This window comes from Rattus rattus, chromosome 4 (assembly GCF_011064425.1).
Source record: "Rattus rattus isolate New Zealand chromosome 4, Rrattus_CSIRO_v1, whole genome shotgun sequence".
NCBI classification, from domain to species: domain Eukaryota; kingdom Metazoa; phylum Chordata; class Mammalia; order Rodentia; family Muridae; genus Rattus; species Rattus rattus.
The window spans coordinates 84270942-84409618 of NC_046157.1; the positions used below are offsets into that span (position 1 = coordinate 84270942).

At 50.6% G+C, this 138677-nt stretch overlaps 8 protein-coding genes across 8 annotated transcripts; 4 read left to right on the top strand and 4 right to left on the bottom strand.

Moving 5' to 3' along the window:
- Positions 1-16259: 16259 nt before the first annotated feature.
- Mymx (myomixer, myoblast fusion factor) lies at positions 16260-16517 on the top strand. The gene has a single exon (XM_032899444.1). It carries the CDS (start codon positions 16263-16265, stop codon positions 16515-16517), a length of 255 nt encoding a protein of 84 aa, XP_032755335.1. The 5' UTR covers positions 16260-16262.
- A 7524-nt stretch (positions 16518-24041) lies between these two features.
- Slc29a1 (solute carrier family 29 member 1 (Augustine blood group)) lies at positions 24042-32775 on the top strand. The gene is made up of 13 exons (XM_032900662.1): positions 24042-24165; positions 25275-25357; positions 27131-27212; positions 27343-27545; positions 27640-27779; positions 27919-28053; positions 28158-28255; positions 28373-28451; positions 29061-29158; positions 29521-29629; positions 29859-29947; positions 31734-31933; positions 32232-32775. The coding sequence occupies exons 2-13, from the start codon at positions 25329-25331 to the stop codon at positions 32341-32343; spliced, it is 1374 nt and encodes a 457-aa protein (XP_032756553.1). The 5' UTR covers positions 24042-24165; positions 25275-25328; the 3' UTR covers positions 32344-32775.
- An 18966-nt stretch (positions 32776-51741) lies between these two features.
- On the top strand, positions 51742-57228 carry Hsp90ab1 (heat shock protein 90 alpha family class B member 1). Its single transcript, XM_032900663.1, has 11 exons — positions 51742-51870; positions 53107-53253; positions 53417-53623; positions 53850-54009; positions 54278-54720; positions 54995-55160; positions 55303-55493; positions 55588-55735; positions 55847-56115; positions 56425-56758; positions 56871-57228. Exons 2-11 carry the CDS (start codon positions 53107-53109, stop codon positions 56978-56980), a joined length of 2175 nt encoding a protein of 724 aa, XP_032756554.1. The 5' UTR covers positions 51742-51870; the 3' UTR covers positions 56981-57228.
- A 101-nt stretch (positions 57229-57329) lies between these two features.
- Positions 57330-60977, bottom strand: Slc35b2 (solute carrier family 35 member B2). The gene is made up of 4 exons (XM_032900664.1): positions 60840-60977; positions 60132-60325; positions 59823-59977; positions 57330-58715 (listed from the first exon to the last, which is right to left on the bottom strand). The coding sequence occupies exons 1-4, from the start codon at positions 60848-60850 to the stop codon at positions 57780-57782; spliced, it is 1296 nt and encodes a 431-aa protein (XP_032756555.1). The 5' UTR covers positions 60851-60977; the 3' UTR covers positions 57330-57779.
- A 552-nt stretch (positions 60978-61529) lies between these two features.
- Nfkbie (NFKB inhibitor epsilon) lies at positions 61530-69231 on the bottom strand. Its single transcript, XM_032900665.1, has 6 exons — positions 68581-69231; positions 66321-66423; positions 65501-65723; positions 64439-64527; positions 64000-64239; positions 61530-62706 (listed from the first exon to the last, which is right to left on the bottom strand). The coding sequence occupies exons 1-6, from the start codon at positions 68955-68957 to the stop codon at positions 62641-62643; spliced, it is 1098 nt and encodes a 365-aa protein (XP_032756556.1). The 5' UTR covers positions 68958-69231; the 3' UTR covers positions 61530-62640.
- A 6160-nt stretch (positions 69232-75391) lies between these two features.
- Tmem151b (transmembrane protein 151B) lies at positions 75392-80678 on the top strand. The gene is made up of 3 exons (XM_032900667.1): positions 75392-75694; positions 77804-78244; positions 78959-80678. The coding sequence occupies exons 1-3, from the start codon at positions 75578-75580 to the stop codon at positions 80084-80086; spliced, it is 1686 nt and encodes a 561-aa protein (XP_032756558.1). The 5' UTR covers positions 75392-75577; the 3' UTR covers positions 80087-80678.
- A 2196-nt stretch (positions 80679-82874) lies between these two features.
- Positions 82875-92405, bottom strand: Tcte1 (t-complex-associated-testis-expressed 1). Its single transcript, XM_032900668.1, has 4 exons — positions 91970-92405; positions 90268-90836; positions 85387-85836; positions 82875-84350 (listed from the first exon to the last, which is right to left on the bottom strand). The coding sequence occupies exons 1-4, from the start codon at positions 92232-92234 to the stop codon at positions 84144-84146; spliced, it is 1491 nt and encodes a 496-aa protein (XP_032756559.1). The 5' UTR covers positions 92235-92405; the 3' UTR covers positions 82875-84143.
- An 11924-nt stretch (positions 92406-104329) lies between these two features.
- Aars2 (alanyl-tRNA synthetase 2, mitochondrial) lies at positions 104330-115496 on the bottom strand. Its single transcript, XM_032900669.1, has 22 exons — positions 115250-115496; positions 114524-114715; positions 113629-113774; positions 113260-113427; positions 112702-112846; positions 110611-110756; positions 110345-110453; positions 109989-110027; positions 109766-109877; positions 109183-109316; positions 108557-108701; positions 108155-108327; positions 107930-108043; positions 107689-107829; positions 107276-107413; positions 107085-107194; positions 106870-106978; positions 106453-106575; positions 106160-106270; positions 105537-105620; positions 105320-105430; positions 104330-104920 (listed from the first exon to the last, which is right to left on the bottom strand). The coding sequence occupies exons 1-22, from the start codon at positions 115475-115477 to the stop codon at positions 104756-104758; spliced, it is 2943 nt and encodes a 980-aa protein (XP_032756560.1). The 5' UTR covers positions 115478-115496; the 3' UTR covers positions 104330-104755.
- Positions 115497-138677: the final 23181 nt, after the last annotated feature.

Sequence of the window (138677 nt, forward strand, 5' to 3'; positions counted from 1 at the left end):
ATTGGGAATGTGCTATGGTGCTTGCGTGGCTGTGTATCTATGCAGTTCGTGGGACAACTTGTGTGGAGTTGGCCCTTTATTCAGGTTCCAGTGAACTCATGCTGACAGGCTTGCGTCTTTACCTACTGTGGCATCTTGACCGCCCACATGTGTCTTCTTTTGTTGCTCTTGTGTTGCTACTGTTTGTTGTATTTGAGGAAGGCTCTCATGTAGCCCAGGCTGGTCTCCAACTCACTAAGCAGCAGAAGAGGATCTTGAACTCCTGATCCTCCTGTCTGCACGTCCTAAGAGCTGGGAGTGGAGCCATGTTCCATCACACCTGACCACTTGTATTGAGTCCATTGTAAGACCGTTCCTATTTGCTAGCTGTTCACACTGTTAGGTTTTCTACATTAGGTTCCGACCTGTCCGATCTGTCCTCACAAGTCAGCTACATTTCACAAAAAGGTAAACTGAGCTACTGACTGCTCTGCTGAAGATTTCACTCAGTAACAGATGAGCTGGGATTGGGCTCAATCTGTTAGTTAGATTCCCCCAGCTTAATCACGCCTGTTTCGCTGGTTGTTTGTATTCGTTTCTTCTTTGTTGTGTTTGCTTAGACACTCCAGGTCTGGCACTGACTTCCCAAGGTAGCGAGGCATAACCTTGAACTTCTGACCCTTCTGCTTCTACCTCCCAGTGCTAGGGTTTATGACTATTGGGAATTGAACCTAGGGCTTCCTGCACACTAAGCGAGCTACTCTACCAACCAAGCTACAACCCCATTCCCTGTTTCTAAAGATTTATTTATTATTTATTATATATGAGTACACTGTAGCTGTCTTCAGATACACCAGAAGAGGGCATCGGATCTCGTTACAGATGGTTGTGAGCCACCATGTGGTTGCTGGGAATTGAACTCATGACCTCTGGAAGAGCAGTCGGGTGCTCTTAACCGCTGAGCCATCTCTGCAGCCCCCGTTCCCTGTTTCTAAACTATTATCACTTTACTCACTTATATCTCTACATGTGTATGTGTTCGCGGAGGCTTTCTGCTTAGCTCTAAGGAGACTGAATGCAAGCTCCAGTCATTTGCGAAAAGGGAAGCTCAATCGAGAAAACACCTGGACCAGAAGCATCTACGGCCAGGACTTTGAGGCATATTCTTTATTAATGATTGGCTTGAGAGGGCCCAGCCCATGGAGGGTGAGGTCAGTGCCAGCCTTGGGCAGGTGCTCCTGGGTAGTAAGAGAGCAGTACCACTCCTTTAATCCCAGCACTGAGGAGGCAGAGGCAGGCTGGTCTCTGTGAGTTTGAGACCAGCCTGGTCTGCATAGTGAATTCCAGGAGAGCCAGGGCTGTTACACAGAGAAAAACTATCTCAAAATACAACAACAAAGACAGAAAAAAAAAAGGGAAAGGAAAAAGCAAGCAAACTGAACACGACCCCTCGGGGAGCAAGTCAGGAAGCAGCACTTCCCCGTGGCCTCTGCTTCAGCTCCTGCCTTCGGTTCCTGCCTTGCGTTCTTACCTGACATCCTGCAGTGGTGGGCTATACTGTAGAACCGTAAGCTGTAATAAACCGTACCCTCCCCAAGCTGGGTGGTATTGATCACACCATTAGAAACCTAAGACAGAGGAGAAGCTGTGACACTTTATTCTCCCCACCAGGTCACCTCAGCAGGCTTGGTGGCCAGTGCCCTGCTGAGCCACAGAGCAAACAACGAACGTTTTCTGCATTCTGGAAACAGGGTACCCTGTGACTGAGATGAGTAAGTGAGGTTGACCTTGAACTCCGGATGCTCCTGCCTCTACCTCCCAAATTCTGGGATTTTACGAGCATTACGACACTATACCCAGGTCTCCATAACACATTTTTATGAGCAGCTTACTCAGGTCTGGAAAGAAAAAAAACTCCAAGTCACTGTTCCGGACTTGGTTAGAATTGTGCCAACTTTTTAAATGTGCCAGTGGTTTTCTCTCTCTCTCTCTCTCTCTCTCTCTCTCTCTCTCTCTCTCTCTCTCTCTCTCTCTCCCTCTTGGGATTTGAATTTGAAAGACCATCTTGAATGTCTATATGAATCCGATGGAGAACAAACATCTTTATAACATTTGCGACTTGGTACTTTCCTGACCGTTCCCAGGCACACCCATCCAGATATTTAAGCCCCCTTTTTGGTCTCTGAAATGTATTCCCATTACAGTCTTGCCCAATCGTTCTTAAATTTTTTTTTTTCTTCCCGCTGAGTCCTTGTGGTTTATGCTGTTTTCTCTCCCTTCATGGAATATGTTAGGTATGTCTTCCCCATCTCCTCTTACAGAGGCTGACTTCCCACCTCCTTCCTCCCACTGTCCTAGCAGCAACTGTCTAGACTTAGCAGCTGATGTAGGGGGTAGGACTCACACCTCATCCTCAGGCCGTCAGCTGAGCATGAGGGAGTGACAGCTGTTTCTGTGGGCACAATGGCCGCATTCTGTACTCAGACTCACTTGGGCCTCATCCTTTTCCCTGACCAGAGCAACTGTTTTCAAGGACGGTCTGGCCCCACCTGTCTGCTCTAACCATTCCTTCCAGCAATCTCTACCCACTCTGGTCTGGTGTACTCATGTCTTAGCACACTTCTAGCATGCCCTGTCAGACTGCCTCTCATGGGCTCGTCCTGGTCTGAAGTTAACTGGTGGGAGGGGAGACATCTCTCACCTTGGAGCAGTTTACTGAGTGTCATATTCATATCATATTCAGCTCAGCTGTCATATTCAGACACAGGCTCCATTCAGGTAGATGGTTGCAGGTTTATCAACCCAGGCAGATCGATAGTTTTTAAACTATTATTACTATTTTCTACTATTAAACTATTATCTACTAACCCATGTTAAGGGAGAGGGCTAGTTACCTGTCTTATGCCTGCCCGCCTCTCTAGATTTGGCACAAAAGTCTCCATCTCTCCTCCTGGGTCACAGTGTGTTGCAGTAAATCTCCAACTCCAATAAACCCACGCAAAAAACACACAGCTCGGGTTGGGGATTTAGCTCAGTGGTAGAGCTAGGCAACCGCAAGGCCCTGGGTTCAGTCCCCAGCTCCGAAAAAAAAAAAAAACAAAACACAACAACAACAACAACAACAACAACAACAAAAAACCCAAAGAGAAGGTCCACAAGAAATCACCTGATCCACTCCTCAGGGCAGCCCCTCTTTGTTAATTCTCTTATTTTATTTTATTTTTTTACTTATTTATGCTGTCTTCAGACACACCAGAAGAGGACATCAGATCTCATTACAAATGGTTGTGAGCCACCATGTGGTTGCTGGGACTTGAACTCAGGACCTCTGGAAGAGCAGTTAGTGCTCTTAACCACTGAGCCATCTCTCCAGCCCAGGGCAGCCCCTCTTGAGGAAGCAGAATTAACATCAAAATACAAACAACAGCAGAGCAACCCACAGCAATAGTGACCTTAGGGACCCAGCCCTTGGTAAGGCAGCCCTGGCTGTTTTTCAGACGTCTTATGTGAGGGATGGAGATATTGCTCAGTGGCTAGAGTCCTTGCCTACCACACACAAGACCCCGGGTACCACATAAATCAAGAGAGGTGGCACACGCTTGTCATCTAGCGCTCAGGAGGTAGAGACAGGAGGAGCGGAAGTCAGCTACACGTGGAGTTTGAGGCTACACGAGACCCTGTCAGAAAGAAAAGCAGAGCTGGGTGTGGGACTTCCGCTCAGGTGAAGTCAGACCCTTGATCTCATTGCGGGAAGGATTTTCAGGGTAAGTCAGAGTGAAGCAAAGCCTGTGAGCTTGTTTTTTTTTTTTTTTTTCCCGAGCTGGGGACTGAACCCAGGGCCTTGTGCTTGCCAGGCAAGCGCTCTACCACTGAGCTAAATCCCCAACCTGTGAGCTTGTTTTTATTTTTGTTTTTTGAGATAGGAACTCTCTCTGATAGTCCTGGTTGTCATGGAACTTACTAGGTAGACCAGGTTGGTCTCAAATCACAGAGATCCACCCGCCTCTGCCTCCCAAGTGCTAGGATTAATGCTGGATACCACCACACCCGGTAGCCTATGAGTTTATGAGGTAGAGATTTAAGTGCAGTCATCTAGAGAAAAAGACACAGAAAAAGGAAAAAAATGTACCCAAAATATGAGATATGAGGGCAGCAGAGAGAGATGTGATCAAGTAGATTTAAAGATTAATATTTAAAGATTAAGTTTAACACATTTCCTCCCCCCTCTCTCTTTAGACAAGTTTCCTGACACAGACTGGCTTCCAACTGGACCATCCTGTTTCTGCACCAGGGATGCTGGGATTGCCGTCATGTCCCACACCAGTTTTATACAATGCTAAGGAACAAACCCAGAGCTTCATGCAAGCAAGCATTTTCCCAGCTGTACTCCCTCCCCAGCCCCTTTCCCTTCTCTTAGAGAATTTCCTTCTTTGCACATAAAACTGCAAGATGGCTTTTCTGGAGTATATTGTTCAGGTTGGAGGATGAGAGGGGAGCGCTAAGACAGCGACACTCAAGACCAGAAACATTATAGGTAAGCATAATTTATTCGTGGTTCTTGGTTTTGTTATTATGTTTTGGGTGTTTTGCCTGCATGTATTTCTGTGCAGCGTGTGTACACTTAGCGCCTATGGAGGCCAGAAGAAGGGGTTGGGTTCTTTGGATCCTAGCGTTACAAATGGCTATGAGCCGCCATGTTGGGGTTAGGAATCGAACTTGAGTTCTCTGGAAGAACAACCAGTGCTCTTAACAGCTAAGCCACCTCTCTCCAGGCCCTTACCCTTGTTGGTTGTTTTTTTTTTTTAAAGATTTATTTATTATTTATGAGTACACTGTAGCTGTCTTCAGACACACCAGAAGAGGGCATCAGACCCCATTACAGATGGCTGTGAGCCACCATGTGGGTGCTGGGAATTGAACTCAGGACCTCTGGAAGAGCAGTCAGTGCTCTTAACTGCTGAGCCATCTCTCCAGCCCTTATTGGTTGTTTTAAACGTCCTTGTTTTGAGAAATCTTCAGGGCAGTGAGCATTGTTATTGATTGATTGATTGATTGATTGATTGATTGGCAGGGTTTCTCTATGTAGCCCTGAATATCCTGAAACTCGGTCTGTAGACAGACCAGGCTGGACTCGAACTCACAGAGTTCTGCCTGCTTCTAGAGTGCTAGGATCAAAGGCATATGCCACCACATCTGGCTGGACCATTATTTCTAGAGACCATTTTGGCTTTACCAGTTGTGTTTTAAGTTTCTGGCTCCTAACCAAGATTCCGGAGGGCAGGGTTTAGGGTGACGAAACAGTGGTTAAGGGCACTGGTTGCTCTTCCAGAGGACCTGGGCTCAATTCCCATCGCCCACATGGTGGCTCACCTGTACCTCCAGTTCTAGGGTAGCCTAGTTGTCCTTTGTCACCAAATGTCCACATACTGGATATGCATTCAGACAAAACGCCCATATGCATAAAATAGCTATAAATTAAACAAAAAATATTCCAGACAGCAGGATTCTTTCCTTCCCGATTGCCCCTAATTTTCTCTGTATGCTGGTCCATTCAGGTAGCGGAGGAGTAGGGACTTTCTGGAAGTTAAAAAAAACGAAAAAGCAGACGGACGCCTTTGAGGAGCCAAGCCCAGCCTTGTGTTTTCGCCTTTGAGAATGTCCCCTACAGATTTGGATATTTTTTTTTTTTATTAACTTGAGTATTTCTTATATACATTTCGAATGTTATGGATATTTTTTTTATTCGTTTATTATATATAAGTACACTGTAGCTGTCTTCAGACACACCAGAATAGGGCATCAGATCCCATTACAGATGGTTGTGAGCCACCTTGTGGTTGCTGGGATTTGAACTCAGGACCTCTGGAGGAGTAGTCGGGTGCTCTTAACCGCTGAGCCATCTCTCCAGCCCCCAGATCTGGATATTTTAACACTTGGTTATGACATTCAGGAGGCGTGGCCCTGATGGAGGAAGGTTCAGGAGGCATGGCCCTGATGGAGGAAGTGTATTTACACAGGGGTGGGCTCTGAGAGTAAAAGATTTACCTGCCTTCAGTTTACTGCAGTTCAAGGTGTGAGTTCAGGTTCACTTTCCTGTTGGCCTGCCTGAGGCTTGTTGTCTCACATCCCTACCCTGGTGGATGGACTCTTACCCCTTTGAACCATGAGCCAAAATAAACTTTCTTCCCCAAGTAGCCTTTGATCTAGGTATTTTAGCACTGCAGTGATAGCAGTAACTAATACCTGAATTTCTTGTTCTTCTGTCTCCAGTGCTGGGAGAACAGCCCTTTAACACAGCTCTTCATGTTGGGGTAACCCCCCATCCCCCAAGCATAAAATAATTGAACGAGACTGTAATTTTGCTACTGTTGTGAACCGTAATGTAAATATCTGATATGTATGATATCTGATAATTTGACCCATATGAAAGTCATTTGACTCTCAAAGGGGTCGAGACCCACAGGTTGAGAACCGCTGTGCTAAGGGATCAACCCCAAAGCTTTGAGCATGTGCTGTATCAACAGAGCTATAACCCAGCCCCTAGATATAGTTTTAATTGTGGGTCCTAGTGGCCATAGAGTGCTCTGGAGCCCTTGTGTAGAGAAATACAGACCAACATAGGAGGAGGAGGCTCGGTGCTCCCAAGTCTGGCCAGAACCCATTAGCTCTATTAAACTCTCACCAAGACATCTTCACATTGCCTGTACAGTGCCCATGACCCTGCCTGACCCTTCGTGTGTGCAACCTCTTTCCCCATTTGTTGCAGCACCTTGCATGCAACCAGTCTGCAACCAACACACAAATGCCCGTTCTCGACTGCTCTTCCAGAGGTCCTGAGTTCAATTCCCAGCAACCACATGGTGGCTCACACCCATCTGTAATGGGATCCGATGCCCTCTTCTGGTGTATCTGAAAACAGCTACAATGTACTGATATACATAAAATAAAATAAAAAAAAACAAAAAGTTCTCTTTAAAAAATTTACTTTTTCTTATTTACTCACTTTGCATCCTGCTCACTACCCCCCTCCTGGCTAACCCTTCCCACAATCCTTCCCCCATCTCCCCATCCTCCCATTCCCCCCATCCCCTTCTCCTCTGAGTGGGCGGGGGCACCTGGGTAGTCCTTCACCCTGACACTTGAAGTCTCTTCGAGGCTGGGCGCTTCCTCTCCCACTGAGCCCAGACAAGGCAGCCCAGCTAGAAGAACATGTCCCACAAACAGGCAACAGCTTTTGGGATAGCCTCTGCTCCAGTTGTTTGGGACCCACCTGAAGACCAAGTTGCACATCTGCTACATATGTGCGGGGAGGCCTAGGTCTAGGCCTAGGTTGTTGATTCACTCCCTGAGAATCCCAAGGGTCCAGGTTAGTTGACTCTGTTGGTCTTCCCGTGGAGTTCCTATCCTCTTCAGTGCCCCCAATCTTTCCTTCTATTCTTCCATAAGCATTCCAAACTCCATCCAGTGTTTGGCTGTGGGTGTCTGCATCTGTCTGTGTCAGCTGCTGGGTGGAGCCTCTCAAAGGACAACGTGCTCCTGTCTGCAAGCATAACAGAGTCCTGTGGGCAAGCATAACAGAGCATCACTAGTAATGTTAGGGATTGGTGCTTGCCCACCGAGGGTCTCGAGGCAGCATTCTTATCAGCAGTGAAAATGCTAGAGGCAGGCTGAGGGCATCCAGTAGGGTGGGTTATTACGGGACAGGATGGGAAGGAGGTGGACAGAGGAGTTAAGGCCAGGATGGGCTAGGGAGAGACAGTGGATGAAGATTAAACAAATTCCTTGTCTCCCACCCCACCCCCTTGCTTGATTGAATTCCTCATTGTTACCAGACACAATAACCCGTTTCCTCTCTGGGTCTCCCCAGCCCAAGGACTTGAGCTACTCCCTGATCTATTGAGACAGGAATTGGGAAGGAAAGTATCTGAAGCCAGCTGTGGAAGCTGAGGCTGGAAAACATGGACATACTGTGTCGGTGTGGGTGGTTGTGGGGGTGGCGCAGTGTCACGGCAACCATAGGCGTTAAGCTTCGGGGCTCTTTGCAGTTCGGGAGTTCCCAGAGGGAGCCATCCAGCTTGCTTTTCGTCAGCTTTGTCCTGCTGTGGTTATTAACTGACCAGGAAAAATGAAGATATTCTAAAGAGACACTCGTGTCTGTCAATTTAACCAACTACCAACGCAATGGAGCCTAAAGAAAGGAAAATTTCCCGGCAGTCTGTGAGCCGCCATGCCCAACTTGACTCTTTCAGTCGTCCCGCCTCTTTTGCCTGCATCACCCAAACTTCTCTCCGGAAGCCCTGCAGGCTGAGGCCGGAGGGACCTAGTGCAAATCTGGAGAGATAACAAACCACGAAGCATTGACCTTGATGTCATGTGACTCACAAAGCTCGACCAGAGACGATTTGGGAAACGTGCTTTGAGCCCAACATCGAGAATCCTCTCGGCTAGTCGTGCCTCCTAGACTTAGGAACTAGCTCAGAGCGAGCTCCAGTTTGGTTTGCTTTTTCCTACACAGGGTTTCTCTCTGGGGCTCCGGCTGTCCTGGTACTCGCTCTGTAGACCAGGCTGAGCTGGAACTCACAGGGACCCTTCTGTCTCTGTCTCCTGGCTGCTGGGATAAAAGGTACGCCCCACAACCACCACACTCACTCCAGTTTGTTGTGGTTTGTTGTATTGGTGTTGTTTGGGGACATTTTAAGTTTTTTATTTATTTATTTATTTTTATTACCCAGGCTGGTCTTGAACTCACGAACTCACCACATGACACCAGCAGGCCCTAAACTCTGATCCCCTTGCCTTCACATCTGGAATGCTGAGATTACTGGCATGCATTGCTACCAATGGTTCTAGCTTTTCTTTCCGCAGCCAGAAATGCTTTGTCTTGGATTATGGCGTGGCCTCCAGACCCAGTTTCAGGAGTGTGAAACTGAAAAAAAATTGTTATTTTATAAATTCATACATGTACACACTTGCATCTTAGTCCTAAATATGTTTTTTCTTTTTTTTAAATAATTACTTATTTAATGTATATGAGTACACTGTCTCTGTCTTCAGACACACCAGAAGAGGGCACCAGATCTCATTACAGATGGTTGTGAGCCACCATGTGGTTGCTGGGAATTGAACTCAGGACCTCTGAAAGAGCAGTCAGTGCTCTAACCACTGAGCCATCTCTCCAGCCCCAATCATAAATATCTCTAACAACTCTCCCCTACCTCCCCAGACACTCCTCAACAAGGCTTTTCCCATCACCCTTCTTTTCCTCAGTAGCCCCTTGAGTCTGAACAGTGCTGCCTGCGGCAGTGTTGACTGATCTCATCGGCTTGGACTGTGCGGGTCTTGTGCAATTTGTGAATTTCGTAGAAAGCCGCGCGCTGTGTCTAGAAGACAGTGTTGTGCAGCGCTCCTTCTCCTCCTCCAGCTCTGGCATTCTTTCTACCTCCTGCCCCGTGCTATTCCCTGAGTTTTGAAGGGAGTAAATATAAACGTCCCACTTAAGGCTGAACACCGAGCTGTCACTTATTCTCAAATTTTTGATGAGTTAGGAGTCTCTGCATTAGCTGTTGTCCACTGAAGAAAACAAGCTTCGGGCTGAAGAGCTGGCTCAGCGGTTAAGGGCACTGACTGCTCTTCCAGAGGTCCTGAGTTCAATTCCCAGCAACTACATGGTGGCTCACAACCATCTGTAATGGGACCTGATGCCCTCTTCTGGTGTGTCTGAGACAGGGTGCTTGTCAGTGGGTATAAACACAAATATTTATAAGGTGGCTTGACAGCATGTCCATTTGGCCTTCAGAACCGTGGGCATTTAACCAAGTTTGCAGTACCGAGCATGAATTACCTCTTGAGGGAAGCAATCCTCAAGTCCAAGGAGAAAACGGTTGGTTGTTCCTGTAACTTCCGTACCAGTATTGCACCAGTGGGCCTCTCCTTTCTGGCGGGTTAATTCACAGTGTTCGCCTCTGAATAAGACTACACGGCCTTCCTGCCTGAGCAGCCTGCATAGTCTTCCGTTACCGTGAAAGCTAACGAGCAAGGAAAAATGGGACTGTGAAACTTTGAGGGGAAGATTCAGTTGCGACTTAGGAGACCAAACTCCGCTACCTCAAAACTTACTTCTTTCCCATGGTGATTACTTCAACCGGCTATTTTGAGAAACTGTAGACGCAGAGGTCTCTCTGTAAAGCTGTCCTTTTGTGAAGAAAAGGAAATGTTCCCTTGTAAAATCTTCTGTACCAGGAAGACAGCGATGCTAAAGTAACTTTTACCACAAAGGTTTCTTTCTTTTTCTGCAGTGAGAGGAGTCCACTGCAAGGTCAGCAGTCCTATTCCAGAGACTTTTATCTACATAACAAGACAGTCGATTCCCCATGACTTTTTTTTTTTTCTGTCTCAGCCTCCCTTAGTTTGTCTGTTACCCCAGGAAGCCTCGTGCTGCTGTTCTGAAACTGGAGAATCATATGACGTCAGGATGGTAGATAGACCTCAGGGCTTGCCTACACCCTCACTTCTTTGTTTAAGACGTGACATTAGTCCACATATAATTAAAATCAGTGTCACCCATCAATCCGTTTTCGGGTCAATTTAATTCATATACTGGTCAAAGAACCTAGAAAAGACAGGGGACACAGCAATATTTTTTCCTCCATGCAAAGCCTTAGGGCGGAACTTACTGATCTCTGAGACACTGTTGAGGAACAGTAAGGAGGCCATTGGTGCCTGGAGTAGAGAGTAAGGGAGGCCAGGGCTGGAGAGATGGCTCCGTGGTTCAGAGCATTTAACTGTTCTCGCAGAGGAAGCAGATTTAGTTTCCAGCATCCACACAGTGGTTCACGGCCATCTGCAACTCCAACTCTGGAGGACCTGACGCCTTCTCACCTTGGCAAGCACCGCGTGCATGTGGTGCATAAATGTACACGCAGAGGAGACGCTCATATACGTAAATGAAAAAGAAAGAAGTAGGGAGAGATGGCTCAGTGGTTAAGGGCACCGGTTGCTCTTCCAGAGGTCCTGAGTTTAATTCCCAGCAACCACATGGTGGCTCACAACCATCTGTAATGGGATCCGATGCCCTCAGTGGTGAGTCTGAAGACAGCAACAGTGTCCTTAGGTATATTAAATCAATCTATCAGTAGGTAAGTAAATAAATACGAGATGGGAGCCATGGGCAGTTGGAAGAGAAGGAGGGCAGATTCCAGTTCATGCTTTTATAAAGGCTGCTCTACTCCTAAAAGATAAGTGGGGACATCAGCCTGATGGCTACCACAGCAATCCTATAGAGAGCTTCCGGGAGCCCTTACAGAGAGTAGTCACAGGAGCCTAGGGACTGTGGCAGGCTAGAAACGCTGTCAACAGCTAGGCTTCCTTGTCTGAAGGCACTAGAGGAGTTCTCCTAATGCTCTAGGCCCTAGAGTCTTGGGACTTGCACTCTGGGAAAGGCAGGTCTTTGACGTTGACGTAGAAAAGAGTTGCAGGACAAATCAGTATGAAGCCGAGTTAAACTGTATTAAAGGACATTTTTATCCATTGAAAAGCAGAGGTTGAGGTTGAGGATTTAGCTCAGTGGTGGAGCGCTTGCCTAGCAAGCGCAAGGCCCTGGGTTCGGGCCTCAGCTCCAAAAACAAAAGAAAAAAAGAAAAAAGAAAAAGAAAGAAAACCAGAGGTTAAGAGAAAGGTCTCAGAGAAAAAATGAGATACGTGAGATAGCATAGTCTCTCTCTCTCTCTCTCTCTCTCTCTCTCTCTCTCTCTCTCTCTCTCTCTCTCTCTCTCGGTGGATTTTAACGCTATTATAGCTAAATCCTTACCAAGAACTTAAATGAGCTCACAGGACAGTTTGTACAACATGCAGGGAGGAGTGCCCTTGATAAACTTAGTCAGGATTGGGGATATAGCTCAGCTGGTAGAGTGCTTGTCTGACTTCAGCAGTCCTAGCACCCGAAAGCCAAGAATGCTGATGCTCCTCTGTAATCCCAACACATTGAAGAGAAGTTCAAAGTCCCGCTGGAGAGCTGGCTTAGGGCTTAAGAGCATTACCTGTCCTTCCAGAGGTCTTGAGTTCAAGTCCCAGCAACCACATGGTGGCTCACAACCATCTGTAATGGGATCTGATGCCCTCTTCTAGCATGCAGGTGTATATGCAGATAGAGCTATCGTACATATTAAGTAAAAAATAAATCTTTGGAAAAAGAAGTTCAAAGCTGTCTTTGCACAAAGGGAGTTCAAGGCCAACGTGGTCTACTTAAGACCTTGTCTGAAAAACTCCAAAACAAAAATCACCCTAGAACACAGGATGAAGGAAGGCACATTAGTTCCACTGTGAACAATTTTGCTTGTGAAATTCTCACAAAATATCTGCAAGGTGAAGCTCTATCCAAGATCTTATGACTGGGGCATAAGCTTGGTCTATTGTTTATTTATTTATTTATTTATTTTTTTTGGCAGAGCTGAGGATCGAACCCAGGGCCTTGCACTTGCTAGTCAAGCGCTCTACCACTGAGCTAAATCCCCAACCCTCTATTGTTTATTTTAACATTTCTATTTGAAAATATGTCTATATAAAGAGAAAGTCTGAGGCTGGAGAGATGGCTCAGTGGTTAAGAGCACTGGCTGGGGGTTGGGGATTTAGCTCAGTGGTAGAGCGCTGACTCCGCAAGCACAAGGCCCTGGGTTCGGTCCCCAGCTCGAAAAAAAGAACCAAAAAAAAAAAAAAAAAAAAAAAAAACACTGACTGCTCTTCCAGAGGTCCTGAGTTCAATTCCCAGCTTCAATTCCCAGCAACCACATGGTGGCTCACATCCATCTGTAATGGGATCAGATGCCCTCTTCTGTTGTGTCTGAAGACAGATGCAGTGTATCTATATATAATACATAAATAAAAATCTTTTTAAGAAAAAAAGAAAGTCTGTCCCTGAATCAGCAGCCTTTACAGAAGTCTTTGGTTTTTCGTTTGTTTGGTTTTTTTTTTAAGAATTATTTATTTATTTACTATTTATATAAGAGTACATTGTCCTTGTCTTCAGACACACCAGAAGAGGTTATCAGATCTTTTCTTTTCTTCTCAGTTACCCACAATTTCTTTTTATTCCCCCTCAAATTTTCTACCACAGAGTTACACTCTCAGTCCCAGATTTTTTTTTTTTTTAGACAGTATTTTATTTCCTACTGTCCAGATTGACCTCAAGCACTATGGAGACAAGAATCATCTGGAGGGGTTGGGGATTTAGCTCAGTGGTAGACCGCTTGCCTAGGAAGCACAAGGCCCTGGGTTCGGTCCCCAGCTCCGAAAAAAAAAAGAAAAAAAAATCATCTGGAAATGTTCATCCTCCTTTCTCCACCCCCTAAATGCTGGGATTGTATGTATAAGCCACCATGCCTGGCTCACATTTGAACATTTTTATTATTTTATTTCTTCCTCTTCCTCTTCCTCCTCTTCTTCCTCTTCCTCTTCCTCTTCCTCTTCCTCTTCCTCCTCCTCCTCCTCCTCCTCCTCCTCCTCCTCCTTCTTCTTCTTCTTCTTCTTCTTCTTCTTCTTCTTCTTCTTCTTCTTCTTCTTCTTCTTTCTTCTTCTTCTTCTTCTTCTTCTTTAGTGTGACAGGGTTTCTCTGTGTGGCCTTGGCTGTCCTAGAACTCCATCTGTAGACCAGGCTGGCTTTGAATTCAGAGAGATTTGCCTGCCACTCCCTCAGGAGTCAAAGGTGTGTGCCTCCACTGCCTAGCAGATTACATTTTTTTAATTTTAATTTTATTTATTTTAAGCTGAATGTATAGTGGCACATACATTTAATCCCAGCATTTGGGAGGCCAGAACCGGGGCATGAGGAGTGGGGGTGGATCCCTATGGGCCAACCTGATCTACATAGTAAAATCCAGAACAGCTAGGACTATGTAGAGTAATAGGTTTCTGTTTCAGATAATAAGTTTCTTGGCTGATGTAATAAACCAAATTGAGCCAAATTTAAGATTTATAAAGGCAGGTTTATTGGAGACAGCTCTCGAGTGGGTTTTCCTGTCTCAGTCTCAGAGAATGAGAGAACGAGGCCAGAGACATCTCCATGCAGACAGGGACACAGACACAGGCAGACAGGCAGACAGAGAACACTGCGAGCACGGAGATGGAGCTCTGGGGTGGCTGGGGGCCTTTTATCTGTAGCACCCACCTTGCACACCCGTCAGAGCAGACGATGATGTAAGCGGCTGCTAGGCCCCCGAGAGCATCACCTGTAAGCTAACACAGATCTCTTTCCTTTTTACAAACTGTATGTGTGTGTCTGATGGTGAGTGCAGTGCAGGTGCAGGCCAGATGTGCTACTGCTGCTTCCCTGCAAGGTGGAGGGGAGAAATTGAGCAAGACCATGAGCTCAAGACCCACACGTTTTTTTCCTACGTCTCCACGCAGCAGCCCGGGTGTGGGGGAGGGGCGGGGGGGCAGTTAGGGTCGGTGGGACAGGCTTGTGACTACTGAACCACATCAAAGCAAGTAAGAGAGAGAGTCATGCTGCCTGTCGTCCACATTCTTGCCTCTCTCCAGGCTTCTGTTTTTAATCTTTAATCTTTTCTTCCTTCAGGGTCTTTGATACTGACAAGGACAGCTAATGACAGATGGGAAGTGACCGTATTCCCACAGCTTTGAAGTCTGCAAAACACCTCATGCATACCCGACTCGTTCCCTAGAAGAACAGAACCGATGGAATGAATATATCAAAATTAAGGAATCTAATTAAATCCATTAGGAGCTGGAGGGGACGGCCGATCCAGTAAGGATCGGATCATCTGCTCTGGCCACGCCCTTTTGATCTCCTTAGTCTTCCCTCATCAATTAAGGCAATCAGGGCAGCTCTGCAGGAAAGGCTCCCTACTTGGATCATTTTAATTTGTGGCAAGCTGACATTGAAACCAACCCTAATAGCCGCCATCTGCACTGAATCCAGCCTTGAGTTACAGTTGCTTTCTGAGGGGGAAGTGAAAATTTTAAAACAAAACCTACTGGATGGCAGAGGCAGAAGGATGTCTGTGAGTTTCAAGCCAGCCAGGGCTACACAGATCAACCCTGTACCAAAAAACAAACAAACAAAAAAACCCAGGCCATATATCCAACCAGATACAGTTGGAAATATGTACATCTATATAATTATGTATATGTATATACACATATAGTTGTAACTATAAACATATATATACATATACATATAACATATACATATATACATAAACCTCCTTTAGATTAAGGCAGGGAAATGACTGGAGAAGGTCTTGAACTGTATGTCCGCCTGTCCTTTAGTAGGCATACCATCTTGAACTGTATGTCCGCCTGTCCTTTAGTAGGCATACCATCCAGTTCTATGTAACTGCACTCAGTTGCAACAGAAACTGTGCCTCCCATCCTCTTCCCAAAAAGGGTCCAGCAGAGACTCCGCAGGTCCTGGCTGGCTTGGCCACGGGAGTAGTACAGGGTGAGGGTTAGGAAACATGTCTGAGCATAGCTTAGCTTCATCTGAGGGATCAAACACATGCCATCCTCTCTGTGACTCCTCCAGCTCTTCCTCCACTTCCAAAGGCAACACCTGAGGTGACTGGATCCCAGAAGAGTCCACATGCTTCAGGTAACACGACTAGAAAGTACAGTCCAACGCTGAGGTCTGCCCCTACTGCACCCCATGGGGAATTCCTGCACACGGCCCCTCCTTTCTTCTCCTCCTAAGAAGGCAAGAGGGAGCAGCTGGACCTATTGAATATACCAGGTGCCAGAACGCAGCTGTTCTCTCCTTGTCGCCTCCACACCCAAGCGAGCTGGGCTGGGTGGAGGCTGAGGGGGTGGGGCTCCCTTGTGCCGTCCAGTGATGCTGTATCCACCGCAGGCAAATGCATCCTGAAATTGATTCTGAGCAGTTCTGACTGATGAGAGCTGCTACTGACCGGTTCGAGCTGGTGAGAGGGAGGGCAAGGAGTGCAGGCTTCAGGTCAGAGTATGCAAAGGGAGAGAGAGAGAGAGTGATTAAAGAAAGTGGGTATACAGGAAATGGCACCAGGTAGGCCCTAGCCTCAGTGCCCACCACCCTCCAGCCGTGGGCTCCATTCCCATCCGCGCTAACAGTGAGTGAACCCCCCTGTGCTAGCTTTCATGTCAGGAAAGAGCTGCTCCAAACTAACCCATAAGTTGAAAGCTGGGGTATAAAGTATATGCTAAAGGGAGGACTCCCCACTTTGCCAGCTTTGCCAGCTGAGGTGGGTGCCTGAGGTACAGTCTAGAGAGCCTGGGTTCTCTTTGCAGGTCCTGGTCCTGCCATGCCCGTTCCACTGCTCCCGTTGATGCTTCGATCGCTGCTATCCCGCCTGCTGCTGCCTGTTGCCCGCCTGGCCCGTCAGCACCTCCTGCCCTTGCTGCGCCGGCTGGCCCGCCGACTGAGCTCCCAAGACATGAGAGAGGCTTTGCTGAGCTGTCTGCTGTTTGTCCTCAGCCAACAACAGCCACCGGATTCTGGAGAGACCTCTAGAGTGGACCACTCCCAGAGGAAGGAGAGATTGGGTCCCCGGAAGTGAAGCCATGGGTCCCTGAAGCAGCCACGTCCATCAAAGTACCTTTTGGAGCGGGTTAATTCAGGCACCCGCTTGAACTGGAGCATGCCCGGTGGGCGAAGCCGGTCAGGGCTGAGTGTCAGAGGGTTCTGACCCGAACAGCTCCCACTCCCCTAGCACCTAGCGGTCTACAGATTGTGTTGTTGCCCTTGCTCCCCGCAGCTCCCTTTGCCTTATCTCTGGCCTCCAGGGTGGATCTGCAAATGAAGGAGGTATCCAGGTCAGTTAAGAGATGGTGTTTCACTTAAGACTCAAGACAATTTAGCTAAGAGGTGGTATTTAGATCCAAACTGTCCAGTCTAAGACCTTGCCTCCCTTTAAGAGACTTAAATACTTTCAAAGCTTAGTCAATAAATGACCGTGTGTTGTTGTTACTGGTGGCGGTTTGTTCTTGAAGCTGTTTACTGTATCCAGTCTGGCCTCGGCCTCCTGAGAAAGATCTTGAACTAACTCCTGATCCTTTTGACTTTATCTCAAAGGTGCTGGAGTTACAGGTTTATACCACATCCAAGCCTTGTTTGGGTGGCACTGAGGACTGAACCCAGAACTGTATGCACGCTAAGCTAGCTCTCTACCAGCCGAGCTAATTTCAGGCTCTGTGTTGGATGACTGGGGTGTCTCAGAAAGTCTTGCCACCCCACCCCCACTCTGGCCTATCTCCGGGTTATCTGTGGGAAGCTGGAGGAGCAGGAGAGGTGGGGACATTGGCAACACTTCCTTCCGATAACTTGTTCCATCTGTCCCTCGGTCCTCACAAGCTCCACGTTGTTTGGAGTTGTGTGATTTCATTTAGAATGTCCTGCTGCGGCCCAGCGATCAGTGGCTTAGATCTGTGCTGCAGGAAGGCTAGCTGGTTGAAAGGGCAGGAAAATTGGTCCCTGGCATGCTTTGGAGACATCTCAGCTAGAGGTAGTGGGAAAAAAAGATTGGCCAGCAGGGCTGTGGGTCAGGAAGTAGGGACATGCATGACCTTTAGGGACATCTTACTAGCCTTGAAGAAATAAGAAATCACCTCAAAATTTCACCTCTTGGGGCTGGAGAGATGACTCAGCAGTTAAGAGCACTAGCTGCTCTTCCAGAGGGCTTGAGTTAAATTTCCAGCATCTACACGGCGGCTCACAACCCTCTTTAAGCCCAGTTCCACACGGCTGGTCTCCAAGGCCTCCAGGCGTGACCTGGTACAGGGATACACACTCAGGCAAAACACCTATACACATTAAAAAAGTTTTTTTTTTAATTTATTTCTCACTTCCCAGCAGAGTGAGCGCTTTTGTGTACACATGCGGGGGAGGGCATCGAGTATTACGATTCTCTAGATAATTTATGATTCCCACACAATAAACCTTTCAGGAGTGATTTCGGCTGCAGGTTAAGAAGAGCATAGTAAGGAATACAGGCCCCTGTCAGGGGATCCTCAGTCAAGTTGGGGATCCCATGCAGGTTCCTACAGAAACTTGAATCTGGGAAAGCCGGAGCTGCCCCTCCCCTCTCCCCCTCTGCCTCTCAGGCCTTGCAGAACTTTTTCCTCCTTCCCATGACCCAGCTAGAGTCCTCATAGTCCAGCGACCTATGTGGACGGGTGGATTAAAAGCAGTCCCACCTTTCCTACTACGTCCCTTCTCAGCCCTATGGCCCCTCCCACTGGGCCTCCTCGAGCCACCCGGATCTCCACTCTTTGGGCGGCGCGGGGCGGGGCCGGGCAGGGCAGGCAGCCGCTGCGAGCGAGAGGCTAGCGAGCTGTCGTCGGTGGCGGCTCCTCTCGCTCGCCCGGTGCCAGAGACTGGTCGGCTCCGGCCTTGGCAGCGGCCCCCACCCCAAGGTGAGGAGGTCGGGAGATGGCTGGGGTCCCCACGGCCTGGGAATTTTTATTCTCCCCTGTCCAGCCTCCCCACCCCCCACCCCAGGTCCAATCTCAACTGGTGCAGTGGGGCGCCGATGGGGACTGAACGGTTCTGATGGTGTCTAACGGGCCCTTTGAAAAGGAGGATTTGACTCGACTCGCAGAGTACAAATCTTCGACTTCATAGGGATGGATTTTTTTTTTTTTTTGAGAGTTTGTAAGCCCACAATTAGATGGTTGTTTAAGCTCTGGGCCACTTAAAATTATCTCCTGGATCAGAGGAGACATCTGCCAACCAGAGGGTTAGGAGACACATCTGAGAAATTTGGCTAGAAGCCTAGGCTTAGACGGAATGAACAAAGTCAGTTCTTCTTGAACCCTGACCTAGTATCCACCTTGTGTACACATCTGTCTTTATATGGAAATTTCATACTGGGCATGGGGAAGACTTGCTCAGTTGGTTTAATTCTCTCAGACCCTATGTATGTATGTATGTATGTATGTATGTATGTATGTATGTATGTATGTATGTATATACATATTTTTTTCCCAAAGCTGTGATTCCACTTATAATCCCAGCACTGGCAAGGCAAGGGAGAGGACAAAGAGTTAGAACTCCTATGTTATAAAACCAGGCCGGCTAGGCCCGTGGCACAGGCCTTTGATTTTTAGCACCCCTAAAGTAGAGGCAGGCAGATCTGTGTGAGCTGCAGGCCAGTCTGATCTGCCTAGAGAATTCCAGGCCAGCCAGAGAGACAGGGTGAGATCCTGTTTCAAGAAACAGAACGTAAGGTGACTGGAGAATTGGTTCAGTGGTTAAGAGTGATTACTCTTCCCCGGGGAGGACCTGAGTTTGGTTCCCAGCACCCACATCAGGTAGCTCATGACTGCCTACAAGTCCAGTTCTAAGGGACCCAAAGCCCCCCAACCCTCGCATATACATTATGCAAATACATAATCTTGAAAAAAACAAACCAATGTGGATGGTCCCTAAGGAACTGCAGTCAGAGGTAGTTCTCTGACCTCTACACACACAGGGGGGAATGGGGGGGATGAAGAGAGTTTGATCTTGTATTAATTATGGAGCCCTTCCACTAACTTATTTATTTTTAACAATGGCATTAGAGCTGAGGAACTAGCTCCACGGCTAGGAGCATTTCTCTAGCACGCTCCGGGCCCTGAACTTGACCGCAGTGTCCTGAAACAAACAAGAGCAAAACAAACGCAAACAAAACCCACGTTGCCTTAAAATTCCTCTTCATGGCTGACTCTTTTTGGTGTCCCCTTAAAGTCAGCACGATGGGCAAGTGTTTCCCTGGGTTTTCCCTAGTTCCTTTTCGGCCTCAAGGCCACAAAGATTTAATCACCAACAACGGAGAACTTGAGACATAGCTTGTGACAACCCCCCAGCCCGGAGCAAACACTGTTGCAGCAAACACAGATGGCTATTGCTGACAGCTGGGAGAACAGGCCTGGAGAGACAGAGAAGAAGGCTGAGCGTGTGATGTGAAGCAAATCTACCTTTGGGAGGGGCAGAAATGATAGAACAAGCCACAGTCCCAGCTGGGGGGAAGAACAGGACGTAAAGTGAGCATCAGATCAGGTGGACCAGCCTTCCTGACCTAACCTTAGGGACGGGGAGAGGGGAGCCATGATAGAAGGTTTAAAAAAAAAAACAAAAAACAAAAAACCTGGTGGACCTGCCTAAGAATCTGCCTAGGCTTGTGAGCTGGGTTCCCTGGGCTGTCCAGCAGAGGGCCCTGGCACCAGCAACTGGCTGAGGCTGCCTGGGGTGTGGGTGCTGGCTGGAGCCCAGGCAAGAAGCTTGCCAGACGGGCTATTCTCCAATAATAACAGGCCTAGCTGTGGCCATCTGCATCGACGGCCAGGTCCCAGTGGGCGTGAGGAAAGGAACCAGCTTTCCCCAGTCTGGCTGGGACCCTCACCACTTCTCTCCTTCCGTCCTCCAGCTTGCTTTGCACACCAGGGCTCCCAGCCTGGCCATGCCTATTGGATCTCTCCCGAAACTGCGCCAGCTACGGATGGCTACAGGGCGAGACCTAGGATGGGGAAGAGGGGTAGGGCAGGGGCCCACGGAAGAAAGGAGGCAAAGGCAGGGAAAGACAGGGACTAAACAAACAGAGGGTAGGGATCTGGCGTTGTAGACAGACATGAGCCATGGGATGGTGCCCAGAAAAATACCACCCAAGCCCGGCTTCCTGCCCTCTGTTTGCTTAGTGCTAGTGGGGAGATGTGTCATCTCTGTGGGAGCAGGAAGGCTGTATACACCCCAAACAGAACAGCTTGAGAGAACCCACTGTCCTACAGAGTCAGCTACCTCCTAAGGGCCCAGTCATTCTCTGGGGAGAGCTATTGCACCTTTCCCTTATGATGTTAGTACTGGTAATTGTTAATTAGTTCCAATGGTTTCTCTGGGGCATGGGCTCCTTAGGGAGGTCGGGTGAAGTAGGCAATCTGGATGGGATGCTCTTGCCTCAGGACCCTCCCCAACTTCTGTAGGGAGTGCTAATGTAGGGGCTACTAATAAGTCCTTCCTTCTTGTAGGGCCTTGAGGGTGGGGGATATGGATGGACAAGATTTAGCAAGGCTTCTAGCCCCCAGGGTTATCTTGGGATGGAACAGTGAAATGCTGGTTAGGACAAAGATTTGCAGGATGTGAGGCCTTTCTTCCTGGCTTCCCCCTTCTCCGGTCTCCAGCTGTGTTTCAGTTTTTCTTAGAGACCTCAGGGCTGACCCTATGCGAAGAGCCTTCAAGGCAAAGTTATAGGGGGAGGGAGGGAATGAGGTTTGTGTGGTGTGCCAATCTGAGGGCTGGAGAGAGAAAACAAACACCTCCTGTGTCCGGGTTCCAGAACAATTAAATCTGAGGTATCCCACCAGGGTAGTGGGTGGAAAGTCTTCTTGAAGGGAAAAGGAGGAGTGGATAGGAAAAAGGATGTATTAGAAGGGTGTGGGGGGGGGTGGTGCAACCAGTAAAACGGTGGAGTGTGAATAATGGCGTGGGCGGGGTTCGGAGAGGGATAACGGAACACCTGAGGTGGAGCGTGGCAGTGGGGGCGTCTGGGCCTGGGTGAGCAGAGGGCCTGTCTGTGCAAGAGTCCTGCCGTGGAACGTGTGGGAGTTAGGAGCGCAGGCCCAGCGCGGAAATTAGAGGTACCCAGTGTGGGGCCCGTGTCCCCTCCCAGGCTTCGGTGTCCTCCCAGGCGACGGTTGGGAAGGATCCAAAGACATGCTTGCCATCGAAGCCAGCAGCCCTGGCGGCCCGAGGCTCAGGGTCTCTGGGTTGCGAGCGGGTGAACTGTTAAGGGGGCGGCGAGGAGCCCGGGGGTGGGGCTGTACCCCGGAGGAGGTGGCTCGGGGCGGGCCCAGTAGAGGGCGGGTTTGAAAGCGCTCGGGCGGGCGCGGGAACCGCTGGCGGAGCGAGCAGATTTCGTCGCCGGAGGTGTCCTTCTCCAGCAGGTGCTCCTATGACCCGGGTGGAGCGTGCTGGGGACCCCGGGGTAGAGAGTGGCGTGTCCGGCCTGCTAGGAGGGAAGGGAGGCCCGGCCTCCCAGCTCCGAGGCGGCGACAGGGACTTTGGGGTGCGGCCCCCACGCGGCGTGTGCGGAGCAGCGCAGCACGGGGCGCGCATGGGCCTGGCTTTGGGTAGGGGGATGATCCTTTTGTGGGGACCGGGGCGGAGGCGAGTCCAAGACAGCCTGGCTTCTGGGCCTGAAAGCGACTGTCGCTGTGTTGACTTCCGCAGAGGGTCGGCGAGTAGGTGGTTCAGTGCTATAGCTCCTGTTATGAACTGGAGAGAGGAGCTGTGCTGTCTTCTGCCCCGAGGCTGGAGGACGGGGAATGCGGGGATACAAATGAACGTGGGGTAGCTAGCTGCCCATTTACTGACTAAACTCTTGTCTCTGGACTCCCTTCCCTGGGAGCGTCCTCATTTACTCAACACGGAGAATTGAACCAGTGACAAGATAAGGACGCGCACCCCCAGGCTCCTGGTAGATGAAGGCTTGCTCCACCCCTGCACCTCACACCCCATTCGGGACCGTGCGGCTAGTCAGCTCCCTCTTCTTGACTAACCCTTCTCCCGTTCTGTTGTTCTGTTTGTCTTGTCCTGCTTGTGTGACCTTTGCATATATATATACAATAATGTATGCGTGGTGGAATGGTTGTGAAGTGTCATGAATCTGAAACTAATGTTACGTGGGAGAATGACCTGATTTTCTCAACTTGTTTAAGCCCTTTAATTGGAGCACTGTTGCCCTCCTGGAAGTCTACATAGATCGCTGAGGAGCCTTATTAATTCACCTTCCCTACCTGAGAAGGAACCTAGAATAATTGGTGCATTGAAATTGATGCCGTTTTCCCCCAGTCACCAGCTTCCCAGCAATTGGCCCATCTATTCAGTAGAAACTGATCCCTACTAGCTTCGGGGGCAGCTAGGAGAGGGGCATCTGCAGATTCCAAGTAAAGGTTCTGACACAGCAAAAACTACACTGAGAAACTGAGCTTCGTGAGAGGTGTCATGTCGGGGCCCTAGGACAGGAAGGCTTCAGATTGGTGGCTGCTTTCAGGGCCTCTCCATCTCGACAGGTCAAGGCATGGCTGAAGTGACACCAGAGGCCCTGAACTGCTATTAGATCCCTGGCGGGACAAAAGCAAGGCACTTAAGCAGCGAATGGAATGTTTGGATGTGGGCGAGACCCAAGGGCTGCCTATGGCTTTAACTGGTGTCCAGGGGCATTTCTGCAAGGGGAGGTGTGTGTGTGAACACCTCTCCAAGCCTAGGCCAGTTCTATGATGGGAGAGTGTTAGCCCTCACTCTGGCTTGGGGCTACACTCACTTTTTTTTTTAAAGATGTATTTATTTATTTCATGTATGTGAGTACATGGTCTCTGTCCTCAGACACACCAGAAGAGGCATCGGATCTCATTACAGATGGTTGTGAGCCACCACGTGGTTGCTGGGAATTAAGAGCAGTCAGTGCTCTTAACCACTGAGCCATCTCTCCAGCCCCCGCTACATTCACTTTTGCTGGTGTATGAGAGGGGTGTGGAGTGCTCAGTTCAGTGTGCTGAGGGTCTGCTATGTTTGGATGGGGGTCCCTTCCCTTCTATCTAATAGAAACCTGAGTTCTCAGGCTCTCCCCAGCCCCAGCAGAACCTCTTGTCCTAGAAAAATAGCAACGCAACTGTTTACCACTCTGTCCCCAGTGCCTAGGAGGATGCTTGGCTGACACACAGAGACCCTCAGCTAATACTCCTTGAAACCAACAGAAGGAACCTTCTGCCTCCATCTGGAGGTGTGTGGCTCTGCTGTCTAGGATTGAGGGAAAGGAAGACCTTTGACCAGTCTGGGCTTCACCCACAGAAGAGCAGAAGCGGTTGTAGGGCCTCAGGGTGGCCAGCTGTGACTCTTGTCTGGTCGGGCGGGGCCTGAAGTCCTGGCCGCACCTGAGAGCTGACCTGGATGCCACAGGCTTAGCTCCTACCCTGCTGAGCCTGCTGCTTCTGCTGTCTTATCTCCCAGCTACCGGGTGGCCCTTTATCTCTCCTGGCTTCTTAGCTTGGGAGACCCTGCTGAATGGGGGCCCCTTGAGGCCTGAGGGATTCTCTCCCGATAAGCCCTTTGCCAACCTTTTCACTCTGGACCCAGGACCCAGCGTTCGCCTGAGCGTGAGCTAGGACCCTCCCTCCCAGGGAACGCCAGGTGCCTTGGGCTCTTGCCCTCCTGCCAACATCGAGTCTCCAAGTTCGGTGAGTGATGGGATAGGGAGCTGAAGCAGCCTACCCTAGGCAGAGAATGGCAGTCTGAGGGGGGTCCCTGTGGGGCTGTGCCTTGTATATTCCCATCCTGCTGTCCTGCAACTGAAAGCCTGTTCAGCCCACTGAGGCTGTGCTATCCCTCTCCTCTTTGTGGAGGGGCATGGAGCGGGATGCCGAGGGTGTGGGTAAGAGCTTTGGCATCACGATGCTAGCCTGTGCCTTCTTTACCTTCCCAAATTTCCCTTCAAAGCCACTGTCAGAAACGGGAAGAGGATAGTTGGTGGCCTGTGCCTGAGAAAGGAACCGAGGTGGGGGCGGAGTGGGGTGGGAAAGAAGGGAACGTTCTGGGACGTGGGGTCAAGGAAAGGAACTTGCTGTGGAGAAGGCCGTGTCCCTCCCACAATTATGAAACGTATTCTTGGAGAACTCGGGAAGCCCCCAGGCAGCGGTTGGAAGGAAAAGCTGAGGCACTGGCTACAGCAGAACCTGGAGGGAGTCCCAGTCACTCTAGGAAGCAGCCTGGGAAGGTCCTCCCTGCCACAGTCATGGTTGGGGATGGGGAGGGGGGCACCCTGGAGCGAGAGTGCAGGCTCACAGCAGGCAGGCCTCGGGAGACCCGAGTTCCTGCAGGTCTGTTTGCTGTCTCACCGCTCTCCCCTCTTTTCCCTCTGCTCAGTCTCCTCCCCTCTGCCTGCCTCTGCCCTCTCTCTCTCTGCCCAGTGTCATCACTATCCCCAACCCCTTTCATCTCTTTTCTGCCGTCTTTGACTGTCTTTCCCTGCCTCTCGGCCATGCGTCCTCCTCCTCTCTTGCTCCCCTCCCTTCGGTTTCCAGCTTATAAACCGCTTCTGCTGCTGGGTAAAAATAGCGGTGGCAGCGGCCAGGCGGGCAGCCAGGTACAGCCCAGTCAGGCAGAGAGACAACAGGAAGGGCTTACGGGGCCAAAGGCCAAATGGGACTGAGTTGAGTGGTCCTGAGTCTATGGAGGCTCATAGGGTACCTTCCCTTGCCTACTCTAGCCCTAACCCCAAGAGTCTGAGAAGAGCCCTGGGCAGTGTGGAAGTGGAACCAGACAGGGCTCAATATCCCTTTACCCCCAGCAAGAGCCAGAGGGAAGGAGCTGCCAACCAGGCACAGCAGAGAACACTGGAACCATGACAACCAGTCACCAGCCTCAGGACAGGTACTGGGTGGCCAAGGGGTGTGGCAGGGGGTGGTTATGAGGAGGGAAGCTGGTCTGGGAATCTAAGGAGTGGGTCTCTTGGGTACGGGTGGGAGGCAGGCGCAGTACTTGGGACTTGGGGGTACCCCAGAACTAACCGTGCTCCCCGCCTGGTGGTTCTGAGTCAGGTCTGTGGGGTAGGGTGGAGAACATGCGTGCCTTGGCTGGGTGTTGGCTCCTCTGCCTACAGGGCTAGGTGGGCAGCAGGCCCCTTCTCGAGTGTGTCAGTGTTTCCACTGTTAGCTGCGCAGCTAGACAGCAGCTTCCAGCCCCTCCCACCATCGCTGTGGGGAGACACTTGGCTGCTTCCGTCATTCCAGAGCACATCTGGCAGGACTACCCTTGTCCCTGGGGGCTGCCCTGGGGCCTCTGCCTCGGATGACCTCGGCCCACCCTGCTCTTTGGACTGACCCTTCTAGCCTTCTAGCTCTGGAGCCTGTGATCTTCCTCAAGCTAGTTCAGGTCTGGGATGTGTGTTTTGATGGAAGAGGAGCTTGAGTCAAGTCTTCCACAGGGGCTGAGGCTTGTGGAAGTGTATGAAGCCATGCTGCACTCTTTCCAGATGGCCTGTATGTCCTGTGGGTCTTCAACCCCTCATTGCTCCCCTGCCCACGATTTCCCTCTTGTGCCAAAGGCTATGTAATTAGGCTCATTCTGACTGGAGAGCTAGCTTCATCTTTCGGGGACCATTTCTCCGCCTGTAAAGTCTGGCGAGAATGTCAGCCGTCTGTGACTGTTTTCTGAGGGGAAGAATTGTAATTGCAGATTCCAGCTTCCTGCCTCCTTTCTTTCCCCGGGCTGCCTGGTGCCCTGGTCTTGCCCCTCAACAATCTGCCCACTTCATTGCTGCCTGGCTTGCTAGTCCTTCCTCTGACCTCCTGTCCTGTAAAACCTTCCCTTGGAATTTTACCTTTCATCCGAGCCTTCGCACCAAACCTTGAACATCTTGTCCTCAAGGGGGATAGATGAGGGCTTTGAAGGCTGTGGTGGCCATGGCTTAGACTGGCAAACTCCCAATGAAGGCTTACAAGGGCTCCAGTTCCACCGAGCTGGGTCCCCTCGCTCCCATCTCTGTGAAGTCTGTAGGTACCCGCTAAGGGGAAGGAAGGTACTTTACCAGGTACAGGCAGCTGTAATGGGAGGGACCAGGGTTGCTAAGCTTATAGGCAAAACGACTGTCCAAAGTCATGCTCGCAGCCAGATGGTATCCATAATCCCTAGTCTGTCTGCTCTGCCCTGCCCTGGGTAGTTTAGACTATAAAACTGGTTCTGTCTAGTTAGGAAAAAAGATCTATAGCTCCCTACTTCCCAGTCCCGACACCCCATCTCTAGGCACCTAGCCCGTCTGACCCACTGGGTCTAGAATTGTCTGGGTGTTTTCTGGCCTCAGAGTTCTTCAGGGAACTCCGGAGCTCCTCCTCTGACAGCTTAATTCCTCCAGCGGCTGCTGTGGCAGGGCCCTGGCGGGGCCCTGGCTGGTGTTCACTCGCTCTCCTTCAGCTACCTACCCACCTTTATTTAGCAGAAGTTCAAGCCCTCTCTGGCTGTGTGGATCACACTGCTTCCCAGCTCACCGGGTCCCCTAAACCTTCTAGGACTTAAGAACAAAGGTCCTCTCTCCCGTGTCACTCAGAACCTCACAGGAGGGAGGGCACCTACGGTGGCACGGCCAGCACGGCTGGGGAGCTGGGGGGGGGGCTGGCCGACCACTTGGCTTTTCTCCTTCCTATACAGGTATAAGGCTGTCTGGCTCATCTTCTTTGTCCTGGGTCTGGGGACACTGCTGCCCTGGAATTTTTTTATAACAGCAACCCAGGTGAGGTTGGAGTGGGGACAGGCACTAGGTTCCAGAGATCATGTCCCCTAGGCTTTGGAGGCCTGATTCTGTGCCTCTGGGCACAGAGAGGGACAGAGGTTCCAACACTCAGCCTCTGCAAACCCCACAGTATTTCACAAGCCGCCTGAACACGTCCCAGAATATATCCTTGGTCACCAACCAATCATGCGAAAGCACCGAGGCCTTGGCTGACCCCTCAGTGTCCTTGCCAGCCCGGAGTTCTCTCAGTGCCATCTTCAACAATGTCATGACCCTGTGTGCCATGTTGCCCCTGCTGATCTTCACCTGCCTCAACTCTTTCCTGCATCAGAAGTGAGTCTCTCCATCACACATGTCCAGTCAGCTCCCGCTTCCTCAGCCCCGGGCTGACCCTTGACCCCCATCGCCATCCCCCTGCCTCTCCTAGGGTGTCTCAGTCCCTTCGGATCTTGGGCAGCCTGCTGGCTATCCTGTTGGTGTTCCTCGTCACTGCCACCCTGGTGAAGGTGCAGATGGATGCCCTGTCCTTCTTCATCATCACCATGATCAAGATTGTGCTCATTAACTGTAATCGGGGGACGCTGTGGGCAGCCCGGGGCCTGGGTTGAGAGTTGGGGAAGATGAGGGTGGGGGTGGTTTGGGGTACAGCTCCCTGGGAACCCTGACAGCTAGCCCCTGCTGACAAGCAGTCTTCACTCTTTGCCAGCATTTGGTGCCATTTTGCAAGCCAGCCTTTTCGGTCTGGCAGGCGTCCTGCCGGCCAACTACACAGCCCCCATCATGAGTGGCCAGGGCCTGGCTGGCTTCTTCACCTCTGTTGCCATGATCTGTGCCATCGCCAGTGAGTCCTACTGTGCACACTGCCCTGCTTGCTGGTTGTGGGGAGGCGAGGTAGGGTGACTTGGAGGGTGGCATGTATCTGAGCTTGTCCACTGTCTGCGCCAGGTGGCTCTAAGCTGTCAGAAAGTGCTTTTGGCTACTTCATCACAGCCTGTGCAGTTGTCATTTTGGCCATACTGTGTTACCTGGCCCTGCCTTGGATGGTGAGCAGATGGGGAGCTGGGGAGGCCTCGGGGTTCAAAGCAAGGGTGTCTTAAAACTGAAATATAGCAAGTCAGGGTCTGGAGCTGCTCCTGACTCCCATCTCCCTTGCTGGACAGGAATTCTACCGACATTACCTGCAGCTCAACCTTGCGGTGCCTGCAGAGCAGGAGACCAAGTTGGATCTCATCAGTGAAGGTCTTAATTACTAAAGGAAGTCTGGGAGGGTGGTAGGACCAGAGGGGGATGTTGTGGGCGTGTTGTCTTAACTGGCAGCCATGAGCCAAAGGAGGGCACAGTGACCACAGGTAGGGTGAGGATAAAATCGGGATGAGCTGGGGAAGAGACGGGGGTGGGGGGGCCCAGTGTGTGTGGGGTGTGTTTTGGAGTGTTACTCACTTGGTAGGAGTGTTTGCACAGAGCCCTGAGTTTGATTCCTACACTGGGCAAGGTGATGCACATGTAACCTTAGTATTTGGGAAGGAGAGGCAGGAGGATGGGATTCAAGGTCATCCTTGGCTATACAGTGAGTTCAAGGCCAGCCTGACCTTCATAAAATCTTGATGAGGAAAGAAGGAAAACTTGGATTTCCCTGAGTATCTCAGACATTTGGACAGAGGTTAGCGGTTTCAGAGGGAACAGAGAATTACAGGAGCCTCCTGGGGAGAAGGGTAGCCCCCAGGGGCTTGAGCCAAGGGCATTTAGGTCTATGGGGTACTAGGGTATAATTAAGGGAGGTGTTCACTTCCAGATCATTCTACCAGTTGCTCTGACCTCCTCAACCTTTTACAACCTCTTACCCAATAGGAGAGGAGCCAAGAGGAGGAAGAGAGGAATCTGGGGTGCCAGGCCCCAACTCTCTACCTGCCAACAGAAACCAATCCATCAAAGCCATACTGAAGAGTGTACGTGGGTCTGGGGTGTCCTGCCTACCCTTCCATGCCCCTTTTCTCCTTTTGCTGTGTCTACCCTTACACCACTTCCCTTTCTGACCTAAGGCTGGGCTTTCTCCTGTTTTTTCCTTCCTTTGAATGGTGTGTGTGTGTGTGTGTGTGTGTATGTGTGTGTGTGTGCGCACGCGCGCGCGTGCGAGTGCATGAGAGCTTTTTATTTATTTATTTTTAGAACAGGGTTTTGATGTAGCCCTGGTTGTCCTGGAACTTACTTTGTAGTAGGGGGTCTGCCACCAATGTCTGGCTCTCTGGTCTGTTGTACACAGCTGCCATGACAGCCCAGGGCCTTGGATGACTCTCTCTTCTCTCTCCAGATCTGGGTCCTGGCTCTGTCTGTCTGCTTCATCTTCACAGTCACCATTGGGTTGTTCCCTGCTGTGACTGCTGAGGTGGAATCCAGCATCGCAGGCACAAGTCCCTGGAGTAAGTTGTCATGTGTCTTCCCCTACCTCTTCCCGCCCAGGGTGGATTCAGCCAGTGTCTAAAGCAGAATTGAGGGTGGAGTATGGGCAACCTGGGGACCCTTCTCCCCAGCTGGATCTACACGGGCATACTCCACACCCTGCCATTGGCTGGAAACAGCTCTCTGATGCAGAGTGGGGAGGCGGAGGCCCAGAGAGGGCCAGGCGCTAAGTCTAAATCTCTCTTGTAGGAAACTGCTACTTCATCCCTGTGGCCTGCTTCCTGAATTTCAATGTCTTTGACTGGCTAGGCCGGAGCCTCACAGCTATTTGCATGTGGGTGAGTAGAGGGTGGGCCATGGGACCTGTGGGATTCAAGTACCCTACTGAGGCCAAGAGAGACCCCAAGAAAGTGTGGTGGGGCTGGAGTGTGGCCCTATGATAGAGGGCTCACCTAGCACACATGACCCCTGGCTCCCATCTGTAAAACTGCAAGAAGGGAAAATAAATTAAGGGGCAGGGGGCTGGAGAGATGGCTCAGAGGTGAGGAACACTGACTGCTCCTCCAGAGGTCCTGAGTTCAATTCCCAGCAACCACATGGTGCCTCACGACCATCTGTAATGGAATCCAATGCCCTCTTCTGGTGTGTCTGAAGACAGCTATAGTGTACTCATTTAAGATTTATTTTATTTATTTATTCCATGTATGTAAGTACACTGTTGCTGTCTTCAGACACACCTGAAGGGGAAATCGGATCCCATTATGGATGGTTGTGAGCCACCATGTGGTTGCTGGGAATTGAACTCAGGACCTCTGGAAGAGCAGTCAGTGCTCTTGACTGCTGAGCCATCTCTCCAGCCCCAGTGTACTCATTAAAAAAAAAAAAAAACAAAAACAAAACCTGAAAGAAGGGGAAAATGCCGTGTAAAGAGAGCTATCCTTTTCAAATCTACATGTAACGTATGTATGTAACTTATGTGTAACTATGTGTATAAGTTCATTTTGTTTGCTTATCCATCAAGGCAGGGTTTCTCTGTATTGCTATCTGGGAATTTACTTTGTAGACCAAGCTGGCCTTGAACTCACAGAGATCTCCCTGCCTCTGGCTCCTGGGTGCTGGGATTAAAGGCATGTGCCGCCACTGCTCAGCTGTTTTTTTTTTTCTTCCTTTTTTTCTTTCTTTTCTTTCTTAAAGATTTATTTATTTAATGTATGAGTACCCTGTCGCTGTCTTCAGACACACCAGAAGAGGGCATCAGATCCCATTACAGATGGTTGCGAGCCACCGTGTGGTTGCTGGGAATCGAACTCAGGACCTCCAGAAGAGCAGTCAGTGCGCTCTTAATCACTGAGCCATCTCCCAGCCCCTCTCTCTCTCTCTCTCTTTTTTGTGTCTCCTTATGTAGGTCTGAATCTGGTTTTCCTTGCTTTTAGACTTTGGCTTGTCAGGGCCTCCCAAGTGCCTGTGCCACCATGATACAGCTAAGATTTTAAAATCGTGTGTGTGTGTGTGGGGGGTGTGGGTGTGGATGTGGGTGTGTGCAAGTGGGTGCAGGTGCCCACAGAGGCCAGAAGAGGGCAGCAGATCTCCCCAAAGCTGGAGTTGTGGTAGATTATGAATACTGGAAACTAACCTTGGCTCTTGTACAAGAGCAGTACTCCCTCTATCGAGCCATATCTCTAGCCCATGCGTACAGTTCTTCAGTGCGTAGCCTGGCAGAGGTGTGTGTCTGTATGTCCCCTACCTGGATTGAAAGATACGTTCCAGCATTTGGGGCTTGGCACTGCTGCCCAGTTAATACGATGCCCCACGAAGCCCCAAGTTTAACCCAGGGCACTTCACAAGTACAGCAGTCCACACTGAAATCCCAGCACTTGGGAGTTAGAAACCAGAGGACTGGAAGATCAAGGTCATTCTTGGCTGCGTAGTGAGTTTGAGGCCCTCCCTAGGAGACATGAAAACTTGTCTTACAAAGAAGAAAAATCTGATATCCCAGAGGCAGCACTGTGCCCCTAGCAATCAGCACCCTCCAAAGGTATCCAGGCCTAGAGGTTTTATCCGAGTCCCTAGGCCCAAGTGCGCCATGAGGACGGACACTCGCTGAAGCTTTGCTGGTCATTGCAGCCTGGTCAGGACAGCCGCTGGTTGCCGGTCCTGGTCGCCTGCAGGGTTGTGTTTATCCCCCTGCTGATGCTCTGCAATGTGAAGCAGCACCACTACCTGCCCTCCCTCTTTAAGCATGACGTCTGGTTCATCACCTTCATGGCCGCCTTTGCCTTCTCCAATGGCTACCTCGCCAGCCTCTGCATGTGCTTCGGGCCCAAGTGAGTGGGGCCACGCGGGAGGGAATGTGGGGCCATAAGGCAGGGCTTAGGGGGAGGTGGCAGTAGGAGAGTCCCTCCCATCCCAACTGCTAGCCCTGGGAGCTGGGGCTTGTGAGGGGCAGTGGAGGCGAGGGCTTGCAAATGTGCTCTTGCTGAACTGTGTGGGAGGGGATTGAGGCTGGAGGATGGTCCCGAGACACATTTTCCCAGGAAGTGGGCTGGGAGTGGGAGTTTAGGAAGGCACTCAGGGGCAGGGCTGGGCTTGGCTTACCTAAGATTACCTTGCCTTTTCTTTTAGGAAAGTCAAACCGGCTGAGGCAGAGACTGCCGGAAACATCATGTCCTTCTTTCTGTGTCTGGGCCTGGCTCTGGGAGCTGTGCTGTCCTTCTTGTTAAGGGCACTTGTGTGAGCGACCCTGTGTGGACAGAGGAACTACACTGCCTGCTTCCTGCTCACTTCCTTCGCTGTTAGGGGCGAGCAGGGGTCCAGAGGGCTGCTCCTCTGCTTTCCTCCAGACTGGGGGCTGGGCCCAGATGTCCAGGAACAAAGGAGGGGGTCTCTGAGGATGGACTTGGGATTGGGGGTCAGAGTGGGAGGGAGACAACGGTCTCTGACAGACAGCTCTGACTGATCCCTGCCTAAGCCAAGCACAAGAGGCTCCACAAGGATGGGGTGGAGACGGATGGCTGACTGTGTATCATGATCTGATGTCCCTTGCCCTTCTTTCTTCTGTGCCTGTTCCAGGTCCCCGATCCTTGTCATTTTACTGCCTTTTTTATACTGACAGAAACCAGGTGCCTTCAGAGGCCATCTGATTAAATAAACATTTTTTTCCTCCATAGCTCTGTGCATCTTTCCAAGGTTTAACCCTTTGGGGAGTTGAGAAGGCTGGCAGCGTGAGTCTAGGTTTCTGCATGACCTAAGGCTGGTGCGTCCGTATAAGGGGAGGATGGAGTCTTTCGGTCTCAGGGGCTGCAGCGCCCCCTGCTGGAGCCACAAGGAAGGGAGAGGTCTGGAGCCAAGACACCCCACCCAGACTGTGGCCCAGATTTAGAAAGACTAATTTTTTGGAGACAGGATGTAGCCCAAGTTATCTTCACATTCCATAAGTCCCTGAAGGTGGCCTCAGGCAGCTCCTCCTGCCTTTGTCTCTTATATGCTCGTGCTGACGCTGTGTGCCACCATGTCCTAGATCTAGGGATCAAGTCCAGGGCTTTGTGCACGCTAGCTAGGCCAATGCTCTGCTAGCTGAGCTGTGCCTCAGCCCCTCTTTCTCATTTCAAAGGCCTAGAAATGGTGGCAGCTTTGTCTTCACCACTACCTTCCCCTCCCCCACCAGCGCTGTCCTCAGCCCCTGGAATGAACTCTGCCAAGCTGGCCAGCACCACCCCCAGCTCCTGGCCATACTCCCTCATCTCTGGGCAGGAAAAGGCTGAGGCCTGGGTTCTCCCTTACCTTGGCTCCAGGCCCTGACACCAAAGCCCAGGCTGCCAGACTTCCTGGAGAACAACAGGCCTGTGTGTCCTCAGGTTGGTGTTGGACCTTCCCCTTCTCCAGTCATACTGCGGTCTGAGGAAAGGTGGGTTGGTATGGGATGTGAGACTCTCTCAGCGGAGGGGATGTTACCGCTGGTGCTCCAGCTCAGGATTGACTGAGTGGAGAAGAAACTCTCACTCCCCAGCCCTGGGAGGCATCCCGACTTTTCCCAGGAAGGCAGAAGCTTTGCTCCCCTCCCCTCCCCCAAGGCCACTTGCTCTTTGGTCCTTTACCAGCTGATGGCTACGGAGTTGGCCTTACTGTTGGAACTTCCTTTTTCACAGAAATGTCATTTAAACCAGTGGTTCTGACTTCCTATGCTTCAGCCCTTTAATACAGTTCCTCGTGCGGTGAGCACCAACCATAAAATTATCTTTGTTGCTCTTTCATAACTGTGATTTTGCTGCTGTTAGGAATCGTTCTATAAATAACTGTTTTCCGATGGTCTTGGGTGACCCCTGTGAAAGAGTCCTTAGACCCACCCCAAAGGAATGAACTGATTCAAAGGCTTCAGACCTCCATGGGTAGTAGTGGTTGTTTTGTTTTTTCTTTTTTGTTGAGACAGGATTTCTCTCTAACCTTGGCTGTTCTGGAACTCTGTAGACCAGGCTGGCCTTAAACACAGAGATCCATCTGCCTCTGCTTCCTGAGAGCTGGAGTTAAAGGTGTGTACCACCAATGGCCTGGGTTGTTTTAAATTTTTTTTTTTTTTTTTTTTTTTTTTTTAAAGATTTATTCATTTATTATATATAAGTACACTGTAGCTGTCTTCAGACACTCCAGAAGAGGGCATCGGATCTCTTTACAGATGGTTGTGAGCCACCATGTGGTTGCTGGGAATTGAACTCAGGACCTCTGGAAGAGAAGTTAGGTACTCTTAACCACTAAGCCATCTCCAGCCCTTCTTTTCCTTTAAAAAAAAAAAAAAAAGTTATGTGCATTGGTGTTTTTGCTTACATGTATGTCCGTGTGAGAGCATCCGATCCTCTGGAGCTGGAGTTAAAGACAGTTGTGGGCTTCCATGTGAGTGCTGGGAATTGAACCCAGGTCTCCTGGAAGAGCAGTCACCCCTCCCTCCAGCCTCCAGCTGCTAGTTCTCCGTTCTTCCGAAGGCCAAGCTTTTTGGTGGGTTCAAGGTTAAATGTATGGTTGTACTGTGCTAGCATTGATGTCCTTGGCTGGTTTGTCAAGCTGCATACGTGCCTGAGCATTGGTGGCGCTCACCTTTAATCCCAGCACCCTGGAGTCAGAGGCCTGCAGATCTGTGAGTTCAAGGCTGTTTCGGCGGTCTACGGAGTCTACAAGTCCCAGGACAGCCAGGGCAATACAGAGAAACCATGTTTCAAACCAGCAAACCAAACCAACAAAAAACCCCAGCATATATCTGAGCTGTTAGAAGTGGCCTTCCTGGGCTGGGGATTTAGCTCAGCAGAGAGCGCCACCCCAGGAAGCGCAAGGCCCTGGTTCAGGTCCCCAGCTCCGAAAAAAACCAAAAAAAAAAAAAAAAAAACTGCCCTGCTCCTTAGTTATGAGGCAAGCTAAAAAGTAGAAACAAGTCTCTCCTGCTTGCCCTTAGCTCCCCTGACTGACTTCCTCCTTGTACTGAAACTCCGAGAGGCTTAGCAGCTTTCTCCTTCCGCACTAGTAGCCTCCCGGGAACCCAAGTTTCTTCCCAAACTCTTTAACCTCCTACCTACAGGCTAGCTTCTGAGTTTCCTCTAACCCACCCCACGTGTGGCCACAAGAAACTAGCGGGAGTGTAATTACTCGTCTTTTAAAGACACTGTCACTGTCCTCAGACACACCAGAAGAGGGCATCAGATCCCATTACAGATGGTTGTGAGCCACCATGTGGTTGCTGGGAGCTGAACTCAGGACCTCTGGGAGAGCAGTCAGTGCTCTCACCTCTCCAGCCCCTCTGCCTCCAACTTTTTTGAGACAGTTTTTCTCTATAGCCCTGACTGTCTTGGAACTTGCTCTGTAGAGATTCTCCTGCCTCTGCCGCCTGAGCTCTGGGAGATAAGCCAGGTGCCACCATTGCCCGGCCTGTAACTATTTTCTTGTTTTTACTGGAAGAGGAGGTCCTGTCTTTTCAGAAGAGTCTTCCAGATTCAGCCTCATGGCTCTGCATCCTAGCTGGCCTGTTACTATGGCTAGCCTCCCGAGGGCTATGGCACCATCACAAGGAAACTTTTGTACAGCATTACAACGGGCGTCTCTCCTGGGGACATGCACCTACTTCCCCAAAGTGTCCTGATGTTCGGCCAGCCACCCTCGGCTTGTGCAGTTCTCTTCCCCTTCGGCACCCTAGGGCGTTTGTAGCGTGACTTAGCTCCTGTCACACGTTCTTTGAGTTGAAAGTGCTGTCCCTGGCTCCTAGGGGTTCGCAGAAGATATGCATGAGCATGGACACCCAGATATGTGGCGGCACTCATGTCTTTGGATGTTAATGGGATCTCAACACCAGCGCTGACCGGAACGGGTGTCCGAGGGGGGCGTTGATCCTGCCACCAGTGTTGAAGAAAATGGCTGGAATATGATTGTTTCCCCCCAAAGTCTTTCTTAAAAATTATTTTATGTACATTGGTGTTTTGCTTGCATATATGTCTAGCTGCAGATGGTTGTGAGCTTCTATGTGGGTCCTGGGAATTGAACCCAGGTTCTCTGGAGGAGGAACCAGTGCTCTTAACCAATGAGACATCTCTCTGCTTCCCCCGCCCCAGAGTCTTCCAATGCAGTCTTGTCCCTGTGTAAAAACACTGATGGCTTCTGACCACAAGCAGGCTCTGCAGGCAACACGCGACCTTGAGGGTCAAGAGCGTCAGGAGCCACTGCTGGTCACTTCCACTTCCTGGGAGGAAGGGAGGATTGAGCAAGGGACGGCCAGGTATTCTTCCTGCCACCATGCTGCACGTCACTTCCTGACATTTCTGTTCAAGGCAGTCTGTTCAGCTTCTGGAAGGCTGCCGCTGATGTACCAGTCCCTTTACTGTGTGGGTCAAGGTGGTAATGACTGCAGAGCGCCACCTCGTGGTCATAATCCATCACTGCGATTGAGCAGGCCGGTGACTGCAGGGATGTTTACTTTTTTTTTGGTGTTTACATGAGAAGACTGGTAAATTCTACCTTTGTCTTAAAAACTGATTTAGGTATGGAAAGGAGGAGTTGTGAAGACGTGGATAAAAAGGAAGTGGAGAGTAAGGGGAACCTCGACTCTCACCAAAACTATTGTTCTTAAGTTGCTAGCAACTCAGAATGGACGTGAGCAGAGAGCTGTGCTGTCTGGCGAGCACAGACAAACAGGAAAGAACGACCGCAGGAGGTTGGCCAGAAGACCTGATGTCACAGCCTGGCTGGCAGTCTGTGCAGGCCCCTGGGGATCATCAAGTTCCTAGGGTAGAAATGGCCAAGTCCTAGTGTCCTTAACCCATCCGTGATTCTGTGTTCTAGTCTGGTTCTAACAGCCTTGCAGCCCACACTTACTGTGTTTATTTTCAAGGTGTGTCCATTAGGCTCTTTAACCCTCTGGTAGTCCTGAGTACCTGCGGGGAAGTGCTCAGTGTGGATCAGCAAGGCCCAAGACAGCAGCAACCTCTTTCTTGGCCTTTGCAGACAGAGGTGGGGCCATTTGGCTTGAATTCAGATCCCAGCTGTTCAAACCTGAAGAAGCCTGGGCCACTCACCCATTCTCGGTGGCTCTGGTTCCTCAGAGGAAATGACATCAGGAAAGGCCTGCTAAGGGAATTAAGGCCATGTGTCCTGAGTTGAGAAGAGAAGAGTTTGAATGCTGCAAGGTCCCCTGGTAGCCAGGATGAGTCCATGCATCCTGGGGCGGCCTACCTGAGCTACTCGCTCCCCTCCCCCACACCTCTAGGCTCTGGAAACTTGAGAACCAAACTATACTTGCTTACTTACCATTTCCAATGTGTATTACTTACTACTTGGCTTCTTGCCTTCAGTCAGGAATCACAAGGCCTTGGGGACAGGATGCAGGGGCTGCACGCTAGGTTTGCCACAGAGGCTGCTGGAGCTGAGCGAAGTCCGTGATGTCACGTTTTCCCAGGCCCCGCCCCCATGGGATCACCACCTCCACTTGCTTGTGGGGAAGTCAGACCGTGGGACTGCTCCACTGCACCTCGTACCCAGGTCACCGTGTGTAAGCTGGGATGGTAACAGGCGGAGAGCTACTGAGATCCTGAACGACAGCAATGCTCGCATCCCCTGGCCTAACTCGTCGGTACACTGTCTCGAAGCTCTCCCAGTAGCAGCCGACTGGGACTTCTCGCCATGCCTGGTTTACTCTGGAAAACTAAACCAGGAAGGTTAAAGGCTGAAAGAGGATTCTGTAGCCAGGCATGGTGGCGCACGCCTTTTTTCCCAGGACTCGAGAGGCAGAAGCAGGGAGGGATCTCTGTGAGTTTGAGGCAAGCCTGGTCTGAGAGCGTGAGTTCGGGGACAGTCAAGGAAGGCTGCAAAGTGAAACCCTGTCTCAAAAACAAAAACAGGGGCTGGGGATTTAGCTCAGCGGTAGAGCGCTTACCTAGGAAGCGCAAGGCCCTGGGTTCGGTCCCCAGCTCCGAAAAAAAAAAAAAAAGAACCAAAAAAAAAAAACAAAACAGATTCTATCTGTAAACTACAAGGAACTAGAGGGATTTTTTTTAATCCCCCCAAGCCCATGAGGCAGGAAGTTCGCAGGAAAAGACACAAGGTGCTGCTGATCTGCCCATCCATCCACAGCGGGGATCCCAGGCCTGGCACTAGGAACTCTCAGCATACGGAGTGGAAGCTTGAGTCCTTGATGTCTATCTCTGCCACCCAGCCCCATAGCTGAGGACACAGGCACAGAGCTCAGCAAATGGCTCGGAAATCCAGTCAGCTGAGACCTGTGTGCTGAGAGGAAGTCGCCTGTGCCTGGGGCAGGCAGGAGGCAGGCATAACCTTAGACAGGTTGTGTGGATGGTGCCAGCCCGCACCTCCCCTGACCAGTCAGCTCCAGAATAAATTCCATTCAGGCTACTTGTTACCTGAAGGGGCTGTGAGCACTGGAGGAGGTCAAGTCTGAGAGGATGTGTGGTAAAAGATGTGTGAATGAGCTAATACGGCACACTAATGAGGTCCTATTTATATTTTGAGAATAGGGTAGGTCACAAATCCCGTCCCTTTTGTAACATATCACCCTTAGCCATTCTTTTCTTGCCCATAACTTTAGCTATCAGCTTGGGTCTTCCATTCAAGTCCGGTCTGGGTCTCTCCCATATATCCCTCTGCCTGCTGGACAGCTGTTTTTGATTTGTTGTTTTTAAGATTTGCTTATTATGCATACAATGTTCTGCCTGCATGTAAGCCTCGAGGCCAGCAGAGGGCATCAGATCCCATTACAGATGGTTGTGAGCCACCATGTGGTTGCTGGGAATTGAACTCAGGACCTATGAAGAGCAGACAGTGCTCTTAATCTCTGAGCCTAGAAGAGGTACCTGCCTCCCTCCAAACTAGGAATACCCAGTCCCTCACCCCACAAGGTTTCACTATGAAGGTTTCTCTAGCTTTGAAGTCACTACTGTCATTTAGGGTGTCACCTCACAATTATAACTTTTTTTTTTTTTAAGATTTATTCATTTATTATATATAACTACACTGTAGCTGTCTTCAGATACACCAGAAGAGGGCATCAGATCTCTTTACAGATGGTTGTGAGCCACCATGTGGTTGCTGGGAATTGAACTCAGGACCTCTGGAAGAGCAGTCGGGGCTCTTAACCACTGAGCCATCTCTCCAGCCCCCACAATTATAACTTCGACTGACTTCCAACTCACTAATAGCCCAGGTCTGCAACTGTGACCCTCAGCCCCCAATTCCTGAGGGCCAGGACTGCAAGCACACACCACACCCAGTTTTCAGCCTCTCCACTCTGTCCTCAAAAGGGCTCATTCTCTCCTCTCCTGCTGGTTGGCCTCCCTGCCTCTAGCCTTGACTCCCCCGTGAAAGCTCCAAGCTGGGTTTTATGCATTCACTGCTTATGTCTCCTCCTTTCCTTCCCTTCCTGCCTCTGGTTTCTCCTTGCCTGAGCTTGCTTTCTCGTTCCTTCTCTCGGTCTCTAGCTGAGACAGTGTTTCAGGAAGCCCAGGTTTTCTTTGAGGGTCAGGCAGGCTTTGCCTCCGCTCATTGGTTCTAAGATTGCATAGTGACTGGTTTTGTTTATTTGAGACAAGGTCTTACTATGTAATCCTAGCTGTCCTTATGTACAACAGGCTGGCCTCACAGAGATTTACCTGCCACTATACCTGGATTTACAGTCACTGATTCTAAGATTTATTTACTTTATGTATATGAGTACATGGTAGCTGTCTTCAGACACACCAGAAGAGGGCATCAGATCCTATTACAGATGGTTGTGAGCCACCATGTGGTTGCTGGGAATTGAACTCAGGACCTCTAGAAGAACATTCAGTGCCCTTAACCACTGAGCCATCTCTCCAGCCCCAGTCACTGGTTTTAACAAGTCTCCTAAATGTGTCGTTAGTTCTCTTGATCTTGCCAGTAATATTGATGTTAAATATTATGTTAAAAATACTTTAACATAACAGAAAACTTGGTGACACCAGTTTGCCACCAGCTGTCAGAGACACGGTCCGAGGGGGGTTCCCACTGCTTGGTAGAGGCTTCCATTCCCACTCCTCACAATGCCATTGTAGTACTTTCCTTGCCAAACTTAGTTTATTACCAGTCCTGAAAAATCACTGCCTCCAACTGGCCAACCTGAAACATCTGGTTCTGAGCATCTTTTAAACACCTGGTTCTGCTTTAGCAATGCCTAGCTTCAGGGGCTGGAGAGATGGCCCAGCATCTGGATGATGCTCTTCCTGAGGTCCTGAGTTCAATTTCCCCGCAACCACACGGTGGCTCATAACCCTCTGTAATGGGATCTGGTGCCCTCTTCTGGCCTGCAGCTTGTACATACAGCTACTCATGTATATATAATTATCACCCTGTACAAAGCTTAAGTCCAAGTGGATCAAGGACCTCCACATCAAACCAGATACACTCAAACTAATAGAAGCAAAAGTGGGGAAGAATCTTGAACACATGGACACTGGAAAAAATTTCCTGAACAAAACACCAATGGCTTATGCTCTAAGATCAAGAATCAACAAATGGGATCTCATAAAACTGCAAAGCTGGGGTTGGGGATTTAGCTATAGAGCGGCTTGTCTAGGGCGCAAGGCCCTGGTTGATCCCCAGCTCAAAAAAAAAAAAAAAAAAAAAAACAAAAAAAAAAAACTGCAAAGCAAAGGCAAAGGACACTGTTGTTAGGACAAACGGCAACCAACAGATTGGGAAAAGATCTTTACCAATCCTACAACTGATAGAGGGCTTATATCCAAAATATACAAAGAACTCAAGAAGTTAGACTTCAGGAGACAAATAACCCTATTAAAAATGGGGTTCAGGGGTTGGGGATTTAGCTCAGTGGTAGAGCGCTTGCCTAGCAAGCGCAAGGCCCTGGGTTCAGTCCCCAGCTCCGAAAAAAAGAAAAAAAAATGGGGTTCAGAGCTAAACAAAGAATTCACAGCTGAGGAATGCCGAATGGCTGAGAAACACCTAAAGAAATGTTCAATATCTTTAGTCATAGAGGAAATGCAAATCAAAACAACCCTGAGATTTCACCTCACATCAGTGAGAATGGCTAAGATCAAAAACTGGGGTGACAGCAAATGCTGGCGAGGATGTGGAGAAAGAGGAACACTCCTCCATTGTTGGTGGGATTGCAGCTGGTACAACCATTCTGGAAATCAGTCTGGAGGTTCCTCAGAAAATTGGACATTGAACTGCCTGAGGACCCAGCTATACCTCTCTTTGGCATATACCCAAAAGATGCCCCAACATATAACAAAGACACGTGCTCACTATGTTCATCCCTTTATTTATTTTTTTTTTTTTCTTTTTCTTTTTTTTTTTTTTTTTTTTTTTTTTTTTTTTGAGCTGGGGACCCAACCAGGGGCCTTGTGTTTACTAAGCAAGCGCTCTACCACTGAGCTAAATCCCCAACCCCTGCAGCCTTATTTATAATAGCCAGAAGCTGGAAAGAACCCAGATGCTCTTCAACAGAGGAATCGATACAGAAAATGTGGTACATCTACACAGTGGAATATTACTCAGCTATCGAAAACAATGACTTATGAAATTCATAGGCAAATGGATGGAACTGGAAAATATCATCCTGAGTGAGGTAATCCAATCACAGAAAAACACACATGGTATGCACTCATTGATAAGTGGATATTAGCCCAAATGCTCGAATTACCCTAGATGCACAGAACACATGAAACTCAAGAAGGATGACCAAAATGTGAATGCTTCACTCCTTCTTTAAAAGGGGAACAAGAATACCCTTGGGAGGGAATAGGGAGGCCAAGTTTAGAACAGAGGCAGAAGGAACACCCATTCAGAGCCTGCCCCACATGTGGCCCATACATATACAGCCACCAAACTAGATAAGATGGATGAAGCAAAGAAGTGCAGGCCGACAGGAACCAGATGTAGATCCCTCCTAAGAGACACAGCCAGAATATGGCAAATGCATAGGCGAATGCCATCATTAAACCACTGAACTGAGAATGGAACCCCTGTTGAAGGAATCAGAGAAAGGACTAGAAGAGCTGAAGGGGCTCGAGACCCCATATGAACAACAATGCCAAGCAACCAGAGCTTCCAGGGACTAAGCCACTACCCAAAGACTATACATGGACTGACCCTGGGCTCCAACCTCATAGGTAGCAATGAATAGCCTAGTAAGAGCACCAGTGAAGGGAAAGCCCTTGGTCCTGCAAGACTGAACCCCAGTGAACGTGATTGTTGGGGAGGGCGGTAATGGAGGTAGGATGGGGAGGAACACCTATAGAGAAGGGGAGGGGGAGGGGTTAGGGGGATGTTGAAAAAGAAAAAAAAAGAAAAAAGAAGTAATGTTTAGCTTCTCTCTTTTTTTTTAGTTTCTAATTTGTAATTGATATGTTTTTTCTTTTTTAATGGTATATGTGCACACATGTATGCATTCATGTGTGCATGGGGAGGTTATGTGGGCATGCTCGTAGAGGTTAAAGGACAGCCTAGGGTAGCATCCTCAGGAAAAGTGCTGGGGTTATGAACTATTAGTCTCAATAGGCTGGTTTCCCTTTTTGAGTCAGGATTTCTCTATATAGCTCTGGCTGTCCTGGAACTTTGTTCTGTGGATCACGCTGGTCTCCAACTCAGAGATCTGACTGCCGCTGCCTCCTGAGTGCTGGGATTAAAGATGCGCACCTACACCCGGCATGCTCCACACTTTTGTATGGGTCCTGGGGGACTAACTAAGGTCCTCGTGTTTCACTGATTAAGCAGACATCCCCTCTGGACATTTTCTTCATACCACCTTTTTTTTCTTTTTTGAGATAGTCTCCTGTAGCCCAAGTTGTCCTTGGCTCACTCTGTAGCCGATGGTGACCTTGAAGGTCTGATCCCTCCACCTCCACTTTCTCAGTGCTGGGATTGCTGACTTGGGCAAGCATGCCAGTTTATGCAGTGCTGAGTAGAACCCAGAATTTCGTGTCTGTACTTGGCCTCTCTGCCATGCACGCACGCACGCACGCACGCACGCACACTATATTTAGTATTTTGGCTGCTGTAAGTACATCTGTGTGTTAACCTGTGCCCACAGAGGTCAGATGATGGTCTTCAGAATCCCCTGGAGCTGGAAATTACAAACGTTTCTGTGCCCCAATGTGGTGCCAGGAATTGAACTCAGGACCTCTGGAAGAACAGCCGGTGCTCTTAACCGCTGAGCCATCTCTCCAGCCCCATAGTATCTATTTTGTTCTCAATTATGTGTGTGTGTCTGTCTGAGTATGTGCACGTAATGCTAACGGTCAGATCCCCAGAGCTGGAGTTACACAGTTGTGAGCCCCTGATGTGGGTGCTGGGAACGAGAGGTCGGGCCCTTTGCAAGAACAGTGTGTAGCCTGAACTGCTGGGCTATCTCTCCAACTTCCTGTTTGCCATTTTTATTAAGAGGCTTAACAAGCTTGACTTAAGAAACTTAACCCAATGATTGGATAATTTATTTTCTTTTTTAAAAATATTTATTTATTTGATGTATATGAGTACACTGTAGCTGTCTTCAGACACACCAGAAGAGGGCATCGGATCCCATTACAGATGGTTGTGAGCCACAGTGTGGTTGCTGGGAATTGAACTCAGGACCTCTGGAAGAGCAGTCAGTGCTCTTAACTGCTGAGTCATCTCTCCAGCCTGATAATTTATTTTCTTAAGCTTATCTGGGAAATTTACAAATATTCACAATCAAGTTTGGGTTTAGTAACACATATTTATTTTTCCAGCACTCAGAATTTGGGGTAGAGGATTAACATGAGTTTCGGGGTAGCCTGGGCTATGCAGTGTTTTGCAGGCTAACCTGGGCTACAGAGTGAGATCCTGCCTTAAAGCAATGATGGGGCTAGGGAGATGAATCACTGGTTGCCCTTCCTGGAGCACACATGGCACACAGACGTGGAGGCCAAACATCCATAGGCAGGCTTGGTGTGGTGGCACCTTTGATCCTAGCATCCGGGAGGCAGAGGAGGGTGGATCTGAGTTTTAGGCCAGCTTGGTATACATAGCAAGTTTCAGGACATCTCAGACTACATGGAAAGACTCCGTCTCAAAAACAAATGAAACATCTCCACCTATATACATAAGAAAACCTCCCCCCTACACACAAAAGAGCTAATAAAATTCATATCTCATCATGTCTGCAACAAGGATAATAGAAAAATTGAAAATGTGAAACACCAGGGTGGAAAGATGGCTCAGTGGTTAGAGCACTGACTGCTCTTCCAAAGGTCCTGAGTTCAATTCCCAGCAACCACATGGTGGCTCACAACCATCTGTAATGAGATCTGATGCCCTCTTCTGGTGTGTCTGAAGGCAGCTACAGTGTACTTATAATTAATATATATATATATCTGTACATTTGGAAGTCAGAGGATAATTTTGTGGGGTGTGATTTTCTCCTTGTACTGTGAGTTCTGGGATTGAATTCTGGTTTTGAGGCTTAGCAAGTACTTCCTTCACTGAGCTGCCTAGTGACATAAACCACTTTGCAGCAGAGAAAAGCCAGACCTCGTATCAGACCCCCATAGTATCAGCACTTAGGAGTCAGGAAGCAGTACGATGACCAGGAAATGCAGGTGCTCTGTGATCCACTGAAGCTTGGGGGATATATCAAACACACTCTTCTAGAATGTGTAGCTGTAAGCCCTCAGGTTGGGAAAATTTAATGTGCTAAATATTAAAGTTAGGAAATAAAAAAGCAAAGAAAGAGGGCTGGAGAGATGGCTCAGAGGTTTAGAGCACTGGCTGCTCTTCTTCCGCTCTTCCGCAGGTTCTGAGTTCAATTTCCAGCATAAGGCGGCCTGCAACTGTCTGTAACTCAGGCTCCAGATATCTGACGACTTCACACAGACATACAGCAATGCACATAAAATTAAAACAAAGAACAAAAAGGAAAAAAGAAAGAAAAGGAAAGAAAGAAAGAGAAAAGAAAAGAAAAGGTTTTGGAGAGCTGGGACAGCAGGCGAGACTGTTGGCTGCTCTGACAGAAGCATCCATGTTGGATGGCTGCTAGACACTCCAGAGCTCTGGTGTTGTTGTGATGCCATCTTCTGGCATCAATGAATTCTTTAGAACTGGAGTCACATTAGAGTCACAGGTCTATCAGTCACTGGAATCACCCGCTGTGGGTACTGGAAACCACATTCTGTGGAAGAGCAGAGTCTCAGTTAAGGGTTTCTATTGCTGTGAAGAGACCACGACCAAAGCAACTCTTACAAAGGACAGCATTTAATTCATTTGGGCTGCCTCACAGTTTCAGAGGCTTAATCCTTTACCATCGTGGTGGGAAGCATGGCATTGTGCAGGCTCATTTGATGCTGGATGAGCGGAGAGTTCTACATCTTGATCCAAAGGCAGCAAGGAGGGGACTGTCATCTACACTGGGCAGAACTTGGGCATTGGTGGCTTCAAAGCTGAATACCACAGTGACACACTTCCTCCAACAAGGCCAGACCTCCTAATAGTGCCACACCTGTGGGTCAAACATATTCAAACCACCACAAGCAGCAAGAAGCCTTAACTGCTGAGCCATCTCCACCACTCCAGTCTCCTGCCTCAGCATTTTGAGTGCTGGAATGATAAATTTGAGTGTTTCATTCATTTGAGACTTTATGAGACTTTATTTATTTATTTTGCTTTATGTTTTTTTTTTTTTTGAGACAGGGTTTTTCTGTGTAACTCTGGCTGTCCTGGAATGTCCTCTGTAGACCAGGCTGGCCTCCAACTCAGAGAGGTACATGCCTCTGCCTCACAAGCGCTGGGATTAAAGGTGCGCGCCACCACTGCCTGGATGGGACTGATTTATAACCTAAAATATGATTAATGTTTATCAATGTCCCAACTATTTTGGAGGAGCAGGTAAACAGAATCTCACGACGTAGATCTGGCTGGCTTGGAACTTGCTATGCAGACCAAACTTGCTTCAAACTCGACAGAGATCCTCCTGCTTCTGCCTCCCAAGTCTTGGGATTAAAGGCAGGTGCCAGGTTCCCAGGAGAATGCTCCAACGTTGAAGATGGCCCTGGGAAGATGGCTTGGCTATTAAGGTCAGTTGTTGCACAACCATGAGGACCAGACTTTGGATCCCAGCTCCCAGGGAATCAGCTGGGGTGTCTTGCACACGCCCGTGTAACTCCGGCTCTGAGAGATTCGGCTGCCTTTGTGCAGGTGTAGATTTGAGTAGCCTCGCACAGCTACACACACAGGCAGGCAGACATGCGCACACAGAGATAAATGAATAGACATTTTTCAAGAGGGCTGGGGGCTTAAGCACGGTACCAGCAAGCTCTTAACTGCTGAATCATCTCTCCAGCCTGAGATGCCCTTCATACACAGACAGGGTCCTGTACAGTCCATGCTAGCTTCTATGTAGTGCGAGACCATGGAATTTGATTTCTAGCCTCTCTGTCTCCCAAGCACTAAAATGATGAGAATGAGCCACCATGGCAGGTGCGTTCAGTGCAGGGAATCCAAACTAGGTCTTCATGCATGTGTGCCAGCCACACACGCTCTACCAGCCAAGCTACGTTCCAGCTTTAAAATCTTCCCACTCGGGGAGCTGGAGAGATGGCTCAGCTGTTAAGAACACTTGTTGCTCTTGCAGAAGATGGGGGTAAGATTCCCAGAGCCTGGGTGTGGCTCACAACCGTCTGTAACTCCGGTTCTAGAGAAACGTTGCCTCCTCCTAACCCCAAGGGTACTGTGCGCTGTGCCCTCACAGACAGCCTGGCAAACACCTGTACCCATAACACGTAACACAGAACATTTAAAAATAAATGGGTAAACAGAACGGTTTTTTAAAAACATCCAAAACTTTATAGAGGCTAAAATTCAAAAGCGATATAATTTTCCTTTATCAGAAATACTATCTTTCACTCAGGCACGGTGGCATTTGCTTGTCCCAGCATTCTGGACATGGAAACAGGGTACTCTAGACAATGTTGGGAAACTGGTTAAAAAAAAAAAAAGAATGAAGAATGAAGGGAAAGTGGAGGGGAAGTGGAGTTGATTTTATAGTTCTGATTTTTTTTCCCCCAATTCACTAACAATTGTAAAAATAATTCTTTGCCTACAGGTGGTGGAAAAACAAGCACGGAGCCCGGCAGCGGCAAGTAGTGGCCTGTTAATAGCTGTTTTAGCTGGCCCGTCTCCAACAGCTGCTGCCTGATCAGGAATAAACCGTATCTTAGGAACAATGGTGGGTGCAGCTGCTGCTGCAACTCAGACTCCTGCAGGCTTGGGGGGGGGTGCTAAGGCTGTCTCTAGGGGCCTTCCTCACTCAGCTGAGAGCCCAGCCTGGCACTTGCAGCCTTTTATAACCCAGCCACGGCTGGCTTCAGGGCTACTTTCCTTACCCAACCTCTTCTTGTTCCTTTCTAGGTCACTAGGAGTCTCCTGGCTTCTACACTACCCTGACTCCACAGGTCCTAAGCCTGTCTCTGTCCTTGGGCCACCCAGGTTCATCCCTGGGTTGTTAAGGGTCCAAGTGGACTGAGGGTTCTAGGCACCTCTTAGTACCTTCAGTCTCACTAAGGCTCACCGCAGGGACCTGGGAATGTCAGTCAACGGAAGGAGGGCGGGGCTTCAGGATACAAGGCAGAGGCCTCCCTGACTGCAGACTGAGTGGTACATGCTAGACAAGCATCCCACTACTGAGCTATCTCTCCAGCCCTTCTCCCCTCCTTTTCAAAATTACTATTTTAAAAAACAAACAAGCCGGGCGGTGGCGGCAGCCTGGCCTACAGAGCAAGTTCCAGGACAGCTAGGGCTACACAGAGAAACCCAGGGTCTTTCTAGGATACTTGACTGGTGTGTAGATCAAGCTGGCCTCAAACTTACAGCAATCCACCTGCCTCTGCCTCCTAAGTGCTGGATTTAAGGCGGTCACTATTTTTCTTTTCCTTTTATTTTAGGGAGCTAGATTAACAGCTCAGCAGTGGAGAGAGGACCCGAGTTTGACTTCCATCACCCAGACTCATAGCTCATAATTGCCACTGACTCCAGCTCCTTTGGTTTCTCAGCACTCCCTCCCACTCACAGTTTGAGTACACACACACACACACACACACACACACACACACACACGCACACACAATTCAAAAATTATTTTATTGTTGTGTGTGTGAGATGCAGGTGCGTGCGTGCCGTAGCACCTTGAAAGCCACGAAGTTTGCGAAGTCAGCTCGCTCCTTATGTGGGCTCTACGACTCACCCCCATTTGTGTTGCAAACATATTTACTCACTGAACCATCTTACCAGCCCTTCTTTAAAAATTTGTTAGTTGGGTAGTGGTGGTACACTCCTTTAAACTCATAATCCCAGCACTTGGGAGGCAGAGGCAGGAGGATCTCCGTGAGTTGGAGACTAGCCTGGTCTTACAGAATGAGTTTCAGAACAGCCAAGGCTACACAGTGAAACTGTCTTGAAACACCACAAAAATTAATGGTTATTAAATTTTCTGTGAGTGTGCATTTCCTGGACCTGGAGTTATAGGTGGTTGTGAGCTGTCCAGCATAGAGGATGGGAATGGAGCTTGGGTCCTATGGGAGAGCAGTAAATGCTGAACCATCTAACTAAACCCAAGGCCTTTTATAAAAAGAGCTCTTACACCCGGGGAGTGATGGAACATGCCTTCGATCCCAGCACTCAGGAGGCAGTTGAAGCTCTGAGTTCGAGGTCAGTATGGTTTGCAAAGCAAGTTCCAGAACAGCCAGGGCTGCACAGAGACACCCTGTCTTGAAACTCCCTGTCTTAGGGTTTTACTGCTGTGAACAGACACCATGACCAAGGCAAATCTTACAAAGAACAACATTTAATTAGGGCTGCCTTACAGGATCAGAGGTTCAGTCCATTATCATCAAGGTGGGAGCATGGCAGCACCCAGGCAGGCATAGGGCTGGAGCAGCTGAGAGTTCTACATCTTCATCTGAAGGCTGCTAGTGGAAGACTGACTTACAGGCAGATAGGGTGAGGGTCTTAAAGCCCACACCCACAGTGACACACCTACTCCAACAAGGCCACACCTCCTAATAGTGCCACTCCCTGGACAAAGCATATGCAAACCATCACACCTCTCCCCCAAAGAGAATGTATCGTGTGTGTGTGTGTGTGTGTGTGTGTGTGTGTGTGTGTGTGTGTGTGTATTACGTATGGGCACAAGCGCATGAAGAAGTCAGAGGATGACTTCAGGAGTCAGGTTTTTCCTTTCACCATGGGATCAGGCATCAAATTGAGGTTTTAGTCTGTCAGGTGGAGGACAAGGACAAATGTTTTTTACCTATGGAGTCATCATGCTCCCTAAGCAACCCTCCTCCCCCTTGATTTCTGAGACGAGTCTGCTAGTATAACCCTTCACTGGTCTGGTACTGTGTACTTGGAATTACAGGCATCCTCCTGTCTCAACCACCCTAATACTGGAACAGATATGTGCCACCACGCCAAGCTAAAAGGAATTTCTAGGTTGATGCAAACGATCTTTCCGCTCTGATGCAGCAGGGTCTTAGCCCACCTCAGCCTGTACTGTGCACTCCTCTTGCCTCCCTGGTGCTGGAATTACAGGTGCTCAGCCCAGCAAACGTTTCTCATCTGAGAAAGTCAGTCCCAGGAGCCTTGGTCCTGTCATTGCTGGGAGGCAGCCAAAGGGAAACTCTTACAGAGGCTCTTGGCCTGCTTCAGACTTGGCTCCCACTCCACTTTCAGAACAGGAAGGACCCTGGGTTTAGGAAGGGTTATTCACGGAACCCTTCCTTTTCCTGTCCATGAAATGTATAGAGTAGCTTTCAACCATTCAGGGGCCAAGGAGAGGCAGTCAGGGCTGTTTGTGGGTCAGGGAAACACTCTACTCGGGAGCTAAATGTCCAGCCCAGAGATCAGCGTTGAGTTCCTGGTTTCAGATTATGAATCAATCCAACACCCTAGGGCCTTCCTGACAATCCTACTCAGTACCTCCTCATATATTGATTTCTTTATGGGAGACACACACACACAGACACACACACACGCAGACACACACACAGACACACGCACACACACACACACACGACACACGCGCGCACACACACACACACACACACACACACACACACACACACGCACGCTACAATTAAGGAGAGGATACAGAGGGTGCAGGATGGGATGATACCAGATGGAGTGGACAGAGGGGCAAGGAAGAAAGCAACTACTGTGTAACAATGAATTCACTTTAGATAGGCTGCATGCAAGCACCGGGAACAAAGGTGTGGGCGGTGGTGCAGGGACACCGGGCCAGAGCGAGCTAAGAAAGCAGAGGACCATTTACAAAGTGGCCATTCTCTCCAGGAGGGCTCATCAGTTCAACAAGCTTCCAGATGCAGCCTTGGAAAACCGCAAGGCTAGATTGCCAGCTGAAGGACAGGCAAGGCATGGCGGGCCACCTCCAGAACCAAAGCACTGGTGCAACTTGGTTCTGGCTCCTGGAACCCGGCCAACCTGTGACCAGCATCTTCATGCGGATACCTTAGAGCTCTCGTTAATCTGCAAAGACCGTGACCTCCTCCTCTCTAGGTTCAAAGAGCTGCAGTAGGGAAGAGGGCTAGCTAGAAAAGCAAAACCAGCTTGAGAAACAGCTTGTGCTCGCAAAGGGAAGGCACATGTCCCCGCGCGCCTTGTACGTGGGCGACCCGGGAGGCTGAGGGTTGGGGAGTGTTCTACCCAGTAGCGTTCGGTTTCCCGTCTCTGTTCACAGAAAGGTGTCCGCAGTCACTCACCCCCACAGCCCCCGTGCCCTGTGACCGATCCAGGTCAGCCATCCCTCCCCCCTCTGCGCTCCACACCTCCACAGTAATGTGGGCCTTCCAGAGCCACGAGTCGTACAAACGTAGCCCACGGTACAGAGACTTGGGGAAAATATCTCCCCAGGTTAAGATCGTGGCAGAAAAAAAGAACCAGCCGAAAGGCGATGAAGACACAGCCCCCGCCGCAGCAGGGGAGGTGGAGCCTCGGGGGGAGGGGTTGAGACCGCCGAGACAGGCCTAGAAACTGCTGGAAGAAATCGCAGCACCGCCACTGCTGCTCCTTCCGCCACAGGCCGCCAAAGAGTCCCTGCTAGCCCAGGCCCACGCCCCTCCCCTCGGAGAAGCTGCTCCCCGCCTGCCGCTTCGCTGTACCGGGGAGGGTGGGGATCGGGGACTCCTTAAAGTTGGACAATGAATTTCTTATCATCCTTTTCTCTCGATGTGCGATTTGTAGGGAACATTCTAGTAAGATCGGGTCTGGAAATGGCAGCCGAATTGGTCACCTCCGTTCTCTTTCAGAAGTCCCTTGAGGACTGGACTCTTGAGGGTGGGAGCTCCTACATCGAGTTTTCTGCGCGAGTCCGTGGGGTATTCGCCGCAGATACATCCCCTAATAGCATATGCATGCTCCCTGGCCATCTTGAGGGCTACATGTCCTACTCATGCAGAAATGAGGGTGCAAAACGCTATTGAATTGGCCTTGACTCGCAGCCCAGGCCCGGGGTCCCGCTCCTCCCCGCCCCCTCCCCGGTCTGCGAGCATGACGTCAAGGTGGGCGGGCGGTGGCAGGTGCGTGGCTGGCAGCCACTCCTTTAAGGCGGAGGGATCCAAGGGCGGGGCTAGGGCTGTGCTTCGCCTTATATAGGGCGGTCGGGGGCGTTTGGGAGCTCTCTTGAGTCACCCCCGCGCAGCCTAGGCTTGCCGTGCGAGTCGGACGTGGTCCGGGCCCACCCTGCTCTGTACTACTACTCGGCTTTCTCGTCAAGGTAAGGCCGCGCTCTCCTGTACTTGGCGGCTCCGTGGGTCTTCTTCCTGGGGTCTCCGCCAACATCTCATCTGAACTAAAGGCTCCTTGTTGGGCTGGGCGGTCTGTGGGGATAATGTGCCTAGAATGTCTCCAGTGGCTCATGGTGGACCCCGGCGGGCTTGCACGGCGAGGCTCCCCCGGGGCCGGTGGATTCCCCAGAGCGTGAGGTGGGGGTGCGGCCCGGCCAGGTGGTGGGCGGCCGCACGTGGTAGCCGCCGACCCGGGACGCTGCCATGTTTGCCCTCCACTTCCGGGCGCGGCTGCAGGGTCCATAGGGTCCGCGCGGTGGCGGGCTGCTATGTGCATGACTCAGCAAGACCTGGCGAGGTTGGCCTGGCCACCTCCCCCGGACGCGTTTCCCAACGTGCTTGGTTCTGAGGAGGGGTACAAGGGTTGGCAGGGACGCTTGAACCCACTGCGTTTGTCCCTTTCCAGATCTTTCTGCCGCCCTCCCCGTGGAGGGGGAGGAGAAACGGGGAGGGAGCAGGTACGGGGAGATTCTTAGGTCCCTCCCTTACTCCTCCCCTCCCGGGAGCTCAGATTGTTCTGGAAGCCTCGGGCGCCCTGCCCCAGTGCCCGGATGCTGGGGCGGTGGGAGGGCTACAGTGGCGCCCCCTCCCCGTGAGGCTCCTGCCGACGCATGTCCGGGTCGCTGGACGGCTGGGCCACCATTTTACTTGTGTTTGGGCCTATGCAAGTCGGCACAGTTCAGCGTTGATGGTGGAGCTTTTTACCTCTTTGTCCTGATTTAATTGCCCTTTGAGTCCTTCCAGAACTATAGCCTCGGGTTTTCTTGCCCTGCCGAGGGGAAGAGTACAAATCGGTTTACGGGAGGCTGCTCTTTCTGTTAAAGTTGATACTCACCCCAGTGAAGAATGAAGAAGAAATTGGGGTTCTTATTGTAGTTAACTCAGTCTGGATTTTTACTCTATCGGCAGGTGTTCTGTTCTGAGTCAGGGAGCTGAACTCTTAATATGCCGTTCAAAAAGTCTGACATTTGGACATTAGTTTGAAGGGCCATCCTTTGGGTTTTTTTCCGTTCTTGATTTGTCTTGCCACTGTAGCTTCAAGGTCTTTCTCTTATTTCTTTCTTTTTTTTTTTTTTAAACAAATGGCGGTTCTAATCTCTTGGGAATGGGTACTACCCAGATTAAAGAAGTTTGAACTGAATTTTTAATAAGACTTTCATTCTTAGATGCCTGAGGAAGTGCACCATGGAGAGGAAGAGGTGGAGACCTTCGCCTTTCAGGCAGAAATTGCCCAGCTGATGTCCCTCATCATCAACACTTTCTACTCAAACAAAGAGATTTTCCTCCGGGAGTTGATCTCTAATGCTTCTGATGTGAGTGTTCTATTGAATTTCTAAGACGCCACAGAAGAGAGAGAGAGAGAGAGTGTGTGTGTGTGTGAAAGAGAGAAAGAGAGAAGCAGGGAATGATTAGCAGTTGATGAGAAGAAACTGTTTGGATAAATGGAATAAGTGGCTGTGTACGTGTACATTACAGGCCCTGGACAAGATTCGGTATGAGAGCCTGACTGACCCTTCCAAGTTGGATAGCGGGAAAGAGCTGAAGATTGACATCATCCCCAACCCTCAGGAACGCACGCTGACTTTGGTGGACACAGGCATTGGCATGACCAAGGCTGACCTCATAAATAACTTGGGAACCATTGCTAAGTCTGGTACAAAGGCGTTCATGGAGGCTCTCCAGGTGCGTGTGTGGCCTTCCACCCATGCCATTCTCAATTTGTTACTGCTTCTGGCTTGCTAATTTAAAACTTGTCAGACTAGGATGTGTGGTCTGTCTTTCTAATAAGTACTTCTGGAGGTCAGAGGACCCCTAAATTCTGGAAGTTGAACTGATTACTACACTTGCTGAGCAAGCGGTTGTGCTTGTACAAGAACAGTTTTGCTCACTCTCTTACAATCCTTTGCAGGCTGGTGCAGACATCTCCATGATTGGGCAGTTTGGTGTCGGCTTCTACTCTGCCTACCTGGTGGCAGAGAAAGTGGTTGTGATCACGAAGCACAACGATGATGAGCAGTATGCCTGGGAGTCTTCTGCTGGTGGATCCTTCACCGTCCGTGCAGACCACGGTGAGGTGGCAGTCTACATTGGGTTGGTAGAATTCTCTGGGGGAAAGCCAGAAAGAAACAGCCTTAATAGTCATTGTATTCTATAGAAGTACATTATTGAGGGGTGAATGGCAACACTTGGGACATGGCACACACGGGTGGTGGGTGAGTTGAGGCAAGCCAGGGCTATGCAGAAACAGATCACTTGAGAAACCAGGAACAAAAAAAGGTGTACCTGTTTGTTGAGTATTTTAGTTGCAGTTTTTCATGTCTGGTTCACTCTCTGTAGGTGAGCCCATTGGCCGGGGTACCAAAGTGATCCTTCACCTCAAAGAAGACCAGACTGAGTACTTAGAGGAGAGGAGGGTCAAGGAGGTGGTGAAGAAACACTCACAGTTCATAGGCTACCCCATCACCCTCTACCTGGAGAAGGAACGGGAGAAGGAGATCAGTGATGATGAGGCAGAGGAAGAGAAAGGGGAGAAGGAGGAGGAAGATAAAGAGGATGAGGAGAAGCCTAAGATTGAGGATGTGGGATCTGACGAGGAGGATGACAGCAGCAAAGATAAGAAAAAGAAAACAAAGAAGATCAAGGAGAAGTACATTGACCAGGAAGAGCTGAATAAGACGAAGCCCATCTGGACCAGAAATCCTGATGACATCACTCAAGAGGAATATGGTGAATTCTACAAGAGCCTCACCAATGACTGGGAAGACCACTTGGCAGTCAAGGTGAGGAGCCTTACATGTTGTGTAAGGAGGGGTGCATAGAATGCTGGAGGTGGTAAGGGACAACTTGCTTAACTGGTTGGTAGCTGAGAGCCACAGAACCACGTGACTAAGTATACTGGGAGCTACTCAGATCTGATTGGCATGGGCGCTCCTTGCTACTAGCATTCTGGGCTTACTTGGTGTTGGCTGTTAGGAATATGGCACCAGTGCCAAAAGTTTAATACTGGGGCTTGAAGCAGTTCTGTCCTAAAATGTACTACTGGGTTTATTTCAGCACTTCTCTGTAGAAGGGCAGTTGGAATTCAGGGCATTGCTCTTCATTCCCCGGCGAGCTCCCTTTGACCTCTTTGAGAACAAGAAGAAGAAGAACAACATCAAATTGTATGTCCGTCGTGTGTTCATCATGGACAGCTGTGATGAGCTGATACCTGAGTACCTCAGTGAGTATTTGCTGGGTTTAAGATGTGTGCAGTACAGGCAAACCTATATTAGACCTTCAGAATACAGCTGAGAATACTGATCCAGAGTCCTTGGACTAGCTCTGATCCAGCTGTTCCCTGTGCTCTGTCTGGTTCAATGTAGACTTCATCCGTGGTGTGGTTGATTCCGAGGACCTGCCTCTGAACATCTCCCGAGAAATGCTCCAGCAGAGCAAGATCCTGAAAGTCATCCGCAAGAACATTGTGAAGAAGTGCCTTGAGCTCTTCTCTGAGTTGGCTGAAGACAAAGAGAACTACAAGAAATTTTATGAGGCGTTCTCTAAGAATTTAAAGGTAAGATGGACAAGTGCTCTCTCCATTACTTTGTATTTAGGCTGGTGTTTTTCCCAGCTCATAATTGAACTTTCTGTTGCCCTACCCTTTAAAGCTTGGAATCCATGAGGATTCCACTAACCGTCGCCGCCTCTCTGAGCTCCTTCGTTACCATACCTCTCAGTCTGGAGATGAGATGACTTCCCTGTCAGAGTATGTGTCTCGCATGAAGGAGACACAGAAGTCCATCTACTATATCACTGGTATGTTGGAGCTTGGTTCTGATCAAAGCTGTCTTGTGGACTTGGGAAATTGGGGAGGGGAAGTGGAGGCGTGAAGGCCTTTTGGCCATCGAGTCCTGTTTAATCCCATAGGTGAGAGCAAAGAGCAGGTGGCCAACTCTGCCTTCGTGGAGCGTGTGCGGAAACGGGGCTTTGAGGTGGTATACATGACTGAGCCCATTGATGAGTACTGCGTACAGCAGCTCAAGGAGTTCGATGGCAAGAGCCTGGTCTCCGTGACCAAGGAGGGCCTGGAGCTACCAGAGGATGAGGAAGAGAAGAAGAAAATGGAGGAGAGCAAGGCAAAGTTTGAGAATCTCTGCAAGCTCATGAAGGAGATCTTGGACAAGAAGGTTGAAAAAGTGAGTCTTCCCTTGGATTTAGTCTGCTGCTATTACAGCATAGACTGGGCACTAGCAGTATTCAGGGATATTTAATACTGTTTAACTCTTAACAGTTATTCCACCTAATGTATGCATGCAAGAAAAGACCTTACTGTTGCCCAGGTTATCCTTGAATCTCTGCAGTACTCAAGCTACCTTCAGCCTCTACAGCATGTAGGGGTAGGGGGTTAGTCATCTGCTATTCTTGACAGAAAAAAACCCCAAGGTACTTTTTCCATAGCAGTTCCATGATGGCCAACAATTATCATTGCCCTTGATTGTCCACAGGTGACTATCTCCAATAGGCTTGTGTCTTCACCCTGCTGCATTGTGACAAGCACCTATGGCTGGACAGCCAACATGGAACGGATCATGAAGGCTCAGGCACTGCGAGACAATTCGACAATGGGCTACATGATGGCCAAGAAACACCTAGAGATCAACCCTGACCACCCCATTGTGGAGACTCTGCGGCAGAAGGCTGAGGCAGACAAAAACGACAAAGCTGTCAAAGACCTGGTGGTGCTGCTGTTTGAAACTGCTCTGCTCTCCTCTGGCTTCTCACTTGAGGACCCCCAAACCCACTCCAACCGCATCTACCGCATGATTAAACTAGGCCTGGGTGAGTCAAGTCAGCCTTGTGAGCAAGCACCTCGTGATAAATTGTTGAACTGACTGAATCCTTGGACAGACTTAATGCTTTGTGGCTTAGATCTCATGTTTTTCTTTCTCAGGCATTGATGAAGATGAGGTCACTGCAGAAGAGCCCAGTGCTGCTGTTCCTGATGAGATCCCCCCACTGGAGGGTGATGAGGATGCCTCTCGCATGGAAGAAGTGGATTAAAGGCTCCTGGGAAGCCCCTGCCCTCTGTATAGTATCCCTGTGGCTCCCCCAACAGCCTTGACTGGCCCTGACCCACCTGGCGCTCTGCTCATGTCTACAAGAATCTCTTCTATCCTGTCCTTGTGCCTTAAGGCAGGAAGATCCCCTCCCACAGAATAGCAGGGTTGGGTGTTGTGTATTGTGTTTTTTTGTTTTATTTTGTTCTGAAATTAAAAGTATGCAAAATAAAGATGATGCAGTTTTATACAGTCCTGCTCTCCTTGTAAAGTAACACTCAGGACTCTGGGCTTCCTGAGTTGGAAGGTGATGAGAGGCACTTGTGCTTCTGAACTCAGAACCAAAACACAGGTCCAAAAATCACTGCTGCAGTTTAATCAAATAGAGCAAAAGGTGACATTTCCAAGTAACCAAAACTTGCTCAAGGAACACTGGGGGCCCCAACTGGGCTAGGGGGAGTCCTTTGTCCCTTCTGGCACAGCACCATTCTCACTAGCCCCTAGGGGTAACTGCATGGCCTGTAAACAATTTACTTCCCAGCTGGTGCCTGGCAGCCTCAAGGGGTGGGTGTTAGAAGGGATGAGCCTGCTGCTGGTTTGCCTGGCCACCAGCTAAGTCAAGATCTCAGGTAGCGGGAGGAACTCTGTGTTACCCACAGCTGTCACTTGGTGAAGTGGGGCTCTTAAGGCAAGGCAAAGAGGCTGCCTCCAGGACTCTAACCCTCTGCTGTATGCTGAGACACTGAGAAATAATTTGCCCTTGAGCCAGTGCCTCAGCAGATGAGAGCAATGGAGGTCCTCACTCACACCTTCTGCACTGGAGGATCAGTGGACACTGCCTTCTTTCCCCGCTGCTTCCGGCCCCGGGCATAGACTCTGAGGAGGAGGGCAGTAAAGACCACAGCTACTCCCAGTCCCCCCACCACAGTGACAGTGTGGCCATAGAGGAGGCAGGAGAGAAGGATGGCGATAGCCTGGCGCAGAGTCATGATGATAGTGAAGACGGCGGCCCCAAACTGTCCGATGGTGTAGAAGATGAAGAGCTGACCGAAGGCAGAACAGACGGAGAGGAGGAGGGCATGGAGTGCAAATTCACTGTGTCGCCCCATGAAGCGCGCCCCCTCTAGGAGAGCCCCCTGTTCCAGTAGTGAGCCTACTGTGAAAAGACAGGAGAATAAATTGACCCCAAACATCATCTGCACCGACGACATCTTATAGGCAAACAGGGCATCCTGCCAGTTTGAGGTGAAGCTGTCAAATGCAATATAGCCTGCCAGTAGGACCAAGCCAGAGAGGGTGGTGGCTGGAGAGCTCCGGGGCTCTGGTCCACTCGACAGAAGAAACATGCTAACTCCAATGGAGATGAGGCCCGCAGTCAGGTACTCCCAGTGTTCATAGCTGCGCCGAGACACCAGCTTTCCCATCATCATGACAGGAATCACCTTGGAGGCCTTCGCCAGCACCTGGGTAGGGAAGCTGACGAACTTAAGTGCTTCATACTGGCACCAGCTGCTAAGCACATTTGACAGACTGGCAAAGGAGTACCGGTACATGGGTGCACCATGACGGGGCTGCTTGCGTAGGACACAGTAGAGGCCTGCCACAACCAGTGCCAGCACGCGGTTCATTAGCACCAGGAACTGTGAGTCTGTGAAATGCTCCCCTGGTGATGTGGCTGTGGCCCCATAGCTGCCGGTCATCACTCTTTCCTGCAGTACACCCCAAGTCAGATAGGACACCTGGAAGAGGGAGGGCGGAGAACAGCGACAGTAAGCGAGAAGGAAAAGGCAGAGGTCTCAACCTCCCACTTCCTCAGAATGGGTTGCATAGGATATAACTGACACCACCCTTTTGGTTCCTCTGAGGTAGGGGCTTCTTTCCTGAGCTTTAGTTCCCCTTGTGGGGAATCAAGTGGAGTTGCAACAGTGTGACACCCGCTTTAAGACCAAACCCTGTCCCTCTTCATGATGCAAGTCCATTAGAGCTGGCTACGTATACCGTATAACGTGTTTTATTTATTTTGCACTAACTCAATAAGAAACTGGAACGTCTGCAAGGCTCAGGGAGGGCTGGACACTTGGAATTCAACATCTACCTAGGGCGAGTTGGCCCCCACTCTGAATGCCCTGGGATAGCTTCACTTACAAAGAAAGCCTACTGACAAAATTTCAGAGAAAGCCAAACATGGTGGCATAAGCTGTCATCCCAGCTATTTGGAAGGATGAAGCAGGAGGGTTGAAAGTTCAAGGTCTGCATCTGCTGGTGGTGGCACATGCTTTTAATCCCAGCACTCTGGAGGCAGAGGCATTTGGATCTCTTGAGTTTGAGGCCAGCCTGGTATAGAGAGCAAGTTTCAGGACAGCCAGAGCCACTCAGAGAAACTGTCTGGAAAAGCAGAAAAGAAAGTTCAAGGCCTGTCTGAGCCTGTGAGAGTCTGTCAGAGCAGGTGAGCCGGAGGCCGGCTCGTTCTACGTAGCGAGTTATGGAATAACTATGGCTGCCTGGCGAAAACTTGTTTCAAAATAATAATAAAGCGGTGAGCAGATCTGGGGTTATAAGCTTAGTCAGCCATTCCTCAAACTCAGATATGGAACACAGAGCAGAATAAGAGCACAGGCCTTCTTCCACACTGTGTAAGATACCTCGTGCATGTGCACGTGAACTTTCATTTCAGTACAGGTATTGAAGGAAGCACTGAGAGTTCACTTTCAGGATGGGGCTATGTCCTATACACAAACCATCCCAAAACCAACAAACCTTTGGGGTGGGCAGGACAACTTTGGTTTCATTAAGTCCCTGACTGTCTGTACCCAGCTTGGGAAGAGAAGGGGAGCCTGTCTTCTTACCTGGAGCCCCGAGGCACAGAAGACCAGCTTCAGGACCTGCCAAGAGGGGGTGGATTCTGCTGTCTCTGTCCGGGGAGCTAGGGGAACCTCATCAGGGGCCTTGGGCTCATTGCCAAATACACAGGCTTTCACCAGGGGGAAGCAGAGACCCCTGCCTGAAGAAGACACATAAGTCAAGCTCCATAGCTTCTCCAGAGCAGCCAGCCCGACCCGCTGTCTGATTTACTGGCCTGCCTCCCTTCCCAAGTCATGGTCGGCCAACACCTGCAACCGGACTTGGCTCATTTCCCCACCCTTTGGCCACATTACCTGTCTCCAGGTAGTTCTTCCGTCTTAAGTACTGCACCAGGAGGTAGCCAGGTACCATAAAGCTGGCATAGCCAGCTACATTCAACAAAAAGCGGAAGAGCCACAGCTGTGTCCAGGACTGCGGAGGGGCTTCGGGTGACTCTCCACCTGCTCCCAAGGAAGGGAGCGTGGCGAGTACCACTACTGCCCACCATCTGCTGGGACAGCCGAAGCAACGATTAGGGTTGCAGCTCTTCCGCCCCTCTGCCCTCCGGAGGGGACTGTACCAGGGAAGTGCCCAGTGGCCTCCCCGCCCCCTCCGCTGCAGCCCAGAGGGACGGACAAAGAGCCTCTCTCTCCCTCTCTCTCGGGGGTCCGGCGCAGGCCAGGCAGAACCTCCTCCCCTCCCGGGGGCGGCCCCGCCTGTCCAGCCACATAGGTCGCCTCTGTTCCCTCCAGCGCGCGGGCAGCTCAGGCCACAGGCACCCCCCCCCTTCCCGCTCCGAAGCGCCACAGTTCCGCATCCCATCCGAGCGACAATCCCGAAGCTCCGTGAGGAGCGTAGGCCACATGCTGCGTGCCCATCCACACTGGGATCCCGACAGTGCCACGCGGATCTGCGGCTGGGGGACCCCCCCAACCCCCCACCCCGCCTCCCGAGCGCTGGGGTCTCGGTCACGTGGCCCCGGGATCTCGGTCACGTGGACCATGGCTGCCTGAGCCCCCCACCTGGCGTCCATGGCCCAGCCGCGTGGGGCGGAGGGGGGACCGGGGAATGCGAGTCCCCGGGCCGTGCTCTCCCTCCGCTCCCTCTGCCGCCTGCTCCAGCAGCCAGCCAGTCAGCCAGCCAGCGGAAGTGCTGCGCTCTTCCCGCCTCCTCCCCGCCTCAGCCCCCCTTCGCGGTACCCCGGCCACAGCGCCCCCGCGCGGCCCGGAGGCAAACCGGGCCCGGTTCCCCCGGGGAACTCCAGTTGGGACTCCCTCCCTTTCCCAATCAGCTTGGTCATCAACTCAAGTCACCCCAGACACAGTGATGACCATTGCCACCTAGTGGACTGGAAATTTGAGTATCTGGACCCAGGTACTTCCCCTTCTGTCTTCCCATTTTTAAACAATGTGTCCTTCTTTCTTTGGCTTTGTCAGTGATCATCCCCCCTAGTACCTGTGATGGTGACTTTCACGGATCTGCATGACCTGGTGAGTCCTCCTCGCCCACTCGCCCAACCTTGTAGAGTCTTGTTGACCTTTAATTCACCGGAGGCTTTCCCCAGTGCATTCCTTCTCTTTGCTCATCCTAAATCCCAATTTCTAGATACCCGTCTGAAGCTTCTCAAAGAATGATCCTTCACCTACTCCATTGTCCTGCTTCCTGCTAATCTTTTTCCTTCCCAGCTAACTATTGCAACTTATAACCATGTATTTAGTTGTTTATGATTTTAATATGTCTCACTCACAGGATGCGTTTGCTTAGAGCTTATAGTCGCTAAGCATCGGAAACTATATTCGTTTATTTCTTCTCCTTTTTCATGCCAGTCACGGGCTTGACCTAGCAGGGCCCTCAGTGTGTGGACTCTAAGGGGGGGGGGGAAGTAAAGTTGCAGTTCTCTTGTGCTCAATGTCCCCAAGCTTCTCCAGGGACATGTGTCTCGATATTCTTCCTCCTCACTCTCCTATCCTGGGCATTTCCACATGAAGATGTGTCTGTGCAGGCAGGAAATGAGACTGAGAACTGTCAGTCCTCCTACCATACCCAGCAAGGCTCTACACTTGCTCAGGGGCCAGCTTCCTTCTCTCTGCCTTTCCCTGGGAGTCACAGGCCTGTGCATACAACTGTAGAAGGGAAACATTGTTTTAAAGTCTGTCTCTCGCACTTTAGTGTCATATTAGAATAATACCAAAGGTTCCGTTGGAAGCCTTATGTTTGAAGTCTTAAGATAACTGTGCTTTTCCAGGCCCACTGCCACCAGACCTATAATCCCAGCTACTCAGGAGGCTGAGACAGGAGGATCCCCGTTCAAAGGTGGCTGCCTGGGCTACAGAGCGAGTTCCAGGCCATCTCAGGCAACTCAGTGAGATCCTATCACGAAATAAAAAACCAAAAGGGGACTGGGGACAGAGTTCCATTACAGTAAGCTTGCCTACCACCGCTGGTCTGGGGAGGTTCTAGGTTCAGACCCCAGTGCCAAACACACTCACAAAGGTACTTTAGGTAAGACCCTCAGGGGTCAGTTCGCTCATTCCTGTTTTCCTGGTGGCTGGTAATGTCAGCCCACGCCATCTCCAACAGAAGCAAGGAGGCTTCCCTCAGGACACCAGCGGCTTAGAGGGTCTTTCAAGAATCTCCATCCAGTCCACCTGGGAAGTTCTTCTGTCCAGATCGGCTCTTCCTCATTTGCAATCCTTCATCTCATTTTAGGACGATGCTAGCCCCAGGCTCTGGCATCAGCAGAGGAGCAACACTGCTTGGATCCCAACGGCAACATCTGTGGCTCCAGCTTCCAATTGGAAGAGGTGGGGGCCCATCCTAGCTTCAGTCAGTACATAGCAGTGGCTTCCCGGAGATTTTCAGGTCATCGAAGGGCAAGTAAGAAAGGAGCTGAGAGAGAGGAGGGGGAGAAGCAGTTAATGTCCTGAGTGATGGCAGCTAGGACCTGGGAAAGCTGAAGGCCAGAGAGTGAGAGACCTGGGCATGGCAGAGACGAAAAGCTCTAGACAAGATCTAAAATAAACCTTGCAGAATATTTAAGCTAGGAATGACCTTAGAGCTGATCCAGTCCATTGGCATGTATATATATATATATATATATATATACACACACACACACATATACACGCACACACACACACACACACACACACACACACACACACACACACACACATATTGGCTGTTGTTGGGGTTAGGGTTGGGGTTGAAGGGTTAGCATTCAATGTTTTGAATACTTTTGTTTGTTTTCTGAGACCAGATCTTACTATGTGTCCCTGGCTGTCCTGGAACTCACTATGTAGACCAGCCTGCCTTTACCTCCCAAGCGCTGGGATTAAAAGCATGTGCCAGCACATCTGGCTGAATATATCGTCTTTAATGTAGAGAAAATATGAGTTTTCCCCCTTAAAAAAAAAAGTGGGGGTGAGGGGACTGGAAAGATGGCTCAGCAGTTAAGAGCACTGGCTGGTCTTCCAGAGGTCCTGAGTTCAATTCCCAGCTATCATATGGTACCTCACAACCATCTGTAATGGGACCCAATGCTCTCTCCTGGTGTGTCTGAAGACAGTGACAGTGTATTCATTCATATACATAAAAATGAATAAATCTTAAACAAATAATTAAAAAAAAAAGTCTAAGACCTGACAATCCGGGTATCTATTTGTATGCTGAAGACATTTGCTCAAGACATGTGCAGAGGTGTGTGGAGGCACTGTTCTTCCTGTGCTCCCAGGCCCCACTGTGGTACTGTCTTCCTTCTGCTTAGCTTCACCGAGCCATTCTTGTTGGAGTCCATATTTGGGCTCCTTGGGCCTGACCAGCTTAGGAAACTGGTCATAGGCTGGGAGGTTGGGGGTGGGGTGGGGTGCAGTCCTGTTCTGCCCCTAACAATTTTAGGGGGCTGGAGGAGTTGAGGTAGGAACTCATGTAGCTCAGGCTGGCCTTGAACTTGCTATGTACACAGAGAAGACCATTTCCTAAATGCTCGAATCACAGGTATGTGCTACTTTGTGTAGTTCTGGGTGTTGAACCAGGGCCTCTCACGTGCTAGGCAAGCCAACCAAGTCACACCCTCAGCCTGACCCCAGCAGTGTGAACTGGTGAGAGCACCCTTTGCCTAGTGAATGTGCCTAACTGTTACGGGTGAGAGACTCTGCCTTGCAGAGCGTGTATTTCTCTTACATCCTCGGCCAGGTCCTGGGGTGTCTCATCTTCCACGTTCAGCAGCAGCGAGTCGGCACCGGCCTCACACAGAGTGGACGAGATGCTGTTGAGGCCCCGGCCAGCTGCCAGGTGCAAAGGTGTACACCCGTTCAGCATGCGGGCATCTACGCGGGCACCAGCCTGGAGCAAGAACTGCACCAGGCTGCGCTCCTGGGTTTCCACAGCCAGGTGCAGGGCAGTCTTTCCACTGGTGCCCTCCTGTAGAGGAACAAGGATGTCAGCTATGCATGTGATAAGGCAGCATGCTGAGCCTGTGCTCTGGAATGGGGTGGCAACATGTTTGACACTGGCAGGGCACCTGTGGCTAGAGACCTGGTGGTCGGCAGGTGGTGGACCAGGTGGTTGGCAGGTGGTGGACCAGGTGGACCCCTGATTGGCAGACCAGGGAGAGCCTCACCTGTGCATCGATGTCGGCTCCATTCTGAAGCAGCAGTTCTATGAGTGGTTGGTTCCTCTGCAATGTGGCGATGTGGAGACAGGCCAGACCTGGGGTGGAGGAGGGTGGGGACTGCTGTTTGGTGTCTACCGATCCTTTTTTGCAGGGACTACCCTGCCCTTTAGCCTCAAGGGACCCCTGCCTACTCAATGCCTCTAATCACAGGACTATTAAAATACAACCTCCCAAAAATCCCCTCAGAGGTCTGAGAGGAAAGGAACTCAAAGTTTCCACTTTTTTGGTCATGTTACTGAAACTTTTATGCTTCAAGGATCAGGCTGCTGAGTGACAGCCCCAAACACACACACACACACACACACACACACACACACACACACACACACACACACACACACACACACAGAGTCTTCCAGTGCTCACACCCACCTCTGCTAGCCCAGGCAAGGCTCCTCAGAGCTGTCTGGTGATCCTCCTGGCTCGTCTCCACACAGGGGTGCTATCCCTTTTCTGGCCTAGAACCTCCTTCCTTTCTCCAGCCTTTCTTATAATAGAGATTTAGATGAAAATTTACATCCTCTGTCTCTCTTTCAAGTCTCTGTTCAAAGGCCCCTGACTCTGAGGACTTCCCCCCAGTCCTGCCTCTCCTCCTTCTGCTGGTCTACCAGGGCACCACTTCCTTTAAGCACACACACAATTCACGGTGTCTTCATTATCTGTCTCACTCTTCCTCGGTTTTGCTCCCAGGTGTAAGTTCTGCTCCCACGACAGCGTGGGACACGTAGAAGGTACATTCCTTTGCTCATGAAATTGCTACCAAACTTCTCATCGCTTAGTAGCTAAAAGATAGCTAATTGCCATCTTTAAGGCAAGATGTGGGTTTCTGCTCACCACACTGCAGGCACTGGGTGCACAAGCAAATCAATCATTCCACCATTTAGGAAGGATGGTACTGAGCACTCAAGAGCTGACGCTGAGGGAATAGCAATGGGCAGGGCGGTAGGAATGGACCTCCCCTGGCACTTTACCCCCTATCTACCCCTCAGGCCCTGGGGCTGCTCGAACCTTGCCAGTTCTTCAGTTGGAGGTCCAGGGGATGAGATGGCTGTCTGCCCGGCTCTGGCTGCTCCTCCAGCAGGCAGCACGCACAGGCCAGATTCTGGCGCTGACAGGCTACATGCAGGGCTGTGTCACCGTGTTGGTCCTGCAGTATTCGGCTGGCTCCCTTCAGCACCAGGGCCCGGACCACATCTGGCTGATCCAGATGAACGGCCAGATGCAGCGCTGTCTGTGGGCACAGAGGGTCACAGGGTCACAGACCAGTGTGGCATGCCCCTACCCCCGAGGACATGTGGGGATACAGCCACCTCGAGCTCCCAGGAGCTGCTCTGAAAGTAGCTGTAAGGGGTCACAGTTGGGTCTTCTGTGGAATTACTCCCAAGCCCCTCCCCAAATGTTTGGGACCCCAATTCTGGAAGTAGGGCAAGGGAAACAGTGCCCTCAGTGCTTCATCTCCTGGAGAGATTTGTATTATCCTCCAAGGTTTGTCTGCAGGGGCTGGGTGAGGGGTGGAAAGACAGAGGAGCCAGGGCCATCTCTCTGACACCTCCCCCTTTAAGGCTCAGCTAATATGTCATCTCTTATACTCAGCCATCCTTGCCTGTCCCACAAAGACAAAGATGACAGACCCCACTGAAGCTGGTAGGGTCTTCAATACACTTGTCAGCATACTGTATGATTAGGTGTCAGCGATGAGTCTGTAGGCACCTGGTGGGCAGACGCTGCTTCCTCCTCATGCAGCTTCAGGCCCCGTGTGTGGCAGATGGTTTGGCTGCTGCAGATGGCAACAGGTGTCTGGGGACAGCCTTCTCTCTCCTCTACTCACCTGGTAAAGGTTGTTCTGAATATCCAGGACTTCCTGGGGCAGGAAAGCCAAGCAACAGAATAGTACCGATGGGGCTTCGTGGATTACTGCCAGGTGGAGCAGCCTGGAGCAGGAGAGGACTGGGGTCAGAGCCCAGGTCAGAGAGGATAAGCTGGGCATCCTGGGGTTAGAATGAATGCCTCAACCTCTAGCTACCCACAACCAAGCAGGTGCAGGAAGTGAGAGTCTGGGCCAGGAAGTGAGGGGTTGGTACAGGAAGCCAGGATTCTGGAGGTGGGAGCTCCAAGCTCAGATGGCTGGACCTGTGGAGGGCCCTGGCTGGGTGGGCATGTGGGCAGGGTGCTGACAGAACACGGGCCTTCCTGTCCAACTTGCCCACACCCAGCTTCTCTTCTGCCCCGGGGGCCAGGTCAGGCCGGCTGCGGCTCAAAGCTAAACTGAAAGGTGCTGGAGGAACACAGGGGGTTTCCAGGGCTGAGCTCCCCACCTCCCCACAACAGGGAGGATGGGAGGAGGCAGACGTGGGGTTCCCCCAACAACTCAATGTCACACATTCCAAGGAGCCAGCGTGGCATTGCAAACTGCTGCCTTACCCACTAGTCAAGAGGGCCATTCCTCAGCCTGCACAAGCCATACGGGGTCTGGCCACAAACCCTCTCCTAGGTACAGCTCCAAGAGGAGTGCGGTGCAAGTGCAGAAAATGGGTTTGATGGGGAGCATAAGTTAGGGCCAGCCAGGGCAGTTGGGATGGGAAGTTCCAGTCTTGGGGTTTCCCCACATCAGGTGGGGAAAACGAAAGCCAGGGTTAGATGGTCTAGACTAGGACAGCTGCCTTGGGGCAACTTGGCTAAAGGCTGTCTGGGCTAGGGAGGGGGATACTTAGGCAGGACGGGGGCAAACTTTTGCTGTAGGCCCGCAGTAAAGGAGGCCAGGAGAGAGTGACGGAGGGAGGGAGGAACCACTCTGGAAATCCCCTCGGCCAGGGCCTGCTCTCTGGGTCACATTCCTGCAGCCACCTCCCTCTCTCCCTCAGTCTCCCCTCCTCCTGCCCACTTCCTTTTCCCACTTCCACACTTCCCACAGTCCAGCCATCTCCAAAGGAGGGAAGATGTCTGTTGGGGAGTCCTGATGAATCTTTCAGCACCTGTCTCTAAGCAGAGCTCATCAAGGCTGAAGCTCAGAGACTAACCATGGAGGACGGCCTGAGAAGTGTGTGGTGCTCCCAGAACTCTGGGGTTCTGTGATAAGGGTTTGTGACTGGTGTGCGTAATACAAAAGGCTTACCACCTTCCTCCTGATCACAGGATTGAGACTATCTTTGCCAGTGTCCACCAGAGACCCCTACCTCTGCAACAAGCAGGTCAGGGCAGGTATCCCCCTGCACACCCGTATCTCTCTCATCTAGGTCTCCAGCTGTTCCATGCTCTATCCCCCCCAATGCCCAGTCACCTCTTCTGACTTTGATAACCTCCCAGCCCAGCTGCACCTGACTCCAGCTGGGCCTAGGGGAGGAAAGGGAAGATCGGGATAACATAGGACAGTAAGGAGAATTTGGGGAGCTTGGGAGGTGCAGTGTGTTGAGGAGGCTGATGCCAAGCCATTACTTCCCTTTTCTCAGCAGAGGAGGAAGTGAGCCGGGGCGGCAGCTGGCTATCCTGTTTGTTGGGGGCAAGAATTCTCAGTCTAGCCACCCTTCTTTTGGAACCAGTTCCAAACAGGCACCCAGCAGTACCCGTAGTCCATGCTTCCTGGGCTCAGATGACAACCTGTAATCCTGGGGTTATCTTCCCCCCCCCTGGTTAGGGTGTTCTAAAGTCAGGCCCTGGTATCCCAAATGTTGAGCAAACAGGGACACCCCTTCCCCCAACAAGAAAAACAAAAACCGAATTGGTTGGGAGGTTGGGGGGGAATTCCTCTTCCCCGGGGCGGGTCACCGGTAGATTTTCAAGATTCTGCCTGGTGGTTCTAGGTAACAAGGGCCCTGCTAGCTCTGTCCGCTCCCAAAAGAGATGATGATGTCTGTTTTTTTGGTCTGAACCTGGCTTAAACCATAGCTGAACTACAGCTTAAAAGCAGGCTGCAAGTTAAGTTTGGAGTTTGGAGAAGGAGGTGGGTGGGGTGGGGCTGGCCATTCCAGGGCGGGTGCTGTAAGAAGAGTCTATCCTCTCAGGTGATGAAGTGGTGGTGGGTGCCTAACCAGTTGCAGCTCCTAAGGAGGCTCTGACTGAGCATCCTGTCTCAGCCTAGCTAGTTTACTCACGTGTCTCCATCTTCAGAGATGTACGTGAGCGCCTCGAGTTGCTGAGGGCTCAGCACCCCCGCGGGGGGCACTGGCGAGCTTGGGGTGTGAGGGTTTGGATCCTTGGCCTCGGGTCTCTCCAGCAAGGGCAAAGACTCTGTGAGAGAGGAGGAGGCATAGGTGGAGTCCGCTCGCTCTCCATCCGCATCTTCCTTCCCCTCTGGTTCCTTGTCCGTCTTCGGAGCATGGCTCCAAGGCTGTGGGCAGCCGCTGTGCGATGATCCAGAGACTGGGGCCGCAGCAGGGTCGGGCAGGGAGCGCAGAGAGCGCAGCGACTCTATGCCGGAATCGCACTGGCTGTCGTCCGCCTCGTCCGGCCCCTTCCGCGCATCCGACATGCCGGCCGCGCCAGCCCGGGATCCAGGGTCCAGCGGGATCTAACTCTGAGGTGTGCGGCGCGCTTTTCCGGGTTTGTGTGTCCGCCTAACAGAACCAGAGTCCCTCTGCGAGCGGGTTCATTACCTGGCTGTGCAGGCGCGGGGAGCGGACGAGAAAAGCGAGAGGTCCAGGGCGCCGGCGAGGTCTCCAGCAGCGGGTGCTTTGGGCAGCTGAAGGGTCCCTAGTCAGGTCTTCTCTCTCGCCCCGCCCCCGGGCCCAAGAAGTGGCCACCAGCCACTACCACGCCCATGACCCCGCCCCTCAAAGGCGCTTCCGGGTAGAGCCCCGCCCCTCCGGAATCCCCCTGTTTGCTGCTTGCGTAGGCAGGGAGTCTCTGGTTACCGGACTTGACTCACTCTCTCACTCTCGTGTTGATTGTTTCGCCCATTCATTTATTTATTCATTCATTCATTCACTCATTCATTCATTCACTCACTCTTCCCCTTTCTTTTTACTTCATTCACTAATTCTATGCATTCATTCGTTCCTTCTGTTTAGTTCCGCGGTGTCTTCATTCGTTTATTCGTTCGATTGTTTAAAAAGTGTATTTTTTGATTTTCTGCACAAACTGGCTACTTTATGGGGAGTTCGCGTAGGTTGTTGGGCGGTGCCTTAACGTTTCTATTGCTGCAATGAACCATCCTGATCAGAGAACAAGTTGGGGAGGGAAGGATTTATTCGCCTTATACTTCTAGATTATAGTGCATTATCAAAGGAAGTTAGGACAGAAACTCAAACAGGACAGGTTCCTGGAGGCAAGAGCTGATTGATGCACAGGCCAGGGGGGCGTGGTCCTGCTTACTGACTTGCTCCCTATGGCTTACTCAGCTTGCTTTTTTTTTTTTTTTTTTTGGTCTTTTTTTTCCGGGGCGGGGGCCCGAACCCAGGGCCTTGCGCTTCCTAGGCAAGCCCTCTACCACGGAGCTAAATCCCCAACCCCCCAGCTTGCTTTCTTAAAGAACCCAGGACCACTAGCCCAGGGACGGCATCACCCACAATGGGATGGGGTGGGCCCTCCCCATCAGTCACTAATTAAGAAAGTGCCTTACAGTTGGATTTTAGGGAGGCATTTTATTTTATTTATTTTTTAAAAAGATTTATTTATACAAGTACACTGTAGCTGTCTTCATGCACACGAGAAGAGGGCATTGGATCCCATTTACAGATGGTTGTGAGCCACCATGTGGTTGCTGGGAATTGAACTCAGGACCTCTGGGAGAGCAGTCAGTGCTCTTAACCGCTGAGCCATCGCTCCAGTCCCTAGGGAGGCACTTTAATCCAGGCTTCCTCCCTTCAGACGACTCTAACTCCCATCAAGTCACCTGACCAGCCAGCATAGATGGGGGGAGGGACTCTGCTTGCTACCCTCTGCTTATTTTTTCTTGACTTCTCTTGCCTTTTCACCCCCCCATCAGTCCTCAGGGGGATTGGTTAGGAGGGATGCACCTATTATCTTTAGGGGAGCATCATTTCCCTGGGAAATCTTCATAGAGAGCTCCTGTGTCAAGTCCCCTGATCGCAGATTTGGCAGGAGAATTCGATTTGGGGAAGTGGGTTTTCTGGGGCAGACTTATCTAATAAGTCATGGTGGTCATGGGTTTCTTCTTCCTTACAGGGTGTGCACTGGTCTCTGGTGGGTATAGGATCTGGCTACCCTCAGTAGTCAAAGAAGTTTAGTTCCTCACAGTGGGGTCAGGATGGGGAGGCCCCTGACACTATTGAAGTCTCAACCCTAGTCACAGCCCTGAAGTCTTTCCCCTTCCTTCCTGCTTTTCCTCAACATAGCTAGGGTTGAGAGAACATCACCCACAGTTGATCCCTGAGCTGGATTCTTGCTGCTCTTTCCTTGGGCTAGCAATGACCATTGCCAACCAAGGGAACAGCTTCATTGCATCACTGGCATTGAGGGGTGGAGGAACTAGGAGAGACAGCCACTATGAGCTTCTGCCCTTTCCCCAAGAACCTTATTTTCTTCATCCATTCATTCGTTTGCAAACATATATGGAGCTGATCTTGAAAATGACCCAGGTTCGGTTCCCAGAATCCATGGGAGTGGGGAAGAGCTAACAACCATGTGAAATCTGATATGATGCCCTTTTCTGACCTCCTTGAACACTAGATATGAACCTGTGCAGGCAAAACACTCATACACATAAAATAAAAAACTCCTGTCTGTCTGTCTGTCTGTCTCAGTTTGTCAAGACAGGGTTTCTCTGTGTAGCCCTGGCTGTTCTGGAACTCATTTTGTAAACCATGCTGGCCTTGAACTCAAAGATCCACCTGCCTCTGTCTTCCGAGTGCTGGGACTAAAGGGGTGTGCCACCATTCCTTTCATAATAAATAAAAACAATGAATAAATAAAACCTTTGAAAGTTCCTGGCCACTATAATGCAGAATGTCTGTCACCCAGTAGGGCCAACTACTTACTCAGTGGGGAAAGAGACAGAGTTGGTTCAACATGAGCTGGAGAGAGTGAGGGAAAGAGAGTTGAGAAGAGCCTCCTCTCTTCCCAGGAGTCAATGCGGGTGACCTTAGCCAAGATGCAAAACAGCGGGGACAGGGAACCTGAAGAGACCACCTCCTGCAGCCAGGCAGGACCCCCAGAGGAGGGATAAGGAACCAACCCATCCGCAAGACTTTTGACCCAAAATTTGTCCCGTCTAAAAGAAATGTAGGAACAAAGATGGAGCAGTGACTAAGGGAATGTCCAACAAATAACCGGCCCAGCTTGAAAACTTTCCCATGGGCAAGCACCAGTGGCCGACACTATTAATGATACTCAGTTATGCTTGCAGACAGGAGCCTAGCATGGCTGTCCTCTGAGAGGCTCCACCCAGCAGCTGCCTGAAACAGATGCAGACATCCACAGCCAAACAGTGGAGTGGTCAGGGACTCCTATGGAAGAGTTGGAGGAAGGATTGAAGGCCCCGAAGGGGATGGCAACCCACAGGAAGACCAACAGAGTCAACTAACCTGGATCCTTGGGAGCTCTCAGAGTCGGAACCACCAACCAAAGAGCATACATGAGATGGATGGAGCCCTGCCCCGGCACATATGTAGCATACGTGCAGCTCAATCTCCATGAGCATCCCCTAACAAGCGGAGGGCTATCCCTAAAGCTGCTATCTGTCTGTGGAATCCATTTTCCCATAGTGGGAGAGGATGCGCCTGACCCTCTCAGAGGAGAAGGATGGGGGGAGGGACTCTGTGAGGGTGGGACCTGGAGGGGCCAGCAATTGAGATATAAAATTAACTAATTCATTTATTAAAGAAAAAGAGCGTCCTCTCACTCGCCGCTCTCTGTACCCCTGGAGGACTGGGAAGAGGATGTGCTGAGCCCAAGGCTGGTTGGAGTCACAGCAGAACAGCCAGGAATGGAGGCATCCATTAGGAATGTAGCTCAGAGGTAAATGCTGCTTACCTGGTAATGTACCTCCTCTCCTATATGCACCCCTCCCATCTTCAAAATCTAGAGCAAATGTATAAGTTACAGGTTAAAAAAAAAAACTGCCTGAAGCCCAGAGAGGTAGGCTGGCTTGCCCAAGAACCCATAGACAGAAAAACACAGAACTTGCTTCTTTGGACCTAATTCTATGTTTTTTTTTTAAAGTTATTTATTTATTATATATAACTAAACTGTAGCTGTCTTCAGAAACACCAGAAGAGAGCATCAGATCTCATTACAGGTGGTTGTGAGAGACCATGTGGTTGCTGGGATTTGAACTCGGGACCTCTAGAAGAGCAGTCAGTGTTCTTAACCACTGAGCCATCTCTCCAGTCCCTCTATGTTTTATAAGTTTTCTCCAGTGAAACTCTTACCAAGATCTCAATATCATCGATAGGGGAACCCGACTTAGGGAAATGCAAGGGACCACTTTTCTAATTCACAAAGAAGCCACATAAGCCAAATTTAAGGATAATGATTTCAACCTAACCAGGTCCCCAGCCCTAACAGGTATGTGGCAATCCCTTTACTGACCACATGAGGTCAGCATCGAGCCACCCACGGCCTCAGCCAACGCGCCTATACTCTGACTGGGAGCCTTTCTGTCACTCTAGGAGTCGGGAGAAGGACGCCAATGGCAGTTATCTCAAAGGACAGTCGTTGGCCTTTGACTCAAGCTGTAATGTCATTAGGTCCTGACTTTTCTTAACATCAGCCCTCTCCCAGCGGGGCCATTCAGCCCCTCCCTCTCTGCTGGTGTCTTCTGCTTCCCTTTGGACGGCCCTACTTCCACCTCTGCCCACTGTACTGGGCTTATCTTCAGGGAAACAGGCCCAGTTTCCATGGCGACCAGGCGGTCAGCTTCTTCCACTGCCCCTTCCTTTCAGTCCCCCATTCCCTGCCGCTTCCAGGGGAAGATTTTTGTCTATGACTAGAGAAGATGGGGGTGGTCTCTTGGGAGTTCTGGAGTTGACCAAAGGGAGTTGTCCCTCTTACAACTGTCCCCTGAGGTAGAGACAGTGCATGGGCATCAGGGGGGAGATCATAACAAATGAAAAGTATGAATCGTCGGCCATGTAGGTTAGGAAAGTCCAGTGCTGGGACCTCTGCTATCTGTGCAGGGAAGACTGAGGGTGGTGAAGACAGACTGAAACCAGAGTGAGGGGCTCAAGTTGGCTGTGAGGCAGTGGGTGGGAGCCACTGGGATGAGGTGCCAAGGTTCCTCTTGTGTCATGGGTGCGGATGAGAAGTTTTCCCTTTTGGAGACTACACACACCCTGTTCGGGGGAAGACTGGACTCTTTGATCCAAAGAGGGCCATTCAGGCTGTCCTCCCTCGGGAGGGAGGAATAAGAAGTAGGAGCTTGGAAGTAGAAGCACTTGGAGGTGGGGTTGGGGGAGGCAGAAGTAGGGACGGAAGGAGTGGCTCTCCTGGTCCAGAAGAGGAAGGGAGCACCGAGCTACTCAGTATCTTACTTCCGGGCCCCAGAGATCAGATATGACATCAACACTGCCTCAAGGTCACTTCCTGCTCCAAAGGAACTTCTGGTATTGGGAACTGAACCTAGCGCTTCACACATGCTAGACGAGTGTCTGTGACTGAGCTACAACCCCAATCTACTACCTAACCCCTTTTTGGACAGCTCTTTGGTATCTAGTCCAGATGGTACTGATCCTCCTGCCTCAGATGGGTGTCACTTCACTTCACGAAGAAAGAGAAAGCTCTGAAGGGTAGGAGCCAATCTGTGGGTGCTGGCGGGTGGCTCCGTAAGCACCCACTTGCCCTCCATACGCCTTGGTGAGGAGGAACAGTTACTGTCCGACAAAGGCCCCAGCAGCAGAGTAGGCTGTCACAGTTCACTATCTACACCCAGAACCACCATGCCTGGCCTTTATCACACTCTGTTATAACGACTGCTTTGCATGTCTTCTCTTCAACTAGGCTGTGCTTTTTGAGGGTAGGAACTTGTATTCTATTTCTATACATGACACACAGTAGGTGCCGAGTACCTGCTTATTTATGGGAGCATCAGAAACACACGCACACAGAACACTGCCAGTCTCCCGTGTGTCCTAGTCAATGCAGGGAAAAGCAGCTGCGGGTGGGTGGCACAAAGGGCTTGGCTATACAGGCAGTCACTCAGCTTGCCTGTGGTCTGAGACTTTGCCTCCCTACGTTGGCAGACTAGTGAACTTTCTCATTGTACCTGTGAGGGACAAAATAAGGGCTTGGAGACAGAAGGTGCTTGTCTATGGTCACACAACAGAGCCAGAAGCAAGAGTTAGAACTCAGGTGTCCTTAACCCCCAGTCTAGGGAACTGGATGCACTTCATCGCTTTTCTGGGGCTGCTCTTGTGAAGGAGGGAGAGCCTACCAGCGGCTCCTCTCTCTGCCCTCTAGTAGTCCTTTCTTGGATTTAGCTTCAGTGCCTCTGGAGTCCGGTTTCTGCCTTAACCCTTTACCATGCAAATTAGGAATAAGGGTCTTCCCTAAGGTGCCCAAGACTCATTCTCTTCTCCCCAGCCTTCGGCCTCAAGGACTTGTGGGGACCAGAGATGGGAGAGGGATGCTGGTTGATCCTCCGGCGCGTCAGGGCCCTTCTAAGAGGGCAGCCGGAGAGGAGTTGAGGTTGAGATCTTGCCAGAATGGGCAGGCGGAAAGAAGATGCGGTGAGCGAGTCGGACAGACAGAAAGGGTGCGGGGAGCCCCTGTTGCTTCTCCCCTTTGGCGGTGTGGTGGTGGTTATTAGGAAGGCTTGGTGAAGGCGGAGTTTGGGGGGCTGGGGGCGGGGCTCTGCTGCACTGGGAGGAAGAGGGGGGGCGCGCTGGCTCCAGCTCGGCTCAGACAAAAGGCGGCGGCGGGAGCGGGCGGGAGGCGGAGCGGCGCCGCGAGGGCCTCAAGGTGACACCCGCCCCCGGCCCCGGCCCCCCCAGCCCGGCCCCTTCAGCCCGCCCTCCCACCCATCCCCCATCTCCGGCCTCCCCCGTGCCCTTTCTAGGCCCCCTCCCCCCGGCGGGGGGTGGGGAGCAGAGAGGGCCCCGCCCCTCGCGCCCCCTCCTCAGGGCCAGCGCAGGATGCCCCCGGCCCCTGGCAGCCCCCCGGGAGGTCCTGAGCTCGACGCGCCCCCTCTACGCCATGTCCCCCCCTGGCTCGGCCGCGGGAGAGAGCGCCGGCGGCGGCGGCGGCGGCGGCGGCTCTGGGGTCCCGGAGGAGCCCATGGCAGCGGCGGACGAGGGCCCCGCCCGAGAGGAGGTGAGAGCCGGCGGCCCCCGGTTCCCCCGCACGACCGCGACCTGGCCCCCATCCCCCGCACCTCGCGCGGTCCCCGCCGGTTCCGCCGCAGAGCGGCCGGCGCCCCGCACCCCGAGCCGGTCGCTGCAGCCGCAGTCCAGCACCACTGCCCCGACCTGGCTGCCCGCGCAGTCCGCTGTGGCGAGGAAGGGGCCGCGTCGGGGGCGGGGCTCAGGGGGTCCTGGGCAGGGGGAGGGGCCCTGGGCGGAGCCTCGCAGACCCCGGGCTTAGCAGCGAAGGGCTAGGCCGGCCGCCGGGTGAGGATGGTGGGCGGCATCCCACCTTGAAGGCTAGGAGGGAGAATTGGAAGTGCTCCGAGGCAAGAAGAATGCGTTGTGGGGAAGCGATGGTGTCACCCTAGCTGGGATTATAGGAAGATCAGACGGGTACAGAAGCCATAGCCCCTGGGGTCACCGGGAGTGTGTGTGTAAGGGGGCTGCTGCTCACCTCTCTCAATGCCTGATGGTCCCCCTAGGGGGCACTAAGCTTAAGGATTTCTGAGTCAGTACTATGCATGTACCTTGCGAGGGTCCTACTTGAGTCTTTTGAAAACGGGAGACAAAGAAACTAAGGGAAGTACCAGAAGCCCTCCGTCCCAACCTCCCATCCACATTGGTGCACTCCATGCATATTACACGGGGGCTGGAGAGTGGGGATGGACTTGCCGGTAGCCCCTTTCGGTTGTACTCACACTGGGACAAGCACATGACCAGGTGGGCACACAGGTGCACCTATGCGCCCGGCTTCCAAAGGCACAGCTCCGGGAAGGCAAGGGTACCCTCCCTGCCTTGTAGGTACTCTCTGTATTGTTTCCTGTTCTTCCTACCTATGCACAGAAATCTAGGACCTCTGCTGTTAACTGTACACTTGGTTTCCACTGCTTTATCCCTTTCTGGTGGTCCCTAGGTCAGGCATGAAGAATTAAAGGGGCCAGTCAGCACTGCAGCAGAAGGTTGTGTTTGTGTGTGTGTGTGTGTGTGTGTGTGCACATGCGTGTGCAACAATGCAGAAAGTGTGAGAAGACAGGCTATTTGAACAATCGAACTCAACCCTCATTGATTATGTGCCTGCTGGGTGTCACTTAGGAGGCAAAGAGAACGAGACGCTGGCCCTGCCCTCAGGAGCACTCCATCTGGTGGAGAACTAGACATGTAAACAACTCAGAAGGTGCCAAGTGCTTTTAACAGACTGGCCCTGGAGAATATCAAACATTAGTGACAAAAGCTGGGGCTTCCAATATCTTCCTTTCCTGTAGTCCACCTCCCCCCCCCCATCTTCTCTCCTCACCCACAGACCTCTGTCCCTTTGGACTGTTTTGTGGGAAGGTGCGAAGGTGCCCCAGCCCCTCTTCCCCATCCTAGAACAGAGAGGAAGAATGTGTTTACTGGGAAGAGGGGGTGTGAATAGAAGGAAGACTCACAGAAGGAAACAGGGGAGGTGAATGGGATAAGGTTAAACCTCTACTCCAGAGGTAGTGTTAGATTGTCTGTAACGGAGAGGTGAGCCAAAGAGAATGGTTTCGCTGGAACCCAGGGCTGACAGTATCTCCAAGAGGTCAGGGCCCCACCTAGTAAGTGGGGAGATATGTCAGTGGGTCCCTCCCTGCTCTCCTGGGACCCCCTGGAAAAGGTCTGGGCTGAGGACCTACCTTCGCTAATGCCTGTTTGTCTATTCCTTTTTTCCCCATCCACCGCTTCTCTCGCTTCATCGCCATCTTTGTGTCTGTCTTTGGACTCTTTCTGGATATCATCCTATCCATCTGGTCCTCCACTTCTGATCTCTCTCTTTCTCTCTCTGCCTCTTGTGGTCTCTCTCTCTCTCTCTCTCTCTCTCTCTCTCTCTCTCTCTCTCTCTCTTTCTCTTTGTGTGTACTCTTCTGTGTTGGCATTCTGGTCACCTTTTGTCATGGTTCTGTCTGGGACACTTCTGTGTTTATCTCTGGTCACTGGCTCCCATCTCTGTCTTCTTCCTGCTACATTCCTGTCTACGACCCTGGCACTGGCCTACTGTCTCTCAATCCCTGTGTTCATCATCGCCTCTGTGCCGGGTCCTGTCTCCTCGTCTGAGCAGCAGCGTCCCATCCAGCCCTCTTTCACCAAATCTCTCTGCCGTGAGTCTCACTGGAAGTGCCTCCTGCTCTCACTGCTCATGTACGGCTGCCTGGGGGCAGTGGCTTGGTGCCACGTCACCACAGTGACCCGCCTCACCTTCAGCAGCGCCTACCAGGGCAACAGCCTCATGTATCATGACAGCCCTTGCTCCAACGGCTATGTCTACATCCCCCTGGCCTTCCTGCTCATGCTGTACGCCGTCTACCTGGTGGAGTGTTGGCACTGCCAAGCCCGCCACGAGCTGCAGCACCGAGTGGATGTGAACAGCGTTCAGGAGCGTGTGGGACGCATGCAGCAGGCCACCCCCTGCATCTGGTGGAAGGCCATCAGCTATCACTATGTCCGACGAACTCGACAGGTCACCCGATACCGCAATGGAGATGCCTACACGACCACCCAGGTGAGAAGTGTGGGTGAGCGTGGGCTGTTCAAGACAGGAAGGTTGCTTGGGTTTCTCTCTGCTTTTGAGGGAGCTCGGGACAGCAGTGAGCCCCCATGCTTATCCAGTAGTGACAACCAACACCAACAGAACCGAGCTCTAGGCACTTACAGATTTAAAACCATTTACTTAATTCTTTACAGCAAACCTATGAAGTGGCTATACCCCCATTTTATTTTAAAGAGTGGTAAAGACAAAACCCATCCAAGGTCATACAGGAGATAAGGAGGACGGGACGTTAGCTCAGCTGGCCGGCTCCTGGGTTGGAGTCTGTTTAGTGCTTCATGCCTGCAGATGACTTCACCTGTATCTGCTTAACTGTTCGGTAAAGTAATTATTACCGAGTACTTATTCTCAGCTACGGAGACCTCAGCTCAGACTGGCCTGAGGCTACTTTTACTTGGCAGAGGTAGACTTAAAGTCAGGTTTCTGGGTCTCAGGCCAAGACTATTAGAGGAGGTGGTTGTGCGTGGTACAGGGTTTTCAGGGCAATCCCACTGGGGTTGGGAGCGGAAGGGGGAGGAGTTGGTGATGATGATGATGATGATGATGATGATGATGATGATGGTGACGGAGGAGGAGGAGATGATCTCAGGTATAAGGACCTCGGTCTGTGTTGGGATGGACAGACAAAAGCCGCGGTATGCTCCCCCTTGCGACTCCAACCTCCTGCAGGTCTACCACGAGCGGGTCAACACACACGTGGCGGAAGCCGAGTTCGACTACGCGCGCTGTGGGGTCCGGGATGTGTCCAAGGCGCTGGTGGGGCTGGAGGGCGCGCCGGCCACCCGGTTGCGCTTCACCAAGTGCTTCAGTTTCGCCAGTGTGGAGGCTGAGAACGCGTACCTGTGCCAGCGCGCGCGCTTCTTCGCCGAGAACGAGGGCTTGGATGACTACATGGAGGCTCGAGAGGGCATGCATCTCAAGAACGTGGACTTTCGCGAGTTCATGGTGGCTTTCCCCGACCCGGCTCGGCCACCTTGGTACGCCTGCTCGTCGGCCTTCTGGGCGGCAGCCCTGCTCACACTATCGTGGCCGCTGCGCGTGCTGGCCGAGTACCGCACAGCATATGCGCACTACCACGTGGAGAAGCTCTTCGGTCTGGAGGGACCGGGCTCCGCCAGCAGCGCGGGTGGCGGCCTGAGTCCCAGCGACGAGCTGCTGCCCCCGCTCACGCATCGCCTGCCGCGGGTCAACACGGTGGACAGCACGGAGCTCGAGTGGCACATCCGTTCCAATCAGCAGCTGGTACCCAGCTACTCGGAGGTGTTGCTCATGGACCTAGTCGAGCTGGGCTCGCGCTGCGGCGGGCCAGGGGGTGGCTTCGTGCCCAGGTGTCGCTACGGAGGGGTTGGTGGCCCGGGCGCGGCGGGCGTGACCCCGCACTGGCGGAGCTGCGAGCACTGTCAGCGAGCGGTCAGCAGCTCGTCCATCTTCTCGCGCAGCGCGCTGAGTATCTGCGCCAGCCCGCGGGCCGCCCAGGGCCCCGGAGCGAGTGCGGGGTGCGGGGGCAGCCGCTTCTCACTCAGCCGCCTCTATGGTTCCCGGCGCAGCTGCCTGTGGCGCAGCCGGAGCGGGAGTGTCAACGAGGCGAGCTGCCCCACGGAGCAGACGCGTCTGTCGAGCCAGGCCAGCATGCGGGACAACGAGGACGACGACGACGAGGAGGAGGCTGGGCCACCACCGCCCTACCACGACGCCCTCTGCTTCCCTGTCCTCATTGTCCATCGGCAGGAGGGGTGTCTGGGCCACAGCCACCGGTCGCTGCACCGCCATGGCTCCTGCGTGGAGACCTCACTGTGACCTCCCGCCTTTGGAGGGAGCCTGTGCCGTTCTCCCTCCTGCCTCTCCTTGTGTTGTGCTCTCTGTGTGTAGCAGAGGAAGGCAGGATGGTGGTTAAGGCCAGGCAGGGGGTATGAGAGAAGGCGGGAGGTGAGGGGGCACACTCAGACGAGACCTCAGTGATCTGAGACTGCTTCCCTGTACACAGACGGAGGATGGGAGATTGGCAGCTCTCTAAGAATCCCATCCACTGGGGCAGAGGTGGTTCTCTTCCAGGCCACACCCAGTTCCTGCGGGGACACCTCCTTTTCCATTCACACTCGAGATTTCCCTCCCAGGCTTTCATCGAGTCTTGACTGTTAGTATGTTGTGGGACCCGTTTCTGGCTTCCCCACCAAGGGAACCATCATGGTGAGCAGCAGGAAAAGCATTTGGGGCTTTTTTTTTTTTTTTTTTTTTTTTTTGCCCAGGCCCCCCGTGGAGAGGGGCGGTGGTTTGGTGGAGAGCAGCAGAGCTGGCTTCCAACCAGCTACTGTGTTCACAGGGGGGCCCTGCCAGTATTGCTCTCCACACCTTGAAAGAGTTCTGGCGTCTAGGCGCTGCGGCTGAGAAAGCTCTGTTGTTTGTTTCATTGAGCCCCAGAGCTCCAGTCCTGGAGGGACTTTTCATCACATCAATGACGTCACTCACCTCGGGGCTTACTGGCTCTGAAGAGCTGTTGTCAGGGTACAGGGCAAGGGAAGGAAAGCTGGGAGGACACTGCGGGCTCTTTCTGGAAAAGACTCAGCCTCCCATCCATCAGCTGCTTCCTCCCCTGGGTTCTGGGTAGATGCTTCCATGAAGGAGGCTAAGGCGCCATCCTGGAGGCCCTCATTAAAGGCAGCCAGGGTGAGTGACCCAGTGGACAGAGCTTGAGACACATCTTGATGTCGAGAGACCTCAGGAGCAGAGTTAGTAATGGTGGGTAGACTGAAACTAGCCCTGAAGGTGTGGTGACAGGGCGTGCTGTAGCTTTTTCTCGTGCAGACGCTTAAGAAGAAAGGTGCCCCTCACGCACGCCTCCGTAGAGCTGAGTCCTTCACAAGCCCTAGCTAGAGAGATACTCATTTCCAGTGGCAGGAGTTCCGTTTTTGCCAGACCCTCCACTTCTTCCTATCCCATGAGTTGAAGCTCTAGGTCTTCAGAGGGGCACCATGCCACAGCCCCAGGGCACCAGCCCTTTGTCCTGTCCCTTCGAAGCTTTGACACCAACTTTGCTCTCCCATTCCCTATACTCCCTTGCCTCCTCCATTCCGGTGTGCTTCCTTGTGCATGTCTGTGTTTGGCCCCTCGCTCTCCCAGCTGCCCTGGCTGACGTTTTCCCAGCAGACTTAGTACCCAGGGATTGGGCTCACATCCATCCAATCTTGCTCCCTCTGCTTCTTGCTTTGCCTTCCTCATCAGATCTCCACCTTTTTGGCTTCCCCTCTTCCTCCTGGCTGTGCCAGTCCTATGCCAACCAATGGAAGTGGCCCCTACCTATGCACAATCTCCTCTGGCTCCCCTTCCCTTTTTCTCTGGGGGATGTGGGAAGCCCTGTTATGGGGATGCCATGGTCTAGGGCTCAAATGGAGGTTGAGCTTTCTGGTTATACAGAGATGGTTGGGTGAGGAGGGAGGGAGGGGTGTCAGAGAAGGATAGGTTCGGGCAGAAGGGATCAGCACAGTTGCCCACTGGGTTTCCTGGGCAACAGTGTCCACTGGCCTGCTAGCACTGAACCTTCCAGGACCCTGAGTTTGAGCTCCGTGTGTGTGTGTGTGTGTGTGTGTGTGTGTGAGTGTGCATGTGTGTGTGGTGTGAGGGTGTGAGTGTGTGTAAGTGTGTAAGTGTGTGTGTGCATGTGTGTGTGCATGTGTGTGTGGTGTGGGTGTGTGTGTGTAAGTGTGTAGTGTGTATGTGTGTGAGTGTGCATGTGTGTGTATGTGCGTGTATGTGTGTGTGTGTGTGCATGTGTGTATGTGTGTGTATGTGGTGTGTGTGTGTGTGGTGTGTGTGGTGTGTGTGTGTGTGGTGTGTGGTGTGTGTGTGTGTGTGTGTGTGGTGTGTGTGTGTGTGTATGTGTGTTGTGTGTGTTTGTGTGTGTTTGTTGTTGTGTGTGTGTTTGTGTGTTGTGTGTGTGTGTTGTGTTTTGTGTGTTTTATGGTGTGTGTGGTGTGTGTGTGTGGTGTGTGTTTGTGTGTGTGTGTGTGTGTGGTGTGTGTGGTGTGTGTGTGTGTGTGTGGTGTGTGTGTGTGGGGTGTGTGTGTGTGGGTGTGTGTGTGTGTGTGGTGTGGTGGTGGGGAGTGGTGTGTGTGTGTGTGGGGTGTGTGGTGGGTTGGTGGTGAGATTTCGTGGTTGTGAGTGTGTGTGTGTGTGTGTGGTGTGTGGTGTGTATAAGTGTGTGTGTGTGTACTATGTGTGTGAGGTGTGTGTGTACTATGTGTGTGTGTGAGTGTGTGTGTGTGAGTGTGTGTACTATTGGAGCACAGGTGGTGAGTGAGCTGTGGCCTCAGGCCTCAGTTCTTGGCCAGCTGGCGCCTGAATGTCTTGTTCTCATTTAGGGGCAGCTTGGCCATCTCACAGCTCCAAGGAGGGAAGGACTTGGCTCCTCCATTCTGGGTCCAGAAACCGAGCTTGACCTTGGGAGAGGAGGAGGGAAGCCCTGTTATTATTTTTGCCTGACCATTTCTGCCTAGGTCTCCTCACACGGACAGCCTCACCTCCCACACATACACACACATGCACAGACTTAGAGAGAAAGCAATTCTTTGGTCTCTTTTCTTGGTAGCTTTATTGATTGCCAGGGAAAATGAAAACCAGAAAATTAATTAATCTCTAAAATTAAACTTTACACTGAATGTTCTTGTTTCTCTAATTAGAACCTCTGCTAGCAGCTGTGGCTACACACACACACACACACACACACACACACACACACAAATATATAGACACACACACCCTCACACCTACATGTTTGCACTCTGGAACTGTCAGAGGGTGTCAGGCACAGAGGATTCTAGGTTGCCCAGACAGGCACACACATAGTCACTCCCAAGCCCTCTCTGGTGCTCTGCTCAGCTCCTGCTTGTTGCAAAGAGTCCCTGGAGTGCAGGCCCTCCTGGATTGTAGCTGCAGTCACCCATCTTTGAGGTAGAAGATGGGCTCTGGGCCACTCAGCTCAGGAGAGTTGGGAGATAAGAGTTTGAGTTAGTCAGTCAGATCCTCTCGTGAATCCATAGTCCGTAATTCCTATGGGTGTAGCCCCAGGGTGGGCAGTCATGGTGTGGAAGGGACTCATGGAGAGGGTACCTGGAAGACTGTATGTCCTGAGGAGAAGGGCTTGTGGGGTGGGCTAGGCCTGGCTGGGGAGAAGACAGGTCTCTGTCAAATTGGGTGCATCACACTGTGGCCTTTTTGTCATGGAATTCCAAGCGCAAAGATTGTACAAATCACACTGATGGATAATAAAAGTGTGGATGACTCACCGGTCTGCTCCCTCAGAGTGACACTTGCTCCCCATGCTCTCCATTCCCAGCTTGAGGGTTAGTGAGGGTGCGATCTGTACAAGTGGACTAAGCCAGGAGCCTGACGGTAGTGTCTCTGGGAGGGTGGAAGGGCAGAGGGAGACAGGCATAGCTTTGCTCTGTGTGCGCTCACGGGCGTGTGTGCGTGTGTGCGAGGTGTGTGTAGAGACTGAGATCAGGACTCAACTATCTGCTTGGTAGAAAGGGAGAGGGGTAGGGTGGGTCAAGAGGTAGATGGGGCTCATGAAGAGTTTGAGCAGGGATGGTTGTCTCATAGTCCTTTGTTGTCCCCGTTCCTGGTATGGGTCTAGTAGTGGCCATCTTCCAGGTGTGGGAGTTAGGCCACCACCATTTCATCCTTAGGCATGCCCCTTCTGTATCTCAGCATCTTCATGTATCCAAATCTGGCCACCCCTTCCAAGGAGACTCATGGTTCCCTTTCTCGATTCTTCGGAACCAGGGGCAGGCATATTAAGGGTGTGAAATGAAGGTGTGGTTGCCAGGGTGACCCATCAGCTCACTGTTCTATCCCTGTCTTAGCCTACGGAATTCTCACTATAGTTGTTAGTGGGTAAGGTGAGGTGGCCAGGACCCAGGGTCCGCTGGCGAGCAGCCTCTCGATTGTTATGTAGAACCTGGCCAATGAGGTACTCGCTCTCCTGGGCTACATCTGACAGTCGCAGGTCCAACTCCAGAATGGTCTTGTTGTCTGACATGCCTTCCAGGATCTGCTTCCCACCGTCCTGGGGAGGAGTGAGGCAGAGGGGTCATTTGGTGTCACATGAACACACTTCCATACAGGTGGGATACCTTTTGCTAAAGCCACCTGTAATCTATCTGTTCGGGACATGGACAAAAATTCCATTCTACTTGAAGAACTGTGGTGAGGGCAGACTGAGGTGACAACTTAACCTAAATGTTTTGAAAAAAAATATGGATTTGTGATAGTGATGTGGTTCTCTTCCTCCTCACATCAGTCCTGGGGACCTGAGAATAGTCAGTCTAGTGAGATGTGAGAAGAAGTTTGGAGGGGATGGAATGGCTACAATCCCAGCAGCCACGAGGCAGATCTCAGAGTTTGAGGCTAGCCTGGTCTACACAGTGAGTTCCAGGATAGCCAGGGCTACACAGTGAGACCCTGCTTTAATCAATCAATCAGGCAGTCAATCAATCGATCGATCGATCAATCAATCAATCAATCAATCAAACCACCTTCCTTTCCCTCCCAGAAACTAAGAGCCAAAGGAAAAGGAGGAACCTGGAGGTGACTCTGAGGAAAGCCCTTGTGCCTGTGCACAAGGACCAGAATTAGGATCTCCAGAACCCATGGGAGTACTGAGTAGGTAGAGTGCCCATTTGTAACTCTGGGGATGAGGGATCGAGGATCTCCAGAGCAAGCTGGCTGTCAAGATCAGTCACTTCAGAGGCTGTCTCTGGGTTTGACGGAGAGACCCTGCCTCAGCAAATAAGGTGGAAGAACCATTGAGGGTAATTTTAGATGACAACTTCGGGTCTCCACATGCATGCCCACGTGTATGCGTTCATATAGGTACACCCTCACACACGCAAAGACATGTATACATGCACGTATAGCACAGACATACAAAAAAAAATGAAAAGAAAGAAATTGGGCCCTGGAGCGCACACAGGAGAAGAACGCGCACACATGTTCTCTGCGCAGCACACCACGGTCAGCTCCTAACATTTCCCCCGCCCTGGCAACCGTCTATGTTAGTTGGACTCCACCCCATACCCACCGCTCCGGAAGCCATGACTCACCTGCCCAATGTGGTTGCAGGATAGGTTGAGGCTGATGAGCGTGGTGTTGACTGGGAGCACTTGGGAGAGGAGCGTGGCTGTGGGCTCAGACAGCTCATTGCCGCCAAGGTTCAGCACGGTGAGGCACTTGTTGGTCTCCAGGGCGTGGGCGATTGCTTGGCCACCCTCGTCCTCGATGCAGTTGAGGCGGAGGTTGAGGGAGACGAGGTTGGTGTTGTGCGCCAGGGCGTGAGCCAGTGACTGTGCACCGGACGCCCGCAGTTGATTGTTGGCCAGGTTGAGCACTCTCAGGCGACTGTGATTCAGCAGCTTGGCTGCCGCGCGTGCACCGCGGTCTCCAATGAGGTTGTGGGATAAGTCCAGCTCCTCAAGGGCTGGGTGGTCCAGCAGGCTACGGATTAGGATGCGTGCCTTATCGTCGTCCACCTTACTTCGGGTCAGTCTGAAGATCTGTGGGCAGGTGGGAGTTTTACAGCACCTGCCAGTCTGGGATAGCCTGCGCTACCTAACTGCTCTGTGCCGGTAGAGAAAGAAGATACAAGCTGGCATGAGGCTCAACACCTGGCGTTAGCCACCTGCCTGGCTTTCAGGTTGGAGGTGGAGTCACCTAATGATGTAGAATTGCTGGCAGGTGGTAGAGAGGAAGGCCATCCCCAGGTCCAGCTCAATCTCGGTTTTCTCTATTCTTTTGACCAAGAAGCTGACAGTGGAAAACTTTGCCTACGTCACTGTTACTGGCTGGTATTACAGAACCTTCCAGTATGGTGTGCCAATCCAGCTATATTTCTCTGGACAACATACTCTCTCATAATCTGTGACTACGTCGGCCTTTCTGGCTTCCAGTCTGCCCACATGCCACGGTACCTACAAGCCCCCTTTCCACTGAAGGCCACTCTTCTGTTCTGTTTTGTTTTGTCCTGGCCACTGAATAGGCTCCTCCACTGTTTTCATGATACCAACACAGATCTCCACAGCTGCCTACCACATGCCAACTGCCCCGCTTCAGGTCTCAGCCCCAGCAAGCATTGACCCTGGTCCCTGAGCCTCTTTCTGTATAACCGATGATTTTCTTGTGGACCAATTCAGGTTGAAATTGGTGCAATTTCCTCTTCAGAGACCCAGAAGCCCTCCTGTGTCCCAGCTCTGCTCCCCGCTTTGCAGTCAAGCTCTTGACAAAACTGTTCACAGCCCACTTCCTTTTCCTCACTTCCCACTCTCTCCATATCCACAGCTGCCCAGCTTCTGTTTCTAATACCCCACCCCCAGGGACCCCTCAGGTCCCTAAGGCAGTCCTGGGCTCCATCCTGTTCGGTGGCTTCCTCCTTCTATTTGAAACGTGCCCCTGTCTGGGATCTGTGACACGATGCCATGTCCTCTCTCCTATTCCTGGCAAGCTCTTCCCCCTCTAGCCCTACATGTCAAGCTTCCTTTTTCTCCCTTTGGATCTTTCTTCTATGACTCCATCCAAATGCAAGGCCACACTCAAGAAGACATGGTTCTCAAAGCTCAACTTAAGACTCTTCCCACGTCAGACTCTCCCTAGCTGTAGAGAGGACCTCTCTCTGCTCCGGGCCACCTCAAACTGGAACTCATGTTTTTAAACTCAAAATGGTCCCCCTCCTCCTCCCCCTCTTCCATTCCCTGCCTGCCAATGATTCCTACAGCATCTGGTCTCGTGAGAAGGGCCCTCGGTACGTCTGCCTCGTCCTTCCTGTCTCCATCCTCCTTACGTCACAGGGGCAGGTTACTTGACTGTGTTTCTCTCCAGATTCTCTGCTTCATCCATCTTTGCAGATACGGATGCGGTTCCAACCACCCTCACAGTGCTTGCTTACTTGCTTGCTTGTTTTGGTAGTGAGGGGGCCAGAGACACAGCTGAGAACAGAGACTCACTGGAGGACCGAGGTCAGATTGACTGGGAGCAGGCCTGCGTGGGACTGTCTTGATTGTTGGTTGATGGAGGGAGGTCTAGCCCACTGTGGGTAGCACTATCCCTAGGCACATGGTCTTGAACTGTATGAGGAAGCTAGTTAAGGGGCTGGAGAGACAACTCAGTGGACTTTAGCCTGTGCAGCCCTTGTGGCCCGGGAGTTCAGTTTCTAGTGCCCATATTGGGTGGCTCACAATAGTTAGTGACTCCAGGCCCTCTCAATGGGCATGTGGACTCATGAGCATGTACCCTCCCATTATGCATAATTTATAATAATAAGAATAAATCTAAAAAGAGAGAGAGAAAGAAGGCTAGTGGGGTAAAAGCTGTGTATGAGCCAGCCAGCAAGCAGTATCACTCCATAACTTCACGCTGGACTCCTTTGGGCTGTGGCATGAGCTCCTTGTTTGCTGGCAATGCTGCGTGGGATAACAAGCAGGCTTGCCTTCGAGTTGCTGCCTTGAATTCCTTCACTAATGGCCTTGGCATGGGAGTGTAAGTCAAACAAATCCCCCTTCCCCCCCAAAGTTGTTTTGGTGAGAGTGTTTTATCCCAGCAATAGAAAAGACACCAGAACGCTAGATTCCTGTGCAAAAGCTTGGCCCCCTCTGTGAACCTGAGAGATGTGAGGCCTTTAAGAGGTGGGGCCCTGGTGGAATTGATAGGATGTCACCCTTGGAAGAGTCTGGTGAGGCTCTCCTGGGACCCCAGGACCCAAGTTAGTTCTTGCAAGAGGGTGTGCTTGGTCTCTTGTGCACATGTCCTTTCCTTCCGGCTTTTCTGCTATTAATGCTGGCGCTGTGTGAGTCCTTCCAGCTACCAGGAGCTAAGTAGCCCTGCTTCTCCTGCTCTCCCCTTCCCTTCGTGTTCTCTCTTTCTTTTGAAAAGATCCTTGAGTATGTTGCACATGTGTGCTTTTGTGTGGGTATGTGGGTGGCTAGAAGAGGTCAGATCCCCTGGGGCTGGAGTTGATGTAAGCGCCGGGAACTGAATTAGTGTTTTGTGCAAGAGTGGTCAGTTTGTGGTCCTAACCACTAAACCACCTTTCCCCTTTCTCTGGAACAGAGTTTCCTGTAGCCCAGGCTGGTCTCCAGTTCACCATGTAGGTATGATCCTGACCTTTCGATACCCCTGCCTCCAACTCCAGACATGTAACATGTAACTCTGGACTGTAACATGTAACATGTAACATGTAATATGTAACTCCAGATGTGTAACATGTAACATGTAACTCCGGACGTGTAACATGTAACATGTAACTCCAGATGTGTAACATGTAACATGTAACATGTAACTCCATTTTTTTTTTCGGAGCTGGGGACAGAACCCAGGGCCTTGCGCTTGCTAGGCAAGCGCTCTACCACTGAGCTAAATCCCCAACTCCCATAATTCCATTTTTTAAAAAAAAATTGTATGTCTTGGTGCTGGGAACTGAATCCATGTGCTTCAGCATCTTGTCTTGTTGCTGTGACAAAATACTTGACAGATGCACGTTAAGGAAGGAGGAGGCTCTTTGGCTCACAGTTTTGAGGGCACGGTTCATCACAGCAGGGGGAGCGGCATCAAGCTGCTAGGCTTGGTGGAGAGAGGAAAGAAATGCTGTCCTCTATTCACCCGCTTTGCAGCCAGCCAGCAGCCAGCCAGCATCGGGCCCTGTCCCAGGTGCTGAAGATGCAGGGGGCGCGGGGGGGGGCAAAATTATGCCGTTTGAGCTCTGCGGATGGAGCAGTCTGATGGGATGAAAGGCACTAATGAGCAGCCATAGAAATGTGAAGCTGCAGCTAGGCGGTGGCTGCCAGATTTCACAAATAGAAACAGAACGTCCAGTTAAATTTGAATTTCAGATAAAAAAAAAAAAAAACAACCAAACCCTCAATGTTTGGCTGCGTAGCCCAAATAGTCCACGGGGCATACTCGTCTGAAGATTTCAACATAACCAGGGTGATGGTTAATGCTGCCAACTTGACAAAGCTCTAAAATAGCCTAGAAGTGAGTCTCTGGGTGTATCTCTGGGGCACTGTCTAGTTCAATGGCTAAATTACCCAGCTAAACCTTTCTTCTCCCTTGAGACAAGATTTCTCTGTGCAGCTGGCCGTCCTGGAACTCACTCTGTAGACCAGGCTGTCCTCAAACTCAGAGATCACTTGCCTCTTCCTCTTGAGTGCTGGGATTAAAGGTGTGCACCACCACTGCCCGGTTTATCTAGTTAAACTTTTGTGTGTGTGTGTGTGTGTGTGTGTGTGTGTGTGTGTGTGTGTGTGTGCATGCATGTCCTGGCTGGATAAAAGGAGAAAGCTGAGAATCCCCATTCCATGCTCTCTGCTTGGCCAATGCCTCAAGCTCCTGCCACCATGGCTCCCCCTCTGTGGTGAACCATGCCCTGAAAACTGTAACCAAATGACTGTCACCTCCCTTCAGTTGCTTTTGTCAGGGATTTTAATCACAGCCAGGAGACAAGTTAAGCGGTACAGTAGACCTGCTGTGGAGTGCGTTTTAGCTTTTCCCAGTGGCAGGGGCCAGACCCATGGCTTTGCACATGCTACAGACACTCTTTGCCTCTGAACTGCACCCCAAGCCTGGGCGTTTTTCATTTGGATCAATCCTCAGTATCACTTAGACTGGGCGTAGTGGCATCATCTGTGATGACAGCACTTGGTCATGTTTGTGTACGTAAGGCAGAGGCAGGAGGTCAGAAATTCAAGGTCATTTTCAGCTGCAATCAAGTTCTGGGCCTGCCTAAGACATGTGAGACCCTTTCTCAACAAAGTTTCAAAAGAAAAAAAAAAAACGAACCCAAATATCTAAACAATTCCCTTCTCTACTGAATGAATGCAAGGAGATGGGAGAAGATGGTGGAAGGAGAGGAAGAGTCAGGGAGAAGCAACCCCTGAGACAATGAGAAAGGAGGCAGGCGATTTGGGGGCCCGGGTGGGGGGAGCGGGCTGCGGTACCTTGAGAGTGTGACAAGCTTTGATGGTGGCTGCTAGAGAGTGGCAGTCTCGGTAGGTGAAGAGAAAGAGGTTCCACTCAAAATTCATGCCGCAGTCTTTGACGCCATACACCAGGTCCAGCTCCTCCAGGTACTTGAGGCCACCCACCAGAGCCTGCAGCTGGTAGTGGTTCTTCTCAGTCTCGTTCCCGTCGCCCTCACTGCCAGAGTCCGACTGTTCCTCTCCCTGAGGCGGGGTCGGCATCCGCACAGGTGGGAGGAACTGGTCCACGTGGATGCGGCGCACGTAGTTCCTGCAGAGGGGTACCAGGTCCAGAATCACGTTGGGGTCTGTGGTCCCTGGAATGAAGAGCTTCAGCAGGTTCTCCAGGTGTCTTTCAAAGAACATACGCTTCCAGCTGTCGCCGTGCTTGGACACGTGGCACACGGACCAGCGCTTGATGCAGCAGCGGTGCCAATAATTCTCATCCTCAATCAAGTTAGCCGTCACCGACAAAGGCAGCTCAGGGGGCAGGCTGCTCAAGACCTTCTTTTGGTGCTCTGGGAGCAGCTGCTTCAGGATGGGGTTGTCTTTGGGAAGGGAGGAAGGAAAACAGGGTCAGCCACCATGCTGGGAACGTCACAACACAGTGCCCCGGGGCTGTCTTGGAAGACCCTTTGTGATCTTGGGAACTTTGCTTTGAGAGGAGAAACGGTTTCATAAAGAGACACTCTTTGAGGTGCTCTTGCCTGCAACTAACTGGCAATTGCATTGGGCAGTCTCTGGTCTCAAGCGGACCCACCCAGAGCAGGACAGGTGGAATCTCAGGGCCAGTTCTCAACGCATCGTCCAGTCTGACTTCTGAGACGCCCAGTCAGACTTTACTCATTCATTTCAGAATTACTGTATGTATTTTAACACCTACTATGTGCCAGATGTTGCTGGGGAGAAAAAAGGAAGAAAACATGGGGCCAAAAAGATGGATCAGGGTGTAAAAAAAAAAAAAAATGCATGCTGAGCAAAATTGAATCCCACCCCAGAACTCATGCAGAGGTGGGAGGAGGGAGAGCTGACGTCATGAGTCTCTGTATGTGCACTGCATTCCATGGTGAGAGCTCTCCCCACCCCCAATACATCCTTAAAATGAAGAAGTCAGACGTGGCCCTGGCCTCCTGGAGTTCATCTAAGCTTGCTGGGGCACACATCAACATGCTATGTTAGATAGATGGCCCATTTCTCGGGAAGCCCTTGTCCCATAGAGTAGGAGAGGCCAGCTAGTTCTCTTTGGAAGGAGCTGGAGTGGAGGAAACCAGGAAGCCATTTGCATCCCAGAGGACTCTATCAGATGTGTGCGCAGGCGTCTGGGTTTTGTGTGGGTGTGCATGCACGTGTGCATGTGTGCTTGTGTGTGTGCACATGTGCGCACGCGTCTGTGTTCAGTTTGTGTGCATGTGCATGTACGTGGTGTGTGTGCGCGTGCACGCATGTGCCCGTGTGTGTGCTCGTGCGCGTGCACGTGTCTGTGTTTGGTTTGAGTGTGTGTGCATGCACGTGTGCATGTGTGTTTGTGTGTGTGTGCGCGTGCACGTGCACGTGCGTGTGCGTGTGCGTGCGTACACATGGCAGGAGACACCACTCCGCTGGGTGGGAGTAGATTTGAGAATGCTTCCAGGCTTGGGTGTGGTGGTCCCCACCTCCTCCGGCCCAGATCACGTGGACTCACTCTGGAAGTTCTTGACAATATGTTGAATGCAGAGCTCTGTAAGGAGAGGTACAATGGCCAGTGACCACTCCGGGTCCTCGGAGATGATCCTGCGCATGCGACGGACATTTGTGGTCTTGGTCTTCAGCTGACTTGGGGCAGGGCTGGTGCTAGTCTTCATGGGTCCTGGACTGGTACTACCCAAAGTAGAGACCTGGCGGGGGATGTTGAAAGTAGATTGGCTGCGAGACGAAGGGTCAGACGGTGTTGTTGAGGTTTCCTGCATGTTGACTGCCGGCAGTGAGGCAAGGGTAGGAACCTTGGCAACCTGGCAACAGGAAGCTTCTTACTGCAGGCAGGATACAGGATTGGGGGCGGGGTCCCAGCTGGAGCAAGAGGAAGAAGACAGTGTTACCTGGGGGAAATTAAATGGCACAGAGCGGTGCTTGAGGATCAGTCTCTGGAGTGGAGTAGAACCAGATGAGGATCTCGGAGACTGGCTGTGTGGCTTTGGGCAAGCGAGCAAACATCTCTGAATCCCAGATGTTGCCTGTGAAATGAGGGCAGTAGCTACCAACAGGATTATTAGAGGAGTTGATAAAATAATGTATTCTAAGGGCCACCCTGTGTACAGGAACAGCCCCAAAGTTTAGACCATAGCTGTTCAATAATTATAATCATGGCTACGTACCAGGTACTCATGTTGGATATTAACTCATTTGTCATTAAGAAAAAAAAAAACACCCTTTGGAGGTAAGAGCCCATTTTCATCTTCTTTTCTTTTCCTTTGAAGGAAAATGAAATACAGAACGGTCCCTGACTTGCCTGATGTTGCACAGCTGATACTGAACAGGAAGGAACTTAGTCTTTAAAGATTGTGTGTGTGTGTGTGTGTGTGTGTGTGTGTGTGTGTGTGCACGAGCATGCACACAGAGGCCCTGGTGCTGAAGTTACGGGCAGTTGTGAGCAGCCTGACATGGGTGCTGGGAACTGAATTCAGTCCCTCGGTGAGAACAGAACACTAAGTGCACATGACCTCTGAGCCATGTCTCCAGCCATCCATAAAGTGTGCATCTAAACTCAGTTTCTTGGGGCTGGAGGATGGCTCAGTGGTTAAGAGCACTGACTGCTCTTCCAGAGGTCCTGAGTTCAATTCCCACCAACCACATGGGGGCTCACAACCATCTGGAATGAGATCCGATGCTCTCTTCTGGTGCGTCTGAGAGCTGTAGTGTACTCATATAAATAAAATAAATAAGTAAAAAAAAAAAAGCAAAAAAAGGGGAAAAACTCATTTTTTGTGTTGCCCTAGCTGTCCTGGCATTCACTCTGTAGAGCAGGTTGGCCTCAAACTCCCAGATCCTCCTGGCTCTGCCTCTTGAGCTCTGGGATCAAAGGTGTGCACCACCAGTGCCAGGCAAATAAATAAATAAATAAACGGAAAAAAAAAAGAGGCTTTAGTAGAGTTGGGAGTATAGTTCATTGACAGAGCTCTAGACCAGGACCCCTAGCTAAAAACAAAACAAAACAAAATCCCAAACAAATAAAAACCCTACAGGAAAAGCAAAATGAACAGAACAGCAACATCTTGAAACAGGTTTAAGGTCAGTGTGGTCTACAGAGTGAGTTCCAGGATAGCCAGGGCTGCACAGAGGACACCTGTCTTCAAAAAAAAAGAAAAGAAAAAAAAAATCAAAACCCCAAACAGATGAAATTATTGTACACTTAATTCAGTGTGCCCAAACATTATTGCTGAAATGTGTAATTTGCATACAGATTTTTAAATTAAAACAAAAAACAATAAAAACCAAAAAAGTTGAAACTTATGGGTTGGGGATTTAGCTCAGTGGTAGAGCGCTTGCCTAGCAAGCACAAGGCCCTGGGTTCGGTCCCCATCTCCGAAAAGAAAAAAAAAAAAAGAAAAAGGAAAAAAAAAGTTGAAACTTAACTATCGCACTATACTCAGGAGGATACTGTTCTTTCAATTTTAAAGGGATACTGTCACCTAAATGTGTGATCCGTATAGTTTATCTTTCTATTTTGAGTTGTCATTTATATGTACATATGTGTCTGCGTAGGAGGGTGGGAGCTCATGTGGATGTCCACGGAGCCAGAAGAGCCAGCCCCCTGGAGTCGGAGTGAAGGTAAGTGTGAGCCTATCAGATAGGGGCGCAGTGAACGGGATACGGGTCCTCTAGAAGACCAATCAACAAGTACGCGTGGCTGCTGGGCCACCTTTTTAAACCTCTGCGTAAAGGCTTTGAATGGGTAAAAGCTTTGAACCGGAAGAATAGGTATGCTCAGGTCAGATCTGAGCTTATGGCCTCCATTCAGGGCGCGCGCGTGCAGTTGGGAGGAGTCAGACACACCCTCCTGGCTAGAGTGCGAACGCTGCCTCGCCTCCCTTCAGTCCCACCTGGCTCCCCCTTCCAAGTCTCCCCTCATACCAGACGGTGGCGGGCAGGCGTGGGAGGTGAGAAGGCAGCTAAATATGGGGCTAAAGACAGAAGACTGAGGATGCTGTCTGGGTCTGGGGGATCTTCTGCACATGGCCACCTCTTTGACCTCCTGCTGCAGGCACCCTACCGGTAACCTGAAGGCAGAACACGGGCGCCTGGGCCCTCTGCCCGTTGCTGGGCAGCTTCCCTTTGTGCTACACTGTGGTGTGGCCAGTGAGAAGGAGAGCCCTGCTCCAGCAACAGCATCCTTGGCAGGGGGAGGAACCAGATGGTACTCCCTAGCCTGCCAGGCAGCTCAAGGAGGAAAAAGCCTTGGGAGAGGGGCACTGTCAGCAAGATATTTATGTATTGTGTCACCCTGTATGCAAATCAAATGCAAACTCACAGACTCTGTCCGTCTTTAACTACACAATGCCTTTAATCCCAGCACTTGGAAGGCTGAGGCAGGTGGATCTCTGTGAAATTGAGACCAGTCTGGTCTATATGTATATGGTGAGTTCAGCAGGGTGCTGTCTAGATAGAGGCACCAGATGGTTTTGCATTTCTGGCTTGCTGCACAACTTATCTGGACTTGGACTTCCTCCTTACCCTTCTCTAAAATGGGATAATAATGTCTTCCTACGTAGGCGACTGTGGAGATTCCTGTCTTGAGAGCTGAGAAGTGTCTCCACGTGAACGCCATGTCTCTAAGACTTGTCCCTGTCTCTATAGGAGAGAAGCGTAAAGGGTCAGTGGCAGTTTGAGGACCTGGTGCACCATGGTTAGAGGCCACTTGCCCCACTCTCCTGGGAGGTGGCCCGCTCCCTCCTCTTAGGAGGTTTCATCCCAGCTGGGGCCAATTGCGAGCCCCTCTGAGCTGCGTACTGCCTTTCTTGGTACCAGGCAGTTCTTCCTAAGGTCTAGTTCTAGTTGTGTTTGCTGCTGCTATGTAGTCTGCCTCTGGCAGAGATCATAGAGCCATCCGTGGCCCTAACAAATCTCACAAGGGGGAAGGGTAGTCTCCCCCATTCCCGTCACTGCCACAGGGACAGGCGACATAACAAGACCCAATGGTAGCTTTCCATGTTTACAGAAACACCCATAACCTTGGTCTGATGTCTCTTGGCTTTGGTTTCCGTCTTTTGTTTTGAGACAGGGCCTTACTCTGTAGCTCTGGCTGCCTTGGAACTCACTATGTGAAACCAGGCTAGCCTCGAACTCACACAGCTCTGCCTGCCTTTGCCTCCATGGGTGCTGGGATTGAAGTCATCCACCACGCCTGGCCTGATGTCATTTTTAAGGCAAATGTCGAAAGCAATTACATCATAAGGTCAGAGTTGACCATTTTCATATACTTTGTGTATTTACCATTTTCATATACTTTATATATGAAATATACATTATATATGTTATATTTTTGTGGTGTGGAGATTAAATCCAGGCTCTTGCAGATGACAGCCAAACATTCTACCACTGAGCCACGCCCTAGCCCACTCATATTTTTTTAAAAAGTTATATTTATTTAATGAATATGAACGCTCTATCTGCGTAAACACCTGCAGGCCAGAAGAGGGCATCAGATCCCATCACAGATGATTGCGGGCCAGTGTGTCGTTGCTGGGATTTGAACTCAGGACCTTTGGAAGAACAGCTGATGCTCTTAATCGCTGAGCCATCTCTCCAGTCCCCTATTTTTCATTCTTGAGCTCACTAGTAGCTGAGGCAGACTGTGAACTCCCTGTAGTAGCCTCCCAAGCAGTTGGGATTACAATCCTGCACTACCGGGCTTGGCTCTAAAGATATTTTTGACAGGAAAATTATTACCAGGCCCAACTGGGCCTGGTGACGCAGACCCAGCTACGAGGAGTTTGAGGTACAATGACTTAACGTTCAAGGTCTGCCTGGGCAGCTTAGTGAGACTTTTTCTTTTTCTTTCCTCTTTATTTTTTCTCCTCCTCCTCTTCTTCCTCTTCCTCTTCCTCCACCCCACCTCCTTTCTTTTTTTTCCTTCAAGATAGGGTTTCTCTGGGTAGCCCTGGCTATCTAGGAACTCACTCTGTAGACCAGGCTAGCCTTAGAATCAGAGATCTCCCTGTATCTTTCTCCAGAGTGCTGGGGTTAAAGGCACCACCACCACCTGGCTAAGATTCTGCCTTTTTATTTCTTAAAATAAAAACTATGAAGAGGAATATATATATATATATATATATATTTAGTGGTAGAACACTCACCTAACAGGCATGAAGTCATAGGACTTGAGTAATATTATTATTTCCTATTATTATTATTATTATGCATCAAACCTTAGTACTACCAAACATAAGAAATAAAACAATAACCAGAGGTTATCTCTAGAGATTCCAGTTCCATGTGATTTTGAAACATCTCTTTTGAGGGATGGGGGGGATGCCGTGCAGCTGAGAGCATCTGCCGGACATTTTGGAAGCCCTGGGTTTGATCCTGCATACACTGGCATCCCAGTGCACATCTATAATCCCAGTATTTGGGAGAGAGAGGCAGGAGAATCAAAATCCAAGGCCATCCTTGGCTACATAGTGATCTTGAGGCAGCCGGAGCTACATCTCAAACAAATCACCAGCAAGAAAATGTGTTTTGAGGGTATATGAGGGGTGGAGAGACACCCAGCCGTTGAGAGTGTCTGCTGCTCTCAGAGAGGGCTGGCGTTCAGTTCCCAGCACCCACATCAGGCAGCTTGCAACCAACTCCAGCTCCAGGGAGATCTTTGGAGGGTACCTGCATATACTCACACAAAGACGCACAGTTGAAAATAAAAACAAAATTTAAAAGAAAAGAAAAAGGTCTACCGACACTATATCGAAGTATACTTGATAGGAAAGTGAGTTAAGGGAATTCCTTGGGTCTGTTACTTCTGGCTCTCCTGCCTCTCTTACCACTTCTGTTTTTTTATAAGCAGTTGTGTGCTGGGAACCAAACCCAAGCCCTCTGGGAGAGCAGCCAGGGCTCTTAACGTCTGTCTGGGCCATCTGTTCAGCCCCTGTCCCCGCGCCCCCCCCCCCGTTGCTTTTTCAGGATGTCTGTAATGGACGGCTTTGGGCACTCTGTCCACCCCCAGGTTCTGCCCATCTTGCTCCTGTTAGGGGACCCAGCTCTCCACCAGTCTTCTGTCCAAGTTCCTCAGATTCAATTTACACAGAAGATAGAACTGAAAGCAGGGAGTCAGCGCCTCCTTCAGGTCACACAGGGGCTCGCTAACCTGTTCCTGCTTAGCGCTCTCCTTTCTCACTGCTGCCTCAGCCTAGGACCTCTGTGTCTGTCACACACAGCTCCACTTGTCCCTGGCATCCAGTCTGGTCCTCTACAACCAGCCCTGCACAGCCAAAGAGGCAGGCAGCTGTACAAAACCTTCAGTGGCTCGGAACTGCCCAAGGACAAAAGCTAGCTCTTTCAGCATCTCAGAGGACAAGGGTGTTCTATCGCGACTAGTGGCTCTCCGAAATAAAGCCTGCTCTCATCCAGGACATTTTAAACTAGTTTGATCGTTTGCTGAGGCCACTCCTTAAACTTGGGATGCCTTTCTTACCATCTCCTCCCGGGAATGAGACAGACATCCATCCACTTACTAGTTCAACCCCTCCCCTGGCTTCCCCCCAAAAACTTTGTTGGAGCCCTAGCTCTCCAGGACCCGTGCCACCTTCCCCTGTGCCCAAATCCACAGCAGACAGAGCTCACTGGATCTGCATGCCCAAGCCCAGTGCCAGGTCTGCCTTAGGCAGGTAGCTAGTTTGAGTCTGTCCTATTTGCTTCTAATAATAGCTTCTAAAGAGTATCCCATTGGCCACTGCGACTGACGGGCGTGGCCTTATAATGCCAGCCAATCAGAGACTTTCTTAGGATTGGTCCAAGTAGAGGCTGACGGAAGGAAGGACGCTGTATGTCCTTGAAGGAGCAGGAGCCCTACTGCTGAGAGTCACTTTCCCTGACGTATACAGAGCCTGTCTGCAGTAGCAGAGAATGAAACCTAGTGGGGGGCAACCAGGAAAGTCAGAGTGACAAAGGCCTGAAGTCCCTGAACTGCCAGGCTTCGGGTCTCAACATGCAACCTCCTTGCATGTAGTATCCTTCTCCTTTGTGACCACAGGGTGCTAGGTTCGCTGGTGAGTGAAATGGAAAATTCCTAAATCAAGGAAGTTTGAAGTTAACCTGGTCTTACGGGAAACCCTGTCCAAAGAAAAAGAGAAAGGAAAGAAGGAAGGAAGGAAGGAAGGAAGGAAGGAAGGAAGGAGGGAGGAAGGAAGGAAGGAAGGAAGAAAGGAAGGAAGGAAGGAAGGAAGGAAGAAAGGATGCTATCTCAGTTTGATTGAGGGGAAAGATTGGAGGAAGGGGTAAAGGGACAGGCATAGCAGCTTACATCATTTGCTGGAAGGCCTTAGTCTGGCTGGCTGTCTCCAGGCTTTCCTGAGGATTCTGCAGGGATGGACAGAAACCTAGATACCCAAATACTCCCAAAGGACCACGGAAAGGACCCAGCCCAGTTGGTGCTACAGGGGTGCTTCTCAACCTGTGGGTCCCGACCCCGAGGGTCACATGGCTGATATCCTCATGTCGGGTATTAACAATCCATAACAGTAGCAAAACTACAGTTATAAAGTGGCAACAGAATAATTTTATGCCTTAGGGGTTTACCACAAGAAGAGAAAATAGTTTAAAGGGTTGCTGCGTTAGAAAGGTCGAGACCCACTGGATCTATAGTCTCACATCTTCCTTGAGAGCCTTTAGGGTGGGGAGAGAAATGGAATTTCGTACTACAAGGTCCCACTCCTTTCTTCACATCAGGGATTGTCTTTGGCATTCCAGACAAGCTGAGACCACCAGAAATGCATGTTTTTGTTTTTGTTTTGTTTTGTTTTTTGTGCTGCTATGCGATGTCCCCACTAAGGGCAACCTCTGCTCTTAAGAGTGTGGAAGTGGGAGATGGGTCACAACTTACATCTTGGGCCCCTTCTCAAGGACCTGAGGGCTTTACATGGCTGCATCTCTAGCATCAAGCGCAGCCAAGCAAGATAGGGAAAGGTCATTCTTTCTCCAAGCCCATCTCTGTGTCCTCAGGACCGGGACAGGGGCATAAAAACACAGGACACACGAAGCCACACTTTGAAGGGTAGGGACTTTCTGGGCCTTGGTACAAGTAATAAAATGGTGTCCCACTTGGCCAGGGCTGTCCTCATTTCGGATGGCTTTGTATGTGGTGGACAGGTGGTCTGGGGTCATAAACTTGGCTCTGGATAGCTGTGACTTATTGCATTCTAGGTGTGCAATGGCAGATGCCCACAGCGGTTGACTCTACAGTCGCTGGCTGAGTGCTCAGGCCTTGGACTATCTCCGCTCACACCCTCTCTCTGCCTCTCACATCTGCAAGACCTTGGGCAAGGAATTAACCTTGACAGGTTTCAGGGGCATCACCTGTTAAATGGGGACAGTAATTAATATTCCTATCACCTATCATTCACTGTAGATGATTAAGGAGCTAAACTGTGACGTTTCACACAGGCTTGGCCTGGAGTCGGCACTCAAGTCGTAGAGGCTGTGAAGAAGTTAGCAGCTTCACCCATATGAAGCTCAGTAAGCCCTCATGCTCACGGGTGATGTTTGTCATAACACCACTGTCTCCACCTTACAGAAGAGGAAACCGAGGCTTAGAAAACAGAAGGGACTCACTGTCACTTCAGAGCTGTGCTTGGCGTGCTTATCTGCCCGCTGGGCTCTGCTCCTCTGAGGTGCACCATTCTCACCTCAGCTCCAGGAAGTTTTCTGGAACTTTCTCCCACTTGCGAGTTCTCTAGTCGCCACTGAGGAACCGGAACCTTTACCTACTTTGGTGCTGACCTCCAAAACCCCAGCACCCTTATCCCGTTTCACTGCTCGCAGCCCCTGGCGCTTCTGTAGGGCTGGATTGCTGCAGACACCTTTTCCCTTGAGGTCTCCATGAGGGCCCAAGAGAATATTTCGGGGTTGCTCTTCTGCCCTGCTCACCCTGGGCGCTTCATGTTGCTCACAGACTGGGTCAAGCTTGGGTCTCCATCATATCCCTTCCCTTTTTCATCCTTCCTCAAGTTCCCAGTAAAATCTGCCTGAGTCAGGGAGGTTTCTCACACTACTCAAATGGGAAAGTTAAGGAGTCTGTCGTGCCCCCTATGTTCCTCTGAAAGTGTAGCTGATGTGGCCTCCACCCATTTCTCTGCCTTTGCTTCTAATGTCTTCTCAGCCAGCTTCCCACCCATACTTACCCCAGGCTCCCCCAAAAGAGAGCCCTCCTTGGGCCTCCTGTTCCTATGTTCAGAGCCCTGGGCTTTTGATTACACCTTCTCCCACCCTCTTTCCTTGCCCTCTATTGCTCAAAGTCCTGTTGTGAATTCCCCGTTCACTGGACTAAAGGAAGAGAGAATTAAAAACAAAGGAGTAAAACAGAGTTTTCCCAAGAGCCCAGGTTTGGTCTCTGGCCCGGGGAGATAGCTTGTTCATAACCCAAGGGCCCTCCCCTTTCCAGCTCAGACTCCTGTAGTCAGTGTATGGAAAAGGACACCTAGTGGTAACCAACCACAACTTCAGCCACCTCTCCCTTAGACACCCCAGGGGGAAAGCTCAGCTTCAAATGTCAGCATGGTCCTCCTCCTCCTCCCCCCCTTGGTAACCCAGGGAGACCAGGTCTATGGGGGGATCTGGGGAGGGGCAGAACCCACAGGGCTTGTAGCATTGTCCACAGCTGAGGATTGGGGACCCTCCTCTTCCCAGGTCCCCCACTTTCTTTACTTGAATTCTAGGCCTCTGGACCAGTTTACAGATAGTCGTTGTGTGGCACGCAGAGCCTTGATCCAGGCTTTAGAAGGCAGGGTTGAGCTGGGGGCTTCATGTAATTGCAGGATGGGTTCTCCCATTACAGGACATACGAGGCTAAGATTGATGGCTGCGGGGCCACAGACCTGCGTGAGTTGCAGGAGCTGGCAGGGCTTTAGGCTTGACCAGCATGGTCTGAATGGGGAGATCTGAGTTGGGCGTCCCTTTCTCAGAGGTCACCTCACCTGCTCTGGAGACCCAGGAGACTGCTCTCACAGGCGGTTGGCGCAGTTGGTTGTTAGGGACGCCTGAGTCACCAGGGGGCGGGCCGTGAGCCCTCTGCCCTGGGCGTTGGCGCGCCCTCCTCCTCGCCTGCCCTATGCGCGCGCGCGCGCGTGCTCAGAGAACGATCCTGTGGACTTGGGCTCCGCTCGCGCTTTCTGTCTGCGTGTTTCGGTGCATTAAGGTTTTCATGTGGAGAGGATGTACTTCTGAAAAGGAATGGGAGAGGAGAAGGCCCAACAATAACAAAGGAGACCAGGGAAGCGAGGGGGCTTTCTACAGTTACTTAAGCCTCTGGAATTCCCCTGTGGTTGAGCTGTAGACCCCAAATCTGCTGGGTAGCCCCTTCGGTTTTCTCTAATATGAACCAAGTATCAGGAGCAGGAAGGGCCTGGGCCTCCAGATGGCTCTGTCACTCAGCCTGGTGCAAGCTCTCAGCACTGGCTTGACAGACAAGTTAGGGCTGCTGTCCTTATCTGTTTGTAGGCAGGAGAGCGGGCTCCAGGGATCCGGCTATGTGTAGTAAGAGAAATGGTTCTCTAGAGGAGAGGGACAGCAGACTGGGGTGTGTGTGTGTGTGTGTGTGTGTGTGTGTGTGTGTGTGTGTGTTGTCTCAGGAAAGCTTAGCTTTAAGCTAGCTTCTCTGGTCAGATTGCCTCTGTTGGCGCCTCAGTTCGGTGGCCATGGAGGAGCCGGATCTGTGGTAAATGTAGAAGACCAATCTTCTACCAAGCTCCAGAGGTCAAGCCATGCAGTGAGGAGGAAGACTACTGTTCCCAAGTCCCTTCAAGCCCTCACAAGAGACTTACAAACCATCACTTGTATAGTCGTGGATGATCTTGAACTTGAGCTGTTCATGCCTCGCCTCTCCAGAGCTGGGGTGGTAGGGGTGTAATTGGGTTTATGGGTTGCTGGGGATCGAACCCAGGGCTCAATCCATGTGTTACTCTACCTCTGGAGCTACATCCCCAGTCCAAATGATTACACGTTAGGCAGTGGGGCGCTATGGCATCATGCAGGCTCACTCTGCTTTGTTAATTAGCGTCAGGGAATCATGCTTTGAAGATGCACACCCCCACTCCTGTCCCCACCCATCCCTCACTCCTGCATCTGGGTATACCTCTGCTGGGCAGCTTTGTTCTGATAGAGGAGGAGAGTCTTCCCCACATCCCTTAACTTCATTGTGCTTCAAATGCTGGGTTTCGGCTTCAGCTGCTCTATTTGGGCACATATGTGTCCACAGGTGTATGCACGCATGTGGCAGGGAGAAAGGTTGACCTCAGGTGTCATCCCTCAGGTGCTGTCCACCTTGAGAAAGGGTCTTTTGTTGCCCAGCTCGATGAATAGGCTAGGCTAGATGGCTTGTGGAGCTCAGGGATCCGCCCATCTCTGTGCGCCCTTCCCCACATGGCACAGCTGGGATTATGAAGGGATGCCGCCATGGCTGGCTTAGGGGCTCCTGGCACTTGAACCTGGGTCCCTGTGCTCAAAGAGCAAGTACTTTGCTGAGCGATCAGCTCAGCCCGGCCTTCAGTGGTTTTCACCTCAGCTCCGGCTTGGAGCACATGCTGTGTTAACTCTTATGGTAGTGTAAGCTTTCAATACCAGCGCTCGGGAGGCAGAGACAGGCGTATCTCTGTTAGAGGTCAGTCTGGCCCACCCAGGGGTTCCAGGCCAAACAAACAGCTGTATATGGAGACCCTGTCTGAATAAGAAAAGTCCATCACTGGTCTGACCGCTCGTAGCCTCACCCGCTGTTCCTTCAGCTCAAACACCTCTCTCGGGTTTCCTCAAGGGTTACACCCATACCTTCTAGCTCAGACACCCTTCCCAGAGCTAGTGACACCACCGTGTCCTCCTGTCCCCATTCTTTCCCTTTCTCATCCTTGACGGCCCCCTCCCTCCCCACTTCCGTCGTTTCCCCTGGAAGCAGGCGCCACGAGGGGAGAGCTGTTGCGTCTGCTCACCACTGTCAGCTGACCAGGCCCTGCTGCTCAGAGTATCAGTGAGCCGTCCTGGCCTTACTTCAGTCACTGTTAGTGACGAGTGGCACCAGGGGTCCATTTGTGCTGCACTGGTTCCACTTTCACATGACATTTCTGAGTCTTGATAGCCAGGAGACTCTTCCTGGTATCCAGGCAACCCTGCCCCCCTCTGAACATGCGTGCTTGGTGGTCCGGGTTGAGGCACCAAGTACTTTCCTACTAGAGTGAATGGTCAGGTTACCGATGGGATGCTTAGGTCATGCCGGGGAAGGACACTTTTTCTTTTAAAAAAATTATTTATTTTATATTTATTTTATTTTATAATTATTTATTTTATATATATGAGTACACTGTCACTGTCTTCAGACACACCAGAAAAGGGCATCAGATCCCATTACAGATGGTCGTGAGCCACCATGTGGTTGCTGGGAATTGAACTCAGGACCTCTGGAAGAGCAGTCAGTGCTCTTAACCACTGAGCCATCTCTCTAGCCCCCACTCTTTCTTTCTTTCTTTCTTTCTTTCTTTCTTTCTTTCTTTCTTTCTTTCTTTCTTTCTTTTTTATGTCACATATTTGCAAGGGCCACGGAATCCAGAAAAAGGCAACATGCTTGCTGCTGCTGGAGTTAAAAGCGACTGTGAGTCATATGTGGGTGCTGGGAGCTCACCTTGGGCCTCCGGAAGCACAGACTGGGCAGGCCTCTCTTTTTCCCAAAGATAGACTTTTCTAGGACTTCTAATGCTCTGTGAAACACTTTTTTAAAAAATTGTTTTATGGGGTTGGGGATTTAGCTCAGTGGTAAAGCGCTTGCTTAGCAAGCGCAAGGCCCTGGGTTCGGTCCCCAGCTCTGAAAAAAAAAAAAAAATTGTTTTATTACTTTGTATATACGAGTGTCTGTATACATGAGTGCCTGCATGTATGTCTGTGTACCACATGTATTTCTGGTGCCTGATGGGGTGGGGAACCTCCATGTGGATGCTGGGAACCGAACCTGGGTCCCTTCTAGGAACAAGTGCTCTTAACCACTGAGCCGAGTCTGCAGCCGGTGAAACACTTTGAATGGGTGCTCCCAACCACAGCAGCCCAGGTCTTCCATTTGCTGGGGTTGCTGCCCCTCAGTCCACACTTCTTCCTGCTCGCCTCTCAGTGGCCCTGATGCCCTGCTTTGGCTCGGAGACCTGGCCTCCAGCCGCTGGTCCTCTGCTCCCGCCTCCGGGAAGATTATGTGGTTCCATGAGGGCTCCAGACGCTTGCCTGCCTTCTATTCCTGTGTCCTGGGTGGGCCTCGTCAGAGCTGGTTGAGTGCATAAGCTCGGGCTGTCCTGAGGGCAGCGTCCAGGTCGGCAGTGTGTCCAGTACCCTGGGCTATCACTGGAGAGCCCCAAGCCTTGCCTCCCATGTGGCTGCACACGGCTAGGGCCCAGGCCTCAGCTGTGAAGGTAGGTGTGGCACCCTACGGGGAGAGAATCAGAAGGGAAAATTATGTGGAACAGCCCTCGATGCCGTTACCTACTTGGTGGACCCCTTGAGAATGCAGTCACCAGCCATCAACACCCTCTCTCGGGTGGGGCATCTGGTGAGGCAAAAAGGAACGGGCTGGACTGGGAATGCGCAGGGAAGGGATGAGCAACTGAGACTTGTTTGTAAGTAACTGGGGCCTTGAGGCAGGTGACTAAGGAATTCACAATGCCTTCTGGGAAGGGGAAGGGGTTATCTTTAGGGACGAGGAGAGATTGTTCTAGTCCCGTCATAGGTTATCTCCCTGTACCCTACATCTCCTGTCTGGAAGAACAAAAGAGGTGGAAACAGCTAGACACGGGCCATTTCAGGTGGGTTCTTGGGACCCTCTTACCTGGGCCACCTGGCAGGCACACAGGACACTGCCAGTGGGCTGGGGGCTGAGCAGCAGCACGGACATGCTGGGGGCCTGTTTGCACAGCTGCCGCACGACCTTTACCAGCACCTGTGTGAGGGTGACATAGTGACCCACCACTCCCCAGATGCCCAGGACCTCCCAGGCAGGACTTAGCCTTCTGCAGGTCCCAGGCAGGCCACTGCACGGCACTCACCGAGAGGGACTGGGCGGAGACAGTGTCCACAATCAGAGGCCCCTCTGAGTGCCGTTTCAACAGCTCCTGGGATTTCTCCGTAGCCTGTGGGGCAGAGAAGCAGCAGAGGGGCCGGAGTTGGATATTCCACTTCTGAACTGAGACCCAGCCTGACAGCCCCTGCCCTCCCATGCTCTCTCTCTATAAAGGCCATCAGTTCTGAGGAGAGGCGGTGGGCGGGGGCTCTGCCTGGTGCGGCCTGCTTTCTTGGGTTCCATCTGTGACCTTCTGTGACTGCCTTGGCTCTTCTATTCTGTCACAGGGCCCTCTAACGGTTGCTGAAGGTGAGAGGAGGAAGGCCAGATGGCACAGATGGACTGGGAGGGCATCAGGAGCTGGCAGTCAATGAGCAATTAAGGCTGATTGGCATTTCAGTCAGGAGGCTGTCTAATGGGAATGGTGGCGGGGAGGGGAGGGGTGCAGGGAGGGGAAGGAGGTATGGCAGGCAGAGGTGGGGAGTGGCTTGGTGATATGGGAGCACACGAAGTAGGATGCTGTCCCTGACTTCTATCCCAGTTCTGGAAGCTTCCTAGGGTGAGTGAGGTGATGCTTATGAGTGCCAGGCAGGGCTGACCTCCTCTTACCTGGCTCTTTTCCAGTTTCCGGATGGCGGTGTTGGCACGACGCTGTAGCATCTTCAGTGTGGTCTGCAGCTCCTGCCGCTGCCACTGAGGTATCACAGCAGACTCTGTGAACTATGGTCAGAGCCGTGTGTCATTGCCCTTCTCCTGACTGACGGTGCCAGGGCAGACACCATACCTACCCTGAAGACAAATGTCTGCGCAGTCGGGAGGGATGGGAAAGGTCGGGGAAGGGATAATGAAGGAACACGCTAGTGGAAGGCAGGGACTGGAGTGGTGAGGGTGTGGCCCCTGACCTCAATGAGACGTCCTATGTCCTTAGATAGCCGGTGAGCCTCCAGCAGGTTCCGGCTACCCCGACTTAGCCGTTCGCTTGCCACTTCCACCTCCTGCGACAGGCTCTGGCCCACCTCTCGGGCCTACGGGAGGGGACAAGAAAACGAAGGCTTTAGACTCAGTCACCCCTCCTAGGACAGCGTCTCCTACCTCACTGCAGTCTGGACCATATTAGAAATGTTTGCTAATAGTAGGGCCAGTCAAGGAACCAGAGTTAAATTAGCAGCTGCTGCTGCTGGCAGAGACTCCATCCACTGCAGTGTGCGGTATACGAATGCCGGCCCGTACCACTGGGCACTGCTGAGTCTGGGCGTCAGCCGTGGGTTCCCCTCAGCCCCCCACCATTCACAAGTCTCCAGGGATCCTCGTACTCTAACCTGTTGGGCCTGCTCCCCGGTGATGGCCAGTAGGCGAGTGATGCCTTTGACCAGCTGGCGATCCCCAATAATCACCAGGTCTCCCACGGCCCCGGTACTTAGCAGGTGCCTGGAGGGAAGTGAAGAAAAGGATGATAGTGGAGAAGTCTGAGCCCGAAGCTAAGGTTAAGGGAGGGTGAGGATCCAGGGCTCAGGGCCGCCCAAGAGTGACTCACGTCCCGCAGCACAGCTCCACCGAAGTCTGCAGTGCAGCTTGGGAGGCTGGTGCCAGTGCCTGGGCCACGGGAACCCCCACTGACACGACCCGAACGGGGTCTGGGTACACCTGAGGGGAAGGTGGCACAAGGACTGTTAGGTTCCTGTGAAGGCTGGGGAAGCCGCCTGGGATGGCCGGCCTGCAGCTCACCTCATCCAGTGCGCGAAGGCCGGGGATACGGGCAGTGTGTGTCAGGGGCACCTCCTCCATGTATACAGGCTTATCCTGCCCCACAGCTTCCTGCACGTAGCTCTCTACTGTCCGTAGCTGCTCTGTGGTCAGTGGGGTCTGGGAGGGTGGGACGCAGAGCAACAGGCACAGGTTAGGTAAGTGCTTTTGCCCATTAAAGGGTAGCTGATGTTCCCAGTGGGGACAAGGAAGGTGAGGAGTGGCTAGGGGTGAAGTAGTGTCCCGAGTAGAGGGGTCTTGCCGAGGTGAGGTTCCGAGGGACAGTGCAGTGGTACCGACCTACAGCCCAGGTCCTCAACACTAGTCAACCTACCTCCTGTCTGCCTTGCTGCATGTCGCCTCCCATAAAGCCTGTCTTTCTGTGTCCAGCTCACCTGCGTGGCCACATCAAAGCGCAGCCGCTCGGGGTTGAGATGGGAGCCCCGCTGTTCGGTGGTTGGTCCAAGCGTCTGCCGAAGTGCCCAGTTCAGCAGGTGGGTGGCTGTGTGCTTCACCATGCATCCCATTCGCCAGGCCTGGAACACTTTTGTCACCCAAGGGTCCTGGGTAGAGGGCCCAGGGTGGGGAGGGACAGGGGCTGCAAGCCCCCAAGAGTAGCAGGGATAGGCGCCTTACCTTATCCACATACAGCTGCACTCGGTCCCCAACTTGTAAGCACTCGGGAGCCATGGCCTCATGCAGGATGAAGCCTCCACAGACCTGAGCCCGGGCCACAGGGAACAACACATCCTGAGGAGAAGAGAGTCAAGGTGCCAGATGACTGATTGTGGTCATCCTTCGACTTGTGGGGCCTCACATCCACCTCCCATGGAAGTCATCCCCAGGGTGTCTGACACTCACCTGCTGCCCTGTACGAATGAGGTAGCCTCGGTCCGAAGCCTGACCCCCTTGTTCAGCATAGAAGTTGGTTCTGTCCAATAGGAGGCCACAGCGCTGGCCTTCTCCCACGGAGGCCACAGCTGTCCCAGTCTCTGAATACAGCTGTAATACCTGGGCCTCACAGAGGCCAAACTCTGCCAGAGGCAGAAGGATACCAGTGTTAGGGTCTGGGAATGTGATGGGTCTGGGATGTGAGGCAAAGGCACCTGGCTTCAGAGGGTGAAGAAGGGTTTTCCAGACGAAGGAGGTAGTGACCCCTGCTGGTTACTTAGGGCAATGCAAGAGGCTGGTGGCTACCATTTCTCTCCTTCCCAGTCAAGGTCAGGTAAGCTTGTGCCTACCAGTCTGGGTCTAGGTTCTCACCATAATCCCCGTTGGGGCGAAGAGAGTAGTTATATTTGGGGCTGTCATCAGTTGTGGGTATGCCTTGACGGTGCAGCTCCTCCAGTGCGTGGACATCAAGACACAATCCCTCCTCCTGAGCTGCCTCTGCCTGCTGGGCCCGGTGCTGCAGCAGGACAAACAGTGTATGTGTATGTGAGTGTGTTTGTGTGAGTGTGTGTGTGTGTGTGTGAGAGAGAGAGAGAGAGAGAGAGGGGGAGAGAGAGAGAGAGTGTGTGTGTGTGTGTGAGTGTGTGTGTGTGTGTGTGGTGATGGTGAGGGGGCATCAGGTGTACGGAGAACTCCACAGGATGGGGATTGAGCCTTAGGGAGCCCTGTCTCTGTGGACCCGGCATAAGCATAAGACCTAAGGGTGTTTGCTGGCTTCGAGAGAGCTATCTTACGTGTCTACTAAACCAGACAGGACAGATGCCTCACGGTCAGGTCTCTTTGCCACAACCACCCGGGGACTCCCCCCCCTCAGCTTCTGTTTGGTCACTGGGGCTGATGTTCCTCTCCGTAGACTGAGCAGGGCTGTGGTTCTGTCCCCTCAGCGATAAGGGCAGAGGGAGGAATGGCTGGGTCACTGCCGGGTCCCGTGGCCTTACCTGGGCCTCCTTCTGGGCTAGCTGCTCCAGGCCCGCAGTGTCCAGCTTCACCCCCTTCTCCTCCAACATTAGCTGCACCAGGTCCAGGGGGATCCCCAGATTCCCAGACAGTGACAGTGACCAGGCCACTTCGGCTGAGGAAAGAGAGCAGAGGTTTTGAGGATGAGAGCGGCAGATCAAAGGGAGGAGAAGGAAGAGAGCTGGCTCAGGCTTTTTCGGCCACACAGACCCCCTCCACTGTGCGAGGAGCCATCTTGAAACTTTGGAACTTGGGGTTCCAAGGTCAGATAAGGATGAGGGTAGCCCAGCAAACTCCCAGGGCTCATGGTATTTTGGTGGTCTCAGTTTAAGCATGAAGCTGACTTTGGAAACAAGGGATGGGAGGTGGGGCTGGCTGGGTGGTTAGGAGACGGGTGGCAGAGCGGGCTCCTGCAGTGGTCAGGTTTAAAGCAAGTGGGAGAAACTTCTGGCAGAAGTCAGGGCTGGGGGTGAGTCTGAAGCCCCCAGCAGGCTGAAAGCTCTGGCCTTTGCTCACTCTGGTGTGCCTGAGAATCCATTTGCTTTGGTTAGGCTCCCAACTCACCAGGGAACAAATCAGAAGCGCCCAAGCGCTTAACGGTGCGATCAATGATCCGACGGCCTCTCTGCAGGGAGGCCAGGAAGGCTGCCTCATCCTCTGACACCAGGTTGGCTATCTGAACCGAGGCAGAGCAGGGAGTGGGTCTGGGTTTCCTTGGAGACGGGCTTCTCCCTACAGCTCTCCTCCTCCCATCCCCATGCCCCCACCCAACCTCCCGGATCAATACCTTGACTGAGTTCTTCTGAAGTTCTGGGTAAGCAGCTCCCTAGGGGTGTAGGAGAATGCGGAAGAGGTAAACAGTCCACCCTCCTCGATATTCCCGGTATCAGGGGACACCCGCCCAGGAGGCTCAGATGAGGCTTCCCAGCGGGGCAGGCAATAAGTGGAAGGGAACCCTGAGGTCAAAGATCCAGCATCCTGAAGCGTCTTTGCGAGGTCTCCCTGCTTTTTGTGAGCAAGACCAGCTTTCCAGCCTGCTTGATGGGATGTAGGACTAGACGGTGAGGGTGGGACACCACTGTTGCTCAGTGGTGAGCCCCAAGGTTCAGAAGGTGTGCAGAAAGGAGGAGGCTCTGAACTTACCAATGTCGCCACCACCACTGGTACCAGGTTGCCCAGAAAGCCAGGTGGTGCCTGCAAGACCTCTGTGGAATAGCGCACAGCTCGACGGAGAATCCGACGAAGAACTAGCCTAGAGGGTTTCAGAGTGCAGGCATGAACCCCTGGCGTCAATTAGTCAGCAATACGGGGTGTGGGGTGCTTCCCCTAGTCCTTTTGAGCTCTTGACCTGATTTCACCTCCCCATTCCCTCCCTCGCAGCCCTGCCACTCCCGCAGCACCAGACTCACGGGGCGCCTGACATCCCCGGGGAGACGCCATCAGCAATGCAGACACTGAGTGTGCGGATGTGATCAGCTACAACTCGGTACGCTGTGTCTATTCGTCCCTCATCCGCTGCCCCTACGCGGCCAGAGTACGGGGGAACCCTGCAGCTCTGTAAAGTAGGAGAGAGGCCATAGCTGTAGGGTCTGCCTGACCCGGCCCAGGTAAATGCCTGTTCTCAGCCATAAAACCCCCCGCATCCTGTAGGACACAGTCTAAGAGTGGAGTCCTGTGCGGATTCTGGGCTAGGAACTATTAAAAGGGCTGAGAAAGGAGAAGAAGGCCCCTAGCTTAGGATCTGGTTTGTACTTCCTGTTGGCTGAGCGTCAAGAAACTAAAGGACAGTTGGTAAAACCGAAGCCACCTAGAGATGGCACTTGTGTTTGTAAAGACGTTTCAAACAAGTCGACACACGAGGGGCTGGAGAGATGGTCGGACGGTGAAGAGTGCTTGCTGCTCTTCCTGAGGGCCCGAGTTTGGTTCCCAGCACCCACACCAAGTGGTTCACAACTACCTGTGACTCCAGTTAATATGATGCCTTCTTCTGGTCTCTGTGGGTACACGCATACACATGACACACATAAACACACACACATACATACACATACCACACACATACACAAACACACCACACCCACACACATACACAAACACACCACACACACACACACACACAGAGGACACACACTCACAAACATACCACACACACAAACACACAGAGGACACACACACAAACACACCACACACACACACAAACACACACCACACACACACACACACAGAACACACACACAAAACATACCACACACAAACACACATACACACACAACACAACCCCCAAACACCAAAAGCACACACACACAAACACACCACACACACAAACACATACACACACACACACACACACACACACACACACACACACACACACACACACACACACACACACAGAGGACACACACATACAAACACACCATACACACAACACACACACACACACACACACACACACACACACACACACACACACACACACACACACAGAGGACACACATATAGAGGACACACACACATACGACACACACACATATGACATACACAGACATAGCTCTATATCTTTCTTTATTTGAGCCTCTGTACCAAGCAGAAAGGTTTTGGATTAGGGGCGATAGTCAAGCCACACCCACCTGCAGCAACCTCTTCCTTACAGCCACCCTCAAGAAAATGGCAAACCCTTTACCAAAAGCCATCTCTACCTCCCTAGCACACCAGACTCGTCGTGTGCCTAGATTCCAGGAAAATGGCAGGTGCCACTCTTAACTCCCCAATCCGTCTACAGGCTCAGGACACCAGACTCAGGACACCCAAGGGCTAACAGAATAGTGGGTGCAGTCAGGTAGAAGTGCCTTCATCACGTCCCGGCATTCTCCGGGAAGTATACTCCTTCTCTGGGATGAAGGCCCATGCTGTGGACTACTTATCAACAACATGGCACAAAGACCTTCTAAGACCTCTTAAGAAAGGACCACCACTCGGCCTTGGTGTTGGGGCCTGAACTCTCTTCAGAATCCTGCCATGCTTCTGTCTGTAAAATTAATAAATCTTCTAATAAATTTTTTACCCTAACAGAGGATCTGCCTCAGTGTCTGCTTGAGCTCCAAGCCCAGAACCTTTCTTAAGGATAGACACATGCACATTTTGAATGGATGAGGGGAAGAATGAGGGGTGACATCAGGTCGCAGTACACTTGAGACCCTAGGATCCTTGGTCTGTACTGTCCCCACATGTTGGGAATGCTCTTGAGTTCTCAACAACACCAGAGGGTGGAGGAACTGGGGAGATGGTTCAGCTGGTACAGTGTTTACCTCACCAGCACGAGGACCCGACTTTGACCTCTACAACCCATGTACAATTGCTGGCCCAGTGGCATATGATTCTAATGCCAATGCTACACACACACACACACACACACACACACGCACGTGCACACATGCACACGCACGCATGCACACCGGACAGCTAAAAAATAATGGGGCTGAGGCAGAGGGGGTGCTCACCTGGTGTATAGCATCAAGCAGTGGAGAAAAGAGGTCGGTGTCATAGGTGGAACGCTTGCCCTGCAGTACAGCCACCAGTCTTTCCAGGCCCATTCCTGTGTCCACATGTTGCTGTGGCAGCAGATGCAGGCTTCCGTCTGCCTCTCTGGCCAGGAAAAGTGTGCAAGGTGAGGCCAACTGAGTCTGGCAGGTCTGAGGCAGGTGGTCAACTTCAGCAGAAACCTGACAACCCAGGGGCTGAGAGAGGCAGGTACCCCCGCTCCCCTGCTCAAATGTAGATGATGAAGGCCTTGGGTCCTCTCTTTTCTCAAAAAGGAGAAAGGCCTTGCTTGGGCCCTTGTCTGGACCTAGACATGCCCACTAAGACAGATTCTTTGTCTTTAGAGAGACCTGTCAAGATACGTTAGAAGAAACTCATAGCAATCACCAAGCTCAACTCCATGATGTGACAGGAGGCCAGAGAGCATCAGTAATGAGTGAAGGATGTCAGTCAAGCAGGAGAATTAGATCGGCTTCTCTTTTTGACTAGCAACTAGTGGTAGTGACGGCCACCATTACCTGTAGTGTTGCATGAAGACCAGATTCCATAGCTCAACCAGCTGGGGGGGTCCCATTCCACCAGCCAGATCGTAGTGGATCTCGGTACAAGGCCCACAAGGCCCAGTGTCTCCCATCTCCCAGAAGTTCTCTTGTAGTCCGAACGAGAGCATACGGCTGGCAGGCACCCTGAGGAGAAAGTCATGTAAGTGGTGGGAGACTGGCATGGTCAGAGGCTGGGACAGCCTCTCACCCAAGTCCAGCTTAGGAAGAGGGTCCTAGGGCTGAGCATAGCATGCTGGGATATGCCAAAGTCATGAGGGCTTGTACAGATAGGTCTGTTTTCTACTCTTCCTATTGCCAGGGGACAGAAGAAGGGGCCTGACTTACCCCAAGCTGAGCCAGATGTCTCTGGTCTCCAGGTCTGGGGCCAGCCCTGTCTTGGAGTCACCACTGAAATAGGAGACCCATAACCTGTCCTCAGGGATCCCATAGACTTGAGTCAACAGTTCCCAGGCCATGCTACATGCTTCCTCCTGCAGGGAAACCCACCATGGGGGTGGAGAGATGAGACGATCTGGCTACCCAAGTTCATGAGAATAAGACAAAACCATTCCCACTACCCACCCTAGCTTCAATGTCAGACCATGTCCACTTCTGCCTTGAGGTTTTTCTTACCCAGAAAGTGTGCTAATTGTTACAGGCCTACCTTCTTTCCAGACCCAGATGAATTCTATCTTCTCCATAAACCTCTCCACCCACCCACCCTGACCTGGGGACTTTAGGTCCAGTGACTCCAGTGGTCATCTCAGCACAGCTGTCTGGCTATCTGTTCAGCTAACTTTTAAATGGCCATTAGGCAGGAGACAGTCCCTTCCCTCAGTCAGGGAAGTGAGGCATATTCCTTCCCATTGGACGTTGTGTGTGTGTGTGTGCGCATGTGCATGTGTGTGTACACTCCTGTAACATGTGGGCATTCACCTGTGAAAGTCAAAGGACAGCAATGGGTGTCTGTACTTCGGAGCTAATTTTTGTTTGAAACAGGGTCTCTCATTAGCTTGGAACCTTGTCTGTAGGCTACACGAGCTTGTCTGTGAACTTCCAAGGATCCTCCAGAATCACAGGCACAGACTTTCGGGCTGCACTTTAAATGCAAGTTCTGGGAACCACAAGCACTTTACCAACCAAGTCATCTTTCTCCCCCATAACACAGCCTAGCACCTGGCCACAATGTCCAGCATTTGGGGTTCAAAGGCTTTAAGTCTAGAGTTCCCTGGAAACTCACCTTAAAATATTCACCCCCAAAAGCCCAGTTGCCAAGCATCTCAAAAAAAGTATGATGAGAGAGATCACGGCCCACATCTTCCAGGTCGTTATGCCGTCCTCCAGCCCTGACACATTTCTGGCTGTTAGCCACACGTCGGAAGCCTGCCATCTCGCTTCGTGGATCCACCGTGCCCAGGAAGATGGGCTTGAACTGGAAGCACAAAGGTAGGGAAGGGGGAGTTCTTTAGTTCCTTAGTACAGGATTAAATTGGGGAGTGGATGCAGATGGCTGTTGAAACTCAAGACTATTTGTGACTCCAAGGGTACAATGTGGTCTTGGCTCTGGGAACCCCAAGGAGCTCAGGCAGCCGTTTCTAGTGTATGTGAAGCAGAGAGAGGAAAATGAACCTAAACCAGACACTTCTTCCTAGTAAAAAGTAGTAAAATTTACCTAGCAGGAGTGCAATTAATGTCTATTTAATAAATGAATTCTATTTATTTAAATAGTTTTCCACTCGAAGCCGGTCCCTCAGGGCGTCACACCTGTTATCCAAGGATAATAAACTTAATTTCTCCCCACAAGTTTCTAAGCTAATTCCCCAAACCTAACCAGGCTCCCAACCACTTTACCCAGTCCTTCTTCCACTCTGAGTTCCGCCCCTCACTTTTTTGGTCCAATCTTGAAAGCGCTTTTCTCAGGCTGACCCCTCGAGCTCCGCCCCCGATCGTGTGGCCCCGCCCCCACCTGGTTCATGCCTGCGTTGACAAAAAGCAGGCTGGGGTCGCCGCGCGGCCTCACGGAAGCGGAGGGCACGAGCCGGTGGCCGTGGCGATCTCGGAAGAAGCTCAGGAAGGTGTCCCGCACTGCCGCTCCGTGGGGTGGGTGGGGCTCGGTTGAGAACCGCTGCCATGGGCACGACCGCCCAATGGCTCGCCGCAGCCTCCCGGCGGCAGCAGCCACTGACGCCGCCATCTTAGCTCCGGGCAACGGCTTCGCGGGGTCAAAGAGTGACGTGCGAAAGGACACCTAGGTTTCCTACAGCGGCCCCTAGCGGGTGGAAGACTTAGGGGGCAAGTCTCAGCTTCTGGTGGAAGTGGTCGCGCAAGAAGGGGACTTCCCCTGGCTAGCGGTTCAGCATACGACTTTGCACACAGTAGACCCTTAGTTCATCCAGGATTAAACCGATAATCATAAAAAAAGATCATTATGTGCTAGGCTTTATTTTGAATGTTAGTAGCAAGATTAACACCACAATGACTCTGCCTCCAAAATCTGTATTCTGGCAGTAAGGGTTGTTGTGTTATTGATTTTGTGGGGGTTGCATATGAACAGGTGTGGGTGCAATTCCGTGCGTGGGCGTGTGGTTTGCGCTGGTCCAGGCTGAAGAGTGCCAAGGGATCGTGAGTATTCAAGAGGTGGTCAACAAGTACAGAACCCTGCATAAGTGCCAGGCACCGCTCTAAGACCTTGCCAGGTCCTCTTCTGCCCTCGGCTTGCAGAGAGCCACTTTGTCCTTAGGGACTGACGCAGGTTCTTTGGAATTGGAGTCTGGTGGAGACACCGACGCCAGACTGCATCTGCTCCATTATTAATTGCTTAATGACATTTGGTCTTTTAATTTGCTTGGGGATGAGAGAATCCAGGTCGCCAGGTCAGGACAAAGTTGTTGGCTGAAAGCTGTGAGGTTGGCTTTCCATAAGCCTCCCAGTACCCTGAGGTTTTGTGTTTTGCTGAGAGAAAAGAGATATCTGTCCTGGCTGGCCCATCCCCTTGACTTCCTGTCCATGGTAACAGCAGTAACTGAGAAGCCCGCAGACCTTGTGGGTACAGCTAGACAGTTTAGGGGCTTCTCATGATGACCTTGCTTGACCTTTAGTCTGGGAAATTTAGAAGATCTGGGGAGAGAAAGGGATTTGCCAAGTTAAAGACCCAGTAGAGCAGTGGTTCTCAACCTGTGGGTTGTGACCTGGGACATCAGTTATTTACATCACGATTCGTAAGAGTAGCAAAATTGCAGTTATGAGGTAGCAATGAAAATAATTCTATGGTTAGGGCTCACCACAACACGAGGAACTGTATTAAAGGGTTGAGGCAGTAGGAAGGTTGAGAACCATTGCACTAGAGGTCACTGGGATCGGAAAGACAGCCTTGGCCACCCCGGGCGCTCTTGGCCATCCGTCTTTGTGTGTTATTTGGGTCTTTTGAAGCACGACTTCTTTTCAGGGAACGCATAGTCTATTTTGGACTTGAGTTTCTATAGCAATAGTGAATTCTGATGAGCCTGTAATCTCTCCCATGATCCTCTGTTCTCTTTTTCCAAGTAGGTTAAAGGTGTTGTTCTGCCCATTTTGCCTTCCTCCAGTGTTTTCGGAACAGAAACCTGAAGCCAGATGGGGATTTCTGAGATTGGTGACCTTGAGAAAATATTGTGAGATTCGTTAACTGCGATGAGACCGTTTTCCCAGAGAGAGGAGATCCTCAGTCCGCACTGACTTTACTCACAACCCTTGTATTGTAGTAGTGAACCCGTACTTTAGACTAACCCGAATGTGCACCACGAGTTGCACAGTGGCTTTCACATTTAATCCCAGCACTTAGGAAGCAGAGGCAGAGGGTGTCTCTGTGACTTTGAGGGCAGGACAGCCAGGGCCACACAAAGAGACCCTATCTCAAAAACTGTAGCTTTATTGATTAATATAAAAAAAATCAGAAGAGGCCATGACTCCTCCTGTGTATGGGGCTTTTTTTTTTTTTTTTTTTTTTTTTTTTTTTTTTAAGGTTACCACTGAGCTAAATCCTCCTGTGTATGGTGGGGCTTTATTATAGATTTGAAGAAAAGCATGGCTAGAGGCAGCGGCATTTGGGAGAGTCCAGGGTGAACATGACCCGGTGATATGTTAACTGGGCTCCTTAGCTCTTTGTCCTGGCTCTGAGAGCTAACAGCTGGGCCTTGCCTGGCATCTATGAGGCCCTGGTTCATCCGCCAGCACTACATAAACTGGTCTTTGTGACGAGCGCCTGTAACCTCTGCCCTCTAGACGAGGATGCAGGAGAATGGGAAGTACAAGGTCACCTTCAGCTAAATCTGTTTAGTTCAAGGCCAGCCAGGGAGAACTATCCTCTTTCTAGAAGCCAACGAAAAATGATTTTGTTGAAATAAAACTTAAAAGACTAGGGTGACAGCGTAGTTGGCAAAGTGCTGGTCCTGCAACTTTGAAGATCTGAGTTCAATTCCCCAGTTGGGCCTGTATAGCTTTTCAGGGTTCCTGCATTGAGATGAGAGGCAGATGCATGCATTCCTGGAAAGAGCCCACGGGCCAGCCAGAGTGACAACTGTGGTATTGCAGTAGTTGTGATGACCAGCAAATCTATTGCGTCAGAGGTGAGAGGTGAGGACCAACGCCCTAGGTTGTCCTCACACCTCCACACTCGTTCCTGTGTATTCATCACATACACAGGAAAAGCCACACATCACAGTTCACCCACAGGAAGTGAACAAAGCTTTTAGCATGTTCACGGCCAGTTCTAAGATCACCTGGAGAACACCGGGACTACCTTAGAAACCAATCTTGCGTTCTTTGATCCTTACTCCCCAGTCCTTTGGTCCCTCCTAGCCTCAGGAAACCATTGGTCAGTTTTTCTTTGTATTTAGATTTGCCTATGGTGGAATTTCTACAAATAGCTTCAATTATATGTGACCTTTTATGGATGGCTTCTTTCTTATTTTAAAAATTGCAGGTTGCAGGTGCACACGTGTGTGTGTGTGTGTGTGTGTGTGTGTGTGTGTGTGTGTGTGAGAGAGAGAGAGAGAGAGAGAGAGAGAGAGAGAGAGAGAGAGAGAGAGTTTGTGCAGGTGCTTGGAGAGGTCAGAGGTGTTGAATTCCCCAGGACCTGGAGGAGCTACAGGCAGTCATGAGCCCCGTGATGTGGGTGCTGGCAACAGAATTCTGGTCTTCTGGCAGAAGCACATGTAAAGGCTAAAGTTAACCTGGAAGCCCACTTGCCCAAGGAGAGATAGCTTCCTAGAATGCTAGGCCTGTTGATCATGTAAGATAACAAGCCACATTTTCACTTCATTAAACACAACGGTTGCCTCAACTTCGAGGTAGAGCTTGATTACGAGGTAGACGGGAGCAACCTAGGCAGGAAGTACATCAGAATGTGTGCTTGCCCCTGATTGGATGAAAGCAGGAAGTACCAAAGGCTTGGGGGTTCCTATCTTTATAGGCACCTGACTGACCTAATTCGGCACTATTTCTTTGGGAATCCCGGATACAGAAACAGCCAGTGTCCATCTTCCTGGCCAGTGTTTAATAAACGTTGCTTTAATCGGATCATTGTGGAATTGGTCTTTCTCTTCTCAGTTCTCAGATTTAATACACATTCCTAATTGCCGAGCTGTCTCTTGGTCCCCTGCAGCTGGCCCCTCTCATGTAATATTTTGAGGATTCATCCATGGGCGATAAAAAAGAGAAGGAAAGGCCATGGTGCTCCTAGGGATGATGGAGGAGAAAGATCATTGTAGATATGCGGGAGAGCACAGCCAGAGGCAGACACATCTGGGAGAGTCCAGAGTGGTTCTGACCCTGAACCATGAGGGGAGACATGGAAGGGAAGAGAGGGAGGGGGAACCAAGTACAGCAGCCAGGAAGCCAAAGGTACAAAAGGGGCGACTAACCAAAATGTCTAGATTCTATAGGGAAGAGCATCTGTGGGCTGGAGAGGGCGGGGTATGCCAGCCATACCCTGTAACAGGTAGGGACTGAGAGATGCTGAGAAAAGACCTGGAGGCTTGGTCCACTGATTGGTTAACTAGGTTCCTCAGCAGCTTGACCTGGGTTGTTTGAAACTGAACCTGGAGAACATGTATTAGACATGTATTTTTCTTTTTTCAGTCGTTTCTATTTGAAGTAAGGTTTCCCCTCTCACTGTTTTGCCCTTGCTGGTGAAAACTGGTCATTTTCTTTGAATGTGGAGTTCTACATGAAGCAAAGAGGTTTGGTCTGGGGCTGGGAATGCGATTGTTTTGATGTGCCGCTGTCACCTGATGAAGATGTTAACCCCAAGGTCTGCACCTTCCCAAGATAGCTGGAGGTGGGGGGAGCTTGTCAGACAGGAAGTTACCAAGCTGGGAATGTCTCTCGGGAGAACCGCTCCACTGCCCCGGTATTTGGAGGAATTTCACTGTGTGGTTGAAAATGCAAATGCCGACTGTTTTCTGGTTATTCCTCAGCAGGGGTTCGGTGAGCATGACCGTGGGGCTGCCTGCATGGAGGATGAAGAGTGGGGCTTTCTCTTCTCTAGGGACTTCTGTGACACCTGACCTACTTATCTTGGAAGGTACAGAGCAGTCTTGACACCTTTACTTTCTGTTTCGCTTTAGTTTAAAAGAAGTGACACCCTTATCGCAGTGGAACGAGTTCTTTCTGGTTTCCCCTTTGCTTTGAGAGCAGGAACTCAAGGTCAATATATTCCATCCTGGACTGATGGACAGAGCCAGAGAGGGACTTTTCACTCTCACAGTTTAGGGAGCCTAGCTCTGTGACTTCCTCTTAGCAAGGCTGTAGCTTAAACGTTGAAAGTTCAGTTTCTAAGAGGCCGCTTGGGGGATGTATTTATTATGGGGTTGTCTCACCTGGGCTATGAAAAATTGGTCTCCTAGGCTCTGGTTAAAAGTGCAATACTGGGGGCTGAGGGTTTATCTCAGTCAGTAAAGCTTGGCATGTGAACCTGAGGACCTGGGTTTGATCCCCAGCCGCCTCATAAAGATCGGGCCCCAGTGATAAAGTACCTGTACCTGTTATCCCAGTGCTGGGAGACAGGGCAGGAGACCCCCCGGGTTTGCTTGGCCAGTCAGACTGGTCTATTTGGGTGATCTCTAGGTCTGAGAGTCTAAAAAGTGAACGTTTCCTGAGAAATAACATCCAATGTTGACCTCTGGCTTCCAGACAGATGCACATGCCTGTGTACACGCACATACACAAACACGGGTGTTGACATTGGCTAGTTAGATAGATCTGGGATGGGGTCCCAGAGGGAAGAAAAGTCATTGCTGTCTGGTTCTAGCAGGATCCTGCCTTTGTTTTTGTTTTTGTTTTTTTGTTTGTTTGTTTGTTCTTTTTCTTTGCTAAATGTCCACCTACCATCTGTCTGTCTGTCTGTCTGTCTGTCTGTCTGCTGTCATTTATCATATGAATGTGAGCATTCATACTCCACAGAGTGTGTTTAGAAGTCAATGGTCAACCTGCAGGAGTCAGTCCACTTCTTCCGCTATGTGGGCTCCAGGGACCAGAGTGCCAGGTTGGGCGGAAGCATCCTTCCCCACCTAACCATCTCACCAGCTCAGGATCTCTCATTCCTAAGCAGGTTTCCAGGGATGCTGTTGCTAGTAGTCTAGATTGTACTTTCAATGGCAAAGATAAAGTAGAGGGCTTGAGTCTACACAGGCCTACACAGGGTCTAATGTCTGGACATACCTAGGTTCTCCTCTTTTTCATGCTTTCTCTGAGAAGCTGGGTGGAGTGCAGAGCTGGTCCTGTTCTGTGCCTATCTGCTAACACCTTTTCTCCTGTTGCTTAGAGACAGAAAGATGTTGCTTGCAGCCCAGTAGAGGAGGGAGAAAGCACTCAGGGGTGGGACACAGTGCAGATGGCTAGGTGGGAGCTGCCAGGAATTGGGAATTCAAGGAGTAGTGGACACCCAAATGCCAAGGAGCTAATCTTACAAACATATCCTTAGTGTTAAAGAAAAGGTGTTATATTTTAAATGGTCATATAATTGCCTATATTATGTCTTTGGTTTTACACCACTTGGCCTGTAAAACCTGGTTCTTTTAAAAAGTTTCTGGCACTAGAGAGCAGAAAGAAGTGTGTCTGTAAGTTCTAGGCCAGCCTGGTCTACAAAATGAGTTCCAGGTTAGGACTACATATGAAGATCCTGTCTCAAACACAAAACCAAACCAAACCAAACTAACCAAACAAACTAACTAAACAAAATTATTTACTTATCATAATAATAATAATAAAAAAACAGGGTTGGGGATTTAGCTCAGCGGTAGAGTGCTTGCCTTGCAAGCGCAAGGCCCTGGGTTCGGTCCCCAGCTCAGAAAAAAAATAAAATAAAAGAAAAAGAAAAAAAAACCAAACAAAAAAACAAATGCAGAAACTCAAACAAAACAAATGTATACCTTAATAGTCAGAAAGCCAGTATCTTGGGCTTGGATATAGCACACAGGGAGAGCACTTGCCCAGTATGTATGAAGCCTTGGGTTTGACTCTTCAGCATGCAAACAAACTATTTCTCCCTACCATGTTGGATGTGGGAGAGAACTCGGCAGTTACCCTGGGGGCCTTCTATGGCTTCTGTCTTAACCTGACCCACTTTTCTCTTCCCAGAGGCACCCACCACCTTTTATTTCTTGGCCCCTTATTAGCATATATTAATTGTCCAAAACATTGTACTTCACTAGTATACTTTTATACATGTGAATAATGGGCCTTAATAATATTCACACGCAATTTGCATTTTTTGACACAAGGTTTCAGGTAGTGTGGACTTGCCCCCAATTTGCTATTTAACTGAAAGCTTTACTTTTTTCAAAACCTACGTTGAATGATGGTTCTTGAATGCTTTAACCTCCCTTCTAGCCCATCACCAAACAGTGGTAGTGGAGAAGAGAGGTTATTAGGATATGGGGGAAGTGGAACTGTTTAGAAATTGTTCTTTGGAATCTTCCTTTCACTTCAGGAAGACACTCCTTCACGCGTTTGTCCCAGCAAAACCTATCTGAGTTATTAGGAAATCAGCAGTTCAGTTCCCGGGATTCAGCAGCTTGATCGACTCGCAAATACTTCACGTATACACCAGCAGCTCAGTTTGGTAGAGTTGGGACAGCAAACACAAACCAGCAGTGGTGGCCCGACCTAGCAGAGACAGCCAGGCTTCAGCTGAATTGGAGTCAGCAGGAGGAACTGGACCACCAGGGATGCCAGGAGAGGTTCGAAACTGTGCCGCTCTCAACAAAGTGAAGATCAGCGAGGGCGTGAGACCAGAAAGTATTGCAAAGCTGGCTGTGCAAGCCAAGCCAGGCCTCTGTCACTGTCTGTTGAGTCCCAGTCATACTCTCTCCAAACATCACGTGTCCTCCACAGGTCTTGCCTTACCATGTGTCTTGCCTCAGCGCATGAGTATGTCTTAGCAAAACTCCATGGGAATCTCTATAAGTCAGCTCATTACTCTGCTCATTGGCCTGAGTCCACAGAATCTGCAGGAAGCTGTAGGCACCTCTCAGACGCCTTCTTAGTGCATTTCTCTCTATGGAGTTATGACAAGTGGGGCTCGACAGTGCATGTAAGGCCGACCAGTACATGGGTGTCATTATCAAAGACTCCTTCATCACATGCCCCTTCATGTGCTGGCTTCCTTTCACCCGTGTCCGCTTCAGGAAGACACTCCTTCACGTGTTCGTCCCAGCAAAACCCCATTCGACACAACTGACTTTCCAAAGAAGTTTCCACTTCGTGACTGGGTACAACTTTGACCTTCTCGTCTTCTGAGTGCCTGGTTTATGTGAGGCTGGGGGTGGAACTGGGAACCTTGTGCATGCTAGGCAAGTACTTTACCGAAGGAGTTATGACTCCGGCCCTGGTTTGCTTTTCTTTTACCAGCCAAGTGTGTGTTTTTAACTCATATTATAGTATCCCAATATTTCTAGACAGGGTCTCAGTTATGCCAAAGCTGGTCTCAAATTCTTGTCATTTTAATTATATATAAATATTAGGGTTGGGGATTTAGCTCAGTGGTAGAGCGCTTGCTCAGTGCGAAGGCCCTGTTCGGGTCCTCAGCTCAAAAAAAAAAAAAAAAAAGACAAAATAATATTCACCACCTTGCACATGCCTGGTGCCCGTGGAGGTCAGAAAAGGTTGAGAGGTTGTTGGGTCTTCTGGACCTGGTCTTGCCTACCAGGTAGGGGCTGAGGGAAACCAAACTTGGGTCCTCTGTGAGACCAATGAGCACTCTTAACCACTGAGTTACCTCTCCAGTCCCAGACCTCGAACTCTTACACTGAAGCAGTTCTCACAGCTCAGCTGTCTGGTGCTATTGGATTATAGACCTGATTGTATTACCACAGCCGGCCTGATGACTTGGTTTGTGCCGCATCTTTCTATCCAGGGGGTTCTGCTTCACCCTTTTCTTCCAGTATGCCCACGGCGGAGCTTTTGACCTAAAATGTTTCTCGAAGTCTGTGTGTTCACTGACCACTCATTCAACATTCAGCTGCCAGTTAGCCGCTGGCTGTAGAGCCCTCTGGGCACAGGGCTGGGGTTGAGGTTTGGTCTATTGTTATGCGTTGTAGTGCTAATCTCTATTCCTGAAGGTCTAGGCCCAGAAGTGAGTGACTTCTCATGTTTATAAGCTTATGTTGTACAGACCTTGTTCCTTGATTTAAAGCTATTATTTTAAATAAAATTGGCTATAGCCAATTACTGGAGGGATTAGAGGTAGGTGAATTTGGAGTGACCTGGTTGGAGGAGGAGAGACCAGGGGAGAAGGAGGAAAAAGGAGGGGAGAGGAGGAAGCCCCCATGAGGGGAGATGGATTATGAGCACATGGCCAGGAGAAATAGCAAGAACCTGGGGTACACTGCTGGGGAAGTAGCCAGGCCAGCGGTTAGATGAGTAGATTAGGGGTGACCCCCAGTAAGTTTCGAAGCCCAATACAATAACCTTAGTCTGGGTCTCATTTGTAAGCTAATTGGGGATAAGCCTAAATTGGTTGGACTACAGGTTGTGTGTCCCTTTGGGAAAATGACTGCTGCTCTTTTGTTTGTGTATGTGTGTGGGTTAACCTTGTGTGTAACCCCTATGTGGGGCTTGAGGCTGACCTTGGGAGTCTTTCTCTAATGCCTTCCACCTTATGCTCTGAGGCAGGGTTTCTTATGGAACCCAGGGCTCACTGACATGGTTAGTTAAGCTAGCCAGCTTGCTGTGGGGAACTCTACTGAGTAGCAGGATTTCAGATGGGTGACTACCCCTGCCTGGGATTTATGTGGGCACTGGAGTTTCAACTCTTGTCCTCCTACTTGCTCAGTATGCACTTTACCAGCCGAGTCATCTCCCCAGTCCCCTGCAGATGTTCTTATCCCAAACAGGACATTCACATTCCGGGATCTGTCTTTCTGTCCCCTGACCAACGTTGATGGCATCATGCTGGTTTCTATTAATTCACTAGAAGTTACAGGACAAATTCTAGTTCTGTCTTCTCACTTTCAGTGTTTATTTGGAGTTTTGCTGTGAGGAGACATATCCCCTGACCTGTTGGTTATCGAGTAGCACAGTCAGTGAAGAAAGGGCAAATGTTTCATTTCCCTTCTTGGGAGGTCAGAAGACAGTGTCACGTGTTGGATCTCACCATCCACTGTAGTGCAGCAGGGGCTTTTGTCTATTACCGCTCATGCCACCAAATTTCAGGGGATGCCCCTGTCTCCCATCCCCGTGTGAGAGTATTGGGATTACAGATGTGATCAACTGCTTCTGGCTGAACATGGGTTCTCGGGGGCTGAGTGCCAATCCCACACTCATGTGGCAAGGGCTTTATCCATTGGGCCATTTCCCCAACCTTATGAATGATTAGTAGTCTAGTCATACTATTATTACTGTTTCAGTTAGGAATAGCTTATTGTTTTTTTTATTTCAGTCATATTTAGGACTTTCTGCTAGTTTGTGTGTGGTGTTTTGTTGTGTTGTTTACCTTTTTTGTCTTTTGAGATGGGTCCCTGCATGCTCAGGGTGGCCTCCAGGTGACTGTGTGACTGAGGCTGTAGACTCCTAATGCTCACACCTCTGCTTTCCAAGTCCTAGGACCACAGGAGTGAGCCACCGTGCCTGAGTATGCTGTGTTTCTTGCCTTAGTCTTGGGATCAGCCATGTCTAAAAGCCCCAGGTTCAAATGTTATATGGAAACTATAATCTAAACTGGGCATAATGATACGCCCCTAATCCTAGTTAGTGCTTAGGAGGTCAAGCTCAGAGGATGGCCTCAACTTGTATTTGTTATGTATGGTGTATGTGTGTGTGTTTATGTATGTATGGTATGTATGTGTTTGTGTATGTATGGGGTGCGTGTGTATGTCTGTGTATGTATAGTGTGTGTATATGTAAGGGGTATGTGTGTGTTTTTGTGTATGTATGGGGTGTGCGAGTTTGTGTGTGTGTGTGTCTGTATGGGGGTGTGTGTGTTTGTGTGTGTGTGTCTGTATGGGGGGTGTGTTTGTGTGTGTGTGTCTGTGTGTGGTGTGGTGTGTGTGTGTTTGTGTGTGTGTGTCTGTATGGGGTGTGCATGTGTTTTATGTGTGTGTGTTTATGTATGTATGGTATTTATGTGTATTGTGTATGTATGGTGTGTGTGTATGTTTGTGTATGTATGGTGTGTGTGTATGTAAGGGGTATGTGAGTATTTTTGTGTATGTATGGTGTTTGTGTGTGTGTGTCTGTATGGGGGATGTGTGTGTCTGTATGGAGGTGTATGTGTTTGTGTGTGTGTGTATGGGGTGTGTGTGTGTCTGTATGGGGTGTGTGTTTGTGTGTGTGTGTATGTATGGGGTGTGTGTGTCTGTATGGTGTGTGTGTGTGTGTGTGTGTGTGTATGTATGGGGTGTGTGTGTCTGTATGGGGTGTGTGTTTGTGTGTGTCTGTATGGGGTGTGTGTGTCTGTATGGTGTGTGTGTGTGTATGTGTGTGTATGTATGGGGTGTGTGTGTGTTTATGTGTTTGTATGTGGTACTGAGGTTTGAACCCAGGGCCCCTGGGCATGCTGGCAATGAGCAAGTGCCATTAAGCACTTTTGATCTTCTGAGATAACATTTTGCTGTGTAGCCCAGGCTAGCCTCAAACTCATGACTCTCCTGCCTCAGCCTCATCTGTGCTCAGATTGGAGGCATGTATCACCGCACCTAGCTTAAGAAGGGATTTTAAATGTTCAAAAAAAAAAGTAATGAGTATGTGAAGTGATTGACAGGTTAATCTACTTGCTTTTATTGTTTAATATGCATTTATATTACACTATCAAATATATATATATTGTTAATTAAAAATAAATGAAAAGAACTCCAGAAAGTTTCTGTACACAAGTTAATGGAAAAAATCTCCGTTATTAACTGATTTAAAAAAACTTCATCTCTCCTCTTTCCTTGTTTTCCCTTCTTCCTGTTCCTCCTCTTCCTGTTCCTCTTCTTGTTCCTCTTCCTCCTGCTCCTCCTCCTCCTGCTCCTCCTCCTCCTCCTTTCTCCTTTGGCAAAAGCAGCAAAGGAAACCAGGGCACACCTGGGAAGTACTCCACTGAGCTACATCCCACATTGCACACTGTAGCACAGGTGTGTGTGTGTGTGTGTGTGTGTGTGTGTGTGTGTGTGTGTTGTTTAAAAAGCTGACAATGAAAACAGGCATGGTGGTACTGGAGAGGCTGAGGCAGGAGGATCACCACAAGCTTGAGACCTGATCTAGGTAGGGAGGTCCAGCCAATCCAAGGCTGCCTAGGGCAGCTTGAGGTGCATAAGAGTATCATACTATGAACAACCACAGGAACCAGTCCTCGGCAGTTTGAGCAGCTCTAAGTATGGGGCGAGTGTGGCTTGTACCACTTTGCACTGGTGGGCTGGGGTTCATAGGGCAAAGGCCTGCTTTGGAGCCCAGCTCCCAGCCTGGCAGTGTATACAGCCACTGACAGCGGCACGATGATCTTTAAGGGCTACACAATTGGGAATTCGTTCACTAGAACTAATCAAAGTGCGGGGTAGTGTTTTCATCTTCCTGGGAGGGGGGAAGAGTCTGGAATGAAGTAATTCTGTTGGAGTGTTATGAACAGACTTGGAAAAAAGGAAAGCACAAACACAGAAGGGTGTGGCCGGGTGCTGCCACTGTGTATCTGTAGTATACTTGTATCTGTAGCCATGGAGGGGTAGATGACTTTGGACAAAGAGTGGGGCGGGGCTAAGTGGGTGGGGTTTGTGGAGGCTTCCCCTGGATGCTTTTTTTTCATAGTTTTTTTTTTTTTCTCCTGAGTTGGGGTTGTCTGTGTGTGTCTTTTCGTATGTATGTGGGTATACATACAGTGGAGGCCAGAGGGTGGCAACTATGTCTTTCTCGGCTGCTTTTCCCCCGTGTTTTGCAGACGGTTCCTCTCACTGAACCTGGAGTTGGACAGTTTGACTACACTGGTTGTCCAGAGGGCCCCAGGACCCCTGTCTTCCCACCCCAGCGCTGCAGCACTGGTGTTTTTGTTGTTATTGTTGTTTGTTTTTGAAAAACGAACTCTGGGCCTTTGCATGGAAAAACATTTTGCAAGCTGAACCATTTCTCCCATTTTTGTCGTTTTTCTTCCTTTTTTTTTTTGAGATTGTAAACTAGTTCATTGCTTTCTTGTTCCAAATTAGATGAAGCACAAGAGCAGGTTCTGAAGCAACATTTGTTTATCTTGAAGGGGAATTTATCATCAGACCCTTCCGTTTACAAAGATATTCGGCTGTGCCCCTTCCCCAAAGGCGCGGTTTGGGGAACATGAAGGGCGTTACCTCCCAGAAGACACGCTATAGTGGAAGGTGTCATGGGGTGGCTGGGGCTCTTGACACTCAGATGGGCTTTTATCTAGGTATCTGATGTCCCCAGAGCTTTCTTGTTACTTAGCTGTCAGGGGTGGAGGCCACCACGCTGGCTCTGATTTAGAAAGCTCTCTCAGACACACACACACACACACACACACACACACACACACACACACACACACACGACATACACACACTAATAACAATAAATCAGAACACAGAGTTCCATTATCCTATCTTGAAATGGGGCCTCTGTCTGTCTGTCAGGATGTCTGGAGAGCAGAGATGTAAACACAGAACTGAAGATCTACCATTAGCGCCGTTTTCACTTGCTATCAGCTTACCCATTACCCTTCGAGATGCCATTAAAAATGCATTCAGGATGTGAGGGAGATGGGGCCTATCAAAATACAAGTTGATTGTAATTGATGACGACACTCCCCCACCACACTCCATCCCCATCCCCCACTCCCGTCTGCCCTTCAGCTTCCAGTGGCTTTAAGCCACTGAGACATAACCCAGAGCAGAAAAAAGACTGGAGGGAAAAAGGCCTCCAAGCAATGGTAGGTGCTGCCAGAGGCCAGGGAGCCAAAGTCCATGAGGCTGTCTGCCACCCTCACTGGGGACCTGGGACTTAGCAGAGCACTTATGCTCCTAAAAGCAGCTACCTGGTACTGAGCACCTTGTGCGTGTCAGGTGCTGTGGTTTTCTTCCCCTCTGTGCTAAGGTTCCAACCCTACTTCTGCATACTAGGTAAGCTCTCCAGTACCGACCCTCCATACCCAGGCTCTGTAACGTGCTTTATATGTAGTAACACTTAGTTTTCACATTAAGCTGTTATGAGCCTTACTTTACACATGAGGAGTCTGAGAGTGTTTCACTGGTATGTTTACCAACAGGCAAGCAGTAATCAGTAGAGCGGGAATTTGAACCAGACAGCCTGCCTGCATAGTCAACGCTGTTACCTTAGTGTATGTGTGCACACATGCATGTGTGCATGTGTGTGTGTTTAAAGATTTTTTAAAAAATGATCTGTTTATATTATGTATATGATTACACTGCAGCTGTCTTCAGACGCACCAGAAGAGGGCATCAGATCCCATTACAGATGGTTGTGAGCCACCATATGGTTGTTGGGAATTGAACTCAGGACCTTTGGAAGAGCAGTTAAGTGCTCTTAACCACTATGCCATCTCTCCAGCCCCTCCTGGCTCGTTCTTGAAGGGTCATTTACCGTCCATTTCTTGATCTTTTTCCATAGGATCTGGAACTCATGAAGCCCCAGCCTTCCAGAATCGTCTTTCTAGGGAGATTAGTCAAGGATAAGATTAAAGAGGGCATTCTGGGGCCGAGGAAACAGAAGGCTTCCACACAGGTTGTGAGTCACCATGTGGTTGCTGGGAATTGAACTCAGGACCTCTGGAAGAGCTCTTAACCGCTGAGCCAAGTCTCCAGCCCTATGTGTATGTTTAGTACACACAATTCTGGAAGTCCATGTATCTGTGATCCTAATTCTCAGTAAATTAGGGTACAGGGTCACTAGATTCACCACAGGGAAGACTTAACTATGAAAGCTTCTTACTGATAGGCACAGGCAGGGAGCTCAGAACTCTCCAAGGATGGGGGCAGAAGCAATGTGCACCATGGTGTACAAACTCTACCTTCGGAGGCTGAGACATAGACTTACAGCTGGGGTTGATGGGAAGGCCCACATCTGGCCAGGACAGAGAAAGAGGATGGAAAGACCCTCGTCTCTGGCCTTACAGTCACCCAGGAACTCAGTCTGCATTGTTACAGGCAAGAAGAGTAACTTTCTTTGTATCACGGAGGTCTGTAGATGAGTAGCCAGATTTGCAAGCTGATGGAAGAAAATAAAAAGCTGATGCGTGGGACAAGATGGATTATGATATATGTGATATGTTTGCGACACTTTGGTAGCAAGCCAAGGAAATATTGAAAGCGTGTTATGGAGTAAGTGCAGGAGCACATGGAGGAGCCCCGAAGATCAGCGGGAGCACTTTGATGACTCAGAAAGGTTGTTGGGAAATTCCTCAACGGTCCAGAAAAGGAGAGGCCGTATTATTTGGTTGATGGAATTAGGAGTATACATTCGGTCTAGTCTGTTCTGCACTTGTGGGGAGTGACTACCTTGTGCCCAGTGAGGGAGGTTGATGCAGCCCCTTGTCTGCAGGAAACTCTCTGAGGTGGGGAGGGCCTTGCAGGAAAACACGGAGCCAACAACTGTCTCCAAAGATGCTAAGAGGCTGAAGAAATGACAGATCCAGGATTGCAAAGAACAATTTCTTAGGGACCAGCTGGCAGGAGCATGGTCAAGGGTAGCAGCAGGACAGCTGGGTCTTTTGAGTCCTACAGTGGTCAGGACAGACGTGACTCCCTTCTTGGCCATAATGTATCTGGTATGTCTCAAGCTCAAATCAAAGATGATGCCAGATGTATTCTTGGCTCTGAGAGTACCAGCATTCACTCCCTGAGCTCTGCATAATGACCCCCCATGGTTCTGTCTGTCTGTCTGTCTGTCTGTCTGTCTGTAGTGCTGGGAAATGGGTGGAGAAACAGGCTGGGGTCAGTGTTGTGGTGCAAGATGCTGTACTCATGCCCAGCAAACTTTCTGTGTAGCCAAGTCAGGCCCTTACTGTGGTTGTAGGATGTGTGGAGACGAGGAGGGGCTAGTTGTTGGGGAACATAGAGTGTAACTGGATTGGGGTGCAGGGTTCAACTGCTAGAGTGCTCACTTAGCACCCAAAGCACCCTGGGTTAAATCCCCCGAATGCCACTAAACAGACGTGATGGTACATGCCTGTAATCCAGAGGTAGGAGGATCGGAAGTTCAAAGTTATTCTCGGGTATGTAGTTACAGTGAGTTCTGGCCAGGCTGGACTACATTAGACACTGTTTTGAAGGACACACTCTAAGCGAATCCTGTGCTGGATTCCAGGGAACTTCTTTGCTAGATGATATGGAGTTTCCTTAAACAAAGGCTATAGATGGAGAGGTCTCAGATCTACAGATGAGGTCCCAGAGGGCTTCTCTGCCTAAAGAAATATATGTGATCCCAGGAACTTACATTCTGAGTTTCCCATTTCCTTTTTCTTCCAAGGTCCTCCCACCTGGAGGTAGGTATTTACGGTGTCCATGAGGCCCTTGGAATGTGGATCAGCAGAACACGTTACCTCTAGCTGTTGTCTGGGTGTCAGAAGGATATTCTACTTTTTTTTGGGGGGGGGGGACAAGGTTTCTCTGTGTAGCCTAGGCTGTCCTGAAACTAGCTCTGTAGACCAGGGTGGCCTATAAAGCTGTGCTTGTGTCTGTCTCCCTAGGGCTGGGATTGAAGGCGTGTGCCACCATGCCCAGTGACTTTCAACTCCTGACCCTTCCTGCCTCAACCTCTTCTTAAGTGCTGGGTTTATAGCATGTGTCCTCATATCCAGTTTCTCCCTTTACCCTTTGGAAGGGGTAAGAGCAGAGGGGGCAGCGGGGGCTCGGGGGTGGAGAGAGCATTCCCAGACAGCCTTGCCTGCAGCGACAGGCAGACAGACACCAAGTTAAAGACCCTGGCTGTCAGCTCTGGATGATGACGTCGACCTCCCACAAGCAGGGAAGCTAGGGAGTGATAAATTGAAGGTATTAAATGGCACTTGAGAAGCTGAGAAGAAAGAAATGAATTTACTTTGCAGAAATATCGATGCCTGGAAGACACTTGGCTTTTCTTTCTCTTCAGACACTGAACTCAGGACATTTGGATGATGGCAGCTATGGAGAGGGAGATGAGACCGACGGAAAGGCAAGAAGCAGTAGCTGGCTCAGCCCCGAGAGCATTGTTCCCCAAAGCTGGCTTCTTTGGACTCTCTAGTCTTCAGAGACAAGACTTGGGCTGATTTGGGCTGGGCCCCAAGTCAAAGTCAAAATCCAGCAGCAGATGGTCATGAGCTTAAAAAAAAAATGGTCTATAATTTTATTTTCGGGAAAACTGCTTTCATATAAATTAATGTAAATACATATGGATAGGCACACACATATGTGTGTACATATGTATGCACACACCAAGATACATACACACATGCCTGAACACATTCATCTGGATTTCTGTTTTATTTCTCATTGCCAAGGACCGAACCTGAACTTTGAGTTGCTAAGGAAGCACTCTTATGCCAAGCCACGTCCCCAGACCTTTATTTGACTTCATTTATTTTTACACCTTAAACAATTTATTTGTTTGTTTATTTTTTATTTATGTGTGTACGTGGAATTTGTGGCAGTCAGGAGACAACTCGAAGCAGTCAATTCTTTCTTTCTACCGTAAGTGTTGGGATGGGACGCAAGTCCTCTGGCTGGGTGGCAGTGGTCTTCGCCCACTGAGCCATCTTGCAGGCCCTAATCTGACTCTGAATAAAGAGACTTATCAGAGTTGTTTCTTACGCAAAACTTGGTGAGCAGATTTAAAAATTTATACTACAACACAGTAAGTTATAGGCTGAGATGCAAACCCTCGAATATGGCCAAAATAAAATTTAACTTCTATGCATGGAAATACTCCATTTTACCCCCACTGAATTGACATTGACCCTTTTTGGCATAAGGTGAGTATACTGAACTATCAATATTTAGTATATTTTATCCAGCACTTGAACTTTTATCTACTTTTTCTCCCACGCACAAAAAAATATGAAATGGCCTCCCGATGTTGCTAGGGCAATTAAATCTATAACATAGTCCACCCAGCCCTAAGGGGGCCAAGCCATGTCCAGTGCCCACATAGAAACCAGAGCATGGCTATGTGCGCCCGTGACTCACTGCTGGCTGGAGAGCTGGAGCAGACAGGACGACCTAGCTGGAAGAAGAAAATGCCACCCTAGCTGGAAGAAGAAAATGGCGGGGCCCAGGTCGCTGGATAAATCACTTGCCGGAATGTATGAGGTCCAGAGTTCAGATCTTCAGAACCCACTTAAAAGTCAGGCAGTGGGACAAGCTGGCTAGCAAGACGAACAGGGTCCGCAAAAGGCTCTGTCAATAAAATGAGAGCGGTGGGAAGGCGTGGAACATCAATCAGACCTCCACACGCAGCACACAAATAATAACACGCCACTCCTGCACATGTGCGCATGCGCCGGCGCGAGTGCGCAAGTGCGCATGCTTGGGCGCAAATGCACATGTGCTCGCGGACACATACACATGTTGAGTGATGGCTATGTCCGCGAGAGACCATGTCTCAAAGGAATAAGGCAGAAATTGACAGCGGAGGGCAGCCATAGTCCTGTGGCTTCTCCATACCCATGGCACCCTTACCCACCACAGTATAATGTTATAGGAAAGACGCCTGGATGAACTCTTGGGTGGATTTCCCAACTCTTAAGAGGAAAATTATGTATACAATTACGTAATTTTACAAAAAATCTGTACCACAGAACATGTACTATTTACTATTTTAACTTTCTTTTTCTGAGCCAGGACCTTGTGTAGCTTTGGCTGGCCTAGAACTGACATCTACACAGACTAGGCTGGCCTTGAACTTTACTGATCCTCCTGCTTCTGCCTTTTGAGTGCTGGGATTACAAGCATATGCCATCACCCATGACATCATCATTGTCACCACCACCACCACCACCACCACATTTTGAGACTTATTTTAAGGCAGGGTCTCAAATAGGCCAAGCTGACCTCAAACTTCCTATGCAGCTAAAGCTGAGTGACATTGAACTTCTGAACATCCTGTGTCCACCTCTGAGTGCTGGGATTGTAGATTAACACCGTGTCTCATTCATGAAGCACTGTGGCTCCGTGCGCATTAGCCAAGCCCTACCAACGGAGCCACATCCAAAACCCCCATTTTAACTACTTAAAATCCTTCCTAACTGTGTGTTTATGTGTCTGTGTGTATGCATGCACACAGGAGTGCTGCGGCTCAAAGAAGCCAGAAGAAGGTGTCTGATCCCCAAGACTGGAGTTAGAAGCAGTAGCTACAGTTGTGAGCTACCCTGTTTAGGTGCTGGGAACCAAATGCAGTTCTCTATGAGAGGAGCTGGCACTCTTCACGGCTGAGCCATCCTCGCAGCCTTTGTTTCAATGACTTTAAAATGTCCACTCACGTTACTGTGCCACTGTTACCACTATCCATTTCCATACTGAAGTGCTGTGTCCTCCAACCACCCTCCAGTCCCTGCTAATGCACTTCCTGCCTCTGTGACTGTGGCCCTTCCAGTGGAGCAGACTGAGCACGGTGTGACAGTCATCTGGTTTCTTAATATATTAGTGTTCACTGTGTGACGGCTGGCCGTGCACAGCCAGCCATGACGCCTGTAGGATTGTCCCTGTGGATTTTCCTCTTAACTGTCCCCACTGGGGCGAGCTGCTATCCAGCGGATGACTCTTACAGGACCTAGCACAGGTATGAGGAACTGCCAACTTCTAGCTAACTTTCTGCTGTCACAGGAGTAAGTGGATGCCATCCAGTGTGTGTGTGTGTGTGTGTGTGTGTGTGTGTGTGTGTGTGTGTGTGTATGTGAGTATGTATGTGTGTGTGTGGTGTGTGGTGTGTGTGTATGTATGTGGTGGTGTTATCATCACCTTTATGGGAAACCTGAAGCATGTTCTGCTGGTCAGGATGAATCCCTGGTCTGTTTACAAGGTCATTTCACCGCCTGGAGAAAGGCACATCTGCTTTTGAGCTTTTCTGGAAAAACGAAGAAGCAGAGTAAACCCCAAGAGGACTGAAGTGTGTTAAGAGAATACGTTCCTGTCTATTCCAGGGCACAGGAATCTTGGAGACCTTCTGATTTTTTTTTTTTTTTTTGGCCCCAAAGGCAGTAGAGGGGCCATCAGCACCCATGAATGGGCACCACAAGCTCCTTCTTGGGAGTTGGAGACACTGGGTTGTCGTTGCTGGAAACTCAGCACTGTTAGAGCTGAACAGCTGTTCCCCGCCCCACGTGGTCTCTATTTTCTCCTGTTTGTGTGGATCTGTCACAGCCGTGGCTCCCCACGATGCCACGATCTCCCAGAGATGCCGATCCAAATTGTTGCCCCCAGTAGCCCGAAGAGTTCCTTTATCCTTTAGAGATCCACTGAGGTACAGCTTGATCCTTTGCAGAAAGAATTTCAAGGTGAGCCAATCTGACTCAGGGTTGGACTTTGTTAAGAGACATCTGAAAACAGATGTAAGCACAGGGCTTAAGAGAAAGAGGCCCTTGGGGAGGAGGGGGCGTGCCTGAGGAGGAGGGGGCGTGCCTGAGGAGGAGGGGGCGTGCCTGAGGAGGAGGGGGCGTGCCTGAGGAGGAGGGGGCGTGCCTGAGGAGGAGGGGGCGTGCCTGAGGAGGAGGGGGCGTGCCTGAGGAGGAGGGGGCGTGCCTGAGTGGCGGGGGCGGGCGTCCACAGCCTTCACAGTAACAATATATACAGTTCTGGCGAATTCGGAAGTTAGCATTCCCAGAGAATTTCCTAGAAATGTGTGCACACAGGATGGTTCCTGTCAGGAGTGTGGTGGGTACGGGGACACCCTAGACAGAGATGCAGGAAATGAAGATATTTTCACTCTGGTCCAAAGATGAAGATAGCCTTGTTTGTGAGCTATACAGAGAGCATCTGCGGGGTGGGGTGGGGTGGGAGGAGGAGGAGGCCATGTGTGAGATGGTGTACACTCGGGGTTTAATTCCCGGCACATTATTACTCCTACATTCTTAAAAGAAAATTGCTGAAAAAGCCCTTTCTGGTTTTTTTTCCCCCTCAGAGCTGAGGATCAAACCCAGGGCCTTGCACTTGCTAGGCAAGCGCACTACCACTGAGCTAAATCCCCAACCCTTACATCCTTAAAAGAAATACTTCTCTGTGACTGCCTCAGTGGTTATCAGCGCTAGCTGCGCTTCTGGAGGACAGGAGTTCTAGTCCCAGCATCCATGTGGGGATGGGGGCGGGGGCATTAAGGGATGGCTCACAGCTGCCTGTAACTCCAGTTCCAGAGGCTCTGGTATCTTCTTCTGATTACCGTGGGTACAGACACTCACATGTGTGTGCACACATAATAAATCAATCATGGCAATCATGATGAAATACAGTCTCTGTGCCAGCGACCTTCACAGTGAATGCTTATTATATTGGAGTTGCTTCTCAGCTTGTGAGAGGCCCCAGCCAGACTCCTTTCCTCTCCCTTTCTGCCCTGCCTCAGATGGGACGTGTGTTCTCAACTCCCCAGTTTGGGCTTTTCCCATGTGACTCTGAGTAACAACAGCACAGAGGGTGTGACAACGTGACATTTTCAGAAAGTTGAATCACTAGGCTGTTCTCACTCACCTCCTGCCTTTGCCATCTGACATGAGAACACCCACCCACCCTTGCTGTTTCCAGGAGAATGGAACAAATCTGGGCACCACGCTTTAACCCAAGCTGCATCCAGCATCCAGGCCACCTTCAGCCTGAAGCTGATTGGTAGTCACTGACCCATCCAGACTCATGAACGAGAGAGCAAGAACACCTCGTGTGTGCTGTTGTAGGCAGCTGAGTTTGGGGGCTGTTTGTTATGCAGCATTATTATGGCCAGAGCTGACTAATACACAGAACAAATGACCAGAAGCCAAAAGTAAAAGGATAAGGGAAGGAGATGCTGGTGCGAGACGCAAACAGCAAGTGGTGGTTGATGGTGCAGTTCACTATTAGGCTGTAGGAACAGCTGGGAAAGGAACCTCTCACCCCCATAGACACATAGACAGACATACAAACACAGACATACACAGACACACATACACATAAACGCACTGACACACAGACACATAGACACAGGCATACACACACACAGACATACAAATACACAGATACAGACACACATATAGACATACAGATATACACATAGACACAGGCATACACACACAGACATACAAATACACAGATACAGACACACATATAGACATACAGATACACACATCACACACAGACACACAGACACACAGACAAACACACACACACACACACACTGTGGTGGTTTGAATATATTTGGCACAGGAAATGGCACTATTTGGAGGTATGGCCTCTTTGGAGTAGGTGTGTCACTGTGGGTGTGGGCTTTAAGACTTTTGTCCTAGCGTCCTGGAAGCCAGTCTTCTTCTAGTGATCTTCAGGTGAGGATACAGAACTCTCAGCTCCTCCTGCACCGTGCGTGCCTGGATGCTGCCATGTTCCTGCTTTGATGATAATGGACTGAACCTCTGAACCTGTAAGGCAGCCCCAATTAAATGTTGTCCTTATATGAGTTACCTTGGTCATGGTGTCTGTTCACAGCAGTAAAACACTAACTAATACACACACACACACACACACACACACACACACACACACACACACACACACGTGTCATTTGTGAACCCTGCCTGTCTGGTGTCTTTGACCAGTATTGCCAATGTCTGAGAGGTTTCCAAAGAGTGGAAGTTTGATTCCTTTGATGGTCCAGATTTCTCCTTAAAAAGAATGGAAAGAACTGGATGTGGTGGCAAACACTTTTAATCCCAGCACTTGGGAGGCAAAGGCAGGCCGATCTACCTGAGTTTGAGGTCAGCCTGATCTACAGAATGAGTTCCAGGACAGCCGGGGCTCTATTACAGAGAAACTCTGTCTCAAAAACAAAAACAAAAAACAAAAAACAAAGCAAACCCTCAAATAAAACCAGAAAGAGATACTATGTTTTTCTCTGCCTGGATATTTAGCAAAAGCAGAAATCTGATCTAATTGACTGCTCCACAGTCTGAACTCTCATTGGCTGAAATCAGTGTCCCTCATTTTGTTTCCTTAGCTCCCGGCAGCCAACCTGCTGGCCTTCCCTTTTCTTTTTTTTTCCTCAGGGAAATCTGTAAATACTTCCGCTTGTTGTAGGGAAAGGTGGGCAGGCCCTGGGGAAGCAGACAGCAGGGCTCAGCAGGCCATTCCATGTTGCCACTGGTCACTCTGTCGGGGTGGCCGGGTGGCTACTCCCCTGCACACTTGAGCTGGAGGAGCATTTTTAGCAGGACGATACCTTTCCACTAACACGCTGCTTTTCCTCCTCAGTTCTGGTTCAGATTTACACACTGGGTGAGGCTATCCCACACTGGCGAGGTCGAGGATATCCCACACTGGTGAGGTCCTTGCCCAACCAGCTTTGCAGTTTTTCTTAGTTTGTGTGGAGAAAACTGTCCCAAGAAGGAATCTTTTCCATCTCTTTCCTAAAATCAACTCTTCTGGGGGGCTTTTTGTTGTCGGTTCTGGTTCCAAGGTCAGCAGAGAGGCAAACCGTTGTCTTGCTAATTAAGGTAGAAGTCTACCGTGGTCGTTGGGACAGCCTTCTGAGCTCTGTGCAACATGGAGGACTCTCTTCACCAGCAGGGCTTCTTCTATGACCTTCTGTGGGGAGTTCAATCTGCCCTCCCACGCCTCTACCTGAGGAATGTCGTGTAGCCTTGGTTAAGATTATAGGTTCAGTTTTCTTTGTCCCGGTAAGAACCCGTTCAGCAAGCACCTGAGATCCCTGAAATGCTTCCGTACGCTAACGAGACATTTCTGTACCCTAAACCTTCAGCCAACGACCTTTGCCCACCCCGA

Bases quoted from the DNA above. Each gene is read 5' to 3' on its own strand.
- Slc35b2 (XM_032900664.1), bottom strand. The intron at 59,978-60,131 runs GTAATGTGGCCA...TGTCTTCTTCAG, and splicing joins GAAGAACTACCTGGAGACAG to GCAGGGGTCTCTGCTTCCCC. The intron at 58,716-59,822 runs GTAAGAAGACAG...TCCCTCTTCCAG, and splicing joins TCTGTGCCTCGGGGCTCCAG to GTGTCCTATCTGACTTGGGG.
- Aars2 (XM_032900669.1), bottom strand. From the start codon at position 115,477: ATGGCGGCGTCAGTGGCTGCTGCCGCCGGGAGGCTGCGGCGAGCCATT. The intron at 114,716-115,249 runs GTGGGGGCGGGG...TTGTGCTTCCAG, and splicing joins TCAACGCAGGCATGAACCAG to TTCAAGCCCATCTTCCTGGG. The intron at 113,428-113,628 runs GTAAGTCAGGCC...CTTTCTCCTCAG, and splicing joins GACATCTGGCTCAGCTTGGG to GGTGCCTGCCAGCCGTATGC.
- Tcte1 (XM_032900668.1), bottom strand. From the start codon at position 92,234: ATGCAGGAAACCTCAACAACACCGTCTGACCCTTCGTCTCGCAGCCAA. The intron at 90,837-91,969 runs GTGAGTCCACGT...CCCTTCCCAAAG, and splicing joins TATTGTCAAGAACTTCCAGA to ACAACCCCATCCTGAAGCAG. The intron at 84,351-85,386 runs GTGAGTCATGGC...ACTCCTCCCCAG, and splicing joins CCTGCAACCACATTGGGCAG to GACGGTGGGAAGCAGATCCT.
- Tmem151b (XM_032900667.1), top strand. From the start codon at position 75,578: ATGTCCCCCCCTGGCTCGGCCGCGGGAGAGAGCGCCGGCGGCGGCGGC. The intron at 75,695-77,803 runs GTGAGAGCCGGC...TCGTCTGAGCAG, and splicing joins AGGGCCCCGCCCGAGAGGAG to CAGCGTCCCATCCAGCCCTC. The intron at 78,245-78,958 runs GTGAGAAGTGTG...AACCTCCTGCAG, and splicing joins ATGCCTACACGACCACCCAG to GTCTACCACGAGCGGGTCAA.
- Mymx (XM_032899444.1), top strand. From the start codon at position 16,263: ATGCCCGTTCCACTGCTCCCGTTGATGCTTCGATCGCTGCTATCCCGC.
- Slc29a1 (XM_032900662.1), top strand. From the start codon at position 25,329: ATGACAACCAGTCACCAGCCTCAGGACAG. The intron at 28,256-28,372 runs GTGAGCAGATGG...CTTGCTGGACAG, and splicing joins ACCTGGCCCTGCCTTGGATG to GAATTCTACCGACATTACCT. The intron at 29,630-29,858 runs GTAAGTTGTCAT...TCTCTCTTGTAG, and splicing joins CGCAGGCACAAGTCCCTGGA to GAAACTGCTACTTCATCCCT.
- Nfkbie (XM_032900665.1), bottom strand. From the start codon at position 68,957: ATGTCGGATGCGCGGAAGGGGCCGGACGAGGCGGACGACAGCCAGTGC. The intron at 64,528-65,500 runs GTTCGAGCAGCC...CCTCCACCCCAG, and splicing joins CCAACTGAAGAACTGGCAAG to GTCTGGCCTGTCTCCACATC. The intron at 64,240-64,438 runs GTGAGGCTCTCC...GTTCCTCTACAG, and splicing joins GAGCCGACATCGATGCACAG to GAGGGCACCAGTGGAAAGAC.
- Hsp90ab1 (XM_032900663.1), top strand. From the start codon at position 53,107: ATGCCTGAGGAAGTGCACCATGGAGAGGAAGAGGTGGAGACCTTCGCC. The intron at 55,736-55,846 runs GTATGTTGGAGC...TTAATCCCATAG, and splicing joins GTCCATCTACTATATCACTG to GTGAGAGCAAAGAGCAGGTG. The intron at 56,759-56,870 runs GTGAGTCAAGTC...TTTCTTTCTCAG, and splicing joins CATGATTAAACTAGGCCTGG to GCATTGATGAAGATGAGGTC.